General features: G+C 40.0%; 1 protein-coding gene across 3 annotated transcripts; it reads right to left on the bottom strand.

The window, feature by feature from the left end:
- Positions 1-7,611: 7,611 nt before the first annotated feature.
- Positions 7,612-107,383, bottom strand: kcnh5b (potassium voltage-gated channel, subfamily H (eag-related), member 5b). Of its 3 annotated transcripts, XM_028437352.1 has the most exons (13): positions 107,192-107,383; positions 100,971-101,094; positions 100,097-100,203; positions 98,157-98,285; positions 91,987-92,102; positions 89,660-90,052; positions 79,466-79,623; positions 78,095-78,366; positions 45,864-46,063; positions 42,881-42,940; positions 41,164-41,356; positions 34,428-34,624; positions 7,612-11,990 (listed from the first exon to the last, which is right to left on the bottom strand). In XM_028437352.1, exons 1-13 carry the CDS (start codon positions 107,262-107,264, stop codon positions 10,977-10,979), a joined length of 3,036 nt encoding a protein of 1,011 aa, XP_028293153.1. In that variant the 5' UTR covers positions 107,265-107,383; the 3' UTR covers positions 7,612-10,976. The 3 variants fall into 3 exon arrangements, with proteins under 3 accessions (XP_028293153.1, XP_028293154.1, XP_028293155.1); XM_028437353.1 differs by lacking the exon at positions 98,157-98,285; XM_028437354.1 differs by lacking the exons at positions 100,971-101,094; positions 107,192-107,383 and adding an exon at positions 98,936-99,077 and having other exon boundaries at positions 100,097-100,167.
- Between the last annotated feature and the right edge of the window lie 3,353 nt (positions 107,384-110,736).

The following is a 110,736-nucleotide window of genomic DNA, read 5'->3' as shown; positions in this document are numbered from 1 at the left end:
GGCTTCGGCAGCAGGCACTTTCTGGAGGGGGGTGGGTGGGGGGGGGGGGGGGGGGCTGGGAAGCAACTCAGAGAGCAGGATTATTGAGGATTTCTCAGAGATGCAGGAAGGAAGCCCAATAATATTGAATATGATTTGCATGATATAGGACCTTTAAGTTTAGTTTCATGGGTCAGAAACAAACCCAACAGACCCATAAAAGATTCATCCACACTATTTTATCTTGAACCAAACTAGACTTTTCTTTAACAACATCCCACTGTTTAGGCTTCTGCAGCAGAGGGTGTTGGCTTCATGGTTCTTTGTTATCGATCTGTGCACAGGCTGTCTCATATTCATTCCAATCGATGGCTGAGAACCAGCAATCCAGTTCATGAGTCATAATTTATTAACTTGAGTCATCAGTTATTATTGTTGTGATTATTATAACTTTTATAGCCCAATCATAGGAATGCAAGTCTACTGAATCAAGTCTGATAACCGGGTCATTTAAGTCCTTACTGTTTCAATGGAGTCCACCACCTGTGTCCTATAACTGAACAGTTTGAGTCCTGAGTGTTTCTTAGTTCACTACCAGGTCTTATAACCGGGTTCCGAGGGTTCAGGAAATACGCTCCCTACATCTGAGTGTTACAGGGAGTCCATGGCATGTGTTCTCCAACCAGATTTTTAAGTTTGCGTTGTTTCCGGGACGTACATAACGCAGCTCCTTTTACTCAACCGCATCTTTGAGTCCTGGCTGCTTTCGGTGAGTCCGTTGTAACCCAGTGGTACCAAAACTGTAGTGGACCACGGACCATAGACCATGGTGCCTAATACATCGTGCTGGCTGCAATAACCACATTGATTTCGGTGAGGTAGTGAAGCACGCAAAAGCATAAGTGTCAAAGCCTCTCAGAGGTTCCGGGTTCTAAATAACTGAGAAGATTAAACTCTTTAACCCTGATAACTCATTAACCCACCAGCTCTTTTGACGGTTACTGATGGATTAAACCTCTGTCAGACAGAATCAGAATGCAGAGCCCAGTGTGAGTTTTCCAGACTGATGTTTATTCATCTTCACTACAGTTTAAATGCGCAACTGTAAAACAATACATGAGTCAGTGCAGAAACAACCAAGAACATTCATGTGGATGACAAACAATTGCCTGCAGATTAAATTCTTCCTAAAGTTCAGGAGACGATCCACCCTTGAAAAGTGTAGGTTTTGAAAGTAAAACAATACCTCAATCGTTCTCCCAGGAAAGACTTCTTTTCAGGTGCAGAATTGAACTATGGCAAACGATTGTTTCAATAAATGAGAGTGCAATGATGGAGTTCAAAGGGAGGAGAAAAAGCAACCAGCGCGTGTTATCAAAAAGGGGAAATAGGAGGAGCTTTGATAAATTTCAGTATCAGAGTTGAAAAATATCTCTCGGCTAATTCTGTCCCAATTTAGATTTAAATCTAAGATTCATCTAGAAAATAAAATGATCAGTAATTAATCTCAGAATTAAACTCAGGTTTCTGCACCCATAGGTGAATTATGACATCAAATCTCACAAGTTATAGCCTTATTTTAGTCATTAAATGAAACTTGTACTTAGTTATCTTTCTTTGTTACTTTGAGGTCAAGATAAAAGCTGATTTACCTCAGTGTTTCAGTTTTTTTGATGTACTTCACTAGGTTTTTTTTATTATCCTGATTTAAATACAACAAAACATCTTTATTTTGTCATACAGGAAAAGCTAATTAGTTAAATGAGACATTTGTCTCAGGAGCCAATAAGGCTGTTTTAAGACTCACTAGTTGTTTTCAAATAAAGAAAAGTTGGTCATTGATAAATTCAATTCAACTTTATTTATATAGCGCTAATTACAACAAAAGTCATCTCAAAGCGCTAGCTTTTTATCAACGACCAACATTTGATAACAATGTTGTCGTAAACAGTTCAATAAGAAATAGGGCTCAAAGACTAATTAAAAAGCCTAATCTTTAATTTAACATGCATCGGTAATCGGCACATTTAGCAGATGTCAGGGTCAATAAACTAAGGCTGCGTCCGAATAGTCCCTCCTATCTCCTTTCCTATCCAATTTTCCTTAATCCCGTGGATGATGACACAAAGTTAAGGAAAGGTGTTAGGAGAGGAGTTAGGAAAAGGCAGTCACGTTTGTTTTGACAATTAGACGCACTTCCACTAGGTGACGTAATAATCTGACGGCCATGAAGGTTAGTGACGTCTGCCCTGGTGAAAAAACTACAAATTTCCGATAATGGACTAAAAAGCACATTTATAACACTTTCTGCTGATATAATCTTAAAAATGACACGGTTTGAATGTAAATCAAAGGAAAAAAGGTTACCAGGCTACAAGGAACAAAAGTGAAACTAAAAGAACGTCACATTGAGAATGGTTGCTCACACTCACTAATATGAATTATGTTGAATAAAACATAATGTGGCTAAAAATGTCTCTGATCCCTTTTTCTTGAACCACAGAGTGTCTGTTTTATGTCAGTTATAATCTGATATTATATCTGACATGTAATAATATATGGGTTTTAGATTATTTATTTAAAGTTGTTCAAGACATATTATTGCATTGGTAACTTACATGATCTCCGTTACTTATTGTGAGTTTCTGTAAGCACTCGGGTGTGCGTTTCCCTATAAATGTTGTCGCCGCAAGGAATTGTGGGTCAGCATTATCTCGTCTCCCTTGGTAAAGGATGCATCAGTGTTTCCTCAGCTAAAGGAGGTAAAAAAGGAAGCATTGAGACTATTTTCCTGAGCTTAATGAGAACTCGGACGCTCTTTATCATGGCCACCACTTAAACACTTCCCGGGGTGAAGGAACAGTGGATAGTAAAGGAGATAGAAGAGATTATTTGAGATTTTCTTTAAAAATGAGCCCAAACTGAGAACTAGAACCAGATTTCTGCATAAAAAATGTGAATCATAAAAGTCCCTGTAAAATAGAGATGAAAATATAAAAACCTAAAAATGATGAATGAGTTCCTCCTCCCAATAAACACGGCTGCAGGAAGAGTTTGGGAAAAGGGTTTTCGTACATTCAAGTGGACGATATGATCAAAATCCTGTGCAGAAATAGATGTGTGCGTGTATTATGTGTGTGTAGTGCACGGATCAAAGGACCTGCTTTACACTCCCCTGCCAAAGTTAACAAGGCGCTCGCTGCTCACAGTCTGACACATCGCCTAGTTTCAGGCGAGTCCACTGACAGGAAAGCTCTCGTCCTGTAACTCAGGGACTTCTCCTACTGCAAGAGGACAACTCTGACCGTTATCCAATGTACTTCAAAGCTAGCTTTTAATAAAAAAAAAAAACTGCATCAGTGGTATCACCGTTGCTACTCTAAAAACAAGACTACTAAAGACTACAGTTTTGTGTTTGTATGCTTTAATTAAAACATATGACATCAGCCATAACATCCAACTCATCTCACGCTGGTTTTAACTGAGATCTGGGAAACTTGTTGCTATGCATAGTTGATTATCCAAAAACTGGTAAAGATTTGCAAAATCCTCACAAAAAAATGCCTATCTCGTCTTTGTATTTGATTGTGTATTATTATGTTGAAACTGTCTAATCTGGCCACACAGCTGGAGAATTGCCTTGTGTGGAGTGAGATAATCTCATCCTTTTTTTTTTTATTAATTTTGCCGTGCCTGGATGGATCTGACTTTTGTGTTGTGTTGCACGTACTGACGCCCAAAATGAGTTGATTGTCATATGTATCCAATTTTTTTTTTTCAATTAACTATTAGTGTTAATCGGTTTAAGTTTTGTTAACCATGAGAATCCCTAGTCGTCATGGTATGACTGATCAGTGTAAATTCACATGAGGTTTTTTTAGGTTTGAGTTTGAGAATATTTTGCAAAATTTTTTTGAATTATTTTAGGAAAATAATCTGATGTTATCTGCATAACAACAAACGTTTTAATCATTTTTGTGCTTCTTTTGCTCTCTAAAAGAAAAAAAAAACTTCAAATCAAACTGGATTGTAATGAACGGTAATTTAGGACCGTGAGGACAACTTGTGCACCTGCTGCTAAACTGATCTATCCACACTGACAGGAGTAGGAAACAGCAGTGGTCATAATAATATGGCTGATTCGTGGTACTGCTAAATAAAGCTGATTTTGACTTTGACTTAAATAAACCGTATGATTGGCGATTGAATTCACATTAAACAGGAATTTAGATGTTTTCTCTTCTTTGGATTCAGGTAAAGTATAGTTTGCAAATTTCTCCAATTTCTCAAAACATTTGAGAAACACAGTCTCCTATCGTCTGCAAATTGTTTGAGCTTTTCCCAGATTTTCCACTTCAGATGGATTCAACATGAATGTATTTAACTTTGATAAACATGGTTAAATAGTAAGAATCATATATTGCATAGCTGTGCATTATCATCCGTTTGTGTGTGTGTAAGAAGGTGTTTATTGCTTTCACAAAAACATCATTTCCACTAGGAATTCTTCAATCTGTTGCGTTTGGCCGATCACAACAAAAACAGATGGATCTGAATCAATCAGAAACCTCCCAATCTGTGATTCTTCATTCTTCATGATTTTATTTATGAAAAAGTAGTTAAAGTTGCAGGGTTTTTTTTTTGACGGTTTTGTGTCAATTTGTTTCTGGTAAATGCTGAGAAATCTAAGCGCAAGTAAAATAGTAACAGGATTATTATTGCTAATATTATTATTAATATTATTATTATTATTTCTACATTACAAATTGAGAAACCCAATTATTATTTGATCATGTGATCAGTAATCAATAATCGGCCATCAAACCTCTGATTGGAGCAACCTTACTTTCCACAGAAGCTTGTGCTGGCAGAAGTACCAAATATGAAATTAAATAAAATGTTATTGGAATTAAAAAAAAAGAATGAGTGAAGACATGAAACAAAAACCCTAATTAGCCAAACTTGACAGAGACCTGCGTCTCACATGTCCCCACATGTGAGGTTTTTCATGACAATTAGCATCATGAAGATATCACATCTCCACTCACTGACATTTTAAGAAAAGGGATTTAATCTGATTATATCTGAATTTGTGGCATTTGGAGACTTAAGAATTTTTTTTGTTTTGATGCTTATCAGATGCAGGAATGAGACACGCGTTGACTGTTTGGCTCATTAGGCTGAAAATGTGTTTCGTGCAAGACTTTAAGCCTGTCTAACATGTTATAATAAACCATAAGGGTGTGTGTTGAGCAGGGATGCTTCAATCGGGATCGGCAGATCACTGCATAAACAGATCACTCAGAATTCTCATAAAAGTGAGTTACCTCGTGCTTAAAGGCTGAAGATTTTCATATCAAAATCCCTGTGTAAACATTTTTTCTCATGCTATGAATAAGAGTCCAGGCCAACCAAGAGCTGGGATCGGCTCAGGATGAGCCTGGAACTGCCAGGCGACAAATGTAGCACGTGCTCTAGGCTCCCTGGCTCCTGCTGGGACTCATGCAGTGCAAGGCTGTTGGGATTTTGTCACGATGTCAAGGTTGTGGACCGGCCCACGGTGTAGTAAAATTTGATTACACTTCTAATGTAAACTATTCATGGTGAAGGTTAAGGCCACGAAACCTCTTGTTTCACACATCCATATATGGAAACCTTCGAAAACGCTCATTGGCAGATTAATCGATATACTGTAAAATCGAAATTGGATTATTTATTAATTAGTGCCACCCAAGCAATGTGGAAAAGGATTACAGATGTGGTGGTATTCCACGTTGCTAAGGACATGGTCCCTTTACAAACTGTGTTGAAAAAACAGGTTTCACAACACCTTTAACGTGATAGACCCCCGCTACTACCTCTTCCTTTTAAATGTGACTTTTGTGTGAGGTTCTTTATGTGAGGTTTTTTTTCCAATGCAAGGTTCTCTTCTAAAAAATCCCAAGGGATTCATTTTTGGTTGGGCAGGTTGTAATTATACTAATTGCACAAGGGATTTAACATTCTCTGTTAAAGGTGCCGTTCGCAACTGCCAGATCCCTCTCTCCTCCTCCCTCCCCGCTGCTCTCTTGCCTTGCCTCCAAAATTTCCAAAGTCCCTCCCTCAGAGGAGCTAACAAGCTAATGTCAGTCCGACAGCAACATCACAGTAATATAACATGCTCTGTTAAAAGCATATTACTGCAGCGCTTCTCTCTCTCAATGTGCACACACCTCAGCAGCAGCAGCAACACAGTGTCACTTACAGCACCCAAACGGTGGCTGCTGCGCGCACACAAACAACACATGCACTACAGAGTTCTAGTGTAACAATTACAAATCAATCATAATGTAAATCAAGCAGCTGTAATTACCTTTCAAGCAGAAAAGTCACCAATTCATATTCTACTCCTCCAAACCGTACAATGTAAAAAAGACGGCCTCCAGCCCAGGAAAGGGGCGGGGCCTGTGATCAACAGCTGTCAGATAGTCCATCAAACACAATCCTGGCTCTGATTGGTTATTTTTGCTCGGTCGAGGTGCATTCTGGCAATCTGCCAAAGGCTGCAGGAGCAGCAGGGGGCGGGACTCAATGAGCCTGTTTTTTTACACAAACTACTAGTTTGATGTAAAGCTGTCCTTACATAGTGACAGCTTTAGCAAATATGACAAAGTCACTTTTATAAGAGTTGCAGACTGCACCTTTAAAGGTGTGCAGTTGTACTTTATTCCCAATACAAAAATGTGTTTACATTTTTGAATTGAAAAGAAAATATTTGAAATAATTTAATCCAGTGTCTTTTTTTTTCCAAAGGTGGATAATTGAAATCAAAACTAGTGTTTTCAAAGTAAAAAAATCTAGATTTTGTTTTGAGCTAAAGTCATGCAGCCTTAAGGTGCAGTCTGCAACTCTTATAAAAGTGACTTTTAGTCATATTTGCTAAAGCTGTCACTATGTAAGGACAGCTTTACATCAAACTAGTAGTTTTTGTGAAAAAAAGAAGAACCAATCAGAGCCTGGATTGTGTTTGATGGACTGTCTGACAGCTGTTGATCACAGTCCCCGCCCCCTTCCCGGGACTTTTTTTTTTTACAGTGTATGGTCTGGAGGAGTACAAGATAGAATTAGCAACTTTTCTCCTTGAAAGGTAATTACTGCTGCTTGATTTACATTATGTTTAATTTGTAATCGTTACACTAGAACTCTGTGGTACATGTGTTTGTTCATGTGCGTGCAGCAGCCTCCGTATGGCTGCTGTAAGTGACACTGAGTTGTTGCTGCTGCTGCTGCTGAGATGTGTGCACATTGAGAGAGAGAAGCGCTGCAGTAATATGCTTTTAACAGAGCATGTTATATTACTGTGATGTTACTGTCGGACTGACGTTTGCTTGTTAGCTCCTCTGAGGGAGGGATTTTGGAGTGTTTGGAGGCAGGGCAAGAGAGCAGCGGGGAAGGAGGGGGAGGGAGGGATCTGAAAGTTGCGGACCACACCTTTAATTAAACAACATAATTTTGGCTTCTGGCCGGTCTCTTTAATGTCTGTAGTTCGTGCATCATGTTGGTGTTGTCAGAGGGGGCGCTTCAGTCTCAGCACTCTATTCACGTAGATACATCACGCATGTACATGTTTGTACAGAGTTTGATAGCTTTGTGGTTAAAAATGTAAAATCTCTAAATTATCATGTTTGCTGTAATTATATTCACGATTGTGCAGGACAACAGTGAGTGGAAAAATGTGAAGTAAACAAAGGTGGGAATAAACGCTCTGATGGCTGCTGAAGGCGCAGGAACAGACACAGGAACGCGGAGCTGTTGTTGAGAGACGTGAGTGGTGAGTAGACGGTGGATCTGATAGTAAGGCTGGATCAATGTGCTTCAAAGAGATCAGTGAAAGCTTGTGTGTGTGTGTGTGTGTGTGAGGTTCTACACAACAGCTGACTCCCCTGTGCTGTCCACTTGTAGTACAGCAGTACATTCAGAGTCGGGGTGACGTGCTGGGCCAAATACTAGTAATAAGGGGGAAAGGTGTTGAATTTTTTATGAAAGTTGCTGCGATTTCCAGTTTTTTAACTATTGGAGTATACATGCATAACCCCTGCTCGAGTACCGGACTCCTTCCCTGTGTCACATTCCGTGTATGGGTGTCCTCAAAATGCCAACTGGCAGAGCACGAGAAGTGAACTCTATTCACGGTGTGTAGTTTAATTTAGTATCAACATGATGTAACATTTGTACGTAGTATGTTGATTGGCCCAGGGTGGGGCAATAACAACACAGATACATGCATCATTTGTAATGCATTAAGTGATCAGCCATAAAAACCCTGATCGGAAGATCCCTGGTTTTAAACCAGCCAAAGTGCTTTCTAATCATCCCTGATTCATGCAAAGGAACTCAAACTACCGAACATTCGCTCGAAATATGGTGTAATTTGTACGCGGTGTTCGCAACAGATGCATAGACACCAGGACATTTCTAACAAAGTCTCAGATATCAAATCAGGGCAAGGGCCACTGATGTCATCTAATAACAGGAAATAGTATCAGAAAGGATAAATCACTGATTTAATATAAAAAGAATAAAGCAAAAAAATTCCCTCTGTCACATCTGGGAATGTGTTACTCTTACTTCACAGGCAAAAAAATAAAGAACAAGCTGTTCCCTTCAGCATCTCTACCTTTAAATAATCCATGCACGCTCCCTCCACGAATACACATGGTCCCCAACTTAAAAAAAACACATACGTTACAAAGAGGTTTTTTTTACTCCAAAAGGTGCTAACTAGCTGCTGAATTAACAATAAACCTACAAAAACAACATGGAATGCTGTAAAAATGAGCTCAGTTCAATGTGTGAGGAAGTGACAGAGGACCCATCTAATGGATCAACTAGTTTCCATTCAAACTGGTTTCAAGTGTTGATTCCCTCAACAAATTACAATTGAGTCTTAGTTTTATCCGTCTGGCAAGAAATTTCACTTTGATTTAGCCTTTTTTTGAAGTAACTACAAAATCTCTTTAGTCTAAATACAGTCAACTTTTAAAAATGATGTTAGCAAAACCTACAGGCAGTGTCGCCAACTCCACATGTGGAAAAGTGGGATATTTGAGTAATAGTAACAGAGGTCCAATATCTTACTTCAGTCATAACTTGGCTTGTTTTATCCGATCCTTGTCGTTTTGTCGTATAAAGATGTTTCTTTTGATATTTGGATCAATACATGTGATGGCTTGGCTTGTGAATGTTTGGTCCATTTCATATGTTTCCTTATTGATTAAACTGTTACTGCTAATCTAAAAAAAAAAAAAAAACTCCACCAGGACTTTAAACCTCATACTAATGTTTCATGAGGATGCAGAACATTATGGGGAAGTTTCTGGGTCCAGATCCATATTGCGTTCTGCCTGTCTGTGACCTTTGATCTACAGTAGCTGGTAGTTGGTGACCGTGGAGAAGGTTAGGGTTAGGGCATTGCTGGTGGTTATTTACAGTGAACAAAAGAGGAGGTGCGCTGAACAGTAACAGCACAACAGAAATATCTGCTACAATTATTGCGAGCAAAAAAATTTTGCTTGAAAGATTCAAAAAGTTGTTAGATATAGTAATAAATCTAAAGCTAGCTAAGTTGGCAACACTGCTTACAGGAAGAGCTTTGAGACATGGCGGCACTAAACACTCCAAATCTAATTCAACACTTTTAACTTTACTTTTAAGGAATTTTACGACTTAAATCATTAAATTCTCATGTTTCACACACTTTTAGGAATCTCGTTTCTGTTGAAGCACAGAGTGCCGACTAAAACATCTAAAATCGCTCTTTGCAAAAAAGATAGATGTAAGTTGGGGGCCATTTGCAAATTTCTCTATGCTTTCCATTGATTATAGTGCTACAAGTATGCAAACCCTGAATGTCCACATAGTAAATTATCCATAAAAAATATCCCTATGTACAATGTAGCTCAATAAAACATCTCTTCAACTAACTTGCATGCAGTCAACTGCATAATATACAGGCAATACATAGGTCGAGTTGTTTCTTTGGCAGGCCAGAATCCAGCTGGACATGCATAGAGAGGTCTGTACAATCAGAGACAAAATCTGTGTGCAAATGTTAAAGATGTGTTTGGGTTGAGACGCAAAAAAAGTGTGGCTCCACCACTGGTTCGGCTTTCTTCAGAGCCCAACACACTTCTCCGGTCCAGAGAAATGGGTCTGGAAATGGTGACGCTGCGTTCCCACATTACCATTACTGACCTGTGAAAGAGCCTCCACATAAATGACCATCAGTAGTTGTTAAACCTTTTCTTGCCTTTATGTTGTTCTTCGGGCTCCTCCAGCCGTTCAATTTTCCAATTAGTCAAAATTTGGAAAAACAACAACCTTTGAAATGGATAAAAATGTCCTGATGTAGGATTTTGGTTTTGGTGGAGTTGGGCGACCTGGCACCCAAATGGCCTCCTACAATGTGGATGTCTTCCCGAAGCTCCAGCTGGGGTTCTGCTGCTCTGGGATTGGGATCCGGGCAAAATGCAATCAGCAAACGTGCAACTCTGCTCAGTCTTGGTAAAGTTGAAGTCCGTTTTGCAGAGAAGGTTAGTTTCAACCTCCCATTGCCTCCTAATCGTTAACATTCCATAACTAGATCTCTCCCTTTCTGTTGTTCTTCATGCGCATTCAGCCAATGGAATTGACGGTCAGACTTTGCCAATAGAGGGCTGCTGATGATGAATCTACGTGCAAATGATGAGACTAGCAGTGTAACTCTGAAAAAGGTAAGGTTGTACCACTGGTTTACTCAGAGCTTGTCGTCCTCCTGAATCGGGAGAAACAGGTCTGGAATCTGTAAAAATGTCCTGACATGGTATTTAGGTTTTGGTCGAGTTAGAAGGTGGCACCGTGGACACGTGGCGGAGGGCCTCCCAGAGAGTGGAAACAAATCTGTGTGCAATTGTTAAAGATGTGTTTCAGGTGAGACCAGTGGTAACACTAAAAAAGTTCTACCACCGGTTTAGCAATTTTCAGAGGCCGTCATCCTTCTCTGAGTCCGGAGAAACAGGCCTGGAAACAGTGAAAATGTCCTGACGTAGGATTTTGCTTCTGGGAGCGGCTGAGACGGCAGGTGGCTCCGTGACCGGTCGTTGCTTATCCGACAATAATTTGAGGATTTGTGTGACTTGGCTTTCCAAGGCACCCAGACGGCCTCCCAATGTGTGTATGTCCTCCCGGAGCTCCAGCCGGGTATCATGCAGGGCAGCTTGCAGAGCCTGCTGCTCTGGGATTGAACAGAAAGGGTGAGGAGATCCTGCTGCGCCCGGCAAAGGGCTGGCCGCCATCGGCGTTCGTGCCTCTCCAGCTCGATCTATCCGCAGCTCACTCTTGGTAAAGCCGCTGTCGCAAGAGTCTGTCTTGTGGAGCGGATTAGCTCCAGCGATGCCGCCTTCCTCGACATCTCCGCCTCCTGTCGCCTCGTGACCTTTACCACCATGCGAAAGCGTTTCCACAGAAACAGCTTTGTTGTTCAGCCCTTCTTTTTTAGCCTCTACTGAGGTTGTGTTGTTCTTCAGGCGCATCCAGCCGCTGGTTTTGACGGACGGTTTTGGCGGCGCAGGGCTAGTTATCACTTTGAGCCGAACCGCCTGCTCGCTGGGCTGCAGCTCCATAACGTCACTATTGTTCTGCTTTGACGATGACTCGCCCAGATGGCTGTAGGCCAGCGAGGCCTGCATGGGCGTGATCTGAGACACGGTCAGAACGCCATTCTGCAGCGATGTGTGGGGCCGCTGCAGGTTGAGCTGCAGGGATTGAGGGGGCAAAAGCTGCTGATGATGATGATGGAGCTGAGGATGCTCCACCTGCAGCTGGTTCTTCTCCGTCGTCGCGGCTCCAAGGTTACGGAGCTCCTTCTGCTGCTTGAACTTCTGGAAGAGCTTTCGGACAGGATGGTCCTGAGGAATGGTGAGCTGCACCTCATTCTTTGCCCGCTGACGCTCTTCCTCCTCCTTCTTCACCTCGCTGATCTTGCGGAAAATTATCTGCAGGGGAAACAGAAAATGAACAACAGGCTTATCTGAATTCTTCATATGAATTCTATGAATAATAAATCTCTCTCTAGCAGTTCCTGCACATTAATCATTACAAACATATGATTTTCTACAGTGAGGAGGAAAAAAAATGGAAGATGTATTTTTATGCAAATCAGTTCGTCCGTCCGAACAGTCAGTTAAACAATAAAATATCCAATACAACAGTTTTTATTTTTACAGCACATTTCAATTTATTGTTTGTTTCTGTCTCACTTAGCTCACCAAAATACTTTGGTGACATATACCTAAATTATTTGAGTGTCACTTAAAACTTGAGGGATCTATTTCTAGATAAGAGAGATGTTTCAGCCAAGGTGAGGTGGATGCCGTCTCTCACCAGACCAGGTTGTCTCCAAAAAAATCTTCAAATGTCGATAGTTTCCTGACAACAGTGAGACAGCCATCGGTTAAATGATGACATGTGGCTAAACACTTGCCAAATCTAGTAGACCAGTCTCAAACCACTGGGCTGCAGACTGGTACTGACCGCTTGGTACGGGGCTGCACAGACGGTATTAAGTTTTTACATTTTTATTTCTGGCATTTTATTCCCAAAAATAACTACTTCTGCTTTACAACTCACCACTGAAGTACTTTCTGCAGCACATTGATGCATGCAGCCACACAACACAACCCTGAGCACAGTGAGTGTGGCCAGCACCACACCCCCTTGAACACAGGAAACACACAGGAAAAGTAGGTGGTTATGAAAGTGGTTTGTGTCACATAAGAGGTTGGTGACCCTTGGTATAGAGAATACGGAATTATTCTTTTCAGGAAAACCATACAGGCCTAATGCAGATTTGTGTGACCTGTGTGACAATGTCAGAGTCCTCTAAATTCACATTTCTGACAGGTAGAGCTGCTTATGTTAAATGGTAAATGGACTTGATTTATATAGCACTTTATAACCACAGAGGTACTGGTAGTCCCAAAGCACTTCAAAATATCAGTTCATTCACTTATTCACACTCACATTTACACACCAATGGGACTAGTGCCATGCAAGGCGCTAATCAACCATTGGGAGCAACTTATGGTTCAGTGTCTTGCCTAACAACACGTAGACTGAGATCGAACACCCAACTAACCCCTCTACCACCTGAGCCATGGTCGCTAATCACCTACGCTGGTCTGCTGCTGATACGGCAGCGACCAATAAACTACAGTAACTGTTTCTGTGACAGTCCTGTGTAAGATTTCTTTCTATGGAAATCCATCAGTGTCACTTGAAAACCATCACATTCTGTCTGCTGTGCATTTCTGCAGAGTCTAACTGACTTTGTGAGAAGTGTGCTAAATTATCCATCAGCGCTCCAACACCTCCTGTGTATTACTCAGCCTGCCGCATGCTCCTTGCTCACTAATTACACTGGGAACGACAGAGGTCCCTGCCAGCATTCAAAACTATTCCATTTATAATATGGCTGCAGCTTCAACGTGGTTGTATTTAGATTCATACTGGAAATGAGGAAAAAAGTCATTAGGACCCAACGTTTCTGATGGTAGTGCTTTTACTCATCAAATTCATCTCATGTTATATCAAGCATGGTTGCCATATTAGATCACATTACTCTCAGTAATACACCAAAATTGTATGTGTTTTTATTATTTGTTTGGCATCAAAGTTTCTGATTCACCGTAGAAAGATAACCATAGAACCAACTTGTGCCTCATGGCTATTAAAGCATCGTCATTATAATCTGCCGCACTGTCAAAAATCCGTCACAAGATTAAATCATCACCAGTCAAACACAACTATTACTATGAGAAAATAAAGCATTTGGTTGTTTTGTTTTTAAACATGTCATAATATAAAACAAGTCAGACTATAACACCAACTGTTACATGATAATCAAGCTCAGTTTTATCTGTTGTTACAATCAACAGCCCTGTGTCAAACGCCAGTCACCACTGATTCAGATCAGTCAAGATAACATGACCACCAATGAAATTGTAACACCAACTGGTACATTGTGATTGCAGCATTCATTTTAATTTTACCCTCTGTTGTCTTGAGAAATGATCCCCAGTGAGACCAGACCACCAACTGCTATATTGTGAACAAAGGTTTCATTGCTGTTAGAGATCAGTCACAGGATAACATGATCACCAGTATAACTGGAAAATCAACTATGGTAGTTCATTGCAATTAAAAATATATATGCATTATTTTCCACGCCTGTTGTTAAAACCATCAGCAATGACATAAACAGGTCAGAAAGTCACAGGATCGCTATTGTAACATTTACGTTTTGTGAAAAAAATCAGATTAAATCATAGTGTATGTCTGATAGATTAATTCATCAAATTTAATTTATTCCAAAAAGAAATTAAAAAAGGATGAAATTGCAGCTTGAAAATTGAGTTTTGGTCTCCACTTTAAACACTTTTAAATAACGTTTGTTTGTTGAAATGGTCACACTTTGCATTGTGGGATGTGAAGTCCTGTAAACAAACACATAGAAGTGTTTTCTTTTGACTTTATTCTTATAGTGATGTCTTGTGTTTATCGGCAGATGACAGTGATTCCCTTGACACCATTTTTGTTCTAGTTTGAGCCCGGTATATCAGAGTGAAGTAAAAATCATCATTAATTTATTTCATAAAAATGATTGGGGGTAGCAGCTTTAAGTTATAAACTGTTTTATTCAGCAACGTAGGCAGCTATAGTAACGGATTACAACTACTCACTTAACTGTAATTGAGTTGCTTTTATGGCTACTTTTACTTTTTTAAGTATATTTCTAAATCAGTAATTTTACTTGTACTAAAGTACGTTTTAAAAGAAGTAAAGTAATTTATTACATTTCTACACCCAACTGTTACTGTAACTCTTTTTTTTGGTTTTTAAATCATAAACGGACATTGTAAAACTACAAAAAATGAAATGACCAGAAAACAATCAAATCCATCACATCATAGCTGACCAACCGCATGTAATGGAGGTTATTTTATTAGTTTTAGAGTTCATAAATGTAGCTATACTTAAAGCCTGAGAATTTTTTTTTATTTATAATTTAATTCATTGGTGTTGTTTAATTAAAAAAAAAAAAAAAGAACTGTACATTTTGACAAACCTTTTATTTTATACAGATGCCATTGTCGACAATAAATTAAGTTCCAATTGTGCAAGATTTAGTCTCTTCCTTTTTAAGTTTATACATGAGATGTTTACAGTATGAGAGGGAACCGTGGCAAGGTTTATTACCAAAAATAAACGTGGGGGGTCAAAGTAACTAGTAACATTCACTTTGAGTACTATTTAATTGATTTTTACTTGTACTTGAGTATTTTATCTACGACGTACTTGTTGTACTCAAGTAATAAGTAACAGTACTTCTACTTGAGTAGGATATATCAGTACTGTTTACACCTCTGGTTATAGTTTTATAACTTTCGCACTTAAGGGTTAACATGATTATGTTCTCCTGAATGGATCGTGGAGTCAGAATTTGGAGTCGTTCCAGCTGAGAGATGTATTTCCTTTCATCCATCCACACTTCCCGTTCAGACGCACCGTCGATCATTTTATCCCAGCGCGACTGCCTGAAGCCATCACCTTAGAGCATTAGCACTTTAATGACATCAACTCTGGCAGGTAGGGGGTAATGCTTTATTCAATGACTTCATGACAAACAATCAACAATACTGCTGTTTTCCAAACGCAGAGAAACATCCTAACTGTATCATACAGTAGTAAAGCCTCTCCTGCCACTTTAATGACAACCTGCCCAGTCATGGTTGGCAGAGAGTTTGGACATTTACTGAAAAACATGCTGACGAGCGCCTGACTCACTTCTCTCCCAGTCGATCCAGTTTCCACTGACCCAATTATTCGGGCCTTCTGTCGGTTTGACAGCCGGCGCTCAGAGACGGAGCTCGAGGTGGCCGCTGAGAGCAGTCGTCACATTCACACTCATCGGCGTCAGCTTAAAGAAAAGGTGAATCAACGGCTTCTCAGGAGCTACTCAGCTCCACCGCTGTCCAATTAACCAGGATTACTGTCAGTGCCGAGGACGCACAAGCTCCACAGCTCAGAATCACACAAAGCAATGTAAACGTCCGGTGAGCTGAGAACATCGATTTAGACTCAAGTCAGTTGACAACCAGCCAGTGGGAATAAATGACATATCACATTTTCCTCACTTCAGACCAACAATTGGTACCTCTGTTTCCATTGTTTTGTACAAATATTCTTTTTATGACGGCACGATAAAACACTGTAAATACACTTCACATGACAGTGCTGTCAAAAAATTTCACAATATTACTTGATCACTACTCTAATTGTAACACCAACTGGTGCATTATGATTAGGGCAGTCCCTTGAGTTTTCAGATCATCTGTCGTTAAGAATCAACAGTGCCACGGGTCATTTACCAGGGTGGCATAAGCTGGCAAATACCGCCCCACAACAAAGCCTTGCCACCCCTGCTGCCACCCTAATTTGTACACAAGAGCACGGAAATATGCGGCCGCGGTCCACCAACTGGTAATGCCCCGCTGCCGCTTCCTGACTGCGGAGCCAACGTTCTAAAACACCAACAATGGAGACGCTGAAGTATCGCGAGAGCGGCACGGAAGTGTTTACATCGGTGCACAAGAGGAAAAAAGTAAAAACATAGCTGCCAACCCATACGCATTTGCCGTGCGCACACATTTGTATCAGTCAAAAAGAAAAAGAGTTGTTCCATAACGGAATAACAGCCCCGGACTCTCTCCGTGACTGACGTTCCACTGCCTTCAGACATCGGTGAGTATTTGTGCACAGGTTTTCGCACTGTGTTTTGTGCACTGCAGCTTGTGTGTTCACTTGTGGGACTTCTTTATGAGTTAGTTGAGTTCAGGATAGTGTAGGTTTGAGTGTGTGTGAGGCATTGTGCACTGACGTGGGTGTGTCCGGTGTGTGTTGAATGTGCACACGTTTGGGGAGGCTGAAGAGAGCTTCATACATCCTCTTTCAGAAAGGACATTTGGTCAATTTACTGAAGTCCTGAAACATAATTAAATTAAGTGCTCGTGAAACTTTTCTAAAAATAATAATAAAGATTAGTACAGTTTTTTTTTGGTTTCCTATTGTTCCTATAGTTGAGCAGCCTTCTAGCATTTTCTAACTTTTTATGGCAAAAATATTAATCATATTTGGGCTCATAAAACCAATATTTACTAGTAAAAGTAAGGAAAGAACTAATTAAAAGTGCATTAATAATGTAAATTAGTGAATTTATTTGCTTACATATTTGGTGAGCACTGTCTGGGATTCATAGATATTTTTAAAGTCCTCCTGCAAGATGTTTAAGTACCCCTAGGGTTACAGGTAGGCCTACACTGGACCAAATTGCTTTTAAAATATCAAAATTTATTTAATTTTAATCTCCAAGCAGGAAATGTCCCATAATTTATTTTCAGAAATCTGGTCACCTTACTATGTGTTGTTAAGCATGTAAAGGTATTGGACGCTTTATAAATGTCTAAAATGCTACTAGATCAGTACTTTATGTTAGTGAATAAATGATTACTGCAGCACTGCATGAGATCAGAATAGCATTTACCAAATCAGTTGACCAGCAACATTTTTATGTGTAGTCCTAAATGACATAAAATGTGGTCGATCCCGCTGAATCTCAGTCCAAGGTTTTATTAAAAGTTGGCAGCTGTGGGTAAAAACGTTTAACTATATATCAGGAAATGAAATAATCATGAAAGCGCAGCGCAATAGTAGTGATGCTGTTTTTAAGACGGTCTGTGCTTGTAAATGGGTTGATTTATACAAACTCAAACAGGACTACTGAATAACAAGTGTCTGGAAGTTGACTTAATTATAGAGATATTTATTTAATATTAAATAAGAAAGAAATTGTATCAAAACCATATCCTGTATGTAGCATCATAATCTGTGTACCCTTTGTTCTTTGGTTATTCCATTTTAAAACCAAATCAAAATAACAAATAAACAGTGTGGTTGTTTTTGTTTTACATAAATTCATCATATGCCCCTTAAAACAAGTTTTTATACTTAATATAACTTATATAACAGTGTGGCATCATTAACATGTCAATGTTAAATTAATAATAATAATAATAATAATAATAATAATAATAATAATAATAATAATAATAACATGCCAGTGACACTTTTTTTGCATCTATAAATCAATGTCTGTCACAGAAAACATGGTGAAGCTACTTGCAGCACTGATATGTGTCCATGTTTACAGAGAAGTTGGTCATACAGCACTGAAATGACTATTTTCTGCATTCATTTTGTTAAAGTTAATTTGCACAAAACATTAACAATATTTTGGTGAAGCAATATTTTGTATCAGGCTTTCCTTTAAGACTTAAACATAACACAAGGACATGTGACTAGTTGTGGTCAGTGTGTGTTAAGAAGAGCCACTGTGCAGTACAGAATACACTTGGCCGTCATTCATGTGAAATTGACTGACAATGTTTTGTAATTCCTTTGAAATTGATTCAGTGCAATAAATAAATTCTGAATTTCTTCAGTGACAGTGATCGTGATGTATCGTGGATGAATTTTCCTGCAATATATTATTGTGGGCAAAAATATCGCATCAAGTGGTACCCGGCGATACCCAGCCCTATAACTCAGTATGCTTTATGTACGTCTGCTATATGTCGCCACCTCTAAAAAAAATCCTGCTCCCCTCTTGCCACCCCATTGAATATTTTCTTGATCCGCCCCTGAACAGTGCTGAACAGCAGTCCAGACACAAGAGAACATGAGCATCAGTCCAAATCATTTATTTCTAGTTCTTACAGCTGTAGGTAAAGAGTGAGCAGTGCTGTAAGATAACAGTCACAGGATGACATGATCACTGGTCAAATCAAATTGTTCTCAGGGATTAAATCTTCCCCGTTAAGTTACGACAACATCTGTCATCACAACCAGAAGGTATTAGAAAACAGACATAAGATTATAGCTGCTGTGCAGCAGTGGTCCGGGCCAGGCAATTTTAGGCAAAAACATAAATGTTGCATGAGCTCATGACTTGAACTCATCTTTAATAACCAATAAACATCCTCTATGTCACTGAGCTAATTGGAAAATGGAAATGTCACCTGGTCGCTTCACTAATTAACTAAGCCAGTCACCTGTGTGCAAGACAGCAGCTGTTAGCACTTAAAGACCGGTTTTAAACGGCTCTCAAAAAGAGACAAAAATCAGAAAATACACAAATTGCATCCAGACAGCATGGAGATGTTGGGAATTTGTTGTTGCCAGTTTTACATTGACCCTAATTGTTAATGTAATAGTGAAATTGGAAATGCTGTAAAGAATAAATAAATAAAATTAGTTTTTGATATATGATTCTGTGATATTTATCAAACATCATCTACCAACATGTTGTCCTTTTTTGTAACAGTAAAAATGTATTTAGCAAGAATTTGGAAGTATATGTTTACAATACCATTTACAGTCAAATATTTTGATGTACTGTAAGCACAAGTTTTGACAAATCAAAAATATGTGTGTATTGTTTATGTAGGACATTCTAAAGATGTGCTGCAGCCAGTTTGGTGTCAAAAATGATATATAGGTTACTTCAGCTATATTTTGATGAAAGTTACAAATCTGTAGCACATATGGCTGAGCTGTTGTGGATGTTTTTAATTTTGCTGTGGCCTCACGTTGAGGACGATTGGCCTGTTTTTGCAGCTGAGGCAATCTGGCATCATGGGAATGGACGTCTGTGTAAAATGTGGTGACTGTTTGCAGATGGAAAGAAAAAGAAGATGAAGAACATGCAGGATAGGATAGGACAGGTTTCCCAGGCACTAATAATTCTACCACTTGTCAAACCAAATACATTAACATTACAATCAAACAATTTATTTTTTTTTAGCTTTTACATCTGTCCTTATAATAAGTGGGACTTTCAGAAAACATGATCACCGGTCAAACCCTCAACACCAACTGGTGCATTGTTACTGAAGCATATATTTTTCATTTTTTACCACATCATTAAAATCTGCAGAGTTGTGGAGAAACACTAGCAGAAAGACACAATGACTCCCTAAACTGTAACAACTAAATGTGCATTGAGATGTATTACATCTGCAGTTATAACAAGCAGTGCTGACAGAAATAACGATCTCCAGCTTAACCATAACATCAGCTGGTCTAAGGATTCATTTGAGTTTTTAGAAGAAACCAGACACAAAATAATGTGATCAGCAGTCAAACTGTAACACCCACTAGTACCTCGCTGCAAAATCATTCATTCTAATTATACTTTTTTTAAATTTTTTTTTTACAATATCCATCGTAATAATCAACAGTGCTGTTAAAACCAGTCACAACGAGACATCACGATCACCACTCGAATCGTCATACCAACTGGTTCATCACAATTACAGCCTCAATACATCATTTTTACAACATGTGCAGCATCTGTCTGTAAAATCAGCAGCACCATCAGATGCCAGTCACAAGATGACACATTCACCAGTTGAACCAAACACTGTAGAATGTAATCAAAGTTCAATATGTGCCAGGTCAACGTGATAAAGGACAAGGAGAGAAGAACCATTGAACTATTCCACAGACTGCATAAACTCTGACAAGAACATCACCGAGACTCTTTCTCACTTTGGCACCGTTCAGCATTTCTCTGCATCATAACGACCCACTTTGCACGGAAACCCTTTGATTTCTGTCATTTTTTCAGTTTTCCATTCGTTTCATTTTTTAATAAAAAAAACCCCCCAAAAAGTCATCCTGGTTGCTGTAATTCTGCCTCAAGTCATTTGTGTCTGTGAGAATCTATTCCTAACAGCACAATAAGGATTGAAACAGACAGTGCAATTCATCAGCGATAAGCTCCAGGACAAATGTAACATTATGTTTATGAGTTGCCCAGATGGATGGAGGAGCCTGCTAAAATATTCAGGGGCACGACAAATTGGAGGGTCACAAACGCTGCTTATTCTGAGTAATGCCTTCATTTTGCTCAGGTTATGATACTCTGAGAAACCAAACACGTTACAGTGAATCTGGGCCGAGAATCAGAGGAAATATTATAGTCGACTAAAGTCACAAATTTAAGGAATAGAGAGAAAAATGTGAGGCAGTGAAAACAGGATGATGAGAGAAATGCGCAATTACAGTACTGTTCATTTTTCTTTAACAGACTAAATACGTTCTCACAAAAAGAGCAGATCTGATTACTGAAAGGAGGCAAAAGACACACATCCACACACAAACGGAAGTTTATACAGAGAAGTTTATATAAACACGAAAAGAGGAAAGCACTAAAAAGAGGAGGAAGCAGAAGATGAATGATTGCAGAGAAAGGAGACAAAAACAATATGTGCTGTTATGAAATTTAGCCTGAAGACAAAAAAACTGAACTCAGGAAAAGAGTATGAAATAAAGACACAGTGTGATGTTAGAGAGGAAGTTATAGCAGGAAGGTCGACAGTGGGAGTGAAATCCCAGAGCGTAGCAGCAGAAACCTTCAGTATGTAAAAACTACTTAGGATGTTAGAAAATGTGATTGTGGTGAGATTTTGGTTTCCCCAAAGCTTCAGCTCCCATGTGATGTTTTCCTGGTCTGAGGTGGTCAGTTATAATCGAAAAGTGTCCGGAGTTACAGTGTGGATCTGATGTGACAGCTGACAGGAGAGAGAATTAGACATCGATGCAATCCTTTCATTTACTAATGACATCCTTTAGGAAAGATATAGATTTATATCTGATAGACTGATCTATAGTCAGCTGATGAAGCCTGTGTCTCGATCAGTATGCGTGGACGAGTGAAGTCATATAAGATATTAATTAATTTATGACTTCACTCGTCCGCGCATACAGATCGAGACACAAGCTTCATCAGCCGACTCTGTGAATGCGTAAAAGCGTGACATTAATAATGATATTAATGGGATATCCCATCCAATGGATTAACATGATAAATATCACGCTTTTACGCATTAACAGTGCCAGCAGCAGCTTCCTGCCTGTGTTCTTTCATTCCTGCCTTTTCTGTAACAACAGTGTTGTTTTTGGTATAATTTTAAACTGAAGCAATACCTAACTGGTCGGGACCAAGTTATGAAATGGATCAGATCTGAGCGAGTACAAAAGCTCCGCCTCCTGGTGCGCTACACTGTTGCTCTTCGCTGTCATCATGGATTTAAATTCATTGCATTTGTTTAAGATGATAAGCTGTTCCTCCATTGTAAAGACGTCGCTCTGCCAGTTTTCTCCATTGTAGTGATTGGTCAGACGCTGCAATCTCCACCCATTTCACGTGAATGCGTACGTACCCAGGCTGAAAACACTTGGCTTAAATCAGCGTGTTGGGATCGACCTTTGTAAGACAGCTCCTCTCTGACAGGGAATGTTTGGTTAGGAGATTCCTGCTAATGGAAATGAATCCTGGATATAATTTTCTAAATTCATAGCATAGGGCCAAAACAATTAAAAAGGCCAAGAAAACATAGCATGACATAGCATAACATAACATAGCAAAACATAACGATCAAATAAGGCAAGAGAAAATAAGATTAAGATAATAGACAATGGTTAACTAGGACAAGAAACATAACATAACTACACATAACATACGATGACGATCAGACAAGATTATGATGTGATAACGTTTAAAAAAGACAAGAAAAGATAACATAATACATCAATAAGCCAGTCAATAATAAAAACAACAGCAAAGAGGTTTATTCAGATAAAATTACATAATAAATATAAGCAATAAGTTCTAGTTTTGCAGCAGGAAGAGGCATCATCAGGAACTACTGTTGATTAAATGAGCTTTATCAAAAATGACTGCCACTGTGCGTGTGTGCGTGTGTGTATGTGTTTTATTGAGGCACGGTGAGGTTTTTCCTTTTGTATAGGTTGAGCTAGTGCAAAAAAAAAGTCTTACAGTAATGCCTGACAGGAAAGAGGCCAACAGAGGGATCATGGGAGTGTGTATTCTGCAGAATATGATGGTTCCCCATTACGCCCGCCCCCCGTCTCTGACCACTTGTTATCATCAGCTGATGTAGGCTCTTCCATCACCCTCACCAGTTGTCAGGGGAGACATCATACAAGCTGATGTTTAAGTAGCAAACAGTCCGATTTATCACTGTTATCAATGCAGGAAACTACTGTGTAAATATAGAGAGCGAGTGTCACTGCAGGAATGAAGAGCAGCTCATTACCGGGAGTGCCACTGTTTCTGTAAGCGTGCGTATCGAAGACCAACACACAAATGCAACACAAAGCATACATTAGACTACATTAGACTGTGGGTATAAACAACAGGGTCAGACGGATGGGCGTTTTTTTTTTTTAGTTCCAACTTTGTTCTTCGGTTGCCATGGAGATGGTTGCCATGGTGATCCTGCTCTGCTAGCCTAAAACAATGCTGTATACCTGTCTGAACAATGTAAAACCACACTTTAAAGCAGTGTTTCTCAAATGGGGGTACGCAATGGCATTACATGGGGTACCACAGAGCGAGACAGATGATCACTCCAAAATACACAAAAAAAACAGTGAAACATACAAAACGACATAAGTAACAACCAAACAACACCAAAAACACAGACACTGAGTGAGAATAATTTAAATAATACCAACAACACAAAAAAACAACAACAAAATACACAAAATGACATAAAAAAAACACTCAAAATGACACAAACACGCAAAATGATGATAGAAGTGATCTTGATTAGAATATGAACTGATAATACAAGGGTCAGTCTTGACTGGAAATGATGGAAACATCTATTCAGGAGGCACTAGTTTTGTCCCACTCATTTACAAAATGTGTGTTGACACTCATTGCATTGTCATTATGCTCTATAGTTGTTTTTTCACAGAATTCTGAGCAAAATATTATAGTCGGACATAAGGGGGTATTGTATTTAAAAGTAAGAGAAAGGGGATACTTGAGAACCACTGCTTTAAAGGTATTGGGTAATGTACTTTGGATAAACATAGCTGTGTCGCGTTGTTGCCGACGTGCTGATGAGCATTCAGGCACCAATTATCACCCTATAGCACCCTCGTGTTGAGCTGCTGCAGTCCAAACTCTGCCAGTGCGGTTTCCCTCTCACTGCTCTAACTTAGTTTGAGGCCCCAGCAGGCAGACGCTCAGAGATTAGTACTCCACTAAACACCAGCTGTTGATCAGGCAGGAGTGGGTCTCTGTGGGAACGATCCAGTACAGTGGTTAGTTAACACACAGGTGCTCTTTATATTGTACATCACTTCTGTGTGACGTTCAGCCGATGACTGTCCAGTGTTAGCACTTAGCAGTGACCCAAAGGTCTGTTATTAAACATGTATTTTTATAATAGAGCCTCACCGGGGAACAAGACAAAGTCATGAGCAGCTTAAATGTCATGGCATTTCTTCACAGAGTGATGCTAATGAGCGTCGCACCAAGAGCGCCACTGTCAGCACTTTTAATTAAGTTACACAGCAGACACAGTTTGTTTCTTTAATACTGTGTTCAACTGGGCTTAGCCTGCCTTCCTATGATAGTTAACATTTCTGTACAATACTATTAATATATAATTGGATTTCTATAGTGCTCAAAGCGCTTCATAGAAACCATTATTTATTCACACCAATCATACCAGTGGTGGTAAGCTACATTGTAGCCACAGCTGCATTAACGGCATTCCGACAGAAGCGTGGCAACCATTTTGAGCCTCTGACCACCACCAACATTCATGTACAATTCATACCCAGGCAATGTGGGTAAAGCGCCTTGCCCAAACACACAACAACGATGACTTGGATAGAGCAGGATTTGAACCCCCAACCCTTCAGTTATTGGACGAAAAAAAGAAAAAAGTGATTGGACAACCTGCTCTACCACTGAGTCACGGTCGCCTCGAAATAAATAACTAAGATAAGGATAGTGTGGTGTGTGTGTTATAGTGGGAAGAGATAATCAGTGGTGAATGTAGGTCAGGCAGGTTTGTCACTTTAACGCGTTAATTGCAATTAATTATTTACAGGAAAAATAAACGTGCTAAAAAAATAACCCTGTTAATCGCTTTTTTTTTTTTTTTTGTACTCCAAAAATAAGCAGAACATTTCTCATTTCAAGAGTTCCCGGTAGATTACCCATAATACCGATGCACAGACTACAATACAAGACGGGACACTGGTGAGCTTCTCAGCTGCATTGGCATTAATTTTAGTTTAAATAAAAACACCGGATGGAAAACTAAAGCCCAGTTGTGTGCAAATTGTGCCAGAAAGAGTTTGTCAATCACCAGAGCTTTGCAGCCCCCGCACCCACCTCAATGCTAAACATGTAGCAGCTAGCAAGGACACTTGGACAGTGCTAGCTGCAACATGCTGCGAGCAGGCCGTGGCTCCAATCCACACTGGACAAGATGACAGGGTTCAGAGTCCATGACTGACAAATGAACAAACTCACGGAATATATAGTATTATCTGAAGGAGAGTAAAAGCTTGGTGATCAATAATTGTATTGATCAGAAAGGTTTTCTTAGGTGCTAACTTTATAGCACACAAAATTTAAAGGGAGAGCATTAAGAAAACTGCGGGGGGCACAAATTTTTGTTCATTCCTGGAGTTATTCTATATATACATATGTTTGCCATTTAAAAACACAGCAAGTTTCACTTCAAGACATTGTGCAGAGCTCAAATTCCCGCAAACAATCAATGTACCACAGCTGATAAAAGCTTTGTCTCTCTCTCTGTCTCTCTCTCTCTTCTAGGCTTTTCTCAGCAATTTTTAGGTGAGATTAAAAAGGAGATCAATTAGATTAATAAATTACAGAGCACAATTAATTAATTGCTCTTTTTTTTAAAAGAAAAAATCTCTTGACAGCACTAGGTTTAAGTAGCTCAGACATGGGGACATTAACTAATCAAATCCTGTGGTTGTAAATCGAGTGGTAGAAACCAGGGCTGGTTTCGTAGCAGAGCCTGATGAACACAAGAACCAGCCAGAGTGGACTGAGCCATTTGAATGACCTTATAATAAATAATGTAAGAAATAAAGGTGATAATGCAGCCTGTGTCTCAATGCAAAAGGAACCGCTACTGGGTTAGGGTTAGCACCCAAAGGCCACTGTGCCACGTGGACAATCAGCTGGCATGGACTCTCCTGAGAAAACTGATCAGGGAAATAACATTCTACATGGAGCTTCTTTCAAGTTGGGGCTGAAGGGGGGCCACCAGGGCCTACAGCCAACATATCATTACACCAGATGACCCCATGGATGTTCCTGTCTATTGATCTAGAACCCATCCAAAGTTAAATGGAATCTTCTAAGCCAAAAGGTCTATCTTTGGTTAAAAGATTGTCAAAATCTGTTAAGTGCTTTTGATTTAATCCTGCAAAAAGGCAAATAAATAATTGCGGTGAAATATTACCACCTACTAAAGACTGTAATCACTCACTTTCAGTGACTGACACAAGAGATGGAACTGACAGCGCCCGAGCAGAAGAGTTCAAACTGATGACTGTGTCTTCACAGGATAATGCTGTCTCACTGTGCACAATAACTTTCTGCGAGCAGCCCCAGGTTGGAGCCAATGCCAGCTCAGCATCTCTGAAACCCACAAAAACTCAGCAGTATGCAAACAGCAGCCAGCCGTTCATCAACGCCATTGATTATGTAAAGTACGCTGGCTAATAGCATACGGTCTAACTACAGAGGAGCCTGAGCATCATAAGGTTATAGTAAGCAGTAGCAGTGAAACTTTGATCCAAACACAGACTCAGGGCAATTAACAGCTTAGCGCTCAGCAATTTAGTTTGTCTCAACTTGAATTTTTTACTAAAATAATGAAAAGAAAATGCCATACATGCCAGACAAAAGTGCTCTATGAAAGCACACAAACCTCAAAGTTTTACCTTAATTAAACACTGAGTTTAGACTGTATTCAGGATGGTTTACATGTGGTGTTATAGACTTTTTAATATAAATGTTTCCAGACATTTCATTTATTTCATCAACAATGATAAAAGGATCCTCAACCCAAATGTCAAAGACAGCTCAACTGAAATAATATTATTTATAACCTTTACTAGTGGCAATGAGAGGCAATGTAGACGCTGATAAACAACAAAAAGCACTCCACCTTTGTCGAGGTCAACAGGTTTGACAAAGTGCTGCATTCCCTGGTTTTATCAAGTTAATGTGTAGATCTGTAAGATGACTGATTTTAACATCCAAATGCTGCACTTAACGCCATTTTCAAAGTCCCATTCCTCTTTTCCTGATAACGGCAACGTCCAACTCCATCCACCATAATGTTCCTGATATTCTTAGGAATAACTTCATAACGTTCAAGGAACTGGATGACATGTAACTAAAACATCATTATGACAACGTGATGTATCTCAAAAATAGTGATGCCCACATATGAAGTGATATTATATGTGTTTATGGGTCAAAGTTTTTATAAATGACGCCAGAGACATTTATGACATGAATTAGTAACAAAGGGTTTAAATTCAGCTTTAGACCAATGACCTAAAGGGCATTCATGGAATGGGTTGGTATCGCTTCACCAAGGACTCAAAGAACAACTGGAGGAAATGTGGAAAGTTAAAGTGCATGTGGTCCTTGCAGTAGGAGCACTCAGGGAAGTGAACCCCAAACTGGGAGACGAACAAGAGGCAAACGCACACACTTGAATGTATTAGTATGTTTAATTATTATTCACACGGAGGAAAAACTGAGTTTTTTTTTATTTTACTTCAGATTCTCTGAGTTACTACTGTGTAATTACATCATGGTTTTTGTTAAATGTGGAGAAAAGTAAGGGGTAAGGTTCCACGTAGGGTCGTGAGCGTACCTGGTACCGCACAGACTTGTAGTGAAGGTTGCACCTGAAGGCGGGCATATTTTGAGCCGATTTTCGACTCGTGCGTCTATTTTGTGGGATCGTGCGAGTCTCAGCTAAATTGTGTGTTGTGCATTGTGTAGTATACATGGGGTCACAAGAAGCAATTAACACCTCACGACCAGCTCCCAATCAGCAATCGTATGGTCGTGAGGAAATCAAACATGTATGAAATCCAGTCGCTCCTCGTGAGGGTATCTCACAGTTGAAGCAGTGCCACGGACCGGCTTACCGTAAACGCTCACACTGCACGTGCGCGAACACCGGAGGACCGCTGTAAAATTAACGGACTGTACCGCCCACGTCTGTCCAGCCAGCTCCTGGTTCATCACATCGCCGTCTTCTCTTTTTTAAAGCTCTTTTTGCTGAGATTTACGAATGTCTCTCCACTTCCGGGTTTTTCTTCTTCGTCTGTTTTAACGGTGACACTTCAGAGTTCTTCTTCTTCTTCTAATTTGTTCGTTGCATTTCCGGAAGCAAGATCCCGACGTGTCGTATATGAACGTACAGTGTGAGCAGTCAGATCGTGTCAGAGTGTCGGTCCGTATAGTGTGAGAACTCTGCAATTGAGTCACACAGTTTGAGCTGGAGCTGAGTACAACGATTGAAAAAATCGCACAGTGTATCCCAGCCTTAAGGAGTATGTTGGCTAATGGTGGGGGACCAGTTCACTACATCTGATCATACTGGGACTATTTGAAGCAGTGATAGGCAAGTCATCTGTAGGACTTTATTGTGTTTATTCCCATTCATGATCATTGGTTTCCAGGGTTTCCCTCTGGTTCTGTATTTAATATGTCTATTTGGAGGATCTTCTCATGGGTTTTAATAATTTAAAGAGTTCAACTGAAGCTCTGCAATGCAGTATTCAAAGGTCGAGACTGTCACCGTTTATTTGAGGTGCTTTTTTAAACGTGGTGATGCAGGGTTTAAGCAGTTTGTGGACGCTTTGACCTCTTTGGCTGATCAAACTTTAAAACATGCTGATGTAACTCTTTCTGTTTCTCTCCCTCGCTCTGGTTTCTATTTTTAGAGGCTTTTTGCAGAGTTTTTTCCCGTTGCTGTTATTTCATTTCCTCACTGATGCAGGGTTGCAGTCAATAGTCGGCTCCGGCATGCGTTCAGCTCCTTTTATTTACCTCCTTTTATTCACTCCTGCAATTGTAACACGAGCCTGCGGAGCATCAATCCATCACTGTTGCTGCTGTGTGTGCGTCCCACTAAGAGACACGCACATACACACATGCACAGTATGGATTTAATCAGGCTGAGGGTAGAAAGTGCCCACACACGTATCATGTAGGAGCACAGGATTAATCTTCCATCACCGCTGAGTTATGACTGCACTCTGAAGTGTTACAACGAGTATCACATGACCAGTCGGACGCTCAGTGGCCGCGTTCAATTCCTGCTCTGTAGTTCCCAGTGTGATTCAGCCCTGTATGAAAACACACTTCTGTTCACACGTTAGCTGTTCACTGAGATGCAAACAAATAAAAAACACGCTCCAGTCACTTTTAAATCTGATAGTGTGAGATGTGTTTAGTAGCTCAAGGGACGCCCTTAAAGTTTGGCCTCCAGCTTCTTTTATTCCAAAGCTCAGTTAGCCCGAGGTCACACTCTCACTTTCTATTCTTGGACAACTTGGGGCTAATTCTGCTGTAGCTTAGTTTAGCTGGCACCACTGAAGATGCTAGCTGTGGCTATCAGGGGCCCTTACAGCAGAGTGCACAGCTTCTATCACAGCAGGGCTACACAGCGTAACCATTTGGTTATACAATTTAATCGAGGGGCCAGACCACGAGCAAATGGATGGTATTTCTGTAAACTAATAATTGCATAACAAGGCTTACTGTACAAGCTATTTGTTTAAGGTACGTGCAACACCAATAGCACTTCAGGACACGTGCAACACACAGCACTTTAGGGTATGTGCAATATATTCTTTTGTTCTCATAACACTATAACACTATACATGATTTTTAAGGAGAAATGATGTGATGAAATGTGTTTATTTTTTTTACAACTAGGACACAAAACGAATTAATTGTGAATTGTAAATTATTGAGTGAACTTTTTTCTGCCAGACCACACCTGACTTCGTGGGGGTAAATCTCTCCTGTCCCATACTGTGTTGACTTTGCTGTCGTTTGTGATCTTAAGGTGTAGTTCTTGTGTTCCTAATGTGTGTGCGTCTGATTATAATGTTTTTAATGGTACCATCAGCCTGTCCAGGGACAGCAGATGGAAACTAGTATGTGGGTAAAATCTGACATATCACGTACTGTAAGTTCATTAATATTTACTGACCCTTTTCTTAAAAAATAAATAAATTTAAAACAATCCCAACAGCATTTGTTGATAAACAGTACAGGAACTGTTGTCGATCTCCCTGTTTTATCAGTACACCAACATCTGGAGTTAGTTTACTTGTAGCAGCGTTCAGGATTGATCTGATCTGTTGCTCATTTTACTCCGATCTGTGACGGCTGAGTTGATGTTCATGACGCTGCATGTCTGCTCACATATGTAGGTCATGCCAAGTAAACGCAGCATCTTTTTCATCTAGACACTTTTTGGTCAAAAACTCCAGTGGAGATTCTGTCACCAGTCAAGTATCCATCATCTTCAGAGTGAAACAACTACCGTACTAAATACCAAGAAGACTTGCTAATGTCTGAATATAACAATGATCAGCACTAAATCAGGCTTTTCTGCTGTTTCTAATAAATCATTGTTCGTAGAGGTTTTGTTCAGACAGGTGAGCACAGTCACAGTCAAATGCAATCAGACACACACACACACACTACTGCACTCATTCTGCCTCAGCGCTCAGAAGGAAATGTAGGTAAACACACTCGAGCACGCGTACATCCGCCTTCATGGACGCTCCCGTGAATAATCCAACAGCGGGATAGTAAAAGCTTCCCGGCCCGGAGCCTCGAGCTCAACATGAAGGCCCAAAAAGCTCAGCATGTCACGTCAAGCCATCAGCTCCTTCAGGAAAACGCTCCGTTTACGTCTGCGGGCTTCGAAACTCAGCGTGGATTCACCCGCATCACCCCGATCTACTGAGGAGTTGATCGCAAACTGAAACTGACTAACATGTTTTTCAGACGAGAACCGCTCTGGTAAAAAGCCTCAACACTGACGAAAAAGTGACCCCAAAAACACAGCAGACCCTCACTGTTACTACTCAGTTCCTCTTACTTAAACCACATTTTTAACACACAATCACCAACATAGGGGTACATGTAGGCAGAGTTGAAAGTAAATGATTACAAGTACACACGTTACTGTAATTCAGAAGCTTTTATGGGTACTTTTTTGAGTATATATCTAAGTACGTTTAAAGTAATTCATTACACCCAACTGCTACTGAGTAAATTATTATATTATATATATATTTTTGTATTAAAATGATCAACGGACATAGTGAAACTACAAAAAATGAAATGACCAGACAACAATCAAATGCCAAAACAACATTGAATGGACGTTATTTTCTCAAAGCATCGCCAGAAGATTCTACAGTCACTATGTAACCCATGATGACAAAGCATCTATTATTGGTGTTGTTTTATTTAAAAAGGACAAACTTTATTTTATACAGATGCCTTTGTGGGAAATGAAATTTGTTTCAATTGCGCAAGATTTTATCTCTTCTTTTTTAAGTTTATACATGAGATGAGATGTTTACTGTCTGTATGAAAGTGAACCGTGACAAGATTTATTACAAACAGCAAATGTGGGGGGGTGAAAGTAACTAATAACTTTTACTTTTAGTATTATTTAATTGAGCTAGTTTTTATTTGTACTTTGTATTTGTATTTTTTATGTATGACTTAATTGTACTTGAGTACAATTTCAATCAATTAACAGTACTTTGACTTGAGTAGGATATATCAGTACTCTATACACCTCTGCATGTGGGTCAGCTTTTAACATGTCAACAATCCTAGCCTATCTAGCTCAAAGGACAAAACAAACAGGAGGCTGAGCTTTTCTGAATTAAAGAACAAGTGAGAAATACAGTTCAGCTGAAAGACTAATATATGTAAGTTTTACTAGTGGGAATGAGAGGCGATGTAGACGCTGCCACATGCAATAAAAAGCACTTAAAACGCACACTTGTGGATGTTGAAATGATTTACAAACGCGTAATGTAGGAATTCCTCAAAGGAAAAGCTGCATTCATGTTTTGTTTGTTTTTGTTGACACTATCTGTACAGTATTTGTTTTTGGGAGCCACAAAGTTTGCCTACGTCTGACCCAACCTTTCCAACGACACGTATTGCACCGTTGGCTTGAAATATTGATCTTCTTTTTGTCTTTGTTTAAATGCATCCTCCGATATTTGTAAAGAATCCACAAGAGAGCAAACAGTGAAACTCAGCAGGTTATGAACTAAAGACTGTACAAATGAGGAAAGCTGTGGGAACAAAGGTTCTACTGCCCTGCATGATGTCCCTGTACCAAACATTCAGACATTACCAAGACCTCAAAGACTAAAACCTTTAAAAACCTTAACAAATAAAAAATAAAAAAAACAAGTGAGAACCACAGAGACTGAAATGTGTGTGTGTGTGTGTGACAGGTCCAGTTATTGTGCTCTCACACTCTGCGCTGTGTCTAAACACCTACTGACAAGTTGTTTGTCTTCATCACGGTGTGATGAAACAGCAGCTGTCAAGGAACGAATCAGCGAAACGAGGAGGAGGAGGAGTAGCTCCGCCCACAAGGCTATTTTATTTCACTGTTTACACGAAGGCTATACAAAGTGCCGGAAATACTTTTTTCTCTCTATTGACCTGCTTTAAATACACATTTCTGAAAGGGCCAACCTGTGCCAGACACCAGTCAATAATCTGACCAATGACGAACGGTCTCCCCAACTTGTTGCAGCGCACGTATGTTTTCAATAATCAACTAAAAATGTACCCCCTGCAGGCCATTCTGCCATTTAAAACTCAGACCTCATCCTATTCAATGATAAAATCCAACAGGATGTGAATAAATGATGAAATGCATAATTTATTGTGTTTGGAGACACGCTGAGGAAAAGGAAAGATAAACAACAACAAGCAGCTCATGATGAGGGCAAATACAGCAGAAGAAGAAGGTCTGAGAAATCAGCCTCTTTAAAATGATTCAATGCTGTTAATGATTGTTCTGTGTCAGTGTTTGCATTGTTTTGTATTTCTTGAGTGTTTTTTTGCTTGTTTTGCGTTTTTCTTTTGGTTGTATCGTTGTATCGTGGGACTTTCATAATTTTTAATTAGTTTTAATTGTTTCATGTTGTTTTTGGTAGTTTTGCGTTTCAGTTTTGTCTTGGGTTTCTGATTGTTTTGTGAAGTTTTTTGTTTGTTTTTTTAATTGATTGTGGTTATTCTGTCATTTTTGATGTTTTGTATTACCATTTGTTTGTTTTTAATGTGTTTTGAAATTATTTTGTGTTGTTCTGGGTTGTTTTTTGGATGGTTTTAGGATTTTTTATTGTCGAGTTTGTTTTTTAGCTGTTTTTTGATGGTTTTCTTGTGCTCTGTTTAATTTTTATTGATGTAGCATTTCAGAGAACAGACCGTGTAAAGCAAATTCATTTTCTTCACATTAAATAGTCCATAAATGTATTCCTTATAACATGTACAAAGCCATTCAACCATTTCAAATTGAATTGTGGAGAGACGCTTCAAAAACTGTTTCCAAATTCTGTGTTCAGTATTTAATGGGCGGGTCAGAAATCATAGCTGCGTTACGTAACGGAGCCCTCATTAGCATAAACCCGTCCCTGCTGCTGAAGCGCACCAAACTTCTGCGGCCTCCAGCGGCCGCAATTCAGCCCCTCACCAAAAACAAACCACATATTCGGACTCAAGGGGAAAAAAACGCGTTCGCTGGTGCCACATTTTCTGAGAAATGAGCACGTTTATACACCGCATTTTGTCTTTCGCCTCTGGCAGGAGGGATGCACATATTCGGACTCAGGCATAGCAGACCTTTCCGCTGATACCACGTTTGGCCCGATCCAAGCACTTTTGGAAGCACTATCGACGCTGGAGCCGCTTTCACATTGCTCTCTCCCATAGACACAGTAAAGAGGCGGCGCCCTTCCCGTGCGTGGGTCGCAGTTACAGCACCTCTCACTGACACGCCCCACAGCGTTTCAGAGCATGTTTTTTCATGATTTTGAGACCTAATTTTATATCTTTCAAATTTGGTTCAGTGTTCAATGACACATGTTTCTGTGGTGTGACAAACTCATAACACAAATTTATTTCTGCTTTACACGGACTTTGAGCTCTCACGATTAGCTAAAGTTTTACTGTGTAACTATATCAGATTTGATGACTCTTCCAATAAAGAACAAACACAATCAAAACAACAAGTTCCAAAATCCAAATGTGACCAACAGCATTTCATTACAAACTGAACTGAAGTGTATGGTGTGTAGCGAGGCTTGAAGCATCGGACAATGGTGACGTTAAAGAGCATTTTGAATCTTACTCGTTTGCGCAGGTTGCAGGTGAGGATGAGGTTGCGTGAGAAGGAGTTTGCGAAGGCGGTGTAAAACTCCAGGACTTTGAGGAGTGCCTCTCGCTTGATGACGTGCAAGTCGCAGTAGGTCAGCGCTCGTACGTTAGCGCAGGCGTGAGCAAGCGTGGTTTCCTTCCAGAAGACGTCTCCGAACACGTCCCCTTTTCCTGGAGAAGGAAGACCACAACTTTGTCAGTGGCAAGAAATACTATACTCTGTGAAATCTCTCTAATATATTAACAAACAGATCCCGAGAAGTAACCATCACAAGGACAGGAATATAAAAAAGCCACTGCCAATTTTACACAGGCACTGCAAACTTTGTCCTCTAACTCTTGGAAATAAAACACGTTAGGACAACCGTGACATCATCCCCAAACTTGGACTACCATACTCTGACAAGCCCAGCGTCTCAGAAGATAAAAACAACATGTCAGAGTCATTGCAGTGTTCACCATTTGTCAGAAATACAGCACTTTTATCATCTGTAATGCAAAGAATCCCAGAGGAGGTCAAACATCTTCAAATTTGCTTATCGTTCACGTAAAAGCAAAACAAAAAACAACATCAAGACAAGAAAAATACACAAAATGAGCCCAAAAACACACAAAACAGCAGTTCAAATACAAACAATGAACACAAAAACGCAATAAAGGACAATAGAAAATATATAAAATATCAAAATTAAACACAAAAAAAATTACATAACAAAAAAATAATAATAATACATCGACTTTTCAAGGTTCCTTATCTTGCCCCCTACAAAAAAATGCCATCAAAATTATTAATATTAGAAGGAATATGAACGGCTGCTGTAGACTGTCAGAAAAAACTATGAAATAAATAAATAAACTGAATAAATAAAAGATATGGAGGAGTCATATATCGGTACAGCACTAATATATGTGTGAACAAACTATTTTCTGAATGATATATCAGTTTGCTTGGAGTCGTTTGCACTGCCACTAAAATCTTTACAGAAAACTGAGAGCAAACATCCGACTTGCGTTCATAACCTGCACACCTTCATCTTCGTCGACATAGCAACGCTTTTACCCAACCTTGTCCTTGGTAACCCCAGCCACTGCTTTTAGCATCACAAACATCCAAATGTTTGCATTTGAAGACACTTAGAAAAAAATGCAAAGCTTTTCACTGGTTTGAAGCCAAGGTGGGAAACACGAGCTCATAGCGAGTAATTGTCAAAAGAATAAATTATATAAATATGATAATAAATAGAAATATATACAACAAATAATTAGTTTTATATCTGCAATACTGTGAAAGGTTAATAAATAAAAAAAAATTAAATAAAATGCTTGAAAAAATAAATAATTATCTTTATATCTGCAATGGTGTGGGAAGTGTCTAAGTTAGTGCAGGTTTCTTCTTTCCACCTGCAATAAGGTTAAATTCAAAATGCAAAAGTTAAATGTCAGTGTTTGATGAATTAAGATGTTGTTAAAATAATTTCCAGTGGAGGAACTGCTCTTTAAATCCACTTTTTGAACCAGTAAAGTATAAAAACCAGCAAATCAGGACTCAAATCTGTGTCAGCTCAGCGTTTTTGAGACAAGACGAGGAGTTATCATGAGTCGATTCGGTATGGACGATTTCTTCCTCCGAGCCCCTCGGGATCATTTTCCTCTTTGAGGCTCCGACAGCGGCTCAGACAGCTGGAGACGAACAGAATTATCTCCCTGGAGATCCACCGCTCGTCGCCAATTAGACGTCTGGATGTGAACGAGGATGATGACTCTCACAGCGAGGTTAGAAGCCACTGCTGGGACAGTTGGGATTGTTTGGATGGATCGAGACGAAAGCATTGGAGCTGTGACCCCCAAAGGACTGGATTACTCGCCCACTACAGAAACCATTGCTCTATTATTAGCCCAACTACACAAATACACACAAATGTGTTATTAGGAAGTCCCAGGGTTCGTGTTAGAGTTAGAGCTTTTCCACTGATAAATTTATCCTTCAGATTTTGGCTATAAAAGTAATTTTTTGGTCAGAACATAGTTTTAATGCCACTTGTGAGCACATTGTCAGGTTTTATGCGACTGACGAGACCCACAGTCACAGCCCAGTATCTGTTTGTCCTAAAGACAAAAAGACAGCAGCCCAGTTTAATTCATGTCCTCACAGACATATTTTTGAGACTAAGCCAAACCACACCTAATCATAAATAAACAAACACCGCTCTTGGTCTTTGCTGGACAACACGTGCATCAAAGCTGTGGCTATTTCTGAAGATGTGACCACGGATGTTAGTCCCGCTGTTGAAATGGATCAGGTTTCAAACCTTGCGCTCCACATTCTCATGTGATGACCATTAATCAAATCCACAGAGGAGAGAGTTCATCGTCAGCTTGGCATTTACAGCACAAACACAGCGGAGACGCTGTGAAGGAACAATCAGCTCCAGGAGCAAAAAATAAAGAATCGAACTCTCTACTGAAGAAGTAAATGAAAAGGAGCGTCGCTTTTGTAACATTTAGGCACTTTAAGTTTTGTTTATATAGAGTTTGTGGATAAAAACCCATTAGTTGAGTGCTCGTCAAAGCAGATGGCTGCCACCTCTGAACCTTGTTCTGCTGGAGATTTCTACCTGTTAAAAAGGAGTCGTTTCTTCCCACTGTCACTGATGCTTGTTCATGTGGATTTTGTTGTTTTTTTTTCCTTCTTATTACATTTTTTTTATTTTGATAGCAATTTGAGATGACTTGTTGTAATTTGCACTATATAATAGTCATCAAACGACTTAAAAGAACATTATTTGCTTCTTTGAAAATCCTTCTTAGGAGCTTTACTCTTCAACTTCATAGCTGTGCATAAAGACACTTACGTATGAATGATAGAGAAGGCAGAACTTAATGAATTGTCATAGGTATGCAGAATAAACATAACACTGATAAGCAGTTTCACACTGCTTAAAGGTCCCGTTCTATGCTATTTTTCATCCGTCTCCAATAGTTCTAAGGACCCAAACAACATAGTATTTGAGGTTTATTTTCCCAAACTTGCCTGTTTTCTGGAGTTTTAGCCCTCTGAGAAGTCACTTTCAGACCGCTCCTAAAAACAGGCTGTTTTTGGGCCTTCATGCATATCAATGAGTTGGCGTAAACACACATGCTGAAGCAGCGTGTGTGTTTACACCCACTCATTCAGTGGTGTAAACACTGCTGCTGTTAATATTTATCATAGTAACAGCAGCAGAAAATCAATAATCTTCCTTCTCCTCCTCAGCTCTTCCGACCACAGAAATAGTCTATTTAAGTAAACTCTCAACTATCAGCTGAGTCAGCTGTTTCAAACACTCACATGAGCTGCTACGTTGCTCTCTTGTCATCCTCACCACTTCTGACCACAGGAATAGTCCATTTAAGACGATAGTCCATAGTTCTGTCCAACCGCTGCATCGCATTGGGTCACTAACATGTCAGATCATCCCATAAAGGAGATACAAGGTGGTATAACAGCTACTAAAAGTGAAACTGATCGTGAGCGCTCTTCGGTTTATCTATATACCAAACGCCAAGATATTAACTGTGATATTAACTGTAATATCAACCTGCCTTTGCTATGTTTGTTTTACCTGTGGGGTAGTTTGAGAGCTCACCTTCTTATAGGGTAGGAAGAGCCAGGAGCAGGAGTTTCCACCTTATGACGTAATATTGGGGTAAAAAATCCAACTCGCCCATTTGGAGCTGACTTTTTACAAAATGTGTTATAACTAGGAATGGAGGAAACAGAACGTTTCCAACTTTGGCTCTCTGAATAAGGCTGAAGAAATGTATATCACTGTAGCAAAACCAAGATAAAGTGCTTTTTTCATAATACTGCCCCTTTAAAAAAGTTCCTTTCAACTTTGAGGTTTGTCTAGGGTCAGATACATTTGAAGCTGCCAGAGACAATAGTATTTCATCAGCCGTCATGCATCAGTAAATCAAAGACCATTTGCTCAATAAAAACATATAAAAAGTTGAAAATGAAGCTCGAAAGTTTGTTTTGATTTCCACAGTAATCACTCATTGTCATCACTAACGTGACCTTTTCTTAGTATTAAAGATGCCATCTGCAACTCTAAGATCCCTCTCTCCCCCTCCCTCCCCACTGCTCTCTTGCCCTGCCTCCAAACTTTCCAAAGTCCCTCCCTAAGAGGAGCTAACAGCAACATCACAGTAATATATTAACATGCTCTGTTATAAGCATATTACTGCAGCGCTTCTCTCTCTATGTGCACACACCTCAGCAGCAGCAGCAACAACACAGTGTCACTTACAGCAGCCAAACGGAGGCTGCTGTGCACACATGAACAACACATGCACTACGGAGTTCTAGTATAACAATTACAAATCAAACATAATGTAAATCAAGCAGCAGTAATTACCTTTCAAGCAGAAAAATCACCAATTCCATCTTCTACTCCTCCAGACCATACACTGTAAAAAAGATGGCGCTACAGCCCCGGGAAAGGGGCGGGGCCTGTGAGCAACAGCTGTCAGACAGTCCATCAAACACAATCCTGGCTCTGATTGGTTGTTTTTGCTGTGCATTCTGGCAATCTGCCAAAGGCTGCAGGAGCAGTAGGGGGGACTCAATGAGCACGTTTTTTCACACAAACTACTAGTTTGATGTAAAGCTGTCCTCACATAGCGACAGCTTTAGTAAATATGACAAAAAGTCACTTTTATAAGAGTTGCAGACTGCACCTTTAATGAAACTGTAAACTGGACATGGCCATTAAAGCTAATAAATTAGAATTAAAAAGGAAAGTCCCAGAGTCGCTTTGAATGAAGGAAACAATCTGGTCAACATACAGCACAGCACACTAGCTCACCTGATGAGGGAAAGCAGAGTTAATAAGGAAGGAAGAGGAGAGCGACTAAACGACGCCCTTGAGTGTCTGAGTTTAAGGAGCGTGAAGGCACAGAATGAGGAAAGGCTTCTCCATCCTCCTTCCCTTCTGACTGAATGCTTTTTCAACCGAAGCTCTGGTGCTGGTCCAAACTCTGGGTTTCTCTGCTATGGGATCATTAAAATTCTGGCAGAGAAATGAAAAACTTTCAAAGGCCCAGAGTCAGGTCCTTTTTTTTCATTCCCAGAGACAAAAAAAAATCCTGTGTTCACCTCACATTTCTCAGCCTCTCTCTCCTACAGCAACCACATTTTACCCCAAATCCCTTCAGCGTCTTGTCTATTTCCATCCCGATCCCCCGACTCCTTCCTACTAAAGCCGTGATCAGACGGTTTCCTCGTGCAAATCTTTCTATGCAGTTAAAATTTGTGAGTTATTCAATTAGGGTGAGAGGATGTAGCAGTTAGCGTACTGTGGTGGTCTCTGCAGGGTCCCTCAGAGGAGTTGAAGGGTGTTCACGCCGTCATTGATCATGTGGGGAGAAGTTCTTCAGGCCTGTGATGAGCTTCTTTCTCCTCATATGCACTCCAGCATCAGTCCCTCTTTCAAGTGTTAACAAAACGTATCTTAGAAATATCTGAGCACAGCTTTTTACAACAATAAAGTGCTTTGTTTAGAAATTCCACGAGTCGGTTTGATAACTTATCAACTGCTAAAATAAAATCAAATTTAAAAAAAACTGGTAGTTTTAGTTTAGTTTTATGACTAGGGATGTCCTGATACAACTTTTTCATTCCCAACATGATGATGATATTGCAGCCTTGCGTATCGGCCGATACCGATATTGATCCGATATCAGCATGAATCATGCACTTTTTATCTTTTTTTTTTTTTTTTTTCTTTAATAATAAAATCTGTAAATCGGAAAATTTTAATCTATTTGTTTTCAGGCTAATATCGGATCGATATCGGATCGGGACACCCTTATTTATAATCCAAGTATGACTATTTGCAATGATGTGTCGTTCTGGTAACCAAAGCGCATACTAACGTACTACACACTCAATGAGTACATACTGTCTACTATATACTATTAGTATGATTAGGATGGACCCTTTCCCACTGAAGTATACTTCCAAGTTTCCCAAGATGCATTTGGAACTTACGACAAAAACCTGAAGCACACTGAGGTGAAATATCTACATTGATTCTCCACCTTTGAAAGTTCATAAAATATTTTAAGCAAGAAAAGTGACGAAGTAGAATATCAACATGTGGTCATTTGATCCATAATATTTTCAGAGACCTGCCCTGGTGCTACTGACAAAACTTCTGGTTAACTTCAAAACAAGAGCCCTATTTACAAAAGCGTTCAAAAACCAATGAAAGACAAAAAGAGAGGCTTTTGTTTTGAAAAGGGGAAGTTTGATTTTCAGCTTGAAATCGGTCCCAGGACGAGGTTCCGCTCACAGTTGACTTAAAAAATGTTCCGATATAGTATACATCTGGGAATTTCTAGGTGGAACGCACAACACGCTCATTTTGATGTCAAACTTAGTATGAGTAGTAAGTTAATATGCAGTTTTGAACACAGAGCCTATCCCCTTTAACCTAGCCAGCGTCGCTAAGTGCTAAGCTAACATGTGGGACTGGTCTCTGGTATGGCACAACAGAAATAAAACACCACTCAAAGAGCCAAAATATTTCAATCAAAGTAGAAAAGTCTAAAAATCCTATAAGTTATCATTAATTTAAGCTTTAATAGTGTGACTTATGTGTAAATATTTGACCAAATAAAAGTCCTGAGTCAGCCGACAGAGGAGCAAACTGTAACACACATCCTACCCAGTATGGCGATGACCTCGTCGTCCTGGATGACCTCCAACGACCCTGACACCACGAAGCAAAGTGTGTCTACGCTCTCCCCAGCGTGGAAGATCAGATCCCCGGGCGCGCAGTGAGTGGTCTGGAACTCCACCGCCAGAGAGCGAAGGCAGCCATCGCTGGCCAGCCTGAAGGCCGGGTGCTCGTTGAACACCTGTGGAGAAGGACCAAGGTTAGAGCCAGTGACTCCACGCCATGGGTCACCAACCTTTCTGAAACTGAGCTACTTCATAGGTACTGTATAGTCTGAAGGGCTACAGTTAGAAAAGCACTTCCTAAATACTACATTTTCACGGTTTCACTTTAATTAGAGGTAAGATAATGAAGGCTATAGCAGTAACTTAAAAAAAAGTAAGAAATGTTATGGTTTCAACATGAAACACTTTTCCCAATTCATGCCATTGTTTCATTTCCATTACATTTTATAGAAAATCCACCTTAAGTCTTTAAAAATAGATATTTTATACATATCATAATATACATATCATACCACTGGCCAAACAGCAGATCTGCAACACTTAAACATTTGTCCCAATGTTTCAGTAAAAATAAACAAACTTTACTAAGTACTAACTATATCTCTCATATGTATTTACTTATCTTTGTGAGTTTGAATCCTTGAAAGTAAATCAGATTTTAAATGGAGCTCATTGGTGATTAGAGCTCTTGAGGGCACCTCACATGGTCCATGCGGGGTACCTGGTGCCCACGAGCACCATGTTGGTGACCCTTGCTCTATGCCATGGTGTCATGTCGTCATTAGATCGTTTCAGCGACAGTGGGAGGATATGCCATGGTTACAACAAATTTTAAGACCTTTTTTATGAATTCTATTTTATTTGTTTTTCAAAAAAAAAAACAAGAAAACCATTTTTTCTTTACTATAATTGCATTTTTATATATATATATATATATATATATATATATATATATAGAAAAAAAAGTCTAATAGATTAAAAATATACATTTGATTAAAAAAAAAAAAAAAAAAAAATTAAAAAGATAAAACCCTAAAATACATAATGATTTCAGATGTCTATCCCACTAGTGGGCAGCACTGATAAATAACAGCTTAAAATGTCATGGACTGTGCTGCTCGGCCCATGAACCAGTCTGCCAAAGTGTGAGGGAATGATATCAGTCGTGCTGAAGTTACGTAACATCTGAAGGCTGGCAGTGCAAACACTCACAAATACCACACATGTGCATTTCGCCTGCACACTGTGAGTCTCCGAAGCCAAAAATAGACTTCAGTGTTTAAATATAGAACACATTTTCAGCCCAACTCTACTGTAAGCTGCAGAAAACATGGAGCATATCTCTGAGATAGAGAAACCACTGCACAAAGCCAACACACACTCACCTGTTGTTCAATGTTACCATTGTTCCACTACTGTGTAGAAGTCTGAGGGACATGACTAATCTAAGACAACCAAAATAACATGAGGAGTTGGACTCACAGACACAAAGCAATAACAAAAACACACAGAATGACAAAAAATACCCAAACTGAATACAAAAAACACATCAAACCACAACAAACATGCACAGCTTTACAACAAAAATGTACAAAATGACTCCAAAACTCCATAAAACAACATAAAAAATAAACACGAAATGACAACAACAAAAAAATACACAAAGACTCCAAAAATGAATTGACTCCATCAATGCATACCTTCCTGTTGAGGTGGACGCAGATATCAGCTCGCATGTCTTTGGGACATATGGACAAAACCTGAAAGGATAAAAAAACAAAAAACAGATTAAACAAACAGTCACAGCTTGATTTCATTAGAATATTATTTAACTAACAGACAAACTGTTAATGATCTTAAGCTCGCAGCAAACAGGAACATTTTCAATTTAGATCATTTTTTAGAAGATGGAAAAGTTTATCTCTTACAGAATATGCAATGTAATATAAAGATGTCATCATAAAAACAGATGCAAACAAAAAAAAAACAGAAGATTTGTAATTAAAAAAAAGACAGCTCACAGTAACTGTAAACACATGGTCAAATTAGACCTAAAATATGGTGACACAATGTTTACAATATTAAAATTAATGTAAAGTAGCTAATTAATAGAAATAAAAAAAGGATTATGTATGAATTTTATCTGATTTCTGAGTAATCTGATTACCGATACCCAGTAATCTGATAACTAAAGAGTGTAAATTAAGAGGACTAAACCAATAATTCCAGAAAGTTCATTTTGTTTTCTTTTTTGACAAAATGAACAAAAATCAGACTCCTTAGTCACTAGACACAGCAGTAATCAGATTACTCACTAATCATATTATTCAATAATCAGACAACTCAGAAAAAACTGATTACTTAGTCACTAGACACAGCAGTAATCAGATTACTCACTTATCATATTATTCAATAATCAGACAACTCAGAAAACTGATTACTTAGTCATCAGACTATTATTAATAGGACTTCTGCATAATTAGACCACTTAGTAATCAGATTACTAAATACCTAGACTCCTCAATAATCAGAATACTCTAGTCAGCTTATTCAGTAGTCAGAGTAACCAGTCTGATTATTTATGACTAAATAATAGGATTACTTAGTAATCAAACACATCGGTATTAGGATTACTCAGTATTCAGATTACCCAGTACAAGTAATAATTTTACTCAGTAATCAGATTACTCAGTATTCAGATTACTCAGTAATCTGATCACAGTTGTTCAAAAGGTGTAAACTGGACCAAAATTATCTGGAGTTTGAAATCCCTTGTTTGCTATCCAGGATCACGTAATCCATCTAACTTTTATCTCATGTGTTTAAAGCAGTCGGATTGGATCAACCTGATCCAAACTTGACCAGATTACTGAATCCAGATAATGAGCGCTCTAAACTAGAGTGCATATCAAACTTAGGCTACTAGGTGTGTGTAAAATAAAAAAGGGTAGAATAGCCAGCATGGAGTTACTCAAAGTGTAATTATTTGAAGAAACAAAAGCAAAAGAAAATAGAAAAACCCCATTTTCAATGTTTTCACCTTATCTGCCCCACATAAAAGCATGCATTTCATGTGCTTTAAATTCCAACTTAAATTTTCAACCTTGAAACATTAAAAAGATATGATTCATTCTTCTTCTGTGGAATGTTGCTACAACATGGAATGTACGTCACTGTGATGAGGTTCAGTCTGAGTAGCTGAAAATGAAGACATGCCTACGACTTTCTCTCAGGAAATAGTTTCTGGCGATTGCCAGAAACTATTTTTGAGAAATTATTTCTGGATGTGTTTGTAAATAATACATTTCCAATTAAAAATGGAAAACTTTGTTTGATTTTGCCAGCTTTTGAGAGGATTATTTCAATTCTACCTTACTGGTCTAGTGTGAAATAGTCTATAATTCAGTATGGTTTGAAAATCTGTTGACAAAATATCATTTAATAAATGCACATCCACTGCATGATAAATGTTATTGATCTGAGTGTTATTTGCTTTTAAATTACATTTTGTTCCTGAAATCAGATCTAAATCCACTAAAAAGCTAAGATATTTACTTACGTACATACTAAAAAAGTAGGAACACCACACAAACGTAGTGTTTCTAATGCAGGAATGTGAATCTTGGTCTTTCTTACATCACTGTTCAGGATCTGTTTCACTGCCAGCCATCTGTCCAGTGGGATTTATACTTGTATATCCCTTCGTCACATCTAGTGTGCAGAATTAGGAAACTACTCTAACTTTCCTACAGGAACGCAGCTACGCTTCAGCAGCTTTGCTGTGGATCCAGTGTTTCTATGGTGGCAGTGAAGTGATGGCAGAGGGTGGAAAGTTCAGCGCTCAGACCAAAGCGTGACTTGGTTTTTTTCACATTGTCAGAGGAAGAGAGCGTGTTTACAGTGGAAAGCAAAGATTCATCTCCAAGTTTCCTGACCCCGGCAAAAACGAAGCTGTTTAGAAGGAATATGAAACAGCCGCTGTGCAGACTGTCAGAAAAAGCACGGAAATAATCCAAAACACACAATACGACTACACATAATAACCCTAAAGAAGCACAAGAATCATACAAAATGAAAAGATACACAAAGGATATCCAAATTAAAGACTCTAAAAACAAGCAAACTAACAAAAAAATACACAAAACAACTTCAAAAACACACCAGATAACAAAAAGAGTCCCTGAGGAGATTAGAAGTGTCCTTATTTTCAAGTATCCATCTCTCGGTGCTGACATTCAGAGGGAATATGAAAAGCCACTCCACAGACTGACAGAGAAAGCCACAAAAAACTTGGAGATGTTTTTCATTTCTCCAAAAAGTCTTTTTTATTTATTTATTTTAGAGTTCTCTGTCTTTGTTACGACTCCTTTGGTCTATGAGTAAAGGAGGAGTAATATGACCAGTTGGAATGAGGTAAAAAGTTGGACAATGTATTCATTCATTTAACAAATTGAGGAATCAACTCAACCAATCTAGTGTAAAAAATCAAAATAGACCTTACTAAACTTCTGTCAGCTTATTTTTCTTCTTATAAATTGTAAAATGTGTTATTCTGCCAGCTTGAAATTTTACTATGTCCATTTTTCTGTTCGATTTCATCCTTTTTAAATGTCCCACAATTAAATCACTGCAGTCAAACAACCACAGAATGATCATATTTTGTCAGAAATCCCTCCGCCTCACCTTCTCGGTGTCGATACCTTTGGACATTGACCAGGTGGAGACAATGTAGTCCATCACGCGCTCGCTCAGGCCTTTGGGCACCTGGTAGAGCTTCAGGAAGTCACGCACGTTGTTGAGCATCTCGTGGTAGCGGTTGGTGTTGGCGTACATCTGCTGGAAGATAGTGGTGACGTTTCCAAAGATGGTGGCGTAGAGCAGAGCTGGACACACAGAAGGAGAGGAATATGTTTATAATGAAGATTCATTAACGGTTTTCCGCTTCCTTTGAAGGACAGTTTGTCTTGGGTTCGATGTTCAACGCATGCATGTTTCTTCAGAAACCTTTCAAGTCATTGCATCAGATTTACAGTGAAAAATCTTCTAAACACTAAATTTACACGTACTTCAATCGCACACATTGCAATTTGTGCGATGGGTTTTGTCCACAAACCCAAACAGGATCAAACAAAACCAGCAATCGTACATGACAATGTAATCTTAAGGTGTGTAAAATTAGCTTTTCTTATTATTACATCAATAGTTAATTTAATAACATCCGCACCAGTATTTTTACTATCTGCAACGCGTGGAAAAAAATCTCTTCATCTCTTTGCCTTGATTTAAAGAACTGCATGACTGAAATGCAATGGTAAAGTTGGAACGTCACGGTCCGTAGTCGTTCCCACCTTTCCAACTTCACCGTGCGTCACTACAGCCAAGCTCTTTATCTGCAGCTGTTACCATAGCGACATCACTTGAAATAGTCCTCCCTGTTTATTCCCCTCCTAGGGCCAGACATGGACGACAGAAGAAGAAAAAATGTGAAAAAGTACTGGAAAGAAATAGGACCTATGGAGAAGGAGCCAATCAGGCACAAAGAGATGTTTCCTTTTCTGTATTTAAGGTAAAACACCCAGAAATACTTTTGAACTGCTGAAAAATGATTGGGAATTAAACTCTATTGTGTTATTTCTTTAATCCAACCTTTGTCCACCAAATATTCTGCTTTTCTTTTATCTTTAGGGAAGAAGATTTAGCTTTCATTAAAGTGATCTTTCATTAAGTAGAATAGACAAGGTGGCCCGAGGTCACATGTGGCCCTCAGTCTAATTCAGTGTGGCCCCAAAAACAAACACCAAGAAAAAGGATTCCAACAACACGAAAGAAAACAAACACAAAACAATGAAAAAATACACTCAAAACGACAACAAAAACATACATTTTGACCTTTACCATATTACTGCTCGACCGGTCATTATTCTAAATGACATGAATGTTGATAATGTGACAATCACATTTTTGTGACCTCATTGTGATAAAAGTTGCCTATCCCAATGGCTAAAATATGTCAGGTGACCTTATTAACATTCACAAAGGTAAAGTTTAGCGCACTACTCCCAGCCTTGGATTTTACCAAGCTGTCAGATGTAATGAAGTTTAATTTTGTCAGGGACCACATTTTTTGGATGCTACAAACACGTTGTGTGAAATGGGCTGCAGTAGATAATACTGATTCCGCTAGTTCATTGGCCAACAATGGCATATTTGTTTTTTTTATTTCAATTGGCCCAATAAGACTATTTGATTCACCACATTCAGTTCAGTTTCCTCACACATCGCGTTCCAAACGTACAACCACAAGAGCTGCTCATTATCACTTTTACTCAAGCACAATCCTCTGTAAATAATGCTCCACCAATGTCACTCATTACCTTTGGCAGGAATTGAATAGCAGGATCTGAAACGGATTCGTCATCTTATTTAGTAACCAATCAAACTAAGCAACTTGGTCACCTGATAGCAGGCAGGTAATTGTAATGGTATTGAATTGGGATTTTCACTCTTGGTTCAGACAGCACATATTTCCACTTGACCCTCTTGTCCAATCTTGATACTGCTTCTTTAACCCAACAGGGTTGGGTTCACATTGACCAAAGGAAATGCACTATCTGAAGAAATCAAGTGTTCTTCTGCTTTTTACTCTAGTGCTAATGCTCACATTGCTTCACATGAGAGCAAACTGTGTACTTTGTGTTGTGTATTTTCCTGTTCAGCTTTGGTAGGGTCTGTTCCTGTAGACTACTGTAAGGTAGCCCTTCACTGTGAGATTGAAATAAATCTCATGATGGGTGGAAGACTTTAAGATGCACTTTGAATTCTGACGTCAGGGTGTACCCCCCGGCCTAACGCCCATTGAGAACTGGAGATAAGCACCAGCAGACCCCCGCAAACCTGGAAAAAAGAGGAGCAAGCCGGTCAGAAAATAGATTGATGGATGGATGTTCTCCTGCTGGCTGATATATCCATACATGGACACAGAATCTTAAAGTGGTCATAATGTTTTGGCTAATCAGTCTTACAAATACAAGTGGCTACTGAGTTTACACCTTGAAGCAATTCAAAGATTTTGCATTTTTGTGTTTAGCTGGAGTGTATCCTGCCAATGTCTTTAACTTCATTTGAGGAAAATAGTCTGATGTCGTCTGCATAGCAAGGTCCTAAAACAACTGTATTATTAGCAAAAATAGGGCATTTATTAGGAGCAGATTGAGTGATTTTAAGAAATACAGTCCGACATTGTCTGCATACGCCAATTTTTTATTTATTCTTGATGCTCTGACTGCCCTTCATCAATCACAATGTACTCTTTGAATAAAATATTTAATCTATTTTGAGGACGTGTTTACCTGCTAAATAATAGAACACTTGTGTTTGCAGAACAGCATTGTTGAGTAATTTAGTCTAAACTTCACACCAAACAAAGACTAATTAGAGCTGACGCGGTGTACGCGGTGGTGAGGTTTTGTCTGAACCTGAGCAAACTAAACAAAAACACAAACTTGCAGCAGATGTGACTTTCAACGGAGCCGTCTCAGAGGTCCATTTGCTGCTCAGTGAGCCGAGGACGTTCAGACCAAACCACGCCTCGCTGCAGCCGATTCCAGCCAAAACCAAAAAACAGCACACAGTAAAACTGGTAAACAAGCAGTGTATGGTACATCCAGCACTGTTTGTTCAAGATGACCAATAATATCATCCCAATATGATCGTAATAATCGTGACGTTTAAAAACCCTCCAGTAAAGCTTTTCCCCAAAAAACGATAAATCTGATGTTATTGGCAACTTCCCGTAGTTTTTGGCAGTTACACCTATTTCATAGCCCCCCAGAAGTTAATTGGGATTTTCACCCTTGGTTCAGAAGGAAAAGAGAGTGACAGAGTTCACATAATGTGAAATGGGTAAATATCACCAACAGATAATTAAAAACTAATCAAGCAATGCCTGGATTGGACATGCATGATGTGAGTTAACAGTTTGTGGGTTCTGGTAGCTTATTCTTTGGTTTCTACTTACCAGTAAATACTGTACGTAAGAGGCTCTCCCTTTACACTATTTTCTAAACAACAAATATCTACCAGGTTAAGACTTAAAATGCATCATATCATTATTGGTCTTTGTTTTTCAGTTAAACAAATGCAAATAGCTAATTGTAGCGCAGTGTGCTGTCACTATGCTTTCACAGTGACGTGCAGTTCACATTTTTTTACACTGGATGGTGATGAAGGCTGAAAAATCCACAGATGTGTTGTTTTGAACAACAAGTCACTTCCTTCCTGGAGAGGATTTTTTTTAGCAGATAAATCCAAAGTGTAGATCACTACATGGAAGATCATTTGATGATTGATGTAAAAAAGTGAAATTGACGCTCAGAAGTTTGTTTTCAACTACACTGTAAACACTCAGTTTATTTACATTTTTGTAAAAGTTTATCACATTGCATTGTGGGATGCAGAGTCCACTAGACAGATACATAGCAGTGCTTTTATACCATTCTTACTGTGTTGAATGTTTTTTTAAGTGAATGATCTCCAATTTATTGATCTATGAGTCCTACACTATGGATGTATTTGATCCAGCAGCTTTAGGTTTAGATGAAAAAACTAGTGACTGATAGTCTATGAATTACAGTTAAGCACTGAAGAGCCTTTCCTCTGAGGAAAAACAGTGTTAGTATTACATTACTGTCCCCTATCATTAGAAAAAAAGCACAATCCCCTTCAAAATAAAAGCACAAGATTGAGTGCCAAAGCAAATGCACATGAACCACTGAAAATGGGTACGTGACCCACTTTAGGGTCTTGACCCACCATTTACGAACTTCAGCTTTGCATAATTTCTGTCTACTTAAGAAAGCAATCTTTGGCTTCTCATATAATTGTATCTGTGTTATCAGAGAGTCCTTCCTGTGCTTGGTCAGATATTATCAACTACAGTATGTAGAAGGCTTTCACAGTTTCAGCGTATGCTGTGGTTGCCTAAACCTTCTAGTAATTTACCACAATATCAGTTTCACCTAATGTGTAAAAAAAAAAAAAAAATGCAGCAATTCTTATAACATATGAGGGTTACCTTCATGCTTCCAAAAACAAGGTACAATCTTATGAACAAAGACTTTGGTTCAGCTTAATTTTCAGCCACATGGGTTTGGATAACACTGTAAAGCAGTTCCCAAAAAAAAAGCATGATTGAAAAAAGATGCACAGCAGCATCAATAATCTGTCTAACACTCGCTGTGGCTCTCTGCCGACATTGTTTACCTCTCATCAGCTCCTCTAATAGGCTGTTGCCTGCCGTGCAAAGACGATAATGGCTTTTGGAGTGAGTGAGGCGGCAGGTGGAAGTGTTGATGTGTGATAAATGCGTGCGACCACATGAACTTCAAGCATCTGAATGTGATTTCACATCGCAAAATTTGGACATTTCCAACACAGCGGAGGCAGAAAACTGCAAATCAGATGCTTTGACACAGAAACTGTATCATGTAAAACGCTGACGAGCTGTGCAGCAACGATAAGGTAAGAAGGAATACTAAACAGGCACTGCACACTGTCTAAAAAGTAGTGACTGTCCTGCATTTAGTGTTCATTTGGATAGGGACTGTGTAAAAATTAATCTTCAAGTTTCCTCATGACAACACTACAAAACATAAGAGACACAACACACATGACTAAAAACGCACAAAACAACAAATTATAACAAAACAAAAAAATACACCAAAAGGACACCAACAACAGCAATAATTCACAAACTGACCAAAAGCAACTCCAATAAACAGATATGAAAAGATACAAAACTATGAGGAAAAACACAAAAATCACTATTAATACAACAAAAATACACAACATAACTCCAAAAAAATAGAAAAGGCATCAAATACAAAAAAATGAGAGAAAGACAATACTAGGGATGTGCGAAATTTGATTTTTTTTTTTAGCAGATATACCAATATTTCACAACTCATTGGCCAATGTCAATACAGCTTTTCTTCCCTCATACCTATGCAGAGATCATCTAGTTTGTGTAGTGGAATTAACAAACAGAATTATTCTTTATCGTGTTGGCCCAGTGGCAAATGCAGACATAAGACAAAAAGCTGAAAATGATGTAACATCAGCAAACATTCCTTGTGCAAAATAATAAAAATATTTCAACTTACATGTTGTACATGTCGTGTTTATTCATGACAATTGTTGAAATAAATGTTGACAAAACAAGATACTTGCTGCCTATGGTACTTAAAACAGTTACTACCAACCTAAATGTTATATTTCAGTAGGTTAAAAAAAAAGCGTTTTTACAAGATCCAAGCATTCTGTGTCAGATACAGTATACATGAGGGAAAAACTATGATTCAGTATTAATTTAATGCTGATATGTGGTCTCAGATCAGACAATCAGGTTTCAGTGGCCCCGCTGTGATAAAAGATGCCCATCTCTGATTTGGATTATCGATTCATTTCATTCAGTTTGACGTGCAACATAGTTGCTTTGAGTCCTTGAGGCTCCCTCGGTCGACCTCGGAGCGCTGGCATCAGATGACTCCCGCAGCAGACATTGATTGACCTTCCAGCTCCGACTTTGTCTGACTTTGAGGGGTTCACATTGCACACAAGAGCATGATCTTACCACAGCCGCTCTGTGAAGAGGGTGTTTACCCACACAGAGGGACAGGGACAGACCTGAATCTGCTGTAATCTAGTAAGTGATGTTTCAGAGTCAGATTTACTAACGTAAGAACTAGAACTGAACGATAATTATTATCATATCCATAACTGATGGGTTCGGAAGATGAAGTCTGCAATGTGCTTTAAAGTTGATATCCATAGTTTCTGAGAAATCTATATTTATGTATCATTCTTTTGAAATGCGAAAAAATACCTAACTGTCTTTTACTATGGTTTACTGCCGGTGGTCATTCATATACATTAATATATATAAGTCCCTCCGTCATCCTCCAGACCCCTATACAAATGGAAACGCCCAGCCAATAGGCTTTGACTTCCTGTTTTTGAGACTGTCAATCAAAGTGAATGCTGAACTGTGCATGAAAACAAGGCCGCGCGTCACAACAGCAAACAGGTAAATAGGATTTTGGCTCTTATCTGACCCATAGACCTATATCGATGTGACCCGATACAACCTTGTTATGTTCCGCGATGCGCGTGCAGAAAAGTAGAGGCGTGGCTTCTGGTAGATTGCAGAGGCGGTGGAGCTGTTGAGGGCGGGACATCAAGACGTCCTCTCAGAAACTCCGGATATCAGCTTTAAGCTAAGGCCTTGTCCACACGTAGCTGGGTATTTTTATAAATGTATATCCACCATCCTCCATTTTAAAAAAAAAAAACGTTACATCCACACATCGTTTCAAAAAAATATTACATTCACACAAAACCACATAAATGTGCTATCCACAAGTGAATGGATGTCACTCTCTGTCGTTGGCAGCTTAATGCATTGGGGTCCTAAGTGCACTGTTAGAGCTCTGCACATCTGCCCAATAATGTTTGAGACTCGGTCCATGTAGGAGGCCTGTCTGGTGGGAGCTCCATACAACGGGCCACTGGAGAGGTTAGATGGCGCAGACGGCTCTGATTCTTCCTGACAAAATATCCGTAAGTGAAAGCATCTCACTGTGATGACTAATCGAAATCTAAATTATTTGCTGTTCTTACTTTGAAGCAGTACAGTGCAAGTGTCAAACTCCAGGCCCGTGGGCCAATTCCGGCCCATAAGAACCTCCTATTCAGCCCGTGAGATGATTTTTCTCAAAGTGAAAATTACATGAAAAACATTATTTCTAAAATGTCAAACTCATCTTCTCTCAGGGGCAACATTCAAGCTTGATATCATACACCATACCTGATTAATCCATCCAATATTATAAAGTAAATAATCAGAAACAGAAGTATTTTATTTATCCCAGGGGGGAACGACTTGAGCAGAAGCAACTGTAACAGGCAGCATGCACAGTGGCGCATGCGCACTACTCTGGAATAAAGGGAATTTACCACAATTGTGCCTAAGTTGACATCAATCAATGTAAATAACTACTGTAACTTTGATCTAATTCATAATTACTGTTTTCCTACCATTTAATTTTTCAAATTAGCAAATTTACATTCTATGATGGGTCGAGAAGGAACTGCGAGCTGTAATTTTGACACGTGCATTAGTCATTTGGTAAATTAACACATTTCCAAATATCTATAACTGTATGAATACGCATTAAGAAATGTATGCATAGTTGTTTACATATGGAAGTGTTAAAAATAGGGTACAATAAATAATACAGTATTGGTTCGGCCCACTTTAGACAACTGGTCTAAAGTGGCCCCTGAAGTAAAATGAGTTTGACTCCCCTGTTGTACAATATTAGAAAAGTCCTTGGGTAACACGGTGTTGAAGCAGACATTTCTCTAAATAAAAAACAGTGTATTAATATTAATAATAATAATATTAATATTATTGTATTAGTTAGTGTATTAAATTCTGAAATGGTGAGGCACATCTGTAATCACTTTTCCTTTTTCTGCCCTGTCAGTAGTTTTATTGGATGAGGATACGGCACTTTTGGGACCTGCGTGATTTAATTGTCCTGAAAGCGAGCAGCCTCCACCCTTTTAAGCTCTGATTACAAAAAATGTGAGTATAAATAGAAGTGATTGCCCGCTTTGGAGACTTTTCACCGTGGAAATGACGAAGCTCATAAACGCTAGAGCCGATTACAACGGCTGATAATTATGGAAATGAGGTGTGAACCGCTACAAGAGCAGAGCTGCGGGTGATCGGCACTGAACGCGCTTAGCATAAGAATCTAATATCAATTATTTATGACCACGCTCCGGTGCAATGGTGTGAAATTCATTGCTACTAATGTTTTTTCAGTGTTTTCTGTTGGAACGGCTGTTCCAGCACCACCCTGACACGCAGCACATTTCAAGAGTGATTTACTGTGGAGCTACTGTACAAGCACAGAAACACTGTAATATATGAGACGGCGTGTGTGCACCAATCTGTAAATCACAGAAACAAGAGGACAATAACGTGGGGGAGAAGGCCTGGCTCAGTGGGTTATGTTAGCATGCATGTTTAGTGTAGATAAAGAAGAACAGGCAAGTTTAGTAACTTCACTTGAGTTTAGGAGAAATGCATTAGGTGTCCTTAAGTTCCGGTACCTCAATGCATCACAATCAAACTGTAATGCAATGAGGCGCCGTCGGTAAAGGCGCATGTACAATATTTCAAAAAGAAGGACACGTTAAGATGCATTTAGTTGTTTGACAATAAATTGCTTTAATGTCAAGGGAAAGCAATTTCAAATCCTGCACATTAAAATGTAAATTTTTGGTCTGTGAAGGAGTAGTACCTCAAGGTGCAAGATATTAAAATGCATTAGAGTCATGGTACGTACTGTAGCCTTACGTTGACTTACAGCATGTTGACTTGCTGGATTGTTAGTTGCAATACACTAAATTGCAGTATGTTAAAATGCATCACTTTAAAGGGTACCTGTAGTAAATTTCATTTGCAAGCTCTATCAATACATAAGATATACAGGTGCTGGTCATATCATTAGAATATCATAAAAAAGTTGATTTATTTCAGTCATTCCATTCAAAAAGTGAAACTTGTATAATGTATACATTCATTTCACACAGACTGACATATTTCAAGTGTTTATTTCTTTTAATGCTGATGATTATAACTGACAACTAATGAAAACCCCAAATTAAGTATCTCAGAAAATTAGAATATTGTGGAGAGGTTCGATATTGAAGACACCTGGTGCACTGCAAAGGCCTTTAAATGGTCTCTCAGTCTAGTTTTGTAGGCTACCATGGGGAAGACTGCTGACCTGACCGTTGTCCAAAAGACGACCATTGACACCTTGCACAAGGAGGGCAAGACACAAGAGGTCATCGCTAAAGAGACTGACTGTTCACAGATCTACGTTGCTTGAGCTCGAGTGTAAAGTTTCCACAGTCAGTAATGGTATGGGGTACCATGTCATTTGCTGGTGTTGGTCAACGCAGCCGTCTACCAGGTAGTTTTAGAGCACTTCATGCTTCCTGCTGCTGACCAACTTCATGGAGATGCAGATTTCATTTTCCAACAGGATTTGGCACCAAAGTGGACAATGGTATCCCTGTTCTTGATTGGCCAGCAAACTCGCCTGACCTTAACCCCATAGAAAATCTATGTGGCATTGTGAAGAGGAAGATGTGAGAAGCCAGACCCAACAATGCAAAAGAGCTGAAGTTCAAGTTCAAGTTCAATTTATTTGCCATTTGCGGTGAAAAGAAACCATATTGGAATATTTGTGCAAAAATACACCAGTATGCACCAGAGACAGCAACAACAAACACCAAAATAGACAAAGGCCACTGTCAGAGCAACCTGGATTCTCATAACACCTGAGCAGTGCCACAGACTGATCCACTCCATGCCACGCCGCATTGCTGCAGTAATTCAGGCAAAAGGAGCCCCAACTAAGTATTGAGTGCTGTACATGCTTTTCAGTTGACCAACATTTCTAGAAATCTTTTTTTTGTATTGGTCTTAAGTAATATTCTAATTTTCTGAGATACTGAATTTGGGATTTTCATTAGTTGTTAATTATAATCAGCAAAATTAAAAGAAATAAACATTTGAAATATATCAGTCTGTGTGTAATGAATGAATATAAAATACAAGTTTAAGTTTTTGAATGGAATAACTGAAATAAATAAACTTTTTCATGATATTCTAATTATATAACCAGCACCTGCAATACTGGAGGTTTGATCAGGGGTTTTTTTTTTTCCGTTTTACTGCGTGTAGAGCAGCCAGGAGGAGGAAAACTGACTCATCCATGAAATACGGTGACCCCCATTATGCCCCAAGTCGTAAACAGGTGTGACAAAATCTGTGACATGACAAGATAGTAGATTTGGCTACAATGTAAATGGTAAATGGACTTGATTTTATATAGCGCTTTATCACCACACTGAAGCAGTCTCAAAGCGCTTTACACATCAGCTCATTCACCCAATCACTCTCACATTCACACACCAGTGGGACAGGACTGCCATGCAAGGCGCTAGTCGACCACTGGGAGCTACTTAGGGCTCAGTGTCTTGCCCAAGGACACTTCGACACATAGTCAGGTACTGGGATCGAACCCCCAACCTCTCGATCAGAAGACGACCCTCTCCCACCTGAGCCACGGTCGCCCAATGTGTGCATAGCTCACTGTTTATGAGGGGAATAAAATCCCCTTAGGCGTAAACAGAATAGCAGCTGTTTGTAGATGTTTAGAGGAATACAATGAGGCTCTGTTTATTAGGGGGAACTACGCATGCTCTGATTGGCTGAGTCAATTGATGATTGGCACCTTCTTTTGCCAACAGCGTGCCTCTTAAAAAAAAAAAATCAATCATGCACAGAGCCAACTCGAAGCAGTCATCAGAGCGTATGACTTATTAGCTGGAGCAACTTATCTGTGGATTTAATAAAAATAGTAAATTTCTCTGAAAACCACTGATATATCGGTGCAATCTATATTCAGGAAAATCAACTATTTTTTTTTTGGATGGTAGGAGAACATGCAAATTCTACACAGAAAGGACCCAAGCATTCACTTTGGGGCACGAACCCTGGGCCCTCTTGTTGTGCAGCAGCCGTGCGACCCACTACTCCACCGTGCTGCGCTTGCAAAACTTCAGAATGCCTATTGTTGTGTAGCAGGATATGAAGTTGTAGCACAAAATTGCTGTGAGGTAAAATGCAAGTACGCATTATGTTAAACAGCACATTAAAGCCCAACTCATTAAGTTTCTCAGCCATATAATGCAACTAGTTTTAAATTACATGCATTATTTTGCATTGACTCACTTTCTTTGGTAAACTTTAGCTTCTACAACTTGAAAAGGTGTTGCAGCACAAACCTGTCAACTTATGCAATCAGAATATGAATCATTTATGAAGACAAATACACACGTGCGTGTGTTACGCAAAAGAGAAAGAAAGCTGTGAAATAGTCGACATGTTTCCTTACACATCAAACTGGCTCTTTAGTGATTCAGCAACACATTTCTGACTGACTTACATCTTTGCACAGTATGCTGCTATGAGTTAATCGACTATTATCCCCACTGAAGTTTTTTTTTTTTTTTTTTTTAAATCTACCCTCATTTCCCACAAGAAACAATTATTGATCTTTTGGTCAAACCTTTTTTTTAACATTTTTTTCCAAATATTTATCATTTATTCTTTATTCCCTAATGCATTTTATAAATTATATATTATACTAAATTATTTGTAATTATTGTAAGAAGTATTTTTGATAATTTACCAACATCATGTGATTATTTTAACTCAATATAAACGTGGAAAGGAGAAATTGTTGAATCCTATGGACATCACTATGGTTTCTCTTTGGGAATGCAAATGTATTGCATGTTATTTGGCCATCATTTTACACTGCATTCCAACTTCTATAGACAAAAACAAACATCCGCTCTTTGCTTTACTGTTTAACTGGGGGTGTATATCAGTAGTCCTTGGGTATTTCAAGACAGAAAACAAATCCTTAGCTGGTCCGTCAGTGTTTTTAAAGATGGAAAACAGCTTTAATGGATCACTGGGACGTAGAGGCGAGGCAGGTTAATACCACAAAGCTGTTAGAGACACACATACTGTAATCCAAAGCTGCAGCTAAAGCTCCGCGGTGGCGGAACAGGGAAAACAGACCACTAACAATCTGATACAAAGCTTTAGGAGCTTCAGTGAGAAATCCACCACAGAGGTACACTTACTGTTTTTTTTATGTGTAAGAAAATAAATAAACCGGATTAAAAGTCTCTGCACAATGAGCTTTTGTGTTACTGAATAATAGGAATTAGGGATGGGAAACAATATTCAATGATAATGGTTTTCAGCCATTAGAAACTGATTGGATGGTCATTGTGTAGCACTGCTTAATGAAAAGGTATCTTTGTTGTGCTCCCCCGATCGAACAGCTAATTGCCTCACACTGGGGTTGTCTTGTGTGTAAGCTACCCACTGTATGTGGGGTTTTATGTTAGATTTTAACTAGACCTGCGAATGTTTTGACTAACTTTTTCCACGTTATTTCGTGAAGAAAAAATATCTACCTTTTTTTTTTATTCAAGAACTTTTTTGAAAAACGTACAATGCAAGACAGGGAAACTTCAGCAAAAGTGCAAAAGTGTACTAAATTTCTGTCAAAGATTGAGGCAAATTGAGACAAACTGACAGCAAAGTTACACAGGAATTCATTATTTCAGTTAGTGATGTTGCAGATATCATTCACATGATTTCTCTTCGTGCATCACTTCAGTTTTTTCTGCCCAGAATACCCATTAAAGTTCATTCATGACACTGAAGAGCTTTAATCCTAGAGATAATGTTGAGTGAAATGCCAACTGCGTTAGCCTGTCAATGAGATTTCTTATTATAGGTTAACGTTAAGCTAGCAGAAATTTTTACAAAGTTTTCTCTACTTAAATGTTGCACATGTAAGTACATCAACCAGTATCGCAGCGTTTTGAAAAAAGGTCTGCCTACAAGTGATGCTAATTTCGTTAGCTAGCAGGCATTTTCATGAACCTTTTTCCACATAAACATAGCAATGTGACTGAAAGCCAACAGTAAGTAATCTGGTTACAGCTGTTTTATATTGGTAACTGAGTATTCATGGACTTGTGCAAACATGCGACGGGCCATGAAAAAAAAAACAGGAACAAGTCAGGTTTGGAGTTATTTACAGATTCTGATTTGCAAGTGTGGATTTAAGCTTTCCATTGGTGTCACACACACAGAAATCAATTATTATTTCAAGGAGATATGGCGGTGTGAATGTTATCACTCTCTAAAGGAGTAGACAAGGAAGAAAAAGTTTTTGTCACCTCAGAGCGGCCAGCTGAGGGAGCAGAAAAAGGATTTGCATAAACCCAACCCCACAGCAATGGTTGTCAATAGCGAGATTTATCCACAATTCATATTTTAGTCCGTGCAGTCGTAAAATTTGAGCTTTGCTTGCACTGGCCTTGTGGACATCCACTTTGAGTACGCACAGACCTCCGCGTGCGTTTTGTCCGAGTATGTTTGGTCCGTGAGAATAGTTGTTTTGTAATAGTTGACTTTTCACTCTGAGGAGCTTCCATCAAAAAGATTAACCATTGTTCCATTAAGTTAAGGTTAAAGGATTCATATAGGCAATGCTAATTCCGTTAGCCTGTCAATGTTGATTTCCCATAGTCACCAGTGTGTGTCACCTGTTTTTTACGTTAATAACAGTGAGCATTTATTGAAATGTGTAAACATTTTGGTATTTGATAAATGTCCTGCACACACCACACATACTTCGGTGTTTGGCAAGACTTAATTTTCTACTTGTGAATTTTCTATATTTTCTACACAGGCTTTGTACATAAAATGAAGTACTTTGTGGTGACTGTGTGGTGTTGAAGTGTGCACATCAATGGGAAATATAAGAGGGAACAGATGTGGGACCCCAATAAATCAAGGGTCACTTTTCAAGCTCCACTTTAAAGGGGGTTCAGCTTCACTGATGAAGCTAACCCAATCTCTGGACATGATGGGAACGATTTGGCCCAAGGCCTCACCGCCATGGCTGAGTAACTGAGCAAAAAGCTCTACAGGAGAGGGGAGCGAGTGACAGAGATGAAAGGAAGAAGAAAACGCAGGCACTTTGGCGCTGTGCCCACAGCCATACGCTGCAGCGAGGAACTCTCTCTGAGCCCGAGGACGCTTCCATTCAATCCCAAGACGAGTGTGGGATTCACTGAGTGGATTAAAAGTGGTCTTCCTGACCTGCCGCTCGCTCTCGTCACAGGAGAAGAGACGAAAGGGTGAGACAGTCATACAGAGACTGGACTGGGACACAGGACAGGACGGGTGATGCAAGACAATAGAAAAAAAGATAAGTTTCAGCTACACAGGATTCATTGCACTTTAGTTACACTGGGCTTTTACTAAATTGCTACTTTTTTAGTGATGATATTTAAGACATGAAAGTAAAAGGGGCCGGCTCTGTCTACAACATGCTAACTATGTTTCTTAATGTTAGCATTAAAGCTTATCTTAGAGGTTTTATTTTGAGCCATACAAACATTTACCTGCTCCGCTCTGTGTGTTCTGACAACTTTCTATCAAAACCAGCAGGATGTTCTTCTACAGATTGAGCTCAAAAATGAAGAAGATTGTTGCTGAAAATATAAAAGGAGATGACAGGAAAACCAAAAACCTCTTCTCCAGATCCTAAGAAAATAGTTGGACCATATGTTGGATTGAGGCTTCGCTATTTCCTTTTTGTTGTTGAGTCATTTTTTGGTATTTAAGTCACTCATTGAATTGATTTGGCTCATATGAGTCATTTGAATAATAACTGCACCCATTGAGTCCTGAGTGTATCAAGTGGTTAATGGTGATTCTAGGATTCTGAGAGTGATTGGATCCATCTACTCTGAATCCTTTCAGCCCACTGTGATTATGGTGAGTTGGTTGACTTTACGTTCTTTGTGTAGTGAGCAGCAGCGTCTCTGAGGACTCAGATGATCTATGAGATCTGAAATAAAGGATGGCAAACCAGGTGCGTCCCTAAATCCATTGGTGACGCAGTTTCTTCACCTGCTGCGAGGCATTCACTAAGATTGCAGCAATGATTGGCGTGCGTGCAGAAGTGGTGGAGACCGCCCTATTAAAATGAGCGTTTTGCTCGTTCAATGTGGAGACGTGAGGTGCACAGAAGCGCAGAATGACATTTGAGAAAGTTAAATTGGAGGCAGATGGACTTCTCTGTCTGCTGCACAAACATTTAATAATGTTGAAAACTAAATTAACTTTTGGTTTTTTGAAACAACTTGAAAACCTAATGATATTTTTTCCCCCTAATTTAATGTGGCTACTCCGTTAGTTCCGGTAACTTTGATCAGTCCGTGAAAAATAAGTAGATTTGGACAAAAACCATCTTATTGATCTGCCATTGATCTGAGTTAATACAGCAACAGTCTGTCAATCAGTCTCCAATATTTGAAGATAATTTACTGACCATCATCCAGAAGGTCTGGCTCCTGAGTAGTCACGCATGCCCTCATTTGTGAATATTGTGCCATTGCTGCGTAAATTACGCATGCTGCTCAGCTGATTCTGGCCCAACGCGACACGAGAGTTTTACGGTCAAAACATGGAGAGACATTCATGGATCTCTATCACCAGCATCCTCTCTGCAACAAAGCCACTGGACTCCACTCGCGCCGCCGCGGGTGCACATTCAGCTTTTTCTCACACACACAAAACTCTATTTTCTTATTCAGTGGCTGTTAATATTGACTATTGTTTTATTCAAATTATTTTCTTATACTAGAAAGGTTAACTGGAGCATTTTTTCCATCTCCGCTGTATTTATTCAGTGTAGCTCATCTCTGCGTGTGTTTGCACCTGCTTGTCAGTCGTACTATTTTCTACTATTTATAAAACATTCACCGCAAACAGTTACTGGTTTGATGAATTGGATTGCGCCCACTGCATTAATTTATTTGCATGTCCTCCCATTTTTTTGCTCGCCTTGTGAGCTCCGCCTACTATACATTCGTTAGAGGGAACACACTAAATGGATTGAGGGCGCATTGCGACGTGTAGCAGCCGCGCACTCCTGATTCCCTTGGGTTTGTACGGCTTATTAGCACGTGGAGTGACGTTTGCACACGTTTTAATACCCCTAAACCTTTAGGGGTCTATTCTCCCGTCTGGATTTATGCGCTTTTTTTGTGCGCTGACACGCCCACCGCGTGTAAGGACCCAAAAAGCGCGTATGTGTGAATGAAGGCGGGCTGAAGGAAACATGGAGTTTTCCCAACGCTTGTACATGTCCGTTAAAACGATAAAGTTCACGTTCAATTTGAAACACCTTCATTGATAAACAATGTAACAGGTTGATTTGATCAGATCATTGATGAGATGATTGCAGTAGTGACTGAGTCACAGTTAAAATCTCTCTCCTTGACCATCATCGTCGCTGTAAAGCGTGACCGAGTGCCAATTTTAATGAGGCTTTTGAAAATAATTCACCAACTGAAAAAAAAAAAAAACTTTGTAATAAATAAAACTACATTAAAAAAAATAATAATTTACAAAGATAAAAACAAAACAAAACACCTCAAAAGTCTAATGTACGGATAAGTTTAAGTCCAAGTTCACCACCATCATAAACTTTAAATCCTAATGAATGTTTTTCTCATTAACAGCATGAATTTATATCCACTACAGCAGTTTGAAACCTTCATATATTAAAATATTGACTAGTTTCCTAAAGGGTTAAGAAAGCTTCACTCTGCTGCTTTGCATAGAAATTATGAGTTTTGTCGTTTTCAATTAATTTGTTTATTTTTTCCATTAGCTTTGATTACTTGCATTAGGGGTCGAGGAGGAGCCATGCGGGCCGTGAAAGAGCTCATTAAGAAAATGCAACGTGAAGAAGGCGAAGAGGGGAACAGGAAGAATAGAAGAGACGAAGAAGAGCATCGCGCGGCCGTCTGCCCTCTCGACTCAGATGTGATGATTATTTTAGAAAGCCTGAGCACAGAGTGAGAGAGAGGGACACAAACAATTGGATGGAAGAGGAGAAGAAGGGAAACGCTCTGTGGCCAGAGGATTAGTTTCGATCCATAAAGAGCCCTTGCGCTCTCACTTATTGTCTCATTTCTTTTTACTGTCTGCTGTCGCTCATTATGTCCGACCGACTTGTCGTCTTCTCCCTCAGCGGGATTTAAGAGAGAACACAAAGTGGCCCCGTTTCTTACCTTCTCCAACCAGGTCAAGCTTCCTCTGCAGCTTTGTCTCGTCAGAGACGAGCAGTCAGACGGAAATCTTAGAAACGCAGAGAATAAGGAAAACTGCCAGAAACACTCCACCATGCAATATGTTCACTTTAGGATCCTGGATGAACAATGCCTTTTAAAATTATACAGTTTTATAGTTTGTTTTGTATAGTGATTTAGCTCCACCGTTGATGGCCTGATTTATTATGACACCAAAGAAAGAGGTTACGTGTGTTGCTTGTTAACCTGTTGCAGGTGATTCACTATAATTCCTGCAAAAATGCAAACAGGTGCAAATGTGGTGGTGAATGACCCATTTAAAGGTGGTTAAACATAGAGAATCTGGGAGAGTTGAGTGTCTGCAAACACATAACAAAATGTAAATGTAAACAGGAGAAAGTCCATACGAATGGCTGTCTGTGAGAAAGTCAATGCTGTGGAGAAAACATGAAAAACAGCAGATGAAGTCAAGAAAAGATGGACAAATAGGACAATAAAGAAAAAAATTGTCTTTAATCATTTATTCCAGAAATGTTGACAGCAGAAAAAATGCATTCTCTCTGTGGCCTTTGGTTACGTCATTGTGGTGGATGTTGAACCTGAGAGCACAACTCCACACATTGGGTCACCTGTCGCATGAGAATTTGCTCCAGGCCCAGCAGCGTCAAAAACGCCTATATAACAGAGAGGCTGGGCTGCGGCAATTTGCACCTGGAGAAAAGGTGCTTGTATTACTCCCAACATCCAACTCCAAATGACTGGCCAACTGGCAAGGGCCCTTCGTGGTCACACGGCGAGTAGAGGATGTGGATAATGAGGTAGCGTGCTCAGACAGAGGGAGAGCTCGGCACCTCAACCTCCTGAAATTATGGCGTGAGACTGAGCCTGTTTCTCTTGTGTCAGCCATTAAAAAGAAGGATGAGTTGGGACCAGAGGTACCAAAAAATTCTAATCCTGCCTCACTCCCCCTTGATGACCACCTCTCAATAACACAGAGATTACAGGCCAAGTTTGCAGATGTGTTCTCTTCTCTGTACTTTTAAAAATCGGTCTATTTTAATGTATGCAGATGATACAGTGGTCGTTAGTCTCCTCCAGGGCAACGAGAGCAGCCATGGCCCTATAACCGATGATTTTATCAAACTGGAAGTTAACAATGTAAAACCAAAGACATGATTATTGATTTTAGAAGACTGACAAGGATCAACCATGACATCACAACCATTAAAGGGATAGTTCGCCTATTTAAGACATGACGTTGTATGCAATCCTCACCAGCACTATAGTGCATACACATTGTTTCACTCAGTGGTCACCTCCCTGGTCCGAGTTCTGGCCGTTTGAAGTTGGTCAAGAAAGTAGTCCCGGTTAGTTTCCGGGGCCACAAATCTGTGCGTTTGAAAGCTTGATTCATTTACATCACAAAACCGCCCACAAAAAAATTCATACCTCCAGTTTTAATCGGCACTATTTTCTCTTCCGTTTCCATGAATCCGCGCTGCCGTCAACGTCATCGGTGCGCCTAATCCCATCAGCTGTTGATAGCGCGACTCGCGGACAACATGTCTGACTCCGTCGATGGCAACCAGCCAGAGACAGCTTTGGCTGGTTGGCTGGTATATATATATATATATATATATATATATATATATATATATATATATGTCACTGTAACCTTTGTGTCTGTGTGGTGAACAGGGTTTGTAGAGGGTTGGGGTTTTTAACATTGTAAAGCACTTTGAGCTGCATTCTTTTTGGTATGAAGATCCCTTTTATAAATAAAGATTGATTTATTGATTGATAATGTCAGTACAAAAACACACAGTGCTGCAAATTTATCCCAATAATGCTTTCCACTAAACTGTCAATTTTTCAGAATATTTTGTACAAAATGATTGGGGAAATGACTGTTTGAAGGCAGGATTATAGTGGTAGTAAATTAGTGGTAGATAAGGAGTCTGTCCAATCCGTTCTAAATAAAGGATAAACCATAGATATTCTTAATTATGCTCTCTGGATGGACCCAGTTTCAGAAGGACTAATAAGATTAAAGGTGTGGGAGGTGTAGAAACAAGTGTAGCTAAGTCCTCGTCCTACGCCCCTTGAACATGTGTTCTGCTCATTGGTGTTTTAGTTAGTTTGTTATATTACTATTGAAGATGTTCTAATCAACTTTTTCCTAAAAATGTCTTAAGTGATAAAATCTGTTCCTACCGTCTTGTGTTGAATCTGGTCAGAGGTGTCCAAGCTAAAGCCTGGAGACTCGTGTCCTTCAAACAATACTCTGCAAGTTGCTTCTTTCTATGATCATCTTTGTGACACTGAAAGTCACATGATCTCTATCACAGTCAGTGCTGGTTGACAGGTGCCGGATAACGACTTCACTCGACATCTAACGTTGTGGACAGTTCAATGAAGGATTGAAACTGACCGGTCTCTCAGCTAAAAGTGGTTTTCATCTGTTCCTTTCATCACCTGGGAGGAAAATGTCAGGAATGAAGAGCTTTCTTTGTTTCCTTGAATCTTCGAACAACAGGTTGATTGGTTTCATTGGTTCCTCATAAAAAAACTTCGATAAACCCCACAAATATCATCATGACATTTTCTCAACCAACCAACATCTACAGAACCAATAAGAGAAATTAAAAAACAAACAAACCAACAAGCTATAGTCAACTGACCAAAGAGCCAACAAACAATTCAACCTAAACAAAGGACCAACAAATACAAATAAAACAAACAAAGGACGAACCCAACCAAAGATCAAACTGACCAAAGAACCAATCAAATAAACAAAAAGAAAACATCCAAGCAGCCAAATAACCAACAGATAAAGCAATTAAACAAACAAAGGATCAGCCAATGGACAAACTGACCATTTAACCATCCAAGCAATGATGAAATTGGCCTATCAACCAACCATAGAATAGACAAAAGTTGTTCAGTTATTAAAACATAATTTCTTTTGCATTCAAACAATCCTTTGCTTTTCTCAGTGGTGTTGATTTGAAGTTTAGCTTCATGATAGAGGAATCAAACCCAGCTCTACCATTAAAACTTAAGACATTGTGTTGCTTGGGAAACATTTAAACAACATTAAGAAGGCTGGGCCAGAAAAATACAAGCATTTTATGAAATAAATTAGTGAACATTCCCAGCACTACTTTATCACACAATCAGATGTAAATGACACCTTACAGTACACAGAGAATCTACAGAGCGTACTTATACAGACAGTTTAACTTCATGTCTCACTTTGACACTTGCCAAGAAGTAGAGGAACGAGATACTTCACATGATGGTGCGTTCAACTGCGTCAGTTAAGTTACATAAAGTAGTTGTGACACCAAAAAGCTTCAGATTGTGTTGCTCTATATGGAGTCAACACAAGTGACCTTCATGTTCACCGATGGAGGTTAGCACTCCAATTACTCTGTGCGTGTCTGTGTATGTGCGTGCGCGTGTAAACAGGAGAAGGTATGCGAGGACAGGGCTCAGAGGCACTTTGAGGACGGAGTGTGGTGGGCGTGTTTAAATGAAGGCGGTTGATAAATAAACACTTTAGTCTTTGTGAAGAAACCTGAGCAGCGCGTCGTCCTCAGCGTTATTTATAACAGTGTGTTTAGCCGAGGTGTTCATTGACACAGACGGAGGGTGTTTCTTTTTTTCTCGATACGTGCTAAAAGTGTATTGTTAATTTGTAAAAAACTAAAAAAAAAAAACTTGTGTGTTTGAGAAATCCCTGCAAGGTGAGAACACAGCACAAATCTTCACTTTCAAGCTGCTGTAGTTACACCTGATGCAGTTTGAGAGAAATAAACCTGGGGCTGTTACGGTGATTGTTCTTTAATGGAGATGATTAGAAATGTGTGTCATTGCAGGGAGGAGGACTGTTAATGACCTCTGACAGGGCTTAAACCTGACATACAGTGTGTGTGTGTGTGTGTGTGTGTGTGTGTGTGCGTGCGTGTGTGTGTGTGTGGAGGGAGGGAACAGCAGGAGCAAGGAGACAATCCCTCTGTTACACCCAAAGACACTCAGACGCCCGCACACAACGTCTGGGTCAATTATCTGAGATGACGACGAGCAGGCTGACGAACTAAAGGACAGATGAAGGGTCAGACAAGGCCGGGTCAGTCAAGGCCGTCTGTTTAAAACCAGAGCGGGATGCAGGTGTGTGTTTCTATCAGTCTGTAAACAAACATTCACAACAATAACAACAATGCACCTCAAACTTCTGAGAGGCAATAAAACGTTATAGAGCAGAGACGAGGTGTTAGAGGTGTTGGTTTAAAGCCTCCAAACAGCAGATGCTGCGGGTCAGGGATACATATCTTTGATAATAGGGTCGATAAAATCAACAAACCAAACGAATAATGTAACAAACCAACAAAAACAAAAAAGATCAACAACCAACTAAACAAAAAACTACATATCAACCAACCATAAAAAGAACAAATGAAAAACAAGCAAGCAAAAACCAACAAACATAAAAGTTAGTAAAACAAACATCAACTAACCAAACAACAAAGAAGCAACAAATCAAACCAATGACAAACAAGCAAAAACCAACAAAGATAAAAAGAAAAAACTAACCAAACAACCACCCAACACTGAAACAAATGACAAACAATGAATAAAACAACAAACCAACCAAATAAATAAACAACAAAAGAGTTAAATATATTACCCTATTATACAATCAACAAAGAACAAACAACTCCTCACCTATTGTCTCATTGTACTGTGTATGTACTGCATTATCTCTGTGTATCATGTATGTATTGTTTTCATCATGTCTAGTATGTTGCAATATAAAATAAATGTAAAAAAACAAAGAACTAACAAAACAAACAACCATAAACAACCAATGAAATAGACAAACGCAAAACAAACCAAACTAAAAACAAACAATGAAAACAAAAAGAAAACAACCACAACATAAACAAAAATAATAACATAATAAACAAACTAAAACAAACAATGCTCAGAAAGTGTTTTTAGTCTAACTATATCACTACTATACATCCATGATCATTTGTCCTGCTTCCAGGTAAACACTGTGAAAACCAGTCTGGGAGGAACTGGCTGAGCTGGGATACCAAACTCTGAAGGGACGAATCGCTGGGAGAAATAGACGGAGTTTCAGGCCTGCAACCTCTCCAAACCTTCCCTCTTCCCTCGATTGAGATCCTCTAGAGCTCTAATGAGCCTAAAGCATCCAACATCATCGTGAATGAGGGAGAGTGATGAAGCCAAACACAAAAATAACCACCAGCAGCAGACGAGGGGAGGGTTTCACTGCCTCGGTGTGGAATAGATTCATTTCCAGTAGTTAGTCAAAGTACTCCAACCTGATCATTCCAGCATGGCGAGTGCGTCACCACTACTAAGACTCTGATCTGACAAAACAACCAGTGCTGCTCACACCTTCAGTCACACAGTTCAGAAGAAATCAGTGCTTAGATCAATCAGAGCAAGCATTTCTAAAGGATGCTTGAAGTCTTTCCTTAGGATACTTTGTCTTTCTAAACGCTGACAAACTGATGTTTGTCTAACGGTGTTTACATCCTGCTGGAAAAGATGCTCTCAGCTTATCAATTATTAAGATCTGTACACTTTATTTCTGCTCCCTGCAGGAGTTGCTGGAGTGAAAACGGTCCGTTTGCTGTATTTGAAACACCAGGTGGTACAGCAGTGGTAATCAGCCATTATTTGATTCACAAAGAAGTATTCACGTGAATGTGCACACTTTAGTTCTGGTCTAGTTTCAGTTAGAGGCTAATTCATTGTTCAGACAGTATTCTGTGGTACCTAAACAACCATCAGGTATCAACACGTTCATTTCTACAGCCCCAACAGACCCGCCTGTGGGGGCAGCATGAGCCTCCGTGACTCTCACAGGTCTAAATGTTTTAAAGAATAAATAAAATGACACATTCCATACCTCTCCGTAATCCTAGGAAACTCAGCTAAAACTGTAGCCAACACAAAGTCACAACAAAATACCACAGTACACACACCAGGCCATTATGTTCGGCCTCTTCCTGTCCTCTGCGTCACAAAATAAACATAGCCTACGTGAAACTACAGGCCAAGCTGAATCACCAAACTTGCTGCAGTTGATGTCCATACATGAGTTCAATTATTTCTGCTTTTATAGCCTCCCCTAATGAGAATTGGCTTTGTATTTGATGTACATCTCTAGGTTTTTTGGGTGGACTACAGGTTTCTGAATTTAAAACGTGATTTATTGTCACTCAATATCATATATTTTCAAACATTCACATCATCTGTAACCACTGAGTGTCCTACTTCAATTTGAACAAAAATTAGCCATGTAAAAATTAGGTCATGTAAAAGCTTAGAAAATTTGTTATGGGGATGTGATTTTCAGGGGTTTGGACTTAAGAGGTAAACCAGTCAGTGTTAGATCAGTGGTTCCCAAACTGGGGAGCATGATGGGGGAAAATATTTTTTTATTTTCATTCTCAAAGAACTTTATGATTACAAACGGTTCTAAAATATGTGCTTGCATATTTTATGTTAAGTTTTGAGTTTTGAAGAGAAAAAGTCACAATTTCTACCTTTTTCAATAAAGATTAAATTTATTTTACCCATTTCATTGAAATTTTGTTGTGGGGGATCCAAAAAGGATTCATTCTTTAAAGGCGGCGCAACAAAAAAAACTTTGGGAACCACTGTGATGTTTAATCGCATCATCATAGAAAAAAAGGTAGGTTGTAGATACATTTAAAAACAATTAAAAGATACAAAAATGAATAAAAATAGTTAAATGTTAAATAAATACTTTTTTTTAAAATTCATTAACAGACAAACAAACAGTGTTACTATTCAATTCAACTTTATTTATATAGCGTCGATTACAACAAAAGTCATCTCAACGCGCTTTCAAAATATGAAATTCGTAATAAAAGGAAAAAACCCAACAAAGAAACAATGCAACCCATTAGAGCTACTGTATGTGTAAATGATGAATTGTGTTTGATTATAGTGTTGGTATTCTACTATATATATATATATATATTGTGGCGATCGATGCGGAGACACGAGACACTGACGACTGGTCACGTTTCACACACACCCAAAACTGCAGGGGGTGCTATTTTTAATAACCCTTCTTCACATGCACAGTGCGCAGAGTCACTGCTGCGCACACAGACCTGACACACGGTGCAAACACAACGCACCTTCTTCATTACATAACATGAAGACACAACTTATATTTAACAGCCACTTCAGAACAGGGCTAACAAAGTGTACAATTCCACTCTAAAGCGCTAAACAGAACATCACAGTGCACTTCCACAATCCCTTGCAGCCGGCTTCCCCTCCATGGCTGCCACATAGCCCCCACCTGAGGGGTCAGTCGTCCCCGACAACCCCATCACCCAACACAAAGTCCCTCAGGCGACCCGGCTGGCGACGCTGGCGAACAGGACGCCCCGTATCCACTAACGGGGCCACAGGTGAAAAGTCACTTTGAACTGTGATGGGCACTGCCTCATCTGGATTCTCTCGAACAGTCCCAGAGGCTTTTGGGCGATACGGTGCCAACCGGTCCCTATGCAGGACCACCTGACGTCTTCTGTCGGGCATTCGAACTCGGTACACCACATCCGACAGCTTGTCCAACACCTCCCCAGGTCCTTTCCAGTGACTACAGAGCTTCGGACAAACTCCTCTCTTACGGCTCGGACAATAGACCCAAACCCTGTCACCAGGGTTAAAGGGCTGACCCCGGCAGCGGGTATCGTAGGCTCGTTTCTGTCGCATTCCGGAGTTGACCTGTACTTGGTGGGTGTAGTCGTGAACTACCTGAAGACGCTCCTTCAGCTTTCGGAAGTAGTCCATCTCACTCCCGCCTTGGATTTCAGGCTCTGGTGGAGCACCAAACACTAAGTCCACTGGCGTTCGAAGCTCTCGCCCAAACATGAGGGCCGCAGGCGTACACTGGCTTGACTCTTGGACAGCTGTGCGATAGGACCACAACACGAAGGGAAGATGTCGGTCCCAGTCCCGCTGGCGCTGGCTGGTGAGAATGGCAAGCTGGGTGGCGAGGGTGCGGTTGAAGCGCTCCACCAATCCGTCACTCTGAGGATGAAGTGGGGTGGTCCTGGTCTTGCTCACTCCTAAGCGGTGGCACACCTCCGCGAAGACTTGCGACTCAAAGTTGCGCCCTTGGTCGCTGTGTAGTTCGGCTGGTACCCCAAAACGCGTGAACATTTCCTCCACCAACCTCTCTGCAGTCGTAGTGGCGGTTTGGTCTGGCACCGCATATGCCTCAGGCCACTTTGTAAAATAATCCATCGCCACCAGGACGTAGCGGTTACCAGTGTCAGTGAGAGGGAAAGGACCCAAGATGTCAACCCCCACCCGCTCCATTGGGGCCCCCACCAGATATTGCTGCAATGGGGCTCGTGATCGCTGAGGCGGTCCTTTCTGTGCAGTGCAGGTGTCGCAGCAATGTACATGTAACTCCACATCTTGGCGACAGCCAGGCCAATAGAACCGACTCCTGAGCCGGTGGAGCGTCTTAGCATTCCCGTAGTGTCCGGCCCCCACTGAACCATGGACAATCCTCAGGACCTGGGAACGGAGCTCTTTGGGTACCAGGAGTTGCAGAGTTTGATGTCCCCGCATGGGAGCCTGCCAACGCCGATATGCTAGTCCGTCTCTCAACTCAAAGTTACCCCACTGGGAATGGTACGCCTTTACCTCCGGGCCCAGTGATGACACATCCGACCAATCGGGACGCTGACCCACGTCCATCCAACTCCTCACCAGGGCGATTGCAGTGTCCCTCTCTTGCTGCTGCTGGAGCTGTTCGTTGGACAATGACAACAGCTCACCATGTTGGCTCGGTTGGATAGCTGCAACCATCGGTGCTCCCTGGTCTCGTTCCTCCTGTCGACGGCAGTAACGGCATTCTACTGAGGCACAGGGGCGCCGGGAGAGTGCATCAGCATTACCATGGTGTCGCCCGGCCCGATGCTCAATGACGAAGTCGTATTCCTGAAGGGCCTCCAGCCACCGAGCAACTTGTCCTTCAGGGTTCTTGAAGTTCAAGAGCCAGGCGAGAGAAGCATGGTCGGTGCGGATCAGGAAGTGAATACCATGCAGATATGGCCGAAAATGTCGCAGGGCCAAGACCACAGCCAGCAGTTCCCGCCTAGTGACACAGTAGTTTCTCTCTGCTCGGCTTAGGGCTCGGCTAAAGTAGGCCACTGCACGCTCACCCTCTCCTTCCTTCTGTGAGAGGACAGCCCCGATTCCCACATTGCTTGCATCAGTATCCACTATGAAGGGTTGCTGATGGTCTGGATAGGCTAGTACAGGAGCTTTGGTAAGGGTCGTTTTCAACTCTGAGAATGCCGCTGCACAGGTTTCGTTCCAGTCGAAGGGTTGGTCCTTGTCGGTCAGACGGTGCAGAGGGCTGGCGATGGTGGCAAAGTTACGGACGAAACGGCGGTAATAGGAGGCCAAACCGAGGAAGCTACGCAGCTCGCTGACATTCGTCGGGGTTGGCCAATCCCGAACAGTCTCCACCTTCCCCGGATCAGTTGCCACTCCTTTCGCGCTGACGACATGGCCCAGGAACATGGTCTCTCTGGACAGTAGGTGGCATTTGGCAGGGTTCAGCCTCAACCTGGCTCGACGTATAGCAGTGAAAACCTCTATCAGGTTAGCCAGAGCTCCGCTGAAATCATTAGCGTGCACCAGGAGGTCGTCGAGATACACCACACAGCGGCTACGGGGAACATCTGCCAACACCCTCTCCATCAAACGCTCGAAGGTGGCTGGTGCATTGCAAAGTCCGAAGGGCATGACACGGAACTGCCACAGCCCCTCTCCGATCGTGAAGGCAGTTTTTGGTTTTGCCTGGGGGGCTAATTCCACTTGCCAGTAGCCGCTGCGCAGGTCAAGGGAGCTGAACCAGGAGGATCCAGCAATGTAGTCCAGTGCATCATCAATGCGAGGTAATGGGTAAGAGTCCTTCTTGGTTACAGCATTGAGGCGGCGGAAGTCTGCACAGAAACGCCAGCGACCATCCTTCCTCTTTACCAGGACCACCGGTGCTGCCCACGGGCTACTGGAGGGCTCGATGACCCCAGCAGCAACCATCTCACGGATCAGTTCACGCGCAGCTTGTCGCTTTGAGAGCGCCAGCCGATGAGGCCGTAGCCGAATGGGTTGAGCTGAGCCAGTGTCAATGGAATGCTGTACCAGCCCAGTCTGGGTGCAGTCCTCATCCTTAGCAGCAAAGATGTCAGCAAAGTTGTTGAGGATTTCTTTGAGTTGCTGCTGTTGGTTGGGTTCCAAGCCGTTACTGCTGCGACGCCATAACTCGGCCAAAGCCTCTGTTGTCTCTTTGGATGTAGGATTTGGTTCGAGCTGACAACCTGGCTGGTGTTGTGGGGGCGTGATGACACTGGACTCGGAAACCGATGAAACAGGGGTGGCCTGACAACTGGTGGGCTGATGTTTGGATCTACGACCGTCGCACCTGTTGGTCTCCAATGGCAGAGTCTGCCCACCAATCATGATGGTTTGGTTTGGCACATCAACTACAGCCCCCCAATTGGTCAGCAGATCCAGGCCGATGATACAGGGGTCCTGGATATCAGCAAGCCAGAACTCCTGTAGCCTCTCCTGGTCTCCAGCACACACAGACAGCGTTCTCTTACCCTTCATGGCAGCTCGTTGTCCCGTTACCGTGGTCATCTGAGTGCACGTGGGGACCCAGGCCCCGGGAAGGGGACCGGTCGTGCCAGGGAGGACACCAGGGCGCACCAAAGAAATTGTGGACCCAGAGTCTATCAAGGCTCGGCAGAGCTGATTGTCAATGCGGCAGATTAGGTACAGTCCCGTAGCTCGGCCCACACGTCCTACTTTATGGTGCTCCTCATTGGGGGGTAGTGGGGACTGGAGTGGCGGACCCCCCGCTACACCACCCCGTTGCCGTTTCCCGTCGGTTGTGGGGTCCTGGCCTTTGGCGTCGGTGCAGGACAGTCTCGAGCAATGTGCCCTGGCTCATCACATCGGTAGCAGCGGCCGCTTCGCTGTGCTGGTCGTCGCTTGAATTGTGCTGGCCGTAGTTGGTAAACCTCCTCCCCCTCATCCTCAGGGTCATAATTCACCTGCCGGATAGGTGGCCATGAAGTTGAGACTTTCGGCGGAGTTGGCCGGGCTGACAGCACCACCTCGGCCCTTTCAGCTTCCACCAGGGCTGCACGGAGTGTCTGTGGCATGGCAAGACGGACATGTTGACGTAGCGGTTCTGGTGAAAGTCCTTGCAGAAAGGCGTGGAGCGCCAGCTCTTCCCGAGCCCTGGCGTCAAATGTTGGGTAGCCATACTGGGCATGGAGCTTCACATCAGCAGCAAAGGTTCCCAAACTCTCCCCTCCTCTGCGGTAACGGCTGGCCAAGCTTTCTCTGCTCTGCTGTGTGAAGAGGCGTTGTCCAAAACGCCTTTCTAGGGCAGTGGTTAGGTTGCTGTAATCCTGTTGTTCTGACGGTGCTAGGTCGAGGAGCACCTGTAGAGCAGCCCCCTCCAGTGCCAGAGCCAAGTGAACAGCAGTCTCTTCATCTCTCCAACCACTGTATCTCGCAGCTAATTGGACCTGGAGAAGGTATGGCTCCAGCGGTGTCAGCCCGTTGTATTTCGGCAGCTTAGCTGGGGTCTTAGGGGCAGCAGTGGATGGCATTACTGGTGAGAAGTCCCCCATAACTGGGTAAATGTCTGAAGAAGTTGCACCAAGCTGTGGTGGCTCCTCAGTCTCATCTCTGCTGAAGTCATGGCCAAGATCAGTTTCATTTAGTCTCTGTTCATCTGAAGTTGTGCCACTGCCGACCGCCAGGGGGCGATGAGGCCGCATCAAGCTGGGGGTCAGGTTTGGGGTAGCTTCAGCAAGCCTCTGTTCATCTGCTGTAGTTCCGCCATCGACCACCAGGGAGCGGTAGAGCCGCGGCCTTGCTCCAAGCCTCTGTTCCCCTGCTGTAGTTCTCCCGCCGACCACCAGGGAGCGGTGGCGCCGCGCCGTGCTGGCGCCGTCTGGGAGAGCAGACTCACGAGCATCCCTGATAAACTCAATTCCTAGTTTATCCAACTCTTGACAGGTCTGCTGGACAGCTTTCTCCATGACTGCAATCTCCCTCTCCATTGTACCTCTCTTGTGGCGATGAAATCCCACTTCTGACACCAATGTGGCGATCGATGCGGAGACACGAGACACTGACGACTGGTCACGTTTCACACACACCCAAAACTGCAGGGGGTGCTATTTTTAATAACCCTTCTTCACATGCACAGTGCGCAGAGTCACTGCTGCGCACACAGACCTGACACACGGTGCAAACACAACGCACCTTCTTCATTACATAACATGAAGACACAACTTATATTTAACAGCCACTTCAGAACAGGGCTAACAAAGTGTACAATTCCACTCTAAAGCGCTAAACAGAACATCACAGTGCACTTCCACAATCCCTTGCAGCCGGCTTCCCCTCCATGGCTGCCACAATATTTTAGTTTTGGGTTCCTAATTTTTTTTTAGGTTTAGGGCTTTGTTCCATGTGATTAGGTTAACACTATTATACGTTATACGCTTTAGCAAATAAGTAGGTTTTGAGTTTAGCCTTGAAGGTGGAGACAGTAGCAGCCTCCAGTACTAAGACTGGGAGCTGGTTCCAAAGGCGAGGAGCCTGGTAGCTGAATGCTCTGCCTCCTGTTCTATTTCTAGACACTTTTGGAACTTCCAGTAGACCAGCAAACTGAGAACAGAGAGTTCTGCCTGGACGATAGAGCACTAACAAGTCTTTAAGGTATACAGGAGCTTGATCGTGTAGAGTTTTGTATGCTAAGAGGAGGATTTTCAACTCCCAACACTGGAGAATATGCTCTCTCCTGTTTGTACCTGTTAATATTCTGGCATTCTGAATTAACTGGAGACTTTTTAGTGAGTTACTGGGACATCCTGACAGTAAAGAGATTACAATAATCTAGTCTAGATGTAACAAATGCATCAATTTGTTTTTCAGCATCACTCTGGGCTTATATATTCCTGATTTTAGAGATATTACGGAGGTGGAAGAAGGCTGTCCTTGAGATTTGCTTAATACGAGAGTTAAAGGATAAGTCAGTCTCAAAATTAACACCTAAGTTTTTTACTATGCTGCTGAGTGACAGAGTAATACATCCAGAGACACTATTTGCTCTGATAATTTCTCTCTGAGGTGTATTGGACCAAATAAATTCCCTTCGGTTTAATCCTGGTTACGGAGAAAGTTTCGTCTCATCCAGGATGTGATGTCTTTAAGACAAGCCTGGAGTTTTAATAACTGATGAGAATCATCTGATTTCATTGACAAATAGAGCTGTGCATCATCCGCATAACAATGGGAATTTATATTATGCTCTCTAATACTGTTACCTAGTGGAAGCATGTATAATGTAAAGCCATCTAAATTACTGCCACTTACTGTAAAGTCCAAAAACAGATGAGACAGAAATGACCCTTCAAATTTAAATTAAAAAATACGATATAAAATGAGTAACATTTTCAACAACAGTGCAAAAAATGGTTAAGGCTTTGTATGAAGTATACACATACTGTAGATAACAGGATAGCTATGTATCTATGCAGTGAAACTGAATCTGTTCTCAGATGTGCACAGATTGAAGGTTGTGTAATATTTGCATATGCAGCAACTGCACGTTATTAACCTGCCGACTGTATTTAACGGCGTCTGAGATCTAACGCCTGCTTTAATGCTGAGAAGTTTTTCCTAGAAGTGTGCTGCCTCCAAGCCACAGCTGCCGTACATAATTCATGACATTTGTTCTGCTCCAACAGGCGGGAGAGGGGCGGGCTCATGCGAACACAACGTTTGACTCCCATTAACAAGCACGACCGGGTTTTATCGTCACACACAGGACAGAGAAAAGCGTTTGTTATAATTCATATTTAAACTGGCCACTGGCGTTAGCATGTATGCTAATAAAACGGACGCATTCACACCAGCTCTGTGTTACTCGCTCAAGAGCTCAATTCCTTTGAAAGTCTACAAGGTGTCAACACACAACTGGACTGAGGATTGGATTGGAAAAGAGGATTCTGGTTCACCTCCAGATGGAGGTCTGAGCATGTTAGGAAACAAGGGTAGAGAAATGTTTTTTAGGATGAAAGTGTAGAAGGAAGGAAAAAAGAAAGAAAGGAAGGGAGAAAAGGAAGGTAGTAAGGAAGAAAAAGGTAGGAAGAAGAGGAAGTAAGAAGAAAAGGCAAGTATGAAAGAAAAAGCCATTAAGGATGTAAAGAAGAAAAAGCAAGAAGGGAAGAATTAAGAAGAAAGGAAACAAAGAAAAAGGAAGTCAAGACAAAAAAAAGTAAGTAGTAAGAAAGGAAGAATGCATGTATGAATGGTTGAATACTTTAAATATAAGGAGGCTTTATGTAGTCACATGTAGTGGAAAGGTACCATAGATGAGGAATTACTCACAGTTTCAGCTAGGTCACATTTACAAACTAATGATATGAGACAAAACAACACATAACCAACGTCTCAGAATCTTAACAAGTTACCAGAATATTATCTCATGGAAGTCCTTTTCTCTGTACAACATTAGCACATTACAAATGATTAGGAGGTCAACTATATTCAAGTGAATATTATCCTCAAATTAGGACGATTTTATTAGAACTACATCCCACGTTGATGGGGCGTATTCTGTCAAAATGGCTGACACGCAGCTAGGGGTCACGTGACTGGGAGATCACCTATTTATCCACTGTTCAACATTACTATACGTATATGCAAGTAATGTTCCCTCTCTATATACTACCTTCTAAGAACACACACAGCGATGAACTGTTCTGAAAATAATTTAAAAAATTAATCAAAAAAAAAAACATAACACCAACAGGTCTGACGGCTCAATGCATCGGAAACCAGTCACAAGATAACATGATCACAAATCAAACTAACACCAACAGGTCCGAGCCCTCATATAAACCACACAAAGTAAACCATTGTCAGCTACTTACATCCCACCATCATCATGGCCACGGAGAAGATCTTCTCTCCATCTGTGGTCGGCGCGATGTTCCCGAAGCCGATGGTGGTCAGGCTGGTCATGGTGAAGTACAGCGAGGTGATGTACAGAGAGTCTTTGCCCGGGCCGCCCTCCCACTGGCCAGAGCCGCTGGCGTTGTAGCGGTATGGTGATCCGATGTTGATGGCCAGCTGGTAAAGCCAACTGTCCATCTTGATGGTGTTGGTGGCCTCGTCGATGACCTCGTAGTCTCCGATGCTGTACCTGTGGACGACATGGGCTCATGCTTTAATGTTCATCATGCAAGTCTGCATGTCTTCCATTTATAACTCTGCCAACATACTGTACAACAGTTATTGTCAAACTAAACTTTTCCATCAGTCTGTGCAGCAACAGTTTCATAGTCCTTTCAGACGTCTAGAAAATCTTTGTGTTCCATGTAGTGCTGATGAGAAATGTGTCGTCTTCCTCTGAGACTGAAGGAACTCCAAACCAGTGATTAGTCCCACATGTTAGGTTAGCTTGGCATGTACAGGTTCTAACTGCCATTTTGGCTAATGTAAAAAAAAAATAAAAAATGTTTTGAGTGTATTTTTTGTATTTCTGTTGCAGTCTCTTGATATTGTTGACAATTGTGGGATTGCATGTATTTTTTCTTGTGTTATACATGTTTTTTGTTGTTGTTTTGTGCATTTTTATTTGTGTTCTGATATATTTTTTTGTAATTTTATGTAATTTTGTGTTCTTTTGTTGTTTTGTGTGATTTTTGTTAAATATTTCCTGCCATTTCATGTGTTTCTATTGTCATTATCTAAAAGTTCATTCTGCCCCCCCCATCACCACCTCCATAAATACAATACTACCTGCAACACTTGTATATACAGTATGTATATATATTGATATTTTAGTATATTTTATTTTGTGCTTTATTATTATACATGTTTCTAGGTTGCTTTTTGTTTCTAGTTCTTCGCACCAACTGTCTAGTCAAGTTCCTCGTGCTGTTTTTTAAACTGTGGCTGGCAAATAAAATGTATTCTGATTCTGAATGATCTTGTTGTTTTGCTTTGTCCTTTGGGTGTTAACTGGCGTTTTGTGTTATTCACGTGTTACTATTGTCCTTTCGTGTGTCTTTGTAGTTTTTTTGTGTATGTCTTTCTGTCATTTCATGCTTATTGTTTTTGGTGACGTTTGTGATTTTTGTGTGTTTCAAATTGTTTTATTGGTCCAACATACAAATATATTATTAATCCTTAAAAAAAATAACACCTTAGGGCAGAGTTGTATTTAGTGTAAGCAGATTTGGAGTGTTGCATCATGGGAACCAGAACAGAGCAAATAGTGTGTAATGAGTCACAGTTACCAGATGCAAGCGAGCCAGTGCGCCACCAGTCCAAACACGCAGACCAGCAGGACTAGAACAGCGGCTCCGTACTCCAGGTAGTGATCCAGCTTACGAGCGACTCGACCCAGACGCAGCAGACGGACGACCTTCAGGGAGCTGAACAGGCTACTGATGCCCTGAGCGAGAGAAGAGAGGCAGCAGTCAGTTTTTAAATCATCATCAAATGTACTGTATCCATTTGGAGCGTTCCTACATACTTGGCAGAGAAATTTAAAAAAAAAAACACAGGCTGACCTCAGTTTTATCATTGCATATGTTTGTCCATCCTTTAGTTCCACGCATTGATTTTAAATCTTAGTGCAAAGTCTCTTAAACTTTTGGGGACAAAATGTACTATCTCAAGAGGAGAATTGGTTCGAGGTTCTAACAATGCTCACCAGGATTTAAAACCATCAGGAATAATAAGGAAATATCCAAATTTCACACCAACACGCCATCTGTTTCCTTTAAATAACTGAACTGAAATACTGTACACACAGGGCTAATTTTACCCACAGCAACAGTGGTAGTATTTATGTTTTTTGTCCATGTTTGTTTTCTGTCCATGCAACTTTGATTTTAATTGAAAACAATTTACAGACTGCAGAAGTGCTCTGTGCTATACTGAGAGAGAAACTTTATTAATTATGCTTTAAAACACACAGACCTGACCTCAAATATTAACCATACGTGCATCATCTCCACACTGACCGTCTGGCTGCACAGAGCTACAGTGTTTTTACAGCTTTAATTGGTGCCAAGCAGCAATTAACGCCTCATAGGAAGTTTGTTTATTATGCTTCTATAACTTCTAAAAACACTAAAACCATTTTTGAGTTTATAAAAAAAAAACAATCTGTGTCTAAAATAAGTTCAGACTGTATGAGTAGATATTGGAAGTCTTCATGGAAATCCAAAACATTTAACAATGGGTTCAACCAGTACAGTATATTGTATGTGAGTGCGCTGAATGAATGGCGTGATCTGACAGACACGGTCATCTGAACAACTGAAACATCCAGAAACAGATACATTTTGTCCCCTTGGGTGTGTCTGAATGGCAGTGGCTATCCGTACGTATCAATATATCAACATTCTATCCGTACGCTGCACCCCTCTTCGGTCAGTCATTGGTCAGTTTAGGTCGCGTGACTAAGACAAAACCTTGCCCAAAACCTAACTCTAAAAATTGTTGCGATATTAGGTTACAACTTAACCCTAACCCTAAGACACTATGTACGTGTACTTTGGTAACCGTACCAATAGCACCGGGGGTTGTCCATACAGTAACCGTACCAATAGCACCGGGGGTTGTCCATACGGCAACCGTACAAATAGACACTTTCTGTCTGAATAGTCCCTCCTGTCTCCTTTCCTATCCACTTTCCCTTAACCCCCAGAAGCAGCAGGAGCATTCCAATTCTGTAAAAGCTAAAGAAAGGAGGCTCAATGCTTCCTTTATAACCTCCTTTAGCACAGGAAGCACAGATGCCTCCTTTACCAAAAGAGACCAGATTCAAGATTTTAGGTGTTTATTGTCATGTGCACAGTAAAGAAACATGTTTCCCTGTACAATGAAATTTCTATTTTGCTCACCACACTGAATGCTCCAGAAAACAAAAACAAAGAAAACCAATAAAAATAAATAAATAAATATGTACAAGGTAGAAAAGTCAAATATAAAGTGTGCACTGTGCATAGTGAAATATATCCAGTTCTATTGGCTGTTGAGGAGTCTGATAGCAGAGCGAAAGAAGGAGATAATGCTGCCCCACAATGCCTTGTGGCGACAACATTTAAAGGTACATGTACTCTGTCATTCAAGAAAAAGGGATAACGGACATTTTTAGCCACATTATGTTGTATTCAACATATTTTATTCACCTAGCCTGGAACGCTTTGTTCAGTTGTTCATTTGTATGCTGACAACATTATGTAGGCCAATATTTTGCATAAATGTAACAATTTCATAAAATCAGAATTGTGAGCAACCATTCTCAATGTGATGTTCTTTTAGTTTCACTCTTGTTCCTTGTAGCCTGGTAACCTCTTTTCCTTTGATTTACATTCAAACTGTGATATTTAAGATGATATCAGTGGTAAGAAACAGATGGGAAAGTGTTATAAATGTGCTTTTAGTTGTCCATTTTCAGAACTTTGTAGTTTTTTCACCATTGCAGATGTCACTAACCTTCGCCGCCGTCGGATTATTACGTTACCTAGTGGAAGTGCGTTTGATTGTCAAAACAATGTGATTTCCTTTCCCTAACTCCTTTAAGAACACCATTCTTTAACCCCATGATGTCATCCAAGGGGGTTAAGGAAAAGTGAATAGGAAAGGAGATAGGAGGGACTATTCGTCTTTTTCTGTACCTTTAGGTGCAGAAAAAGGCTGAGCTTTGATTAAACTGAGCCCTCGTACCAATTGGTGTTACAGTTTAACTAGTGACCATGCTGTATTGTGACTGATAATAATGACTGATGCTGCTATAAAAAAGGTTTAGCTCAACACTTTTTTTTTTTTTTTTTTTAATCATCATTATGAATAGTGAGACTTTAGTGTTTACATTAATCTAAACCTGTTTTTTGGCTCACAACAGAATTAAGGAAATAAATAAAAATCTAACATGAGATTAAATGTGCACTTTATATTCATGAATGTCAATTTATTCCAAAAAAAAAAAAGATAAAAAATGCATTAAAATGTAAACCAAATGTCCGCTAGTATCATCGACCTAACTACAATTAGATTTAGTGGATAAATGCCAAAAACTATACAAGAGTGCTCTGAAAGTTCAGCATCAATGATATATTTTTTTGTTTTGAAATAGGAGACTGCTTAACATTTATCACATGGACCAGTTGGGGTCACGGTTCAACTCGTGATCATGTTGTCGTGTGAGAGATAGAATGCAGGATAGACGTGTCAGAGGATAAAATGTAGATCATGTTCAAAAAGTAGAATAACTGTTGTTTTCTCATCGACATACTAGTCGAAGACAATAGGGTGAAAAAGACAGTCACGTGACTTGATCATAAAGCCTAACCAATTGTGTCTAAGTGGTGGTTTGATCACATTGAGTGCTTATACTAGTTGGTGTCATAGTTTGACTGGTGATCATGTTATCTTGTAGTACTTTCTAGTTATAAGGACAGAACTGAAAATAAATGCAAAGGCTTAAAATACAAATAAATAATTATTGCCACCTAAAGTTGGAAGCAGGAATAGCTGCATAAAACTCGCCTTCAAAATAAAAGCAGAGTCTCTTTCTTAACTTTTTAAGACTTAACACAAAACAAATGTAGCATGATGACGACTTCTATCACAATCACATACTAAAGAGTAATAACGTTAAATCACTTTAAAACCACTTTGTTTTTCTACACTTGGATGAAGGAAGACGAAGCAAAGACTCTTCTTTCCTCCTGTAATCCATCATCTTCCTCTTAAACATAATTACGAGCCTCGGAGTAAACACAAACATATCTCACGCTCAGACGGCAGTAGCAGCACAAAAGATGAGCGTTCCCCACTCCTGTATGTGCTGCAAGTCATTACACAGCACTGAAGATGCCACCGGCCATCTATTTTTAGTTGTAACGCCTTTCACGCAACCGTTCAGATTTCCAAAAGTTTCCTGAACAAAAACATGGGAATTCAATAGAAGACAGTGATGGATGCTGTAGAAAATGCAAAGAAATAACAAAAAAGGACAAAAGGCAACGTAAAGAAATGTTTTCTCGCTTTCCTCGAAAGTGGTAAACGCATCTAACATGTTTTTAGTCCGTCACGTGAAAACAAAGGGCATTTGGAAGAAATATGAAATGTGAGCCACACAGACTGACAGGACGCTTTTCTGCACTTTTTATGCTGAAATACAAAAAAACCCCACAAATAAGAGGACAAATACACAACAACACTCAAATGACAACAAGCACCAAATTACATTTTTTAGAAAGCATTCAAAATTACTAGAACATTTTACACATTACTCCTGAAAACAAAATGACATCAAAAACACACAAAAACCACACTACACTAAACGACAACCAAAATACAAAAACTACTCCAAAGGTACACAGTAACAACACACAAACAAACTCTAAAAACACTAAATTAATGGTTTCCCAGAAGAGGGAGTTTTTCTTTTCAGTCATCTGAAAGGACGGCCTATAAACAACAGCATTTTGAAGGAATATAAAAGGGCCACTGCACAGACTGTCAAACAAAGCAATAAAAAATATGGAGGAGATGTATTTCACCACATGGACAGTACTGCCACAAAACTAAATACTAAAATCAAACCAACTAAAACACACAAACCTCATCAAAAAATGATGAATAAAACATCTTTAATTTTCCTTATCTGTCACCTAAAAGGATGCCTTTAAAAAGCATTAAATGAATATGAAATGGCCCATGCACAGCCTAATAACAAGCCCTGAAAGACGTGGAGGAGACATTTCTCAGCACGGTCCTCGTCTGCGATACATGAGTGAAACCTTCCCAGAGGAAGGAAAAGCAGACAGTCAGGAGTTTCATAAAAACATTTCTTGGATGAGATTTAAAGTCAATAACGCGGCTCCATCACTCTCTCTCTCTCTCTCTCCTCCCTCCACCTTTCCTTGTTTACCGCACTAATGTCAAACCTCCATCCACCCCGCCATCCTCACAGCACCACGCTTCCTGTCAGCTCTGCTGGTCATGGCGTGACAGTGGCGTGCAGAAAGGTCAGTCTAGATTAGAGCAGCTGATTGGCCTACTGTGTGACAACAGGGGGCTTTGGGCCTGTGGGGGTCCCTCCCCATGACTCCAACCCCCTCACCCCCTCAGGAAACATCAGCCGTCTACGTAGAGCGTGGAGGAAGATGCTGCTTCATGCTTCTAATAGTACCACAGCTCCTCCGTGTAGGCGTCGATCCTCTAAAGATATCCTCCAACCGCCCAAATGTCAGCTCACATTTCAGGAAGCCAACCGTACAATTTCTCTTTCCTCGTACGTGATAAACGCACCTGGTGTGTGTGTGTGTGTGTGCCGAGGTCAGAAGCAGCAAGTTATTAAAACTTGATAAAACTGTACATGAAGGAGCACAGACCCAAAAAAAAGCCGCTAAAAATATGGAGGAGACGTTTCTTCACATTAAGAATACAACCGCAAAAAAAACACCAAAAAACAAAAGCATATAAACAACAATACACATGAGAAAATCTCAACATTTCTAGGCAAGACTCTTTTGTAGATTGTCAAAATAAATGTATCCTGAAATATTTCACAGCAAAAATCAATCACTTTCAAGCTACACTGTAAAAATGATTTTAAGCAGTAGGAAATAATAGATTATAGTGTTCATGTAAAAAGACTACTTATGGGTCTAGTTTCCTCCTTGCATACTATCCAGATTAATGTCTACCATCACAATCAAAGCCCGAGGAATCTGACTTCCTTAAAGCTGATATCAGGAGTTTCTGAGAAACGTCTCAATGTCCCGCCCTAAACCGCTCCACTTCCTCCGCCAATCTACCAGAAGCCACACCTCTACTTTTCTGCACGCGCATCGCACATAAGGTCGCATTGACATAGGTCTATGGGTCAGGTAAGAGCCAAAATCATATTTACCTGTTTGCTGTTGTGACGCGCGGCCTTGTTTCCGTGGACAGTTCCACATTCACTTTGATTGACAGTCTCAAAAACAGGAAGTCAAAGCCTATTGGCTGGGCGATCACGACACTCGTTTCCAGTTGTATAGGGGTCTATAGGACTAAGGAGGGACTTATATACATTAATGTATATGAATGACCACTGGCACTAGACCATAGTAAAAGACTAGTTAGGTATTTTTTAGCATTTCAAAAGAATCATACATGAATATAGATTTCTCAGAAACTCCAGATATCAGCTTTAAGGTGTGTGTGCGAACAAATTTAAAGCACATTGCGTGTTTTCAATTTGAAAGGCAGGTGTTTCTGTCACAGTTTTACTTACAGATGGCTGCAGTTATTTTTTGAGCAGAATCAGGAGAATCAATGGCCACCAAGAGAAGGCAGCTTTTCTGCTGAGTCAACTGTTCTAGAGTGAATGAATGACTTCTCATGAGTTTTTTTTTCCTATGTCGTTGTTCTTCTATCTATTTTTCTTGACTTAATCTGCTGTTTCATTGGCTTTTTCACACACAGCCATCCATATGGTGTTTCTTATGCATGTTTGTTTTGTTTATCCTCCTCTTCCACTCACACCGCCAACATTTCACTCTGTGCTCCTGAACACCAGAGCCCTTAAATAGGGCAGTCTCCTCCACTTTAACGCCCATTGTCATTTTAGTCAGTGTATCACCTGCGCGCACACCTAATCAAATGCTCTTTTTATCTTATTAAATTGCTTCATTTTGACAGGAACACATTCATTCTTTGCATGTCTGCAAAGGTGATGAAAGGTAAAAACCCGTCATGAACGAACAACCTTTGTTTAGTTTGATATTGAGCATTGTCTTGTTTCATGTGAACATCTGACAAACATTTCAGCTGCCACACATTGTTAAAAAGGAAAAATGATGACACAAAAACAAAAAAATAGGTAACAGATCCACTATGTCAGTAAAATGTGAAGGAACATGTCTTGGGTTTGTTTTAAAAGTCAATATTTGGAGGGAAATTGTTGTTTTGTATTGGTTATCCGTCATAAAATGTCAAAATCCTAATTTCTTTGTCCCGTCTATAAATACTGCCAAATGTTTCTCATGCCGAGAAGCTGTGCCCAATAGAGTGGCCACTGAGGGAGGACGATGGGCTGCATGTGTAATAGCTCAGCAGAATCTTAAAAACCTACTTTAAAAAAAACAACTAAAAATACTTCTGCCCGTTTCAGACGGAATATTGAATGTGCGCTGAGTCAATTATAATCTCACAGCACCCACACAGCAGCAGCATCCACTCTACCCGCCTGCACACACCAGAACGCAGACACCAGAACCCCAATTTAGCACAGAGACACTACAGCTGAGTCGTCTTCAGTGGAGGGAAATTTTACATGCCATTGATTTCCTCTGAGGCTGGATCTTGTTAGAAATACAAGAACAGAAAACTAAAGCAACGCATTGAATCCATCCAACCAAACCTTGAAGTCAACTGAAAACCCAAATGTCAGGAAGTCACTGATGTTTAGATGTTTCCCTCTTCCAACACACCTGATTGAAATGACCAGGATTATCATCAGCCTTCTGCAGAGCTTGATGGTGAGTTAATCATTTGAATCAGGTGTGTTGGAAGAGGGAAACATCTAAAACATGCTGGATAGGGGCCCTTGAGGACCAGGGTTGAGCACCCCTGTTTTAAACAATTAAACAAAAACTATGGCGTTTAAAATGAATATAAATCAGCCGCTGCAAAGACTGTCATGGAATGATCTGAGGGATGTTTTTTTAGCATCATCTTCAAGTTTCCTCATCCACGTGAAATGAAGCCTGGGAAATAAAACAACAAAAACAGCAAATACACACAGCGAAGTATAAATGGAAAAAAACGACAATGAAACACACACTAAACACACAAAATGTCATTAACAACATGCAAAAACACAAAAAAAAAATGGACTCCAAAAAAACACAAAATGACAACAAAAGTACACAAAACAAAATGACTCAACACGCCATAATTTAAAAAAACAAAAACACACAAATGCTGTAAAAGAAAGAGAACAAAGAAACAGAATTACAGAAGAGGGAAAACACCTTCAAGTTTCCTTGTGAAAAGACACCATAGAAATAAATAACAGCATTTACAAGAAATATGAAACAAATGAAGCACAGACTGTGAGAAAAGTCTGATAATGATGTAAAGGTATTTTTTACATCATTATCATTTACCATCGACAATATGTGGAACTAGGGATGTAACGATTCACTCAACTCCCGATGCGATTCGATTCACGATACTGGGTTCACGATACGATTCTCTCACGATTTATTTTACAAAATGGGACTGTAGACAAATAGAAATAGAAAATACGGTACTATTTTCCTTTTATTTTTCATTGTCAAAAGAATTCCTTGGTAAACTATTCAAAACAATGCAATTTAACTAAAAATAAACCTTGAATGAAATAAACAAAGGAATAATACAAATGAAAATGAAGCCTATTAATTTAAATTCTGGTTCTATAATAAACAATGCAAAACTGCATAATAGTTTTTTTTCTTTTGAAAAGTGCAACTGAAAATGTATTTTGTGCCTTAACATTTGGACTTTTAAAAAAAAAATTACGTCATGTTTGTTTGGACCAGCAGAGGGCGCTGGTAACACAGTGGTCGGTTGGCATGCAGATATCTTGCAGTGAAGAAGAGAAGCTATGCTAGCAGACAGAGCTAATAGAAAAACGTGACTTTTACAGATATTCAAGTAATATTACAGATATTCTTTCGGTGCTTAAGGGGTAACATATTTAAGAGTAGAAGGCGGCCAGAAAGAAAGTATTAGCAGACTCCGCCCGCCGCCTACACTTGTGGATGGTTAAAAAAAGTACTGCGATTAAATTTTCAGAAAATCAATATCAACTGTGATACCTATGAATCGATTTTTAACTGCCGTATGATTAATCGTTACATCCCTATGTGGAACGCAAAGATTACCCAAAGGCCATGAAACATCAAGTAAAGTTCAAAGATGTTGATGAGAATGAAGATGTGATAATTATAAGGTTAAAAAGGAGCGTAATGACCAGAAATAAGGGCTCAAGCACAATTCTCTACCACAAAGTTTTGTAACAAAATCCCTCCCTGATGAAAGAATTAGGTTGATATCCCAGTCACAGAGAACATTGGTTGCCATCATTAGGTTCATTGAATGCTGCTCCCAGCCTGAGCTTTAATTAATTCAGTGGGAAATCAAGTGGAAAATCACCTTTAATGGACTGCAGGCTGAATCGATAAAACTCCATGATATCTGACACAGGGCAAGTGGCCGTGAATAATATTTCCAACCAAACCAGCCTGAGCAGGAAAAGAAACCAAAGCATGACGTGACAGATCTACTGAGGAAGAAACCCAACAATCTGACTTGGCCAGATTGGGAATGTTGACCACGGTCAGTTTATTCCCTGGGACAATCTGATCTCATCATGCATGCTGCAACTGGATCTAATGGGATCCAGCCTTATCCAGCGCTCACATCCAGGTAATAGCTATGCCTTCATATAGATACATAATGAGCTGGACTCTAGAGCAGAAACTTTGGATTTAACAGCAATCTGTGGGAACATCGGAGTCAAGACTCATTTTGATTGTAAAGTTTTTTTTTTCAGGAATAGGCAGACAGACAGAAAGCAAACTCTGCCTTCTTGTCTTGTTGGCTGTATCAGCTCTGCTAACAGCTTAGTGTTTGCAGGAGAATGAAAGGCACAGCACTCTGCCTAGGATTCAGAAACGTTGTCTTTGTTCAACTGTAAATGTTAGCAGCAGCAGCACACGATTACAGGGACAAACTCAAGCTTTCAACAATTCAAATGAAATTTGAATTTTTAAAGCTCAGAACTGCAACACAAAGCATTTTACAGAAATGATCTCCAACCCCATGTCGCTTTGGATAAAAGCCTCTGCTAAATGAAATTGTAATCTGCTCAAAAAAAAAATGCTCACGCTGAGCGCTCCAAGCCAAAATTTGCCAAAACCGTACTGTATTTAAAGAGACGTAACTGAAACACAGTAGATGACAAGAAAAAGCTGAAAATATTGGCTGAAAGAGCAGAAGTTGTACAATATTTCACTGAATGGTAGGTTAGGTTATATAACAGGGTTACCATTATACCGAAGCTTCACGCTTATCACCAGACTGGCTTGATTACACAACACAATAAGCACAATATGCACAACTACAACTTCACATCTCACTTTAAAAGAATCAACTCTTCCCCACCCTTTCCATTTTCTACCTTAAATCTCAGAATTTCATGAACATTTTCATTTCTTAATTGTGGAAATCAGAGTAAAACATGGCAGTAATTAAAAAGTGAGGCTGAATTTCCAAGCTGCAGAAAAGGTTTAATTATACAAAAGTTACCAAAATACTGAATAGTTTTATTGTTCACTAATAACTATTGAGAGACGGTCTTGGGCATCATCACAATAGTTATTATTATTATTTATCTAATTACTAATCAAACATGTAGGAAAAGCTTCTCTAACCTCGTCCACGTTCTCAAAGGCGTTGATGATGTCATAGGGGAGGCAGGACAGCAGGTCGATGACGAACCACGTCTTCAGGTAGTTCATGCGGATGAGCTTTGGGTCGGAGATGACTTCTCCTCCGGGTCCGACGAAGGTGGTGTGGAAGTTAAGGACGATGTCCACCAGAAAGATGACGTCCACCACGCTGTCCAGCACCAGCCACACAATGTTGTTCTGCTTGGTCTTGAAGGAGACGTTATAAGGCACCATGATGGCGGTGTAGAAGGTGAGGATGAGGATGACCCAGTCCCATGTTGTCTTAAAGGTGCAGTAGTGGAGGATGATGTGGGGGGGTGTCTTTGGGGCCTCCTGTTTGTACTGAGGGAGAATGTCCGAGTTCAGCTGCAAAACCTGGAAACGAGAGAGGAAAACTGAAGATCCATCAGGAGAAAAACTTTTTAAACCAAATCTATGTTAATAAAACAGACAAATGTTTCCTCCACATCTATGAGGGCTTTTTCTGACAGTCTGTGCAGCTGCCATTCCATATTCCTTTCAAACACTCATGTTGTTGACGTCTTTTTTAGGTGAAGGACAAGAACATATGAATGTGTTTTATTCAATTTTGTTGTTTTTGAATCAATATTTTGTGTATGTTTATTTTCATTTTGTGTGGTTTTGGTGTCATTTTACATGTTTTTGTTATTGTCATTTGTGTGTGTTTGCAGTCGTTTGTGGATTTGTTGTTTTTTTTTATATTTTTGAGGTAAATGTATTTCTTTTTGGAGTTTTTGGAGACTTTTTTTGTTGAAGATGTTTTGGAGGCATTTTGGCCTCTGAACGCCAAAAGGAAAGACACGACAGGTGATGGACAACCGGTTTAACCCACTTGTTTGAACCCAATGAATTCATAAATCGTAAAAATGTTGATTTGAACACTTAACAGTCTTCATCAGGGTCAAAAGGTAAAAAAGTTGGGGTATGTTATCATTGCTTCAAATTGTCTTGTAGGGGCAATTAAAATGTATATGAAATATGCAGTTATATATGCATGCCGATAAGTTATTAGAACAATACAGTATTTATCTTATATCCAGTTGATGAGTTCCAGCATAAGTCACGGAGACAGGAAGTCCAGACACCCTCTTCTTAGAAAACTGTCATGGCCGTCCCACAGTTTGAGTTCAACTGAGTTAAAAGTCTTACATAGTTTAAAAAGCTGAGGTAAAGTCCCTAAATGACCTGGATATGATCCCCAACTCAGGCAGTGGCTCAGAATGAGATTGAAGAAACTATTTATTAATCTAGATCACACACTGTATCACAGGAGCCCCATCAGTGTGAGGACATAGTTATGGCTTTGTTTGTGTACATATCTCTACATTTTCTAGATTAAGCTTCATTGGTTTTGAATAATTTCCCCCAACTCAAACTAAACTTGAAAACAGAAAAAGGCGATGACATTAGTGAGACAGATTAGAGATATTAGACTAAAAGCCGGCTTTTAAAATACTTTTTTTTCAGTCTGGCAATAATAATCGACCCCCGCTGCTGCGTGTTATAAGGTCTCTCTTCTCCTATTTTCCATCTGTAAATCACTGACTGAATTCCATTAAACTGCTGATCAAACAAAGACCAAAGAGTGCTGAGAGCAGAAAAGGCTGGTGTGAGGAGAAGATAAAGTCAGACAAGCATAGGAGTCTCAATGTTACCTGATATATCACACACACACACACGTGCACACAGGCCACAACAAACACACACAAAAATGCATGATGCACAAAAAAAATGGAAATCCATTGTCAAGTTTTCTTAACGTCACCTTAAAAGCCACAACGATAATGATTCATTTGGAGGAAATATGAAGACATTTTTCATTTGTTGCAGCTGAACAGCTGCGTGTCACATGTGCCTTAATGGATTGCTTGGGATGTTTAGAACCATCAGTTACTGTTCTGTTGGAAAAAGTCCAAATCAGCACATCACTGGGCAGAAAACATGATCAGGATGTGTTAAACCTTCGGCTGCCAATTAGCCCTGCGGCATTGTGGGAGGAGAAGCTAAATGATACTCAACAGAAAAACGAGCAGCTGTGCTTTTTAATCTGCAGAGATGATGGATCACCTGCAGCTTCCATTGAGCCGCTATAAGAACGCGTCATCAATCTGCTTCTGTTCTTTCCCACACAGACGACAACTGTGAGGTTTCTGACACAGTCCCAACATGATGTTTAGCACCTTTTGTGTAGCAATGCACCTGACGATCTATAATGAATGTCTATGGCTGTTAAAACGACTACAATAACGCTTGTGCTTGTGAGTGTGCATGCTTGCATGTGCGTTCACCTCTGCCAGTCTGGACTGCTTGTGGCTGACTTCATGCTGTCTGATGGGGGCCAGTTGCTGTGGTGTGTTGCGGTTGTTGGTCAGCGCTCGTGTGAGTCGTGCAAACTTGGTCCATCCTACATGAAAAACACAACAGTCTGTCACAACGTTTTCAGTTTCAGTGCATTTTCACAAACATGTCTTCTGTTGTTGGTCTATCAACTCTTCCAAGTAGGAATCCACTGGGGTTAATGGAAAATGGGCAAAATACTCCCACACCTCCCACTGGTGTCCCACCAGACCATGGGTTTATGTTTGCTCCCCACGCACAGAATATGTCTTTGAACACAACAGTCACAGTGGTAAACCTCTGCACTGTGCGTGTGTCAAAATTATAAATTCTAATCCAACAACCAAACCAAACCCAGTATGAGGTGTGTGTCTGTGTAAATGTAGACTTGCGATAAGTCGCAACGTGTAAATGCTCCCAATCTGTGATTAAGCCACACCCCCTTTACCTGCAGGAGAAAAGGTGAAACATACCCAGCATAAACTCAGGCCCCACAGGCAGGACCATCACTGTGCGCATGTTACCCAGTATCTTCATTAAATGGTGAATGGACGGTAAATGGACTTGATTTACATAGTGCTTTACTGAGCTGCCATGCAAGGCGCTAGTCGTCCACTTGGAGCAACTTAAGGTTTAGTGTCTTGCCCAAGGACACTTGTACAGACTGGGATCGAACTCTGCATTGCCGTCACGTAATCCAGCTGTAATGTAGAAATCTGCCTTGACATTCAGGGCATCAGTGACACTGGAACGCTGGGAAATTTGTTCCAGTTTGTCCATTTAACAAAAAGTAAAAGCAATGAATGTAATATTGAACATGCAACAGTTCCATTGTGACTCATCCATTGAACAAAATGAAAGTAATCTCCCATTAAAGGACAGATGAAGTAATATCTTCTTGTAGTGTACCGACATTAAAGATACAATCCTAACTTATGGTAACTCATCGTATGGTATCTTATAATGACTTAAGGGTAACCTATAGTATCTCCTCCTTTCATATATAGGGCCCTATAAAATCCGTGTTAACGGAATCACGGACGGATTCATGGAATCGACCAATGAAAACGGTTAAACGCGAAAAAGGATAGAATCGGCACAAAACGCCGACAACGTGGGGCAAAGAATGCTTTTTAATGGGGAAATGTTTGCGGGGACCTCATTAGGTGTACTGCCCTCCCCCTCCTGTCCTGGTTGCATTAAACTCATCTTAAATCACCACAAACACCCTTTAAAACAACGCAAATCATCACTGACTCCTAAATACAGAGCCTCCAGTGACCGGTTAACTTTGTTGTGCCTGTATAAGCTCTGTCTGTTTTTGTGTAGCGCAGCGGTGAGAACGTGAACAGCTTTAATCATTTTCCCCTGCTCACTGTTCAAACTGTTGTGCCTGGTTAACTAAGAATAACTCAGTCTGTGTTGTCCTTTAGTTCTTTTTATTCCAGCCTTTTGTCCGTGCCTCGTAGGGACACATTCACAGTCAGTAAGCTACCTCAAGTATTTATTTTTTTTAAATTTTTTTTCATTTTTCCATTCATTAAAAAATAAAATAAAATCAATTTAATCATAATAAGTGCAATCGTTTCAGTGGCAACTTCCGGTTTACAAAATTAGAGTTTGTTGAAGCAACGTTATTAGAATGTTAACCCAAACGTGTGGCTTGTATGGAGTTCCTTCACAGTCTCAAAGAAAGACAGCACATTTACCATCCGCAATACATGGAACGCAAAAATGCATCAACAAGTTTCCTTATTCCTCACCTGCAAAGATACACAACGTGGCACACAATATAATACACTACGTTAAAAGCAACAGCTCTCCAAACATTTTTTGGGGTGACCATATTTTGATTTCCAAAAAAGAGGACACGTGGGCCAACCTCGGCATACTCAAATGACTAAACTTTTTTTATTTTAATCTACCTTGTAATGGCAAAATACAATATAGTAGATAAGTTGTTATTGTCCACAAAGGATTAAAAAATTATTTCTCTTTATAATAAAGACTATAAAAATTGACTTAAGTCAATCACCTTTATTACGCATTACAACAATCTGTCCATGATAAATCTCACGTACATCTTCTTAAAAACTCTCAATCATTGAAACGATGAGAAACATCTCCGCCTAGAAATAATAATTTAAAAGATACCTCAAGGCTCACAAAACATGATATAATCATTAAATATGCACTTCAATCAATAACTGTGAAAGTTTACATCCCATCGTCCCATGCTGATTGAGCCTTATTTTGTCTGTCATCTGTGGAGACGGGGAGGTGATGAGGTCTAGACCAGATGATGGAAACTTTAAATCCATCCTGCACATAAATCTCTCTTCTCTTTTCCTTGTGTGTGGCAATTTTGTAAAATTACTGTAATAACATGATACTGGCTGTAAAAAGCCACTCATTAGCTTTCAGAAACTTGTAGAATTTCTCCGATAGAGCAAATATTACCGGAGTTAAGGTCATTTAAAATAAATTTAAGTGTTCCCCTTATGTGACAATATCTCGATACGGCGATATATCGCAATATTTTTCCGCACGATCGACTATCGATTTTTTTTTTCAAAACCTTTTGTGATTTTTCACTAAAATGTGCAGGTACGTCTTCACAGAAATTTTGTCACCGTTTGTTGAAGGAACCAATATATTGTTTACTGGAATATTACACTATAATGGTGTCACTGGTAAGAAAGACCCTATTTTTTGTTTACAGAAAGCGCTATTGGAGATAGTTATTCATTTACATTGGTATTTTGACACTGATTTACAGAAATGTTGCACTAAAATAGTGTCACTGTTCATAGGACACTTTTTCAATTTATGGTCTTTCAGAGATACAAAATAAAAATTGTATTTTTTCACTTAATCTTTTTTTTTTTATTGTTATGTCATAGATTATCGTAGATTGATTTCATACCAATATGTCAATAATGGCAGTATCGTCATATCGTGAGATAATCGTTATCGTGAGCATTGTATCGCGTATGGTCACCCTACCAAAAACCAACAAAATGTTTCTGCTCTTTCAACAAATGAGCAGAAACGTATCAACACACAACAGCAAGTATTCCATCCTTTCAGATTGTTGTTGTTAATGTTAATTGTATTTTTTGCGTCGACAAACAATGATAGAACTACGGTGTGAAAGCGTGTGTAGAGGCTAGCAGGTAAAGAGTTAACGACTTAGCTGTGAAAGCATGGTTTATCACCGCGAGACCTTTGCTTTACTGTCATTATTCCTCAGGCAAAGGGTCGAAGTGCTTCCTAATTGTGTAACCTCTGTCATGCCTCACTGAGTAGTTGCAGGCGCCAATATAGAAGAGAACAACAATGTGGGCTCCTTTTTATGTGCAGAAATCCTTTCATCATGAAGCCAAATGGAGGAATTAGTGTTGGTGGCATTAGTGTAAAACATGCAAGAACAACTTTATCCTCAGAGCTCTGGAACAGCATAGAGAGCATAAAAACGCTCCAGGACACTGGAACAAGTGCCATATCTTCAGTGGCATGTCCAGGTCAAACAATGAAGGTAAAGCTGCACAGACCAGCTGCAGATGGTAAACATGTCCAGTAAAAAGAGTTTTCACCAACTAAGCCATCTGAAGAGCATATAGTCAACAAGACGCTCTACCGTCTCCTGCAATGGATGTCTGTCCTGATGGTGCATCACCAGGTGACGGCGATATATCGTGGTTTCCTCTCGCGATACGTTATCGATTCACTGGCGCCAAATATTGATTTTTTTTTTTTTTTTTTTAATATTGCAACATACAAGACAGAGAAAATGCAGTACATACAGTATAATGAGACAATAGGTGAAGAGTGGATATTTACAAATTTACACTGTGTTTGTGTGTGTGTGTGTGTGTGTGTGTGTGTGTGTGTGTGTGTGTGTGTGCGTGTGTGTGTGTGTGTGTGTGTGTGAGATCCAGTCTCACTTCCAACTCCTCACATGTCACCGTTCCGGAATGACCCATGGCGTCTCGTAGTGACGCAAAGGGTAAGGGTCTGTAAGTTTTTTTTCACCGCAACTTTTCAAAATAAGACTTCTAACCCTAAACCTAACCCCAACCATAAGTTATGGGTACATTTCTCACTAGAAATGTCATTAAAACAATCGTTTCCACGGGCCGACCCTTAGCGTCACATGACGCCAAAGGTACACTCCCGAATGTCGATATGTGACGAGTTGTGAGTGAGAATATATGTGTGTGTGTGTGTATGTGTGAGCCACTGTGCAGTATACACTGTTTTACTTAGCTGTCATTCATGTGAAATTGATTGACAATGTTTTGTAATTCCTGTTAAATGAATTCAGTGCCGTAGATAAATTCAGAATTTCTTCAGTGACACAGATATTGTAATGTATCGTGGATGAAATTTCCCACGGTATATCGATTACTGTCGCATTGCAATAATATCATTATTGTGGGGAAAAAAAAAATGTGATATATTGTATCGCGAGGTACCTGGCGATACCCAGCTCTAATGGACACACACCTTTGTATTTATTCTTATTTCCCAATTGTTATAACTACATCCCCTCAAGATGTTTGCTTTTACCTACTGTACATAAGATACCTCTTTTACTATTTAACTGTCTGCACAGTTCTTGTATATTCTGCACACCCTGAGTGATCTTATGCCAAATGTAACAGGTAAATTTCTCCATTGAGATCAATAAAGGATTATCTAATCTTATCTTACCTATTGTCACCCACAGTGCTTCTAAACAGACACTTGAATGACAAGATAGAACACTGATGTTCTCCTCTTTCTGTCTACTAACCCCAACAAGTCAAAGCAGTTACCTCTGCTACCTCTGAGCCCAGTTCTGCTGGAGATTTCTTCCCACTAAAAGGGAGTTTTTTCTTCCCACTGTAGCTGATGTATGTTTATATCGATTTGTTGGAATTATATTTTGTTAGCGCTTTGTGATGACTATTGCTGTAATTTGCGCTAAATAAAGTTTAATTGTATTGAATTGAGTTCCACCTTAGGGTCTTCGCCGCTTGTTGTGGTTTTGTGTTTTGGGAATCATTTTGCATATTTTTGTTAAAGTTTTGTGACGTCTTGATGTCATTTTGTGTATTATCAATGTCGTGTTGTGTGTTTTTGTTGTGTTTCAGGTGTTTTTGCAATCATTTTGTGTACTTTTGCTGTGTGTTATGTCATGTGTCAAGTTGTGTATCTAGTGTGTAACTTAAAGATGAATCTTCGCGTTTTTCAGACGGTAAATGTGCTGCCTTCCTCTGAGAGTGTGAAGGAACTGACTATTAGCTTAGCACATAGCGGCGCTGGCTGAGTGGGGTCAAAATGTAAAGGAGCAGGGTTATTATACCTTTGAACAGTGGAACTAAGTGAATGCGGCGCTTTAGTTAACTCTGATGTGACAGATCCTGCCACTGAGGCACTAATTGCATGTTCATCCCATGTAACTCACGTGTCGCTGAGCACAAATAACTAACGGTTACGCATGCGGCACGACAATGGCCTTCCCTCGACGGAGGGAGAGGGAGGCGACAACACGTGTTTACATGTATGAACGTTAAGGGGATCCTTGTCAAAGGGCAAATACACCCGCTCACAGCGCCGCAATCTGCTCCCGAGGCTGGAAGCTGACACAGTGCATCAGTCAGGGCTCGGAGGACGAATGCTAACTTCTTCTGTGACTCCTGACAGCCCTCCAACACATCCTGGCAGCTGGAGACAATCCTACAGGATGGCTCTGTGACCACCAGCAGGAATGCAACAAACACACAACCAGACGGAAAGAAATGTCCATCACAGACACACGCATTAAAATGGCGACGTTTGGAAGAAAAGTGAAAAAAACACACGTAAAATTACATGAAAAAAACACCCCAAAAAAGGACATAACACAAAATAGCAAAAGTACACAAAACATTAAAAAGGAAAAAGTGAAAGTTAACACACAAAAAGAGTCACAGCTGGAGTACAAAAACATACAAAACAACCATAAATACACACAATGACAACAAAGATACAGAATGGTGATCCCTTCGTAGGTCGAGATATTTTGCCATCACACAATGGTACGACTGGTTCATTCTCTGAGGTAGAGTCCAGAGGCAGCAGAGGAGGAGCTCACCTTTGGTGGTCTCATCCTCGATGGGCTGCTTGAAGAGAGTGATGTCTTTGAATGTGCAGAGGAACAGAACCACCTTGTCATTCTCGTTCCTGATGGGAGCCACTTGCATGTAGAACCACACTGGACTTCCTGCAGAAGATCATCAGGAGAGAGACTGATCATCAACTATGACGTGTCCTGAGAAGTAAGACCAGTTTGATTCCAACGCTTACATCTGCAAACACTACCAGGTCTAAGGATCATGGAGCCAGTGTTTATAGCTTTACTTAATATGTATGCATTCTTTGCTGCTGTAACACCAAAACAACACAAAAAATTACTACAAAATGCATACAAAAATATCAAATATCAAAATATCTATTAAAAAACACACAAAATTGTATTACAAAAAATTACATCTGAACACTCAACTACAAATATACGTAAAGAAATAAATCCAAAAAGACCTAAAACTACGACAAAAGACAAACAGCTCCAAAGACTGAAAACAGAATTCCACCAAATCTCCCAATCATGGTAATAATTTGGTATTACGTCTTAGCTGGTTTGAAGCTAACATACTCGTTTCTGGGCTACAATAAAAACACATTGCCACTCTGCGTCACTGTTATGATATGTAGTCGAACAATGACCCAGCAGTGGTTGCTTAACAAGGATTAAAAACATAAGTGAATTGTCACTAGTTTAAACCACACCATGAGGCCACGCCACTGTGTAGAGCTAAAGAAGCTGGGAGAAGTGCAAACAAGGAACAAATCAACACTGAAAACCAAACCAACCTGAGTCCAAAGAACAGGACGTAGACGGACCGTGAGGGACAGAGGGAGACGGTCCAGATGCAACACAACTCACCAGCACTCACTCAGTGTTTAGACACTCCTTACACATAGTGCAGGAAAGCCATCAGGAGATGATGCACACCTGAGTGGAAACAGGAGGGAGCCCCTCAGCACGTACTTACTGACAGGACAGGGTGTGTCGAAACAAACAGGAATACTAAACCAACGGACAAAGACACCAGAACCAGATGTGAGTTCACCATAAACTAACTCCACCCTGGTGGGAAACCCTAACAAAAGAGGGACTTGAACCAATGAAGGATTACAAGCTGAAATGAACCCAATGTGACATTAAACCAACATAACACAAAACATATCCACCGTCCAGATCACGACAAGTCCACACCTCTGTACTGGTACCACTCTATAGTCCCAACCAGTGTTTTACACACTCCAGTTTGTGCTTTAAGCTAAAATCTGTATTTTTCCTCCACATCCACAGTCAGATACAGAGCTTCCAGTACCATTTGTTTTCTCATTCATATGTGAATCAAATATTGCGACAGTTGGTGGTACCAAATCATTGACACATACCAATATATGAATGGGGCTGATGGGCACCCATTTTTTTTACTCTGTGGAACCGAGTCATTTGACTAAATTCTTGGGAACGTGGTACGTGCTATTGGGCGCGGAGACGTTCGGCGGGCCCGGCCGTACTTCATCCGAACTTGTTTGTTCAATGCTGAGAAAAGTAAGAAAATGTTTTGCTATTGGCTGAGAATCATAATGTGACGTTTGGATGGCTTCTTACGTCACTAACCATCACCGTTAGCCCCGCCCCTCCTATAAATACTAGCAACTGTGGACTCTAATCTGTGGCGAGTAGGTTAGTTTGAGAAAATTGTGAATAGAGAGATATCGTGAGTACTAAATAGGTGGTTAGCATAGCATAGATTGCTCTTTGAAGATTTTATAGTACAGACTGGGCGTGTCTTAACTGCTCCAGGAGCTCCGCCCATGATGAAGATTTTTCCTTTTTTAAACCTTTTATTTTATAAATTTACTAAATTAAAATGTATTTAAAATGCACTTTTAATGTATAAAGTGCATTTTGTCTGTTTATAGTGCGAGATGGTGTGCTGTTAGTTGACCACTCACTGTTCTTTCTGTACAGCAGGACTTCGAAGCAGTGGGACTCATAAGTGTCGAAGGTTTCTCGGACTTTGTCGATGGTTTTTTTGTCCGTCAGCTCTCCATACATAAAACTGCAAACAGAGCACAAACCCACACAAAAAGCATCACACTCCGCCTTCCTGAGAATATATCAATGCACAAACAAAACAGGAGACACTGGGGTTATGTCTCTTTAAAAAAAAAAAAAAACATAACATTACTGAAAATCAACACAAACCAAGATGTTACAAAAATACTTGTTTCAAACATTATCTTATCCGTGAATGCTCTGCACTGAAATAATAGGGACTTAGCATATCAAAGTTATGGTTATTTCTAAGGATTACAGTGGCAGGTGCAACAATTATTAGCGTCGTTTCTTAGATTTTTAAATGAACTGAGAACAAAGCCCCGCCCCTTTACCCAGTTTCTTTTAGGCTGCCTACAGTTACGTGGATGTTAAACTTTGACGTACTGTAAAACTTCTTCTTTCGAAGCACTTTAAAACAACCATGAAAGCTTTGACGTACAGGCTTTTGTTCAAATGCCCTTCTCAGACACTTACAGACTTTTGACCTTTGGGTTTGCAGACAGTGAGGTTAACTAAAACAGATCCTGTAAAGATGGAGGAGCTTTACAGGAAGCTGGCAGCGATGACTGGTGTTGTAACGATGTATTGTTTTTTTATGAGTCCCACTTCCACTGAAGCTTTTAAACCATTAAAAATGCATCAATCCTCGGGCTAAATAAGGCACAAGCCTCCAATACAATCAGTGTGCAACTGTAAGAGGAATCTTAATAGCCTTGCCGTTGTTTTTTTATAAGCGCGACAGAGGCAGAGGTTGAAATGAGCCGTCACCTGCACGTGCTGCTCTTCTGCATGACCTCCGCCCGGTGGAATCCAGACAGTTTGCAGAATCCGTCATTGCTGTAGACGACGGGCCACTCCACAATCTGAGCGTTTCCCAAGAGGAAGCTGGTTTCTGATGGACGGAGAGAGAAAGAGAGACACACACAGAATCAGGCCGAGCGACTGCATCAAATATAGAAAACACAAAAGCTTTCCAAGGAGGAGGAGAGGAACAGCACATTCACCATCTGTTATACAGGGAATGCAAAAACTCACATTTAACTCCAAAAAATTCACACGAAATGACCAAAAAAAAAAACACATGAAAACAGAAATACACATAATGACTCAAAAATACACAAACAGTTCCAAAAAACACAACAATAAAAACACTTTTGAAAAAAAAAATCAGCAACTCAAAAAAAGCATGAAAAGATACACGCAAGGAAAAAAACAAAAAAGGCAATGATGGCAAAACTATTCCGAGAGGCAAGAAAACCATCCTGAAAAAAAGGACTCCATTACACGACCATAAATGTTTCCCTTTATCCAGTCGAAGTCAGTAAAAAGTAAACATCGGCATCCATCATTCCAACAGTTAACACAGGCTGTGGTTTGGAGGTTTTGCACGTCAACCAAACAAACAGGAGACTGAGACCACAGATCAATCACTATTAATACATTATTAACACCCATAACAGCACAACCGCAACACAGTATATCACAGCAGGTTATAGAACTAATGATATATATTTAACCTACACATTTATGCAGTGGTGAAGATTACAAGTACTTACATTACTGTAATTGAGCTGCTTTTATGGGTACTTGTACTTTTGAGTATATTTCTAAATCAGTACTTTTACTTGTACTTAAGTACATTTTAAAAGAAGTAAAGTAAATTGTTACATTTCTACACCCAACTGTTACTGAATAAGTTATACTTGTTTTTGTTTTAAATTGATCTACGGACACTGAAACTACAAACAATGAAATGACCAGAAAACAATCAAATGCACCACACCATAGCCGACCAATCAGATTAAACGGAACGCACGGCGCCAAACCAGCATTGAATGGCGTTAGAGTTCATAAATTTAGCAATACTTATTATTTATTTATTTTTTTTAATTGAATTTATTGGTGTTAATTTATATATTTATATATATATAAAAATGTACATTTTGACCAACCTTTTATTTTATACAGATTCCTTTGTGTAAAATAAATTAAATTCCAGTTGTGCAATATTTGGTCAAATAAATGAGGGGGGAGAAAGTAACTAGTACTATTTAATTGAGCTACTTTTTACTGTTCATCATGAATTACTGAAGCCAGAAAATAACAAATAAACATTTCTTAGTTTCATCACAAACATCAACCTTCCTTCATTAATGTCTGACTTACTGAGAATTACCAGTAGAAACCAGTGTGAACCAGCATACATTAGGGCTAGGCGATATGGACCAAAATTCATATCTCAATATTTTTCCTCTAAATGTCCATATATGATATAAACCTCGATGATTTTATATCAAATAATGTCTGACCAGAAAGAACATTCTGGGTTAAATATGCTGATGCAAAATGTCACACTGGCAAATTTATTAACAAACAGCTGCACAATATTTGCCACTTTTGGCTTTTCTCCTGTAAGGGACAGCACGTGTGAGTGAGTTCTGTAGTGTGGCTTGCTTAGGGGAAGGTCTGGGTTTAGGATGCACTCATATCCATCTAACTGTGCTTTTCATGGTGTTCTGAGAAGTAGCATAAGCAGCAACTCCTAAAATGAGTATTTTCATACAAAACAAGGTATAAAAATATATAAATATCGATATAGGCGATATTGTAATTTTTTATATCACCAAAATATGAAACTCAACATATTTTGAATCTCGATATATTGCCCAGCCCTAGTATACATTCATTTATGGAGGGTCAATCTGTCAAGAGTCAAACACCAACAGCAGGTTCTAGCTTCACTGCTGTTATGTCTAAACTGGTATTCGTGTTAACTGCTGACTGATTTCTGAGCACAGTCACCAGTCAACATGATTGATCACCAGTAGATTTCTAATGTTAAAACTGGTTATTCTGTGAGTTATTGCTGTCACCTACACTCCTGCTCGTGTTCTTTATCACATTGGCTCAGTCACTTCACACTCGTTCTTTTACATGTTGTATTAGCATTTTGAGGAGAAACCCTAAAAATAGCAACTGTAATAAAGGAGTTAAAACAGCAGAGAGTGGATTTCATCTGATTTTTTTATTAAAACTGCTTCTGTACATGTGTGAGGACGACGTCGCTGGTATTTCAGAGCAAACAGGAGCATCACTGAAGGTCCACAGCGACCTTTTCCCAGACTTAATTATCAACATAGAGGTGAGAGCCGCAGAAACACTGTGTGAGGAGACGGTTTATATAAAACTATTTCTCTGGAAAGCTGCTCCCGTGGAGAAAAGCGGCTCACAAAGTGCTCTGAGTGCTCAAGACACAAAAAGAGACAAAGGAGCCTTAACTGGAGCCTGCATGCTGTCCATGCTCCAAAGCAGCAGGAACAACATTTAAAGCCCACAGGGTGCTGTGAATTATAGGCCCTCACTCTATTCTGTTTAAACTGAAGAACAGGCGCCCCCTACTGTTTGACCACCATACTAGCGCCATGATGACAGGCCATTTGTTCCAGTTCACAAGAAGGGATTTGACCCTTAACCACCTAAATTGACTTCTCGAAGTGTGATATCTGCAGCAAATACTATTTAGTTCCAGATATTTGTTGATCTTTTTCACCTTACTTAATTTAAAATTAAAAATGTGATTTTTTTTTTCATTTTATTTTTTTTTAATGGAAATTGAAATAAATCTGTGTTGTAGGTTTCCCAGATTGTAGAAATAGTCAAATGTAACCCACCACCAGGAACTACAGATGAAAAATAGCCTTCTGGGTAAATATGGCACTTTTTCTATCTGGATACACTGTCCCTGTTAAATAAACCAATAAATAAATGAAAGCGTAAGATCAGACTTACGAAAACCCCTCAATTTTGATCGGTCACAACCCAACATCAATCCACCAAAACTTATTTAAACTGTATAGGAATTTTTGAAAGTCGTACATGGGCTTTCTAATTTTAATTAAAAAATAATAATAATAAAAAAATCGCTGAGTCAGCAATCTGGATTGGATCCGGATCCCGTTTTGTAAGATGTTGCATGTCATAGCTTTACATCATCCTCCAAAATCTTGAACGAATCGATGAAGATCTGATAGAGATTTGAATTTTGAAATTTTGTCCCATGCTAAAGATAAGGAATTTGGCAATTTTTGATATTTTTTGTGAGCTTGATCTTGAACCTACCTTCACCAAAATTGAATGATCTCATCTGTGCCCAAAAACCAATTCACAAAAAAAATTGAAGTGGATTTGTCAAAATTTGAGGACACTGCCATGTACACAAACAGACACACATACAAACATGACGACCAATATACTTTTGAAACCCGTTTTCAAAAGTAATAAAATGTTGACATTTTCAGAACAAACATAATTAACTCAAAATAATTTGAGTAAAGACCTGGCAGGTTAGATGAAGACTGAAGTGTACAGGACCTGATTAGACCAGAGGAGGCAGGTAGGTGTAGTGTGCAAAGAAAAGCCTGTTTACTAATGAAAACACACTTGAACCTAGAAGCATTACTGGCCTGTACTATGAAACTGGATAAGTATATCCAGGATATCTCTGAGTTAGCGGGCTTCACCCAACCAAACATCCTACATCAGAGAGCCGCTGTACTACAAAACAGGATATCAACACGTTTACTTAAAACAGGTGATTTTAGCCTGACGGCGTGCACGCTCCAATGTCAGGGGTGGAGATTTTTTTTTTTTTAAATATAAAGAATTAAAATCCATAATTCAGACCAAAAACAACACTGTTGCTGCAGAAAAAGCAGGAAGGAATGAACACAGGCAGAAAGTTGCTGACACTGTTAAAACGTAAAAGCGAAAAATGTGAATCCATCGGATGATAACGCACAACGCTCTGATCAGCCAGTTTCATTTTATTAAGGCGCAGATGTGTTTCTATTCCTCCTCTATTTGTCACACACACTGGCATGAGAGCACATTGTTTCTCTGTAGTGTGTTCCTGCTGAGACTGACAGCGTCACTATAGTGTATCTATGAATAAATGAAAGAATGAATTATTGTATCTGTCCCCAGTACTGAGAGTGCCAGACACAGGCTTCATCAGCTGACTGTAGATCAGGTCATTATATGTAAATCTATAACTTTCCTAAAGGATGTCATTGGTAAATAAAAGGATTGCATTTATCTATTAATGTTCTTTTTTCCCTAAAAGCAGGATCTTCTAACAATGAGCAGGTCATTTACCAAGAGAATCGATCGGACCCCGCGCACAATCGACTCAGCGCGGACTGTTCGCTCCCCTCAGAGCTTACATACTTGGGTGCACCAGCGCGTAATAGTTTCCATTAAAATCTTACACGTCCCATGATTCTTAGCGCTTTTCTGTAGTCCTTGTACTTCTGGGACGTGTTTTAAAGGTGTTGCTACTGTCGTAGCTCGTCTGCCAGTCTGTCCTCTAAGCGCTTGTTCATCTCTGCTGCTCCGTTTCACCAGGACGGTGAAATGCAGGTCAGTGTTACATTTAATGCGGGTCCATACAATGACGAGCAGAAGTCCGCGCAGTAGTAAAATCTGAGCTTTGCATTTAATTGGCCCCCGCGGACTCCGCTTTGCGGGTGTCCGCCCGAGTATGTTTGAGACTTAAGTTACCACGGTGATTTAGCCCCGTAAGGAGTTAGCCAGCATCGTAGTACAGGACACACGGAATAAAACCCAGAAGTTAGCGTGATAAAAAAAAAAAAAAAAAACAGCTTCGTAGTACAGGACTGAAAATAGCCTGACACACCAATAAAACACCAAAAGAAACCTCTCAGATGATTTGATTAGGTTTCCAAATGTGTGTTTGTTGGGATTGAAGAAAAGGCTTTAAAGTCATCAGAGTTCCTCTCTCTGCAGGAAAACGCTCACTGACACTGTGACACACAGCAGGTTGAGAGGTATACCACAACAAGCTCCAAAACTCCCTGCTCCCATTGCAATCCAGTATGTAGAAAGTCAAGTTAGTGGCTCTGCTGCAGATACCACAGCACACCTTCACAGGTCTGAAGGAGAACACAGTCTGAGTCGAGCTTCAACGACCAATAGCAACTCCTCCTATGCCTCTGCCATCAGACTCCTCAACAGCCAATACAACTGGATATATTTCACCATGCACGCTTTATATTTGACTTTTCTATCTTGTACACATTTATATTTATCTTTACTTTTTAAATTATTATAATTATTACTGTATTTTTCTCTCCATTTGTTTTTGTGGCATTCAGTGTGGTGAGCAAAACAGAAATTTCATTGTGCAGGGAAACATGTTACTATGCACATGATAACAACCACATTGTGTCTAAAAATAGATTATTTCACATTTGACTAAAACACTGTCATGTTATTTTGTTAGAAATAATTACTCCTAAAAAAAATGGAATGACTACATCATAATCATTTACTGTACTTGTTTATTGCATATTCATTTAATAATGAAAACAGTGCATCTATTAGTTTTCCTCTTAGCTCTGAATATTTGTTGCTGCTGGAAATTTGTGGAACTGATCGAAGTCTTTTCTCATCCTTTCTTCTGTATGTCATCCTGTTTTTTGATAACGACTTGCTCTTATATACAATGTCCTGTTTAAATAAGGGTTTACTGTGATGTTTTTGTTTAATTGAGGCACGAGATACATAAAAAAGATCTATAGATGTGATTAAAAGCAGTTGGACAGACAGAATCACCATATTGAAGAGCTGAAACCTCATGGTCTTATGTTGTCTCAAATAGGAGCTGGACATTCATTCTCAAATTAAAGATGAAAAGATTCAGGTTTACCACTACTTTTGATTCTTCTTACAGGAAAACAAGACAGTGACGCACTTTTGGGTTCCAACCCACAAGTTGAAAACCTCCACCTTAAAGTATCAGTTTTCCCCTCATGGTTAAAAGCTTTTTGTTGGGGTTTAAATGTGATGTGAATCCTAAGTATGCTCTGAGAGCAGAATAAAGTGATGTTATTCCCGCTCCGGAAGCTGCGGTATTCCATTAAAGTCCGAGCCGTCGGGGACGCGCAGCTCCGGGTAGGAGAAGGACTCACCACTGGAACGACGCACGATGTTCTCCAGGAAAGTGTTCTGCGGAGCCACCAGCCCTCTTTTTCCGCCGGGCATCGTGCCGGGTGTCGGGGTTCTGGCTGAGGTTCGGTCCGGTGTAGCGGATCATGGTACCGTGCGCTCTGCGGCTCCAGGGCGCACTGGCGCTGCGACCGGAGCGCAAGGACGCATGCGTACTGCTGAGGACCTGAGAGAGGACTGCACGGAGGCAGAGAGGCAGGCTGGATGTAACAGAACCGGGCTTCACTTCTTCTCATACACTGCAAGTTTTATCTAAATATTATGGAAAATGAAAGTGTGGGAAGAAAATGTCTCCACTATGTAGGAGAAAGAAAATTTCTTTCTTTTTTTTTATTTTAATTAATCTTAACCTGTCCAAATATTACCTTTATTATCTTACCTCAGTACTCTTATCCTAAATTATCTGCTCTAATCTTAACTTTCCCTTTTGCCTCCATATATAAAATCATTTTTTAGGACTTGTCATAACATCACTTAGCTTGTGTTACCATATGTAAGAGCCATCATATTTATTCCATTTTGTATTTTATTTTGTAATTCTGTTTACCTGAGCGTGATGTGGGCGGGGCAAGAAAAGCTATTAAGGTTGCCATGGTTTTGACGCAGGTGTTTTTCATTAAGGTAAGAAGCAAATTAACAGTTTTCGTTCGTTGTTTGGTTGGGTTGCCTGTGTTCACTAGGGCTAGGCGATATGGACCAAAACTCATATCTCAGTTTTTATTTTTATTTATTTTTTCCCCAAAAATGACAATATAAATAGTTTTTGTGGAAAAAAAAAAGAAAAAAAAAAAAAAAAAAAATCAATGATCAATGCAAGTACAAACATGTAAAGGTATATATTGTGATTTAAATATTGCCACTATTATTTTGTATTATTTAAAATTCAATTGATGAAATTTGTTGAGTAGGGTATATGTAATAATAAAATATTACTATTATATACATGCATGTGTATATGTGTGTGTGTGTTTGATGTGCATGTACAAAACTGTATATATAAAACTTTGCATAGAATATATACTGAATGTGTATTGTAGAAATAGTACCCCTTTCTCCGACTACGACATTTTGCTTAATATACTATGAAAAAATAACTATAGCGCGCAATGATAGAATGAATGAGTGACAATACACTCGTCTTGTAAATAAGTGGAATTAAACAGTATTTAGTGCCCTGTAAAAATAATTAATCCTACATTTTTTATCATAAATCTTTATTTATCATCTCTCTCTCTCTCTATGTAGTGGTACACGTACCCACTTTTGAGAAACACTGATCTAGCCTTGTTTTGTTTGTTGTGATGGGGTCGGTGTGTATAAGCTGTTACTTCACCCTTTCGGCTGATTAGTTGGACGTAATTGAGTGTTGTTTGTTCTGGGGTTTTTTTTTTTGTTTGGTTTTCATGAAGACTGCCTCGATAAATTTAGATTTAAATTGTGAACACTTGCTGCATCAGAGCAGCCACAGCCGGTGTAGTTAAAGTAACCCTACCGTGAAGGTTTCCTACGGTCGACAATGAGCATGCGCACCAGGTGAACCGCGCATGCACTTTTGTCATCTTGAAAAGAGATGAGAACCTTTCTTTTAATTCTCATTCTGCGTTCACGCCGAATGCGTCTTCTGCGGCATCGGACGTGTCTGCCGCGCAAAACGTTCCGCAGAATCAAACAATTCCCCCATTCGCTTCATGCGCGCGTTTGAAGCGAAGCACCGCTCACTAGCGACACATCCAACTAGGTGAGTTTCACTGCCCGCTGAAGCGAGGAGTTGCTCTTCTCTTTCTCCTCTCACAAACATAAACCACCAGTGAAAAAAGCCGGTGTGATTAGCAGCTAATGCTATCCTAGCTCAGTGCCGACTTTCAAAGATAAAAACTACAGAGAAAAGTTATACCTACTACTACCACCACCCCGCTGATTCTCCTCCACGCCAAATCCTTCCTAGTCCGGTCCCGGTTATAAAGGCCGTGTCATACAGCTCCAGGTGGTCGCACACAGCTTCTACTCCATGGTGGAATTGGTGAGCGGTCATCGTCAACACAGACACCGGTTGGCTTTCGTCATGCGAAACAGTCGCAGGAGTTCATTATTTTCAACTCTTCAAAATCGAGAGCGCGCTCACACGGCCACCGCTCTTGGAGGATCGGACCGCACCGCCACACAGGAAAGATTTCGCCTCTGGGCCGTGTCTATCCATTGACTTTGTATGTAATCTGGATGCACAAACATTATGTGACGCATCCGGTGTGAACGCAAGCATTAGGGTTAGGGTTTGTCACAGTAGGAAAATTTAAGGTAGCAAATTATTGTATGTATACGTGTAAATATTGACTACGCTATTAGTGCGCATGCACCTTTAGGAAACTTTCACGCGTAGGATTATTTTACACTACAGGACACGACAGACTTACTGTGGGATGAATCGGCAAGGACATGAAATCAGTTCAGGGTGTATTATTTCTCCTCCTGGCTGCTCTATCAGAACTTTTACAGAAAGGAACCCACTACAGACGAGAGCAGCTACTCAATGCATGGAGATAAATATGAAAATAAAATGTGCTGTGGCTCCAGTTTGTAAGCTGTGTTCTTGCTTTCGGAATCTTATATCAACATTTTCCATCCCTGTGGTCATACAGAGGATTGTTGTTTTCTTTGTATTCTCATTTTTTTTTTGTCTTTAGATGTTTAATTTTGTACCTACTGAAGCCCGTGTAGCCTGTAGAGACAAACAAGATTATAGCACTTTTTCTCTCTCTCTCTCTCTCTCCCTAATACATTTCTTATGAATAAAGGTTTCATGTTTGCTCTTTAAACACATCCCCAAAATGTTGTTTGCAGCTAAACTCGTGTCACGGCCTTTATGACGGTTCATGAAGCAGAGGATACAGATACACTGCTGGTCAGTGCGGCACATCGTCTTCATCACCTCCACAAGTGATAGTTTTGATAGATGGGGCGGAGCTAACAGTGATGGTTTACGTAAGAAGCCACCAAAACGTCACAAACCACCATTCTCAGCCAATAGCATGAATCAAATGTAATAGCCAGGTTTCAACTCATAGAAGGCAGTCACTCTTACATTTTTACAAGAAAATAAGCCAAATTGACACACTTTGACTAAAAAATAAAGTTGGACAATAACACTATTTCATACCAAATACATTTGTTTTCAGCAGAAAAAGGTGGTTTTTCAGGTATAGTGTTTAAAGACCGACTTTATGCTCTAGAATCCACTGAAAACCTGTATGATGTATACATCATACAGGATGTGTACATCATACATGTACCGTATGTGGAACAAATCATGTGAAAATGTTTTTCTCACTTTACCTGATAAACCGATCTGTTGAATGTATTCCCGAACTTTATCAAGTTTATCCCAAGTTTTAACATTTCTTCTTTGATCAGTTTTGTTGTACAGCGCCTTAGTGCCTTAGTCAGGAATTGAAATACCCACACACTTTTAATGGCTGGGTTATATAGTTTAAACTTTTCTCTGCAGGGTATT

Source organism: Gouania willdenowi, chromosome 22 (genome assembly GCF_900634775.1).
Source record: "Gouania willdenowi chromosome 22, fGouWil2.1, whole genome shotgun sequence".
NCBI lineage: Eukaryota > Metazoa > Chordata > Actinopteri > Blenniiformes > Gobiesocidae > Gouania > Gouania willdenowi.
This window is presented reverse-complemented; position numbering and strand designations above follow the sequence as displayed.

What these genes read in the sequence shown, in the direction of transcription:
- kcnh5b (XM_028437352.1), bottom strand. Translation starts at nt 107,264, where the DNA reads ATGCCCGGCGGAAAAAGAGGGCTGGTGGCTCCGCAGAACACTTTCCTG. An exon ending in CAGAAGAGCAGCACGTGCAG is followed by an intron (nt 100,204 to 100,970) that starts GTGACGGCTCAT and finishes CTCTGTTTGCAG; the next exon opens with TTTTATGTATGGAGAGCTGA. An exon ending in CGAGGATGAGACCACCAAAG is followed by an intron (nt 92,103 to 98,156) that starts GTGAGCTCCTCC and finishes TTTTTCATGTAG; the next exon opens with GATGGACCAAGTTTGCACGA.